At 51.2% G+C, this 123,836-nt stretch overlaps 1 protein-coding gene across 6 annotated transcripts; it reads right to left on the bottom strand.

Moving 5' to 3' along the window:
• Positions 1–14,201: 14,201 nt before the first annotated feature.
• On the bottom strand, positions 14,202–69,452 carry HNF1B (HNF1 homeobox B). Of its 6 annotated transcripts, XM_041000571.1 has the most exons (10): positions 69,287–69,427; positions 68,914–69,161; positions 64,423–64,622; positions 58,432–58,696; positions 56,583–56,818; positions 36,154–36,314; positions 30,051–30,183; positions 24,887–25,081; positions 22,705–22,823; positions 14,745–14,839 (listed from the first exon to the last, which is right to left on the bottom strand). In XM_041000571.1, the coding sequence occupies exons 2-10, from the start codon at positions 68,919–68,921 to the stop codon at positions 14,819–14,821; spliced, it is 1,338 nt and encodes a 445-aa protein (XP_040856505.1). In that variant the 5' UTR covers positions 68,922–69,161; positions 69,287–69,427; the 3' UTR covers positions 14,745–14,818. The 6 variants fall into 6 exon arrangements, with proteins under 6 accessions (XP_040856500.1, XP_040856503.1, XP_040856504.1 ...); XM_041000566.1 differs by having other exon boundaries at positions 14,202–14,839; positions 68,914–69,452; XM_041000569.1 differs by having other exon boundaries at positions 14,202–14,839; positions 58,432–58,618; positions 68,914–69,433.
• Positions 69,453–123,836: the final 54,384 nt, after the last annotated feature.

The following is a 123,836-nucleotide window of genomic DNA, read 5'->3' as shown; positions in this document are numbered from 1 at the left end:
TCAAGACAGGACCAGGACACACTCAGCAGCCAGTCAGCTGTTGCTACTGTGATTACTGTCACTCAGGCTTCAATCACAAGACCAGCTTACTCTGTGTCAGGAATGTTTAAGGGAGACTTTCCTGGGCTGGCTGGAGGTAGACAAGGTGGGTTCTGTGCATTTCTTGTCAACTGCTTTGTAGTCTCATGGGAACAGTTGATCTGTCTTTCCTTTGGGTCCTAAGGAGACCATTACTCTGTTGCCACTACACTTGAATTCTGGAGCTGAGAAAGAGAGCAAAATACAGAAGAGACACAGTCCGAGCATCTCTGAACATGAACTCTACTGTCCTAGGAGGGGGTTTGGATTTGATGGATGCTACAGAGTCACAAAGTGGAGATTATTTGAAGCTCCCTTTGTCTTTCCTCCCCGCCTACTTTATTTGTTCATTCATTCATTCATTCATGACTATAGTACATGGACATGGGAACCAATGGCAGGCCAGGGTTCAGTCATTGGTCCTGGTGGCAGGCCTAGGTGCGTTCCCTGCCTCTGGCTCCCAAGTCCAGCTTCATGCCAGTGCAGACCCGTGGAGGCAGCAGGGTATTTCGAGTGCTCGGTACCCTGCCACATGTGGAAGCTCTGTGTTCCCGACTCCTGGCCTTGACCTGGTCCCTCCCTAGTTGTTGAGTGTATTGGGTACCAGCAGGTGGGAATGCTCGCTCTCCGTCTCTCTGCCTCTCAAGCCAATAAATTCAATGACAGGCTTTACTGTTTAGAGTAGTGAGTTTCGACTCGTGATGTCTCATATAACCAGTGTAACTAGTGTGACTCAGAACGAGACGGAGAATATTTTCTATCACCCTAGAAAGGTCCTTCTTGTTCTTTTTCAACAATCTCCCCTGACTTCAGTCACTGTTGTCCATTGTCCACCAGGATCACATATGGGCACTGGCTCATGTCCCAGCAGCTCTACTTTCCATCCGGCTCCCTGCTTGTGGCCCGGGAAAGCAGTAGAATATGGCCCATGTCCTTAGCTCCTGCATTCAATGAGAGACCCAAAAGAAACTTTTGGCTTTGGATTGGCTCAGCTCTGGCTATTGTGGCCACTTGGGGAGTGAATCAGCAGACAGAAGACCTTCCTCTCTGTCTCTCCTCCTATTTGTATATCTGACTTTCCAATAAAAATAAATTAATTTTCAAAAAAATTTTAAAAGATTGGATTTATAATTAGTTTTGTAGGTATGTGGGATGTATTTGATATATTTTTTGGTATGTTGACCCCAAATTCAGTATCTTTGCACAATTCTTTCAGTAGTTCTGATAATTTGTCTATAAATTCTATTCTTCATGCAAGCAATCAACATTGTCTATAAACAGCAATTTTACTTTTCCCTTTGCCATCTTTAAGTTTTCTATTTTTTCCTTTTCGTATTGCACTGGCTATGGTAGCCAGTAAAATGCTAAATGCCAGCAATAAAAGCTGATAGCTGGACCTGATACAATGGTGCAATTGGCTGATCCTCCCCTTGCAAGCACTGGGATCCTGTATGATCCCAGCTTTGTGTCCTGGCTGCTCCACTTCAAGTCCAGCTCCTTGCTTATGCCCTGGGAAGGAAGTGTTCAATGGCCCAAGTGCTTTGGTCCCTGCACCCAATGGGAGACCCAAAAGAAGTTCCTGGCTCCTGACTTTGGATCAGTTCAGCTTTGGCTGTTGCGGTCATTTGGGGAGTGAACCAGCAGATGGAGGATCTTTTCTGTCTCTCTTTCTCTTTGTAAATCTGCCTTTATAATAAAAATATAAATCTTAAAAAAAAAGGTCTGTCTGGGTGCCAGGTGCTGCAATCTGGGCAGGTCCTGGGAGGGGTGAGTATCTCATGGAAGGCCCTTAGCCTAGGACACATTTCTTGGGCTCTTGAGCTGCTGGACTGAATGAAGTGACTGCTCACAGATGGAGCAGAATCACCTAATTTCAGGATGTGGGTCGATGAGATCACTGGCTTATGCACATTCCTGGAGCATGCACATGTACACACACACACACACACGAGTGGTATGCATACACCTGGCACAATCAGGCACATCCATGGCAGTGTCCCTAACGGGAAGCACTCTGCAGGCAAGGGGAGTCCTCTGGGAGCAGCCAGTATGAGTCAGGTGTGCTGATGTGGCCAGATAAGCTGCTGGGCAGAAGCCGAGCCTGCACTTCCCCTTCCCCTCCGGAGTCCTGCTGGGCCACGCTTTTTTTTCCCCCCCAAAGGTGTGATGACACAGTTCTGACCAGGCCTGCCCCCTGTGACTCCCAGGTCTTGGGCCGCCAGGGTGGGCTGGCAGGAATGCCCACCTCTGTGCTCCTGAGCGAGGTTTCATGTGTCAGATCTCCTGCTACCTCTTGTCTAGCAGCGATGCCAGGGATGCTTAGGTCAAAAGGGAAAGCATTGTTGCTGCCCCGTGGCCAGGCAAACAAGCTGCTGGCTTTGAAGTCCTGAAGGGGATTTGCTCACGCTGGCGCTGGGATCTGAAGGCAAGGTCCTGAGCCTGCCTGTCGCGAGCCTGGCTGTGTTTGTTAACTCCGCCCACCTGCCTGGGCTGCTATTTGATGTCTCAGCGAAGCAGGAGGAGGGAGGCTCCTTTTCTGGGTCCTCCAAGGGACATTTTTCAGCTCCTGCTGAGCCTGTAGATCAGGCCCAAGTCCAGAGGGCAGGTGACAGACCTACGCCCTGGCCGCCTCCTGCCAACAAGGCTTGCAGGGACGTGGCTGAGGTGAATGACAGAGTGGGCTTAGTCTAGTGGGCCTCAGGTGACAATGACACGGAAGACATGAAGGAAGAGAGAGGTATCCAGGGGGCAGCCTGGGGATCAAAGTCCAGAGGTTCCCACTCACAGCCTCCTTCCCTCCTCTCTCCCATAGTTACCTCCCTGACTTTGGTGCCATATCCCACCCCTCCTCCCTTCTATCACTAGAGCAGCACGGCTGGGCAGGTGCCCCAGGATAGCATCACTGTGATCCTGACTCAAGCTTTTGGTAAGAACCAGAGACACTGTCCACCTGCCCGCTGTTCACAATCTGGGATAAGCTGGAGTCCAGAGAGAAACTTCTAGAGAACAGAAGTCTGGGAAAGCCAGTCTCCCACCAGGCTAGCTCTTTGGGCTTGGCTCAGGATTTGACTGTGTTCCTAAGTGTGCTTGCTTGCCTTGCAAGCTTGGTCTGTGGCAATGGGACAAGAAGAAAAGCATTCTTATGAACAGTTGAATGGGGGTGAATGTCCTATGAAAATGTCCTATCAATCCATCAATCTCTCTCTCTCTCACACACACACTCACACACACATACACACACACAGACCGTAACATGCACATTGCTATGAGATTCTAACTCCCACCCTAACACTGCTCTATGGTCTGGCCCTGTCTGTCTACTCCCCTAACCCAACATTCCACAACTGAGAAAGAGTTTGCTTGCGATAAAGTCCTGAAACCTGGAGTTATAAATCTTGCCCAGGACGGCCACCCTATCTCTGAGCTAATGCTTGTGGTGCCGAGAGGAGGCTCACCTGGTTGTGACCCATCCCCTCTCACTCCCGGGGCTCCCTGCTCCTCCTCTGCAAACACAGGACAATGGGCAGCTGGGAGTTCACCTGTTGCAGCAGGCATTAGCCAGGCCTCACTTTCCTACAGGGTGATGGGGAGGTCAGCCTCTGGCATTCCTAGGATTGTGAAGCTCGCATTTAGATGTGATTGTCCTTCATTGAATCTCCTGTCTGCCCTCTGGACTTAGTCCATGTCAATAATTTTCAAAGTCCTCACTTTAGCTACTGCATCCAGCAACTAGCAAGCAGGAGGAAGCCCCTGGCACTGTTTCTTGATTTGGGGCAGACCTCTATTCTGGTCTTCACACTACCTGGCACTTAGTATTTTATTTTCTTTAAGAATTTATTAATTTATTTGAAAGGCAGAGTTACAGAGGAAGACACACAGAGAGATCTTCCATTTGCTGGATCACTCCCCAAATGGCTGCGACAGCCAGGGCTGTGCCAGGCTGTTGCCAGGAGCTAGGAACTTCACCTGGGTCTCCCTCACGGATACAGGGTTCCCAAGGACTTCGGCCATCCTCTGCTGCTTTTCCAGGCACATTAGTAGGCAGATGGAGAGGAAATGGAGCAAACAGGACTTGAACTGGTACCTATGTAGGATGCTAGTGTCACAGGCAGCAGCTTAATCCACTGGGTCACAGCACATTTTCTGTATAACCTTCTCAACACTTTCCTGTGGGGAAGCAAATACTTTTTACTCACCACTGAATCCCTGGGCCCTGCTGACTACACAGCACATACATATAAACAACAAGGCAGATGCTGACATCTCATTGTCAGCAAACACGTCCTGAGGACATCTCGTGTGTACCCACCCTGCTATGCAGCAGGAGTGCCAGGATAAATGAGGCACCAGCTCAGGAAAATGCAGCGAAGCTGCCCTCATCTGAAAAAGAGGCAGCCAGAGCTGTGGACTCCATGTCCAGACAACCCAAGGCCTGGGATCTTGAGACAGTTGGCCCCCAGGGAACTTGGTGATCGCCCGATGTCCCCAGCTCAGCTCACCACGTTGTACAGCAGAATAACACACTCACTGGCTGCATGTCTAGCTTTCCTCCACAGGCTTTTTGTGTCCTTTCCAATAAATAAATTAAAAATCTTAAAAAAATAAGTAAACAAAAAGTAAATAAAATCTTAAAGATAGTTAAAATGGCTTATCCTTGTGTGAAACTCACACAGGAAGATGAACTGTTTTTCCCATAGTTTCTTGCAGCCCCAGCTCACTGCTCTATACCTTGTAGGACAGCAGGCCCAGACACAGGTACCAGGTTCAGACACTACGCTCTTGACTCTGACACATTCTCCTGGATTTGTCTTACGCTGCTCGGGCCCCATGCCTTTCTGACATAATCCCACAGGGTCATTCTCCCCATGGGCTTTGTCCTGGTCCTTCTGGCAGGGTTTGGAGACCTGGCGGCTGAAACCTGACTCTTCAAATGTCCCTGGGCAGTGGCTCTAACCCTTTTTCAAAAAGAGCAAGCAGGCCAGGGGCAGCAGGAAGCACCGCTCCTGACATGGAACAACTCAAGCAGACACTGAGAGAGTCAATTATCTCAAGTCTCCTGGGCTGGGTGTTGCCTTGGTAGGGGCCCTGCCAAGCTTTTGCACCAGTCATGCCCATCTTGTGTTCGCTGAGGTGACTGCTTCAACAGATGGCCTGCCTGTCTGTTGCTGTAGAAGTCAGGTGATTCAGTGCCATGGTAGCTTGTGATGGGTTCACTGTAATTTCCCAGTTTCCAAAGAAATGCAGCTCATCCATTTATTCATTCATGCACTCATTCATGTATCTGCTTTATTCACTTGACAAGTCTTTCTAGGAAACCCACTATGCAACAGGCACTGTTAGAGGTACCAAAAATAGAGTGGTAAACAAGAATGGTCTGGTTTGGGCCCCCTTAGAACTTGCAAGAGAGAGACAGAATTAAACAAATGATCTCTGGGAAAGTCAATAAGACCCTCAGATGAGGCCAAACCCACGGTTTGGGTTATTGACTATTCCTGTCTCAAATGATCTGCCCAGTAGCCTAGGGATGCAAACAAGAAGTCCCAGACTAGTTCAGGGATATCAGTGAATTGCCAACGAGTCCCCAGAGGAAAGTAAAAAGGATAAAATAAAACTCCCTTAAGTCTTCCCACCTGCCCAGCTGTCCAAGAGTTAATGCACCACACCCTATGTGCACAGATTTGAGAAGGAAAAAAGTCACATTTTGTTCCATTCTAACACTGCAGCAGTGAAGTCCAACGCCCCGGTTCTCTCCATTTCACAGATGGGGGTGGGAACCAGAGGCCATAGGTAAAGTGACCTGCTGGAGTGTACCTTCCCAAGATGGGACTGAGGTGGGACTTACAAAGGTGGGACTTACAAAGGGGAGTATGGAGGAGCAGGGCCCAGGGCATGGCTCTTGATTCTCCTGAACAGTGCTGGACTGGAGAAGGCACACCTTGTCTTCCCCATGGTGTGTGCATGATGGATGGCTAAAATCTTGACTCTGAAACCTACTGAGGCATTGCCGAGCTAATGAGACCACGGGAACACAGCAATAGAACATGTCCAAAGAGCCCACAAATCTGTTCCTTCACCCCCAGCGAATGACAAACTGTCCCTAACTCAGTAACTGGGTTGCTCCTAAGAAGCCAGGTGTGGCTTAAGTGCATGCCAGAGAATCGTCCCTTTTCCATCCTTCCCCAGGGACTCTCCTCAGCCGAGCCTTTCTTGCCATAAGAGAGAATCATTCAGATAGGGAGCAAGTCAGTCTAATACCGCAAATCTCACACAGACTCACCTTCCTCTGACATGAGGCCTCCAGGAGAGTCACTCAAAAGTTTCTGAGGTCTGCTAACTCTATTGTGAGTGTGGAATGTGTTTACTCTCCCAAGGGCCAAAGATACTCTACTCAAAGTGACGCTGCCACATTGTGTAACCTGGAACACAGGCTGCTGCTGATGTAAACAGACAGCCAGGGGCAGAACCTACCAGGAGCCTGATTCGCCCTTTGTCAGAGGTGTTTCTTATGAATGACTGTGCCCAGTGAAGCCAATTTCCTGCCTTGAAAACTTCTGCCCACCAAACCACATCTCCTATCGATCACTGCCTAGCTCTGGGTCATAAAACAATTCCTCCTAAACCAATCAGAGCCTGACCAGCAGGACTTGAGTAACAGGAAAATTACCCTCCACCTGCAGACATAATGACACTTTGCAAGCTAGTGGCTTTGCAATTTCTGGACATAAACATCACATGCCTTACCCCAGGCCCAGATCCTTGGCTCATCGAGATGTGGAACCCACAGATGTGCTTCCTGAACCCTGGATCACCCTACAGAAGCACCAGCTTGCTCGTAACCAGTTACCTTGACCTCAGGCCCTGCAGTCTGGAGAACATATTTCACTGGAACAGGTTATGATCAACAGAGCCAGGAGAATAAAAGTTCATGCTTGGGATCCACACATGCAGAATGGAAAGAGGCATCAAGGAGGACAAAAGACTTGCGCTGAGACAACACCAGGAGCTCACTAATTTGGACAATTGGTTTGCCTTTTGGGGTTCTTTAGGATGGAATGTCTCTTTCATCCACCCCTTCATCCCTGTCCACCTGGTGAACTGTCACTCCTTCTCCATGATACAGTTCATGTATTTACCAAGGAATCTTTGATTTCCACACAGGAAGAATTTCCTCCTTGGTCTTGTCACACCTTCTATCACCTATACACCAAGCTGAAGCCACCTGTTCCCCCTTCAGGGCATCTCGGGATCTCAGCTCCCATTACAGTGCCTGGCACAAAGTCAGTGTGTGAAAAAGGACTGTAGACTGACTGACTGAACATGTGCTACCTCCTCAACACTCTTTGCTTCTGTGCATGTTGACAACATGCAAATACTAAGCTATGGTCAATGGAACGAAGACCTAGGTTAGACTGGGAAGATGAGATACTGACCTTTAGGAGTCTGCTGTTTGATCGTCTTTCTGTGAACAGCAGAATCATCTGCAGGTGGGGCACAGAGACGGGACATCCTAGGGAGGGAAAGTGTCTCTTCTTTTTCCTTCTTGGAGTGCCAGCTTAGAAGCTAAGGGATTTGGTAGGTGATCTGTTTTTCCTTCTGTTGTCTCAATTCTATCAATTGTAGGAAAGTACTAAACCAGCCACAGTTCTAATTCAGTATGGCACTACAATAGCCATAAAGCACCACTCGGAAATGACATTTTTCTTTCCTTTCTCCAAAAGTAACACCAATGACATCAATGACTTACTCCTTTTTTGGAACCTTGGGAAGCCCCAGAATGATGATAATGGTGGTAGTGGCAGGTTAAATGTGAGGGCTTGAATAACTTTGCAAAACAAAAAAAGGAGGTAGGGGAGGGAGTATTAAAAGATGCATTTGGTACAAAATTTATTTTGAAAACTACAAAGGTTTCTTTGTAGTATACATTTTCTATAAGCTTTTTGCAGACCTCTAGTATCTGGGTCTAGTTTTTGAGTAAAGCTCTGTGACATATACCACATACCTTCATTCATTCAGAAAGTTTTACTGAGCACCCAATATATGCCAGGCACCAAATCCTGGGACAAACCAGCATCATACATTCTTGTCCTTATAGAACGTAGAGAAGATATTCACTAATGTGAGTTCGGGGCCCAACGTCATATAGATTTCTAGCAGGGTTGAATGCTATAACCAGCATTCATTAAGCACTTTCTTCTGTACCAAGCAACAATCTACACGAACCCTGTACCTCATTTAATCACCAGACAGCCCCATTTTCAGAGGGGGTAAGTAGCCTCTGCAAGTTCACGGATAGGTGTCACAGCAAGGATATGAACCCAGATTTGAGTAGCTCCCTAAGAGGAACTCTGGCTCATGAAACTTTACATGGTAGAAGTAAATATTTATTGGATGAATAAATGGGGAGATGAATGTTTAACCTTAACAACAGTGGCAGCCTGTTGTTTTGTCTCCATATATAAACATGAGCAACATGTTTAAGTTTTCCATTTACTTGGTGATTCAAGCTGCCTCAAGCATTGCTTTTGAAAGTAGATTTTACCAAGATTAAGAAGCAAGCACCTTTCTGGTTAGCATCGTATTTCCTGGGCAAGACCAACTGTTTTATTAAAATCATGGTGCTGACAGTGGAAGTGAGTTACACAAAAGAAACGAACACCTTCACTTTGCTTTTCTGGGTTTGCAGGGAATCAGGTTAAAGACTCCCAGGACACCTGATGGTAAACTTGAATCCTGTTACCATTACCCTAAAAGGAAAATAGGATCAAGGAAGATGAATATGGTGGGTTCAAGATGCTACCCCATGTGTCCATGGAAGAGAGGAGAGAGCAGCCACATAGGCAGAGGCTGAAGGGATGTGGCCACACCCAAGGAACACCGGCAGCCACTGGCAGGTGGAAGCAGCCAGCAAGGAGTCTCCTTCGGACCTTCTGGAGAAACCCTGCCACCACTCTGACTTTGAACTTGGGCCTTCAGAACTGGGGGAGAACACATTTGAGCTGGGTTCAGCCACTACATTTTTGATCATTTGTTGTAGCAGTGGAAGAGCAGAACAGAATTTCCTAGAAGAGGAAGTGGCAGGGGAAATACATCTTCAGGCACCGTTCAAGACGATTCAGAAATACACAGCCAGATGTCTGTAGTTGGAATGCCCAGACGATGTTCTATCTGAGCAAGCAAGGGCAAAGACACCTCCATGCAAAAGTGCATCTACCTCCTTCTGCCTGCCCTCTTCTTTACTCTTCTTTGTTTTTCTTTCCAGTCCTTTTGGGCATATTAAGTACAGGCTTAGTGGTTCTTAAATTTCCTCCAAGTTGATTTTTAGCTGCAAAGGGGAAAGGACTTTACTTTTTTTTTTTTTTTCAAATGTGCCTATACGAAAGGCAGAGAGAAGCGCACGTGTACACACACACACACACACACACACACACACACACACACACACACACACACACACACACACACACACAGATGTTTCATGTACTGGTTCACTCCTCAAATGGCTTCAATGGCTGAAGCTGGGCCAGATGGAAGCTAGCAGTTTCATCTGGGTCTCTCACATGCTGGCAGGGGCCCAAGGACTTGGCCCATCCTCTGCTGCTTTCCCAGGCCTTTACTAGAGAACTGGATCAGATGTACAGCAGCTGGGAGTGGGAGGAGGTGGTACGAAGGCCCTGTTGCCTAATCCTCAACTTGCAATGCCAGCATCCCATATGGGTACCAGTTCATGTCCTGGCTGCTCTACTTTCCATCTAGCTCCCTGCTTATGGCCTAGGAAAGCAGTGAAAGATGGCCCAAGTCCTTGGAACCCTGCACGTTTATGTGAGACCCAGAAGAAACTCCTGGTTCCCAGCTTTAGATCAGCTCAGCTCTAGCTGTTACAGCCATTTGGGCAGTGTACCAGCAGAAAGAAGACCTGTCTCTCCTCTCTCCATAAAATCTGCCTCTCAAACAAAAATAAATAAATCTTAAAAAAAAAAAAAAACTAAAAAAAGGAAGTACAGCAGCAGCCAGAACAGGGTGACATGTGTTGGCTTTGCCAACTACTGGAAGCGACCCGTTTCAAAAGCACACTCTTCTCCCCATGTCTAGATAAGGTAGCTCCTAGGAAGCTTTGGTGAATGAAAGAACAGCAGGTGATGGAGAGACGGACTTCCCAGAAGGGGTACAGTCACAGCCCACATCACGGTGTGATGGATGACACAAAGCCAGGTGGAAGTCACTTCCTCTGGACCACTTTAAATCATCATCAAGACAGGGTCTGTGCTCAGTAACCCTGTCTTTCTTCCTAGGACACCAATTTCTACTCCGCATTTCATGTGAGTCTGGAACTCTGAAATTACACGTGATGCGCTGCTCCCTGACACGTCCTGTCCCAGGAAACCTCGGCATTCCCTGTGACTCTCACTGCAAAATCCACACTGCTGGCCTCTCCTGGTGGCCCTCCACGCCCTGCTGCATGATGGTAACAGCTTCTTTTTGCTCTCAGCTGTCACTCCTGGAGAAGCCCTTCTGTACTTCTGCTCAGCAACCTGAAGGAGCCTTTGAAAGCACGTGATCTGCTCCCTGCCCTGCTCAGAATTCTCAGGAGGTGTGCGGCTCATGTGGAGTCAAAGCCAACATTCTTCGGACAGCTTCCACCAGTCCCTCGACTGCGACTGGATATTGTGTGTCACTCTGTTGTCTCCACATGCCCCTCTGACAATCCCCCTCCCCCCCACTTACTGCAATCAGCGGCTCTGCATTGGCCCCTCCCTCTTCCACAAATATTCTCCTCCCACGTGTCCTCACGGTCACTCAGCAACCTTAGGGCTCTGGGGTGTACTTTTCCCGCTGGCCGCTCTCTTCTTGATGTCCTCTCTCAAATGGCTGCTTCTACCTCTGGTGTGCCCTTGGCCTGCTGTACTTGCCACTAAATGCATGCGCGCACACCCACACCCACCCCTTTACTTAAATGTTTCCCTGATCACAATATCAGCTCCACAATGGGAAGGCTTTTTATCTCTCTGGTTCCCTGTTGTATCCCTAGGGTTTAGCACAATGGATCTGGGTCTGGTGTTGTGGAGCATCTGCAGTGCTGGCATCCCAATGCAGCCTTTGAGTCCTACCTGTTCCACTTCCAATGCCCCTCTCCCCTAATGTCCCTGGGAAGGCAGGGGAAGAGGACAAATGTACTTGGGTCCCTGACATCCTTATAGGAGTCCTAGGTGGAGGTCCAGGCTCCTGACTTTGACCTGGACCAGTGGGGACTACTGAAGCCATTTGGGGAGTGAACCTGTGGATGGAAGATCTCTCTCTGTGTCATTCCAATTTTCAAATAAAGAAAGCTTAAAAGAAGGAAAAGAACAATGATCCTGGCATGCAGCTAGTTGTCAGCAACTATTTCTTGAAGCAAAGAAGGGAGATTAGTTTTGATTAGATAAATGGCTCAGGGAACCGAGCATGCTGGTTCTTTTTTTTGGGGGGGTGGTAGCTTTATCCACTTCTTTACATTCAGTTTGGAGTAATTCATATATTAATAATGTGCTAATATTATTGATAATAAAATTAAGGAATAAGAATATTAATTATTAGATATTTAGTATGTTAATATAGTAAGGCTGTCAGAACAACAGGGTATGGGAAAATAAATCTTCCTTTTGGGAATAGAAAAGTCTCTCTCTGGGGAGAAAGTGGAATACGTGGCAAAGGGACATTTTGCGCTTGTGTTGTGTGATCTGTTGGCATGAACACATACACGCAGCCTGCGTGGAAGCTGCTTAGATGGTGTGCCCTCCATGTTTGCTTTGCTCATTCTCCCTCAGAAAGTGTTTCCTCCACATGCATACAGCCAAGGCAGAGACATGTGCATCCAGGCATATGCAGAGTCTCGCACACCCCCAAGATTCATCTATGAAATAATCACGTTATAAATCTCAGCAGACAATCCAGTGTTTGTCTAGCCAGAATGACCTTTGCACCCATGAGGAGGGGAGGGACTGGGTGAGAAAGAGAGGGAGGGGGAAGAGAGCAGAGGGAGGGGGAGCACCCCAGAGGTTTTGAGTTCACCTGATTGCAACTCTTCACAAATATGCAGCCTGTATGATGTGGTTGAGCCACACTTGGAACTTGGAAACATGCTTAGCTCATACTCCAAAGCAACAATTGCTTATTTCCCAGAGCAGTGTCCTCCAACAGCATTTGTTTACGTCAGCATGTCCTGATTAATACATACATCCTGACTCAAAGGGCACTCTGGGATCTGGTTCTCCTGAGTAGAAATAAGCCACCAATTTACACCTGTCCTGGCTCCCTGACCCTTCCTCTAGGATCCCCTCCCCTGATTTCAGACCAAGAAGCCACATGTACCCCAGTCTCCCTCCTGCAACCCTCGCACCCATGGAGATCATCCCATTTGATCTTTCCCTAAGAAAGACAAAGATCCTACCCAGTCTCAGCCTCAGTGTACCTAAACAGGAACAGTACACTTGACCACTGCTAGGCAGATTTCATTTCCAAGCATGCAGTCAGTGGTGAGGTTGTCTGGAAATGTCAATCAAGGCCAAAAGACTCTAGGAGAGAACATGCTCTGGAATGATCCACTAGCGTGCAGGTCTCCCTGTGTGCCAGACAGGCACAGTTTTAGATGCTTCACGGGGCACCAGCTGGTCTATTCCCCAGAGCTCACCTGGTGAAATAGGCACAATGGCCATCAGCCCAGCTCACAGACCTGGGATCAGAGAGCCTCCGTGCTGGGAGCTGTTGATCCTAATCAAGGCATTCCGCTCCAACAAAAATATCAAAGATGTGCCCCCAGCTGTGGGGAGGAGCTCTGCTTCCCTGCCTGGTCACATTGTACTCTTATCCACTCGAATTCCGCAGCTAACACTGCAGTATCTTCACCTTTGGAGGGAAAACCTCCCAACTGCTGTACGGGGATGGGATGAGAGGAGGGAGATGGACATGCAGTGAGGGTTAAAGACAGGTCCATAGCACTGCTCTCCTTTCCTAACCATGGATGCTACAAGGAGTTCTGCCTTCCCCTCTACTCCCCTGAACATCACCATGACGGCAAACACAGAATCGCCCGTCTGTGAGCGTGGGCTCTGGTGCAAAGCGAGAAAACAGAGGGTCCTGAGCTGTAGGGAGGAAGGTGGGGGGCTTTCCAGCTGTAGCGAGCCATTGATTGCTACCTGGACACATTTGTAAAGGGTCATTTGGCCCCTCTTGGAGCTGAGGTTGGAAGTCCCTGATTGAGAGAAGGGGTTGAACTTCCTCAACATCACCTTTCTGTATGTTTTAGTTCAGATAGGATTTGGCTAGAAAAAGTCCCTAGAGACCATCCCTGAGCCACACATCCTCCCTTCCAGCCCTCCTCCTGTGGCTCACAGGGCCTCCTGGCTACACCAGACCTTCTAAGTTCTCAGAATTCCCGAGACAGCCTGAGTCCTGATCCATGGCTCCGAGGAAGGCCAGGCCTTGAGGTTTGCATTCCCTTCTGGGGCCCTGCAGGAGTCATCCCACACGCAGCTCAGCTGGGAACATGCTCTGGAGAGTCTGGCCTCTCCCCATGCACAGTGCTGGCCCCTGCCCTGTCCCAGATGTTCTTGCTATGTGACGTTAACTCTCCCTTCTTTTGAACAGCAGCAAAACTGGCACCAAGATGCCAAAGACACAGCAGTGAGTGAAGGCCACCGCCTTCTTCACACCCAAAATAACATCCTGTGACCCCAGGGGCATAAGTGGAGAACCCCATGAGGACCAGGGCTGTCGGGTTCCTGGTGCCATTGTGGCCAAGTGTCAGACATAGAAATAGAAGACATAAGGTAGTGATAAAATAAATTGCTTTAATGGGGCTGCTCTCTGAGTCGGTAAATTTTTCTTCTGCTCTCAGCCAGCCTGTTTGCCCACACTGGGGTTCCTTGGGTGTGTGTTGGGGGGTTGTACTGGCTAAGCCTCCAGCCCTACAGGAAGCAAGGAGAGTACTATTACACCATGCTCAGCCCCACCCTAACACAAGGAGACTGGCATTAGCTGGCAGTCTGCCCCATGTGGGTCCAGGGCTGAGGCAGGGCACGAGGGGGCTTCACTTTCTGCTTGGGGTCTTTCTCTGGGGATTTAGGGGAGAAGGTGGAAAAGAGGGAGGTGGGAGGGGTGTCAATCACTTTAGAAATTTCAACTCTGACCTTTACAAAGAAAACTAGTAGACACTTTAGTATTATATACAGAGCAGAGGGGAGCAACGAGGAGGGAAATTGCACTTCATTCCAGTAGTTTACAGTTTACACCCATTGGACAAATTTACTTCTTTAAAAGAAATCTCAGGATCACTTGGGATGGGGGGCAGGACAGGGTGTCTGTGGCTATTTACAGTGTGTCTGGCTCAGTTCAACAGTGGGCGTCCTCCTCCCCTCGTTTCAGTAACAGATTCAAGTTTTCGCATTAGTTTGTTCGCTGAAGGATCACAAGGTTGGCATGACCACTTTGTCATCCTCTTCCGTGGCTCCTGGCTCCTGCATCGGGGCAGACCGGAGCACTCGGCACCCGGGAGAGGCATCAGGACAATACTGCATAGTAGGGAAGCTGGGCTTCGGGCGGCGCCTCCTGAGGGCAGTTGTCCAAGGCGCTGGCTGGACGTCAGGTAAGCGGGGACCTCTCGCGCGTGCTCGTCAGGTCACGGGGCTTGTCCATGACAGCTGCCCAGGGGGTGACTGTGGAAACCAGGGTCCTTGTTGCTGGGCACAAAGTAAGCGGTGTGTGGGCATCACCAGGCTTGCAGGGGACACTGCAGAGAGAGAGGGGAGAGAGCTCAGCTGTGCATGGGTGGCAGAGTTGCAGGGTATCCGCCTGGCTTCTCCCAGGCTGCTGGATGGGGAGGGGTCTGGTGCTGGCCCCGGTTTTGCAATGTTGACTCTGGAGCATCTACTTCCTTTAGGGACACCAGGGAACTGGCTTCCCCGGCCACTTTGGAAGAGAGGAGAGGAGATAGCTGAAGCCAGGAGAGGGTTGTGACCGCTGAGCTTAATCCTGGAGCTGGATCCCACAGCCTTTGACACTGATAAAGATGGGGTGCTCAGTGTAGCTGTCAAGGCTGCTGCCTAAGAACTCCTGTTTCCTGTGGAAGTGGGGGTGCCACAGTTCCCCAGAATGCTGCTTCCCAGACTGAAATGAGTCTCAGAGAGCCTGTCAGAGCATGACCTTCTGCTTAGGATTCAGTTGTTGGTCAGCGGTCGGAACCATGAAGGAGGGCTGTGAGCCTCTGAGGCCGTGCCGTCCTGAGGGCCGGGGGCAATTCTTAGACCTCCCTGGGACTGCCTCCTCTTCCAGAGCCTCTCCTCAGCTCCTCTGAACAGCACCACGCTCCTCCTCATCCTCACTTTCTTAGGGTTTTTTTTTTTTCCTGCTCTGTTTCTTCCTTTGAGACTTTAAGCTCAGTAGCTTCTCTCAGGCTCTTCCCTTCATACACACACTCTCGTACTACTACGAAAGACCCACGACTCCACTGTTGTTCCATTAATTAGTGCTGCCAGCTTTGAAAGTATCAATGTGTTCATTCTACAGATGAGGTAAATCGGGATCAGAGAAACCTGGGGAATTGTCCCAGAGTCCAGAATGAGGAGCTTATGGGGCCAGAGAGCCCACCAGTCCATGGCAGCCTCCCGGTCCATGTCCCTGTGGTGCTCTGAAGACAAGCACCTGCTATTCAGCCTGTTGCTTTTGCTCAAGTTGCTCCCCCCAGCCTCAGTTTCCCCACCTATAAAGTGGAGGCTGCTATGGGCTAGAGGAGGTGGTGGGCACATGACATGCCTGGGAGGACGGTGGGCACAGTCCTGGCCAGGGGCTGCACAGGGGCCTCAGGCCACACTGCTCTCCAGGGCACGCCTGAGCTGCATGTCCGCAGAAGGGGCCAGTTTCCTGACCCTTCTGCATTCTTAAGGCCCTGGTCAGGGTCCTCTGATAGCCTTTGCCTCCTCTTCCTCCCTCCGCCTACCCCCGTTCTCCAGTTCTTCTGCTTCCCACTATCAGCCCTTTCCCAATTTTCAGATTTCAGGTGGAGGAGAGAGAAAATGGCTTGTGACCTTGTGGGTTTCAATAGAAGAGCAAACAAGGAGGGCAGATAAGGAGACGCCAGCTAGATTCTATGACCTGTCATTAGGGATGGGCTTCCCGGCTATCACATGTTTGCTCACATAATAAAATGGTGGCAGAGCCCTCAATGTTGTCAAAGGGACTAGAGCTATTTGCCTCCTTCAGAGTCTAAACACAAACATCTGATAAGGGGTATAGCGAGGTCCCCTGCAGCTAGAGGCCCAGCACTAGCACCCCCGCCCCAGGGGTCCAGCCTGGCCCTGAGGATCCCTAAGGGACTATGCAGCCATCCTTTGGAGGAGTTTTAGTAACCCTGACCACAACATGTGATATGCAGTCCTACTGTGTGCCAGGAGCCACACTGAGGGTTGCCCACATGTCATTTATTGTTCTTTAATTCTTCCACTGACTAGGGGAGAGTTATAGCATTACTGTGGGGCCGGGGTTCAGATATCAGAAAGACCCTGCCTAACCACCTGGAAGAAGCTGCTTTCTAGCAAGGGTTTTGAACAATGCACAAATGAGGAAGAGTGCAGGCGTGCACAAAGAACGCGTTTCACAGTAAAACCGGCAGTCAGTGAACTTGACCAAGTGGTGTAACATAGGGAGTGTGATCCAGGCAGGCCTTCTGGAGGTGGGGGTGCTGAAGCAAGCAGGTGGAGATGTGCAGGAGAGAGCATTCTGGGTAGAGGTTGCAGTGGCACAGGCTGGCAGGCAGGAGGTGGCGAGTGGGGACACCGCAGTGTTCCGATTACACAAGCTCTGGCCGGGCTCTACTTCAGGTTGGATGACATGGAGAGCTATTGGGAGAGACTCATCCTTGCTTTCTCTTTTCAAGAAATGGTTCTGGCTGCTGGGATGAGAAGCGGCAAGGGCAGAAGCAGGAGGCCAAGTACAGGACCATTAAAGAACACGTGAGTCAAGGAGGGCTCTGCGCCTGGCCCAGGACAGTCTGCCAGGAGTGGGCAGTGCAGGCCTGCGGATCCAAGCTGCCCTTCTCCCACCACCGGCCCACCGTCAGCAGGATCTACCAGCACCGGAGTGTGTAAAACATCCAGAATGTTCTCGAGAGGCTTGTGAACAGCAGGCACAAGTGCTTCCTGAAGAGGAACTGGAGCAAAAGGAAGAACTCCAGTCCTAGCTGTGTCTGCTTTGAAAGGCTCATGAGATCCTCCAGGGATTTTCACACTGTGGAAAATGGGATTGAGAGAAAACACTCACTTCCCATAAACATGTTGAAGTTGTCCTGTCCTGGGCACACAAGTGTCCCTGTCACAGACGCACTGGACTTGTGTGTGGGCACTAGGTGGAGAGGACCATCCTGGGGTCAGAATGACTGAAGTCATCAGTGTGTGTACTTAATCCAGAGCCAGAGGATTGGAGGTGGTTCCTTTCCACACGTTCTTCAAGTAGTGAGCGCAAGTAGGAGGAGACCCAAGCAGGAGACCCAGAGCCATGCAACTGCTTGGGGCTGGGAAGCTGAGGCGCGAGCTCAGGGGATGTGCAGAGGCCCATGGCACCACGGGCGAACCGGCAATGGCAGTGTCCTACAATCCAAAGGTCCAGAGCAGGGACTGAGCGGCTGTGTTGAGGACAGACAGGAGGCGGCTGCAGGTGACGTGGAGGGGTCAGGGAATGGGCCCAGGGCAGTGTGAGGACTATGACCCATCAGCAGGGGTCTCAAGAGAGAAGGCGGAGGGTGTGGACAGCCAGTACAGAGAACTGACTTGCGTGACTGTGAGCTTAGGGAAGACAATAGTAGCTCTTGTCCTGAAAAGTACCAAGGGCATCTCCAATTTTAGAGGTAAGGAAGTGTAGTTGACTTAGGAAAGCCCATGCTGCTATGCCCTAGGAAACAACCTCTGTCTGTCTTCTGGGTGGGGTAACACCAGGAAACACATCTTCTTTGTTGTTCCTTAAAAAACCTCCAGGGCCCACAGCCATAGCTCAATGGCTAAATCCTCACCTTGTAAGGACTGGGAACAGGTATGGATGCCAGTTCATGTCTTAGTTGCTCCACTTCCCACCCAGCTCCCTGCTTATAGTCTAGAAAAGCAGTAGAAGACAGCACAAAGCATTGGGACCCTGAACCTGCATGGGAGACCCAAAAGAAGCTCCTGGCTCCTGGCTTTGGATCAGCTCAGCTCCAGCCATTGTGGTCATTTTGGGAGTAAACCAACATATGGAAGATCTTTCTCTTTGTCTCTCCTTCTCTCTGTAAATCTGATCTGTCTTTCCAATACAAATAAATAAAATCTTAAAACAAAACAGAAACCTCCTTCCAGGGCTACCAGCAAGTGGGTGCCAGCTTCCCAGCCTGGGTGTTCCCTCTGGCCTAGAACCTGAGCAAAGCCCTGCTGCAGCTAGTCCCTCCAATGAGGAGAGAGAAGAGGCATTCTTGTTTTGTTGTGGTTTTTTTTTTTTGCAGGTGATGAGACTGATCTTGGATATCTTCCTGACACTACACAGGTGGACAACGGTAGTCAAGGTCTGCAAGGAAGCATAGCAGGTAAAGCTGCCTAGGGTGGACAGCATCCTATGTGGGCACTGGTTCAAGTCCTGGCTATTCCACTTCCAAGTCAGCTCCCTGCTAATGTACCTGGGGAAGTGTTGGACGATGACCCAAGCATATGGATCCCTGCTCCCATGTGGGAGACCTGGATAAAGCTCCTGACTCTCAACTAGCCCAGCCCTGGCCCTTGAAGCCAGTTGGGAAGTAAACCAGCTGATGGAAAATCTTTCTCCCTCTCTCTGCAACTCTTTCAAATAAATAAATCTTATTCAAAATAAGATTGACTTCCAACAGGAATTTAAATAAATATATAAATTGATAGTCTCTTTCTTGAACCCACACCTGCCTGATGCTCAGGACCCTCAAATCCTGCCTCATGGCCCAGCGAAAGTTGGGGAGCAGGTGTAGGAGAGGTTGCCGGGGATTTGTTAGGAGGCTGCGTACTCTGACCTAGTGGAATACCTTGGGATGTGGGGTCGGTGTGTGTGTTGGAGTGTCCTCTCTTGGCCTCTGCATGAACTAGGAAGTGAAGAGAAAGTTGTGGAAACAGGCGTCGGCTTGCAGCCTGCCCACACTTGTTCTAACCAAAGTCGGTGCTCTTGTGGTCTCTTCCCCAGACAGGAGGGTGTTGCTAGCAAGAACTCAGGCACAACCTGACTCTGACAATAACCACTCACACCCCAGAGCTGCGGAGCAGAGGCCGGCCCCACTCCTGAGAGAGACAGGTCACAGAGGCGGAAGGAGGATTTCTGACAGCAACCATTACCCAGCCTGATTCCCAATGCCCCTGAGGCACGTCTGTGTGGGTAACAGGAAGTGCTGGTGTCACACAAATTCCAGTCCTGGCTTCAGCCTTGTGCCTGTAAAACCTTGGCTCATTGTGTCTAAAAACAGACACTGGAAGGTGAGTGCTGCTTAATGGATTTGGACTCAAAAGATTAAAATCTGCATGCACAAGCCTAAAAGTTTTCATCTCTGTGAACCTGGCCAGATCCACACCTCCCCGCCATCCCCAACAGTCTCTGAGTCTCTGTTTACTGCTCTCTCTCTCAGTCAGCATAAGCATGTCTACCTTGCAGGATGAACTGGGAGAGTTAGCCAGGAAAGGTAACACAGAAAAGCACGTGCAGCGCTGTCTGGAAAAAGGGAGTTAGTCTAAAAACACAGTCCTGAATCCATCCCTTGGGGCCATCCATCCGTTTATTTGCTAGATCCTGAACATCTACTGCAGCGCAGGCATTGGGCTAAAAGACAAAAAGAGGTTCAAATGCTTCGGGAGGCCCCTGAACTGTTTGTTTTAATCTTGGGCAGTAGGCAAGAGGGCACCTGTTTGTCAGCAGGAGAATGGGAGCAGGAACCTGTCACACTGGCCCAGGAGGCGGCGTGTGCTGTGTGCTTGTGAAGGGTCCTGACCACCTGTAGACCCAGCCAAGAGTTAACTATCGAAGGAGCAGGTGGGAGGTGAGGGGGCTATTTCCTAAGGGATCTCCAGCAGAAGGAAGATGGAGGCAGCAGATACTCCATTGGGCACTTGAAATATTTTGTGAGATGGGATTTTCCCCACTTATAGATGAAGAAATGGAGTCTCACCCAACTGCCCAAGGTCACCCAGCGGGGAGAGACTGAGCTGGGCTGGGCTCAGGTCTGTCAGCTTTTTCTATCTGCGCAACAAGGCCTCTGGGACAGTTTTGTCCTGGCGCTTTGACTCCAGCATGGCGCACGCTGACGGCCTGCCTCAATGCACTATTTGCATGTTCATATTCTAAGCAGCCTTGCACAACACTGTTCCACTTTGTTTAAAGCAGCAGTTCCCCCAACCCACTTGAGCAAAGAATCCTTCTCTCCTCTCCCCCACTATGCCCGCTGATGCCTAGCACTGATCTTGTGATCCTTTGGGGGAAAACAGCACTCAACAACACAGAAAAAGCACAACTGCCAAAACCCACCACTGGGGCCTCCCTTCAGTAACCCCAGGAGGGCAGTCTCTGCTGCCAGGAGCCCTGGTAACCTTTTCATTTCCGGTCGTCTCAGAAGCAGCCTGCTCAGAGTACGGGGCGTGGGCCTAACGTTCACTCTTGTCCCTCACTGTGGCAATGAGAGCAGCTGTGGACACCAGGGGAATTTCAGAGATGGGTTCTAGCCGCCGGCAGGTGTTATTTAAGTGAGACAATCTGGAGCCAAAGGCCAAAGTCAGGAGGTCTAGGTCTCCGATTTATCACCTGTGTGACCTTGGACAGGTCAAACTCTATCGCTGGGTTTTCCGTTTATTTTTTTGTACTTTGAAGGTAGCAATAAAAATGATGTGATAACGCTCACAAGAAGCATGAGCGGCGAAGTGTTATATGAGTTGTTTTCTTTAATCCCTCCTAAGCAATCATAATCCTCCACATCATAGAGAGGTGTCTATTGCCAGATCCCTGCAACATCGGAGCCCTGCTAGTGGTTCTAGGGCCCGGTTCCTCAGCTCCCAGATGGGCTGCGCACTGGAGGGGAGGAGCCAGCTGGGGGCGGTGTGGCGGTTTGGGGAGCATCTTCAAGTATGCTGATTAAGAAACCATTTCCTGAATCCAGAGGACTTGTTTCAACAAGCAAGCATCAAAGTCCACTTGGGAAAGACAGGAATAATTTATCACGGAGCTGTCTGGGGCTGACTGAGCGGCAGATGAATTGATAAACCTTTCAGAGACGGCAGTATTCCCAAGCAAGGGCCGCTGCGCCTGGCTGCCCCCTGGATGGAGATTGGTGAGCACAGATAAATGTTTTCCCTGCTCACTACAAAGAGTGGGAACTCACATGGGAGGCGGAGGCCAGGGCCGTTGTGGGGGTCGCCCTTTCATCTTCCACTGGGTGAGAGAAGAGGAGCCAAACAGGTCCCACACACCTCTCACTCTGCCCCCGACTCCAGAGCCCAGTGTGCCAGGCCATGCGTATGTTCCCGTGCCGGGCCTCTCATCCATGCGGCCTGGATAACCCTCACAAGACTTACATGGCACAACACTCATTTTGCAGATGAAGAAATGAAGTGTCTAGGAGGCCAAGGCCACTGAGAAAACGTCACGATCAAGCCTTAGACCCGGGAGGAAGTGCAGAACAAGCCCGTGAAAGATCCTACTCAAAACCCTGGGTGGTGGAGGGGAAGGGGCTGGCAGGGTCCACATGGAAAACAGACCATCCACAAGACCAAATCCCGCCGAGAGCCTCTGATAGCAAGTTCAAGGCTGCTGCCTACTTATCTAGCAATCGATAAAGGCCAAACAGTTCCCACGTTGTGCAGACCCCAGCTGTTAAAAGATCTTATTGTGTTGCTGGGGACTCGTGCTCAGACACCTTGTCTTGTTTTGTAACTCACGGTGTCCCACTGCAGCCAGCAAGGAGCCTCATGACTGGTCGTCTACCTTTATGGCTTTATATCCTCTATGAGGAGGTGGGTATTACTCATCAACTGCAATGATGACTAAGCCTCTAGATTCCCCACTTTCGGTGCACCAGGAAGTTGGTTCTGAATCTCTTGATAAAAGACCCAGTGAATGCAGAGCCTGGGAAGGCCAGGTTGCTCCCTGTGAGTCCCCAGGGCGCAGAAGGACTGGGTCACTGCCTGGAGCTGACAGAGCCCTGGGTCCAACACGGGTCCTGGGCACCGAGGACCAGCTCTGGGACGGACTCACTACTCGCTTCCTCTGCTCACCACCTGGTGGATCCTAAGGGATCATTCTTACAATAAAACTCAGCCCCCTGAGCCCTTCTTGCAAAACCCTTTGCTGGGATCCACAGTCATCCACTGGCAAGTGCTCAGTCCCAGGGTCTAACAGCTCCTGGTCATGTAGGCTCCAGCAACCTGTCACACATCAGTGCTCACTCAATATACCTCCTGGGGAAGCTGGGGGAGCAATAATGTGATCCATCCTCTTGGTTCCGTGGCCTCAAAGAGCCTTTCAGCAAGTAACTAAAAGTACTCTGGAGGACATTACCCAAAACAACATGTTTGCTACATCTCTGCCACATTAATAGCTTGGAGTCATCACGCCCCGGCCCCGGCCTGCTGGCATTACCTGTTTGCTGGAAGACATATTGGTGAGCGTACTGATGCTGCTGGTATCTGTGACCACCATTGCAGATGGAAACCTGGAGGTGTGGGAATACTGGGGGGGTTCCTGCTTGTGCGCGTACACTACAGAGACAGAGAGAGGACAAAATCAACATATATACATAGGTGTACATGCAGCTAAAGACCCCCCAATCTGGTCCCCACCTCTCAACATAGCTCCTCTTTCCCCCTGGTAGATGAGAGTAGGGTGAAAGTCATCTTTGGAAGGACTACACAACATGGTTAAATCTCTGTTTTCTCATCCATAAAATGGGATGATATTTGTTGCAGGATTTGAGTTACTCTGCAGCAAGCAAATAAAAGCCTTGCCTAGCACAAGCACACAGTAGTCTAGGGAAGCACCTAAGCTCCTCCGACTCTCAATAAAATGTGACCGGTAGACATCCATGGCTTATTTGAGATTTGAGGTCTAAAGAAGTTCCAGGCAGACATGAACCTCACAGAAACATCAGGTCTCATGCTAGGAGTTGTGGATGGAGAGACAAGCTCGGTCAGCTATGGGTGCAATTAGTTGCATAATTCTGAGCAGATGCAGTTTGCAGTAAGATGACATTGGAGGAGATGAGCTTCAGATAGAAAGTCGAGGAGCACACGACTTGGTTTTCAGCTGTTGTTAGTGCCTCTCCACAAATCTAAAACTTCTTGACTCATGAAAATTCCATTCTTGTGACCAGATGACAAGTGTATGTGGGCACTTGGCCGTCAGGCAGGGCCTAGGTGATCACAGAATGCAGAGACCACCAGCAAGGAACAAATGGAGTAAAGGTCTTGAGCCTGCCTCCCCTCACCCTTCCCATGTGAGGTAGGATGAGCACCCCCTGGTCCAGGGCCCCCTGGGCTCTGCCTTCACGGCCTTCATACCCCACAGGCCACAGGTGACTGGCAGCTCTTCTGACCATTCCACACAGGCCTGGGCATGGTAGAAGGGCGGGGGACAATTGGGAAGCACATTGCCAGGCTGTAGCAGGAAAAAGCAGGTCGTGGCAGATTGCAGAAGTTGCACAAATGTAACCAGAATGTAGGATGGAGCTCGGAAACCAACTCCGTGGCATGCACAGGGACTGAGCTCCAGGAATGCAGACGAAGAGTAAAGTCAGTCACGAGGCCTCAGAGCTGCAGTGCCAGCCGAGGCAGCCGAGGCAGCCAGGGCAAGATGGCCGTCCTTGCCCAGGGGATCCCTAACAATCATCACTCCTTCTGTTTGTGGGGTGCAGTGCATGCCCGTTCTTATTTCACCTTCAAAGGGACCCCATACGCACCTGAAGAATCTTAGTCTCAGAGTGGGTTACTGGCCAGTGGCTACACACTACTAATGGCTGGGGTCAGCATTCAGGTCGGGCTGGCCCAGTGCTAACACCACCCTACACACTTCCCTAGGGTTCCTAAGACTGAGGAGCCCTCCCCAGGCTCATAGGCTGGGGGAGAGGGCTGTGGCTGGAAGATCAAAGGCCTGGGGCTCTGGATGGAAGCAAGAAATAGGCAGAGCTAGCGTAGGTCTATGCTCTATGACTAGGGAGCAGCCTACGTCAGGGGCAGTCACCCCGTTAGCCCTGGCCCCAGTGACACATCGGTGGCAGTTTCCATCCGTGCCCAGGGCTCTTGACTAGAGATGTGCTAGGTGTATAAATTGAAGGGCAGAGTTTCTTTCCAAAGTCTTTTGATTTAGACAGGCAACCAGGATGCAAATGAAAGGTCCACCTTGGTTATTTGGTACTAGCTTATTTTGAGGTTGAGTTTTGGACTCAAAAGAATTCAAGAGGCCAGTTGGGAAAGGGTGTGATGGGTGATGGAGTTGTCTTTTCCCTGGGTGCGGGAATGGGAAACTGGCAGGTGCTCCACCTGTGTGGACTACCTCCCGCCATTTTTCAGGTGGGCAGATGCTTCCTGGCCACGTCAAACCTTTCCTTGGGTTTCAGGAAGTAGGGAAGAGGACCAGGAAAGGCACAGCGACACGGAAGCGTCATGCCTGAGAAACCAGCTGGTTTGGTTCTGGGCAGGCACTGAGCCGGCCCTTTTCTGAGGAAATTTGGAACTAGAGAGACAAGCAGCTGGGGTTGCCCTGTCCCCTGCCCCTCCCACTGCCTTGCCCTGCCCTACCCCCACCCTGCCCTGCCTGGTGTCCTTACTGTGTGAGTTTTGTAGCTGAGTCACAGCGGCCATGAAGGGCTGCTGGGCCATGTGGCTGCTAGGGCTCTGCTGCATGAGGGGCTGCTGGTGAGGGCTGTGCAGCTGCTGGGAGAACTGCACGGGCTGCAGGGCCGCCAGGCTGCCGGCCACGCTATTGATGACAGGCACGCTCTGGGCTTGCGAGGAGTTGAGGCCTGTGGGAGAGAGGGAGAAGTCAGCAAAGCTTCGTGCAGGGAGCGTGTGGGACGCTGACCCACTGAGTCCCCTGTTCTGCGGGCCACACACTGGGCTGGACCCCTGAGGACATGACCCCAAGGGAAGTGACTTTATAGACAGACACACTGAGGAGAGGCTAATTCGCTTACTGGATGTTACAGGGAACTTGAATTTGGCCAAAGCCTGTGAGTCCCCCAAAGTCATCCTGTAACTGCCCGAACCCAACCCTGGAAAATTAACTAATGTCCCACTGCACCCATGCCCCCTATTGGGCCAAGCTGAAGCACTCCAGGCCCACATCCATCTGTCCAGTAGAGGGCAGGAGTGTGCAGAGACCTGCAAAGTGATTGACAGCAAAACCACCCCACAGCCTTGGGAGGCTGTACAAACACTCTGGGAGAGGTTGGGGTCAGAGAGGGGACAAACACAGGATTCAGTGGTGGGTGAAATGGGTACATCTTTTTGAAAAAGTGAAACTTTTGTTTTCTCTTCTCTTTGTTTATTGGAGAGAAAGATAAAGAGAGGCAGGCAGGCATACACGCAGAATGAGAATTCAGATCCCTGAACACCTATAGCAGCCAGGGTGGAGCAGGTTGAAGCCAGGAGCTGGGAGCTCAATCATGGAAGGCTGGGACCTAACTACTTGAGCCATCCTTCACCTGCCACCTCTCCAGGGTACTAGCCGGAAGCAGAATCAGGAGCACAGCAGAGACTGGAATCCAAGCACTCCCACATGGAATACAGGTATCCTGAGTAGCATCCTAGCACTGGACCAAGCATCCGCCCTTGAACTGGGTGCATCTTATCTAGCAGCATCCAGGGGACCAGGTCTCAGATGGCAGAAGTAGTATACTCAAGGTTGGCCCTTGGAGGTTGCAGTCTTGCTATCTGACCCGAGGGAAGGAGGCTAACCACCAGTAGTGTTGTGTCTCCACCTTGAGGCCTTTATAGATGCCTGCCCAGTTCTGTAAGTCCTTGAAGAAGATGGCTGAGCTTGGGTCGAAGTGAGGACAAGAACAATGTATGTTCTTTTTGTTCCTGTTTCAGGGCGAGGGGTGGAAAAGAGGAGGTGGAAAAGCACCCGAGGGAAGGTCTCTGACCTATGCAGATGCAGAGGGACACCTGAAAAGGCTTTTCTGAAATGGAGCCAGGAGTCATTCCCAGATTCCGGGCAAGTCCTTGGCAAAGAAGGCAGAGAACTCAACAACCTACTCCGAGCTTTAGACACCTGCAAGGTGTGAGTAGACACCTACAAGACAGGAGCACCGGACAGACAAATGGAGGAATTCTGCTGCCAGCCCTGCTGGCTGGGGGTGACTGCCCTCAGGACAGCGCCCTCTGCAACAACCCAAGTGGCCCACAGTCACCTGGGAGAAGCTGTAGCTTCTCCGTCAGCTGGCATCTTCTAACCCCTTGACATCCTGTTTCCCTTCCCTGCTTCCTACTGATCATTTCACTGTCCTAGGGGGGTCACATCAATTTGCTTTTACTGGGAACCATGCACGGCTGCTGCTCTGTTTGGGAAATTTCTGTCTGGGAGAACAAATTATCCTGTATAGAACGGATGACATTTGAAGATATAGTTGTTTTGTCGTTTGCTTTTTAAGGTTTATTTTATTTCTTGAAAAAAGCAGAGCATAAGAGGAGATGGAATTTTCAATCTGTTGTTCAATTCCCAAATGGCCACTACAGGATGGAATAGGGTCCGGTCAAAGCCAAGAGCCAGCAATACCATCTGAGTTTCCCACGTGGGTGACAGGAGCCCAAGTGCTTAAGCCGTCCTCTGCTGCTTTCCCAGGTGCATTAGCAGGTAGCTGGATTGGATGCAGAGCAGCCCAAACTCAAACTAGTGCCCTGGTATGGGATCCACGATCACAGGCTGCAGCGTACACCTGCTACCCCACAGCACTGGCCTGGAGTTTGTGCCTCCGAATCATCCGGAGGGATCAGCAACAAGCAGACATTCCTGGGCCCCGCCCAAGAACTAATGAGTCAGAACTTTCAGAGGTGGGGCCCAGGAATCTCATTTTCAACACAGTGTGTGATCCTGATGTGCCTCAGTTCCAGGATCGAGGGTTCCTGATGTCATTCTAGCTCCCCTAGTGTGTGACTGCTGGCCTCGACATTTTTGGAGTATGGGTGCCTGCTTCGGGAACATGCCATCCAGTCTGACAGGCAAACAGGTAGAATGGACACAGCCCTGCCAGATAATTTGCTATCACTTATTCTGCAGCCCTTGAACTCAACAAATTTTGAGTTACTGAAATAAGGCTGCCTATAGCTGCCTCTTTATCCCTACCTTTCCTAGGTAGGACCCTTGGGTTTCAGCCAAGCCTCATTATTCATTCATTCTCTGCCGACTTCACTGTACGGGCAACACCACCCAGCCACTACCCCGACCCCTCTAAGGTCAGTAGACATTCTGGTCTTGCCTGGCTAAAGCAGATTAAGGGTATTATGAGAAGGCAGGGAAATCGGGATGGGGGAAATGAGGAGCAACAAAACTGAAAACTAGAGACCAGTCCCAGGGAAAATTTGTAATCAGATAATGCCTGAAAAAGAAAGAATGGGGAACTATGCATGTCTGCCAAAGGTTGGTATGGGAAACAAAAAGCCAAGTTAGGCAATTTGTGGATGGTGTTGGTTGTAGAAATAAGGAAGTGGGGTATTATATCCACGAGTTTTTTACTCGACTTTTCTAGAAGTCAAGCAAGTTCTTTTCAGGTAGGTATCCTATCTCAATGCAAATCCTGGCCCTAGAGTAAGGCTACGATATTCTGTATACCAGAGGGCTCAGGGAAAAGGCAATACGTTTCAAGTCATTTTTTATTCTATGAGTCTGCTGCAGGCTTCTCCATTTGTATTCTCCTTCTGCAAAGCCACAGGCAGAGTGTGTCAGTTTCCAAGTATCTAGAGACATGGTGAGCGCCAAGCACACTCCTTTGGCAAACCCTGGTGAGTCTGGCAGGCTCACCCTCTCTTGTCCTCGGAAGGTACCTAAGTCCTTCTTTCCAGAAGCAATCAGAGTGGACACCTCCACTGGAGCTGCTTTAGGGATGGCAGAAGGAAGAAAACACACATCGTTGGCATGGGCACAAGATGCAAGGGAGGCTCAGAGGACCATGAGGCTGAACGTAAGAAGACTCCCATGCCTTCCAGAGAGCTCTCCCCTGCGGACTCAGGACAGTTTTCCAGGGTCACCACAATGCCTTCCAGGAGCAATGACCTGGCCTAAGCTGTCGCAGTGTGGTTGAAAATATACTGAACCCTTATCAACGTCAAAACTCAGTGAGGGGACAGGCGTCCTGGCATGCCAGACTGAGCCGCAGCTTGGGAGGGACACCCACATCCCACCATCAGAGTACAGGTTCGAGTCCCAGCTGCTCAGCTTCTGATCCAGCTCCCTGTCAATGTACCTGGGAAGCAGTGGATGACACCAAGTTCCCACCACCCATGGAGGATGCCTGGATGGAGTGCCTGGGTCCTGGCTTCTAAGGACTGCATTTGCAGAGGGAAGCTCTTTTGCTCCCTGTTTCTGTGTCTTTCAAATATATAAACAGATATTTAAAAAAAATAAATTCATGGCCTGGCGCAATAGCCTACTGACTAATTTGTTGCCTTATATACACCAAGATGCTATATGGGCACCACTGTGTGTCCAAGCGGCTCCAGTTCCCATCCAGCTCCCTGCTTGTGGCCTGGGATAGTAGTAGAGCATGATCCAAAGCATTGGGACCCTGCACCTGTGTGGGAGACCCACAAGAACTGGAAGAAGTTCCTGGCTTTGGATTGGCTCAGCGCTGGCTGTTGTGGCCACTTGAGGAATGAACCAGCAGACAGAATATCTTTCTCTAATATATCTCCTTCTCTGTAAAATGTGCCTTTCCAATAAAAAAAATCTTTTCAAAAAATCAATTCACAAAAGAAACTCCCAGAGAGACAGTAACAGCTGCAGCCTGCTTCAGCCTCCCCACAGCTTGAAACAGCCCATCTGTGATGGAGTGTGGGCTTGCTGGAGCACAGGGGCAGAGGAGCTTCATGGAGCCAGGCGGTCCTAGCCTGCCTCCCCAGCTGCAACCATGCATGCAAGCAGCCTACTTCTCCTTCAGGTTTTCAAAGCTCAGATCACTGCGACAGCCCTCCCAGGTACACGCCCCCGCAGTGAGAGGTCAGCCCTGCTTATGCAGTCTCCAGCACAACACTACACCACCATCTCGCCCATTTAGGAGGAAGCCAGCACATCTTGCTCTGTCTTTATCAACACAAAGAACCTTCTGGAAAATAGAACTGCATATTTAGGGACAAGAATGAACACAAAAGCAGACAACGCTTTATACATGAATGCGTTCACAGTCATTTGATTGCCTCAACATTTTTTTTAAATAGCTATTTGCAAGGCACAGAGATGTGGAGAGTGACAGATTTCTTATCAGCTTTTTCACTCCCCACAGTGGCTGCAGCCAGCCAGGGCTGGGCCAGGCTGACAAAGAAGCCAGGAACTCCATCCTGGTTTCCCAGAGAAACAGCAAGCCCTAGCTACCTGGAGCCATCATCCGCTGTCTCCCAGGGTGTCCATCAGCAGGAAGTTGCAATGTGGGGGAGTGGAACTGGGACTTGAACCCAAGCACTCTGATCCGAACTCGGGGATCCCAAGCAGCATCAAAACCAACAACAATTCATTTTATCAATGAGTAAACTGGGCTGCCTAAAGGCTTATTGAGTGACACAGGACACACATACAAGCGAACAGCAACTGAAACTCTAAGTCTATTCCATAATTTTCTTGTTGAGGAGAAAGAGAGGGAAAAAAAAAAACAAGGAAGTTAAATGAAGCCTCCACAAGGGGTTGAGTTTGAGGGGGACCCTCCCATAGAGCCTCTTGTTAGGCCCACTGGCTTGAAGTTCTCCGCCCCGCCCCCACATCCGGCGACTGCTCCGGGAACTTACTTTGTGCAATGGCCATGACTCCGGACAGGGGGGTCATGATGAGGTTCTGAGACTGCTGGGGGTTATGGTGGGAGAGGCTGTGGATGTTTGTCAAGGTGCTGACAGGGGGCAGGCCTCCTCCTGAGACCGAGATCTGCTGCGGAGAGAAAACAATTGCAGTTCAGTGAGTGAGAGCCACCCAGAATGCTCCCTACAAGCACGAGACTTAGCAACTGCTCAGCACGGCACAGCTAGTCCACAGCTTCATTCCTGAGAAAGACTCAGGAACACTGAGCGAGCACCCATTGTGACAGACACCACGTTAGGGAAGCTGGCAGAACTCAAGGTGGCCGGCCAACAGGCACTGGCAGCGGAGGTGTTGGAGTTATCTGCCCACTTCGGAAATCAGGCGTTCACTTGCTCGCCTCGCTCTCTGCCTCCGTTCGCTTCCTACCTTCCAGATGGTTGGTGCTAGAGATGTGTGATTGGTAAAAATCCCTGCAGATAAACCTGGTGGGAGACGATGCGTCCACTGTCCTGAGGGCAGAGACGCATACGTGTGTCCTTGCTCAATTAGATCTATATGCTGCCTAAAGTTCCGTAACAAATGGTACACTTCTGTCCAAACCTGTGCCTGTCCTGTCTGACCGAGAATCCAAGTTTCTATCTGTTACACAGAACTCATCTCTCCCACTGCCCCACAGGCACTTTTAAAGAATGTGGACACTGGCCATTACTGGGTTTCTCTACCTTTTCCAGATCTCCAAACTCCGTGACAAATGCCTTACCCCAGCCCTTTCTGTTTAGTTGGTCAAAAAACTGATATGGAATGACAAAGCTATTAAATGAGGCTTGAACCCTACACACCCCACTTTGTTTCACCATTACATATAAGATAGTTAGGAAGCAAAGCTATTGATTTCTGTGTATTTACTTTGTATGTGGCCACTCCAATAGATCCTTTAATTTATTCCTCCCACTGCCTTTTCCTCTTTCACTTCATTCTTGTTTCCCCAAAGTAAATGACTTGCATTGGAGAACATGATGTCCTCCTTGCTAGTAATCGGTCCACATGTCTGAGTGCACTGGCAACAACTTTTAAAGTAGTAGTAAACAGGGCCCAGTGAGATGGCCTAGTGGCTAAATACTAGCATTGCACACCCAGGATCCCATATGGGCACTGGTTCGTATCCTGGCTGCTTCGCTCCCCATCCAGCTCCCTGCTTGTGGCCTGGGAAATCAGTCGAGGACGGCCCAAAGCCTTAGGACCCTGCACCCGTGTGGGAGACCCGGAAGAGGGTCCTGGCTTCTGGCTTTGGATCAGCTCAGCTCCTGCTATTGCAGCCACTTGGGGAGTGAAGCAATGCACAGATCTTTCTCTTTCTCCTCCTCTCTGTATGTTTGCTTTTCCAACAAAAATTAATAAAATTTAAAAATAGTAATAAACAATTACAATGGCAATAGATGTACCTATTATGAGTTCAACATCACCAGAAATGTTTCTAATGCTTTCTGGCTAATCATAATTTCTAAAGGAGCTGTCTTTTATATACACATTATTTTTCACAGATGTGCCATATGCACAATTCTATTTTTATTTTTAAAAACTATTTACTTTTTTAGAGATTCTTATTTATTTATTTTTTTTATTGGGAAGCCAGATTTACAGACAGAAAGATCTTTCATCTGCTGGTTCACCCACAAATGGCCTCAACAGCTAGAGCTGAGCCAATCTGAAGTCAGGAGCCAGGAGCTACTCCCATGTCTCCCACATGGGTGCATGGGCCCAAGGACTTGAGCTATCCTCCACTACCTTCTCAGTCCATAAGCAAGGATCTGGACTGGAAGCAGAGAAGCTGGGATATGACCCAGCTCCTATATGGGATGCCAGCACAGCAGGTGGAGGATTAGCCTGATACACCATTGCACCAGCTCCCTCTCCCCCAAATATGTATTTACTCTCATCTGTTGACTCACTCCCCAAATACCCACAACAATCAGAAGCTAAGAACTCCAGCCTGGTTTCCCACATGGGTGGAAGGAGTCCAAGTACTCAGGCCACCAGGGATGCCTCTCAGGATGCGCCTTAGCAGGAAGTTGGATGGGAAGCAGAGGAGTCAGGACTCAAACCAGGCCCGCCCACATGGACTGTGGGCATCTCAAGAGGTGACTTCATCACCACATCACATGCTTGCCCCATGTAACTTGGAAAATATTAAGAAAGAAACAGCTTGCCTTGTAAGCAAGCCCTGACCTTTGGGAGAGCAGCAGGGTCCCTCAGGGGTGCTTCTAGGCTAAGACCCGTCAGCTGCCTGAGTGCCTCTCTTCCCTGCACGCATCTGGCACTGCCCAGAGCTCTGATGTTTTAAGCCTGTCCCCAGGTAGGACGCTGCCTCCTGCCCTCTCCTCAGCCCCACAGCCTCCAAGGTTAATTTGAAAGAAAGAAAGAAAGAAAAAAACCAAGCAGGTTTGTTTGTGTTTTTTAAAATGAGCATCAAGAAATGAGTGAGCGATCACATGATCTAGAAAGAATTCCAACCACATCAAACAAGAGAGAACCAGCCTGTTTGCCCGACTTGTTTTTCAAAAATGTCAGAGCCATAAAAAAAAAAAAAAAAAAAAAAAGGCAGGAACCAGCCTTCCACCCGAATCTCTTGGGTAATGGTGTCCTTTGGTAATCTCTGCCATTTCATCGGAAGAAAAACAGAGCCAATGATAAAAACAACGTAGGTGTGTGGCTTTGGAGCTTGTCATGTGTGCTCACTGACTGTCTTTAACAGAGAATGCCACCAACAGGGCAGGCATGGCTACCGGCGCTCCTCCTCTGAAGAGCAGACACTGTCCTTCCCGTCCCTTGAGGTTGAGTAAGCGAGGAAGGCAGGTTTCCCAGTGTCCGTGGGCACTAGGAAGTTGCTGGAATAGTTTGAAACACCCAAATTCTGTCTACGAGCTACGTGCAGTGCCTTCGCTGTGCTCAGTAAGTGCTGTATGTGCTTTTGAGGTTTCGAATCATTGCCCCTACTTTGCAGACAAGGAAATGGAAGTTGAGAAAAGTTAAGAAATGTGATCAGCGGTAGATGAGGGGTTCTCTGTCCACAAAGTCTCTGTCCGGAGACTTTAGGTGACACTGTGTGATACTGGGAAAGTATCCAATATGTGTTTTTTTTTTTTTCTCAAAGAAATAAGAAAGAGAGAGGGAGAGAGGGAGAGAGAAAGACAGAATACCCCCCCACCAACCTCAGCCTAACTAGTTTTTGTTTTGTTTTGTTTAAGATTTATTTTTTAATTGGAAAGTCAGATATACAGAGAGGAGAAGAGACAGAGAGGAAGATCTTCCATCCGATGACTCACTCCCCCAAGTGACCGTAATAGCCGGAGCTGAACCAATCTGAAGCCAGGAGTCAGGAGCTTCTGGGTCTCCCACATGGGTGCAGGGTCCCAAGGCTTTTCCTCAACTACTTTCCCAAGCCACAAGCAGGAAGCTGGATAGGAAGTAGGGCTGCCAGGATTAGAACCGGCACCTATATGGGATCTTGGCACGTTCAAGGCAAGGACTTTAGCTGCTAGGCCATCTTACCGGGCCACAGATTTTGTTTTCATTTTTTTACATCAATGCTTACTGTTTGGGTATGGAAACCATGGCAGGGAGAGTGCATCAGAGAGCTCAAATGGACTGGCTTCATTTCCAAAACTTCCTGTGGGAAGATTTCCAAGGATGTGTGCTACTGAGAGTTGGCAGTGAGATGGGCACTCCAGGAATGCCTGAGCCAGAAGTAGTTCTCAGAAGTGACCACAACACAGGCATCAGCATCCCTACCTCACAGCCAAACAAAGCAATTTCCCCTCCCTACCAGTGCTAAGTGCCCGGCACAGGGCATTTGCTGCCTCGTCCTTTTTCGACCACACGCCGCTCTCCCTGGTTGGACCAGGCTCTGCAGGGGGCTGTGTTACATATTAACTGAGAACAGACTCTTGCATCTGGGCATCCAGCGACAGTGTCACAACATCTGAGCCAGGGTGTTGGAGGCAGGTGAAAAGCTGCACCCAGCAAACAAGCTTCCAGATGTTTGCTAACGTTGAGGTGTGCTGGCCTGGTCAATCATCAATCCAGTAATATACTGCTCAAGCTGGGCAGTGCTGAGCAGAACAGGAAGCAAAAAGCATGGCTTCAGGCTAGGTCTGGAGCACCCACGGCCTGGGAGAGGCAGCTGGCCTCTCAGAAGAGCGGCAGAGCTCCATGGGGAACCCCCAGGACCTGCAGACAGCAAAGCTGAGGATTCCAAAACTGTTTCACAGGGCTCCCTTCCCCAGGGAAAGCCTGACTGCTTTTGGGTCTCAACGTGAACCATGGAGAAACCACAAAACTGACCTAGAGTGGACCTGGGCTGTTTTTCCAGAGGAAGAATCTTGGTTAGGGTTTGGAGGGAGGACTAGGGGAAGCAAAATGCCTCCCTGGGAAGTGTGTCTCTATAATCCCTCTGTTATTTAATCATTTGTTTATTTGAGAGACAGGCAGAGAAAGCTGCCATTTACTGGATCATTATCCAAGTGCCCACCCCAGCTGAGGGTGAGGTCAGGGGATTAGGGACGAAGGAGAGAATGAAGGGGCTGAAGGACAAACCTGGGGACCAGGAACTCAATTCAGGTCCTCCAGTGGATGACAGAAACCCAAACACCTGAGCCATCACTGCCACCTCCCACGGTGGTCTGCCTTGGCCTAAGTCAGGAGTCAGAGGTGGGAATCGAGCCCACACTCTAGCAGAGGAAGCAGGTGTCTTAATCCTGGACCACAGGCGGCCCTTCCCTTTTATTCCTGCTTGCAGAGACCACTCCAGAGGCAGCAGCTCAGGGCCCCTGAAACCAGAGTTGGCCGGGTCAGCTCTCTCCTCTGAAACCACACGTTTGTTTTCCTCCAGGGAGCCAGGCACTTGGTCACCTGTGACTCACTGTTCCTGTGTTGCCTACACAGCATGCACGTCAAGGTCTAAAATGGCAACTGCTCCCGGCTGCCCTCTCCTCCGCCCCTCCCCCCACCCTGTGCCCTCCAGCCTCTGGGTCAGACACCTCAAGGGGAACGTGTGCAGCTCCACCTTGAGCCTGGAAGCCGGGAACCTGCGGCTCCTCCCTCCCCTGAAACCCAGAGCATGACCCAAAGAATGAAGTTTTCCATCTCCAGCCCGAGCTAGTGTCACAATGCTCCTGTGCTCTCACATGTACGCATGTCCCTGCGCTTGTGTGGCCACTGGAACTGGCCCTCCCTCCCCGGGTGGGTTATGTGCACATGTGGAGGCTGGGTTGTGACTAGGAACAAGATAATGTCATTTAGTGACACCAGCACTGATATTAACACAACAATGCAGCCATTTATGGCACATACCCAGTGCTCAGCACCTCACGTGTGCTAGTACGCTTATTCCCCCAACAGCCCTACTGTTATTACCCCCATTTTATAGAGGAGGAAAAGAGACCTAAGGCACTTTAGTACCCTGGCCAAGGCCATGCAGCTATTAAGTGCCGGGCTGGGATCCGACCGCAGGGCACTGTCACTTCAAAGTCGGTTTGTCCCATTCTGAAAGCGCCTTCCCACTCCACCTGCCGTTCTGGGCTGTGATGGTCACTGGCCAGAATTCCAGCCAGAGAAGTTTCTCCCCGTCTCCCACCATCCACTAGCTCCTGGTTCCTCCTGACTGTGTTCACTGGTACCAAGGGGCTGGCTAGGGAGGAACTGGGGGGCTTGTCTCAAACTGAGGTGCCCTCTGGGTTGAAAAACTCACTTTGGAGGCCTTGGAGAGGGGACTGAATGAACATTTTATCAACACAAATGTCATTGGCAGCCCCAAAACAAATACTGTCCCACCCAGCTCGCTCCTTTATGAGGCATTCAATCAATAAAATGAGAGCAGGGCTCTGTCAGATTTATTGGCTAGGTTCAAACCGAACACCTCTTCCACCCGCCAGAGGCTGGCTCACCAGCTCGGCCTTTCCGCTCCAACTCCGGCAGGCCCCTATTTTCCCCAAAGGGGCTACAATGGTTCATTGTTTGAGGCAGGCCTTGTGAGAAGTCGTGTTTGTTTTGCCTCTTATCTTATCAGCGCCAGAGCTGCAATGGCCCAGGTGTACTCACCATTTTACCATCAGGTGAGAGGAGATTGTGGCTGGGGTCCAGGCTGGCTGGGGAGACTTGCTGTAAAACCGACTGGCTGGTCACCATGGCGCTGTTGCCATGGTGACTGATTGTTGAAGAGGAAGTGACCTCATTGTTTCCTTGCTGGCTGTAGCGCACTCCTGCAACAACACAGACCCAACAGGGAACATTAGTGTCACCAGGACCCAGGAACACTGGCTGACTCAGCTCCCCCAGTGTTTTCCAGGGTGGATGAATCGACCTACAAGAACAGCTGTCCCCCAGGTTGAAGACACCACAACTACAACCTGATATCAGGTCTAGCTAGAATGGAAGCTCCACGTGGGCAGACCGTGTCAGCCCGTTCCACTTGGTTTGCTGCTGCATGCCTGGGTGCCCTGCTTGGCACTTGGTAGGATAGTCAATAATCATGTGTAGAATGCACTAACTGTTGCTTTGATGCAATTTAAGGATTTAGAGGCTGACCTTGACCTCTTCTTCCTGGTTACAAGATTTATTCTTCCAGCTGACTTCCAGGAGTATGCTCCCGACGACAACTGACGGGTATGTGGGACTGCAAAGTATAAAGTGACTGATTTCACAAAGACAAGGTGTGCTTGTCTGGGGACTGCTGTAACAGCCATGGTGCATTTCTCAGTGGCAGTGTTCAATGTTTTTGGCGAATCCTAAGAGGCTAGGCGAAATACAGGCAGAGCAAGACAGGGGACAGACAAGCGGGCTTTAGCCAGGAATCTCTGGCCCTGGAACTCGCATTCCTTTGGTGGGATCTCATTTGGTTGACTTCCTGGACACAGGAAAAGGCCTGTCAGCCACAGGGTGAGGCGGGCAGTGCACACGGGTGGGCTATGAATACTCAGTGAGCCACTGCAATTTTGTGTGTGAGGGAGCAGTAGGGGAGAACCCAGCATGTTTATGACCTCTCCTTTCCAAGTCTCCCTACTGGCTCAGCAACCAAAGCTGAGGTCTGTTCTCAGTAGAAGGAAAGTGCTGGGCAGAGATGAGGCAAGGGCAAGAAAGTCAAGGTGGAAGACCCTGGCTCCCATTTGCAGAAGCAAACCCTGCTTGATGTGCCCATGACACACCCAAGGAAAAGTTCAGGGGTACTTGGTGGTGGTGTCATTCTCAAGCTTAGAAAGGTATTGACAAAAAGTTAAGAGGATGCAATCCTGCAAAGACTTTTATCACAGAATCACTTGGAAATTGGGATAACTCTTTGGCCGCACCTCTCCTTCAGCCCAGTTTTTCAAGGACTAACCTTGAGTTCTGCTCCTCACCCCACCTTGCCTCTTTCCAGGGCAGCCCGCTCCTCAGAGCCTGCCATCTGCCTGAACCAACAGCTTCTAAGTTGCTAAGCTAGAGTCTACCAGTAAGCCAAGCCACCTTCTCCTGGATCTTCCCAGGGACATGACTCAAGGCCCATAGATCCCAGGGCTTAAGAGGACCAGGGTGAAAACAAACAAACACAAACATAGGGTTCAAACTGCAAGAGCACCTTGTTTGACCACAAAGTGGTTCACTGCTTGTCCACAGGCTTTTTCTATGGGTGGTTGTCTCCATTCTTTTTGATTCAAGGGGTTCTGGGTAGGGTTGGTACTACTAGCAGTGGGTTAGTGCCAGAACCTGTCAGTTACTGATCTAGGGTACTATAATTTGAGACAAGAGCAACAGCCATGAAGTTACAGAAGGAATGGATTCCACGTTACCCAATCCATAGCCCTGCCCTGGCCTTCCTCCTCGGCAGCTGCCTGTGATTCCTTTGTCTCTTGGTTACCACCCTCTCCTCATCCATTGGAATCAATCAAGTCTTGTTTCTTCCAGCAGGACTCTTCTGATTGTTCAAAGAGCTGTGATGTAAAAGAAGAGATTTGAGCCTGTGAGCTCCAAACGCAGAGTAAGAACCACTGCCAAAGAGGAAGGAAGATCAGAAAAATTTCCTAACAATCTAAGCACAAGGGGAAGACTGTGGGCTCTGATAGTAGACAGACTTGAGTTCAAATCCCAACTTTGTTCTTCATAGGTGCATAATCACAGGACAATCACCTCCCCTCACCTTGGTTCATCATCATAAAATGGGGGAGAATACTTCTTCTGTGGGGCTCTTTGGAGGATAGATATAATAGCTATACAGACCCTTTGCATCAAGACAAAGAAATGACAACTTCAGGCAGGGATGCATGGAGGTGGGAGAGTTGTCACAGGATGGACCACAGAGTGTGTGTCCTGAGATACTCAGATTCTAGAAAACTGAGGGCCAGCCCTCGGCAATGGTTAGAATTTCCTTTCTGTAGTGAACAGTTTGCACAGAGCCCTGCTCTGGCAGAATCCCTGATGTTTCACCCTGCACGCAACCTTGGGGAGAGGCCTGGCTACCACCTGCCCTCCTCCGCACATTTGTCTCCTGCTTGTTCGGATCCTCTGACCAGCTGTTTGCCTCCCCAAGATGCTCTGCTCCTGGGAGAGTGGTGATAACACCGGGAGTCAGGTGTGTTGTCACCTCCCAGCTAGTCCCCACCATCGATTCCGTCTCAAGTCAAATAGTCTCTGGATTTAGCCTATTTAATTTGGCTGGAAGAAAAGGGCCAGCCCTCTGATGATCAAATATAGGTCACAGGGAGGCTTCTCCCCTACCACGGGCTGCGTAATTATTTATTTAAAAATAATTAACCAAGGATATCCACAGGAAACAAAAGCCTTCTTTATTGGCAGGATAGCATCAAGAGGTGTTTGTTAGGATCCAGGCAGCAGAGCCCAAGGTTGCCGTGGTTTTTCACACTGGATTTTTGGTCCTAACAGAACTTCATCATTATTAAAAAAAAAAAACAAAAACCACAGCAGACCTGTCCTGTTTAAAGACAGATGGACCTAGACCTTGAACATTCCTTTTAAAACCTCTGGCTGGGGGTCAGTACTGTGGTACAGTAGGTGAAGCCTGGAGTCTGTAGTACCAGCATCCCATATGGGTGCAGGTTCATGTCTCAGCTGCTCTGCTTCCGATCCAGCTTCCTGCCAATGGGCCAAGAAAGCAGGGGAGGGTGGCCTAAGAGATTGGGCTCCTGCCACCCATGTGGGAAACTTGGATGGAGGCTCTTGGCTCCTGGTGTTAGCCTGGACCAGCCTTGGTCATTGTGATCATCTAGGGAGTGGACCAGAAGATGGAATGTCTCTCCCATGCTCTCTCTGTAGCTCTGTCTTTCAAATAAATAAATAATCTTAAAAACAAAACAAACAAAAAAACCCTCTGGCTGCAAGCATCATTGGGCACAGAGGACAAGATGCAGTTTGGGATGCCTGTATTCCCTATCAGAGTGCCTGGGTTCAAGTCCCTATGCCATCCTCAATGCCACTTCCTGCTAATGCAAACCATGGAAAGAAACAGGTCATGGCTCGACTGCTTGAGTCCCTGCCACCCACATGGAAAATCTGGATTGAGTTCCTGTCTTTTTCTTTCTTAAGGATGAAAATAAGTACATAAAATGTTAAAAATTAAGTTGAAATCTCCGGCTGCAGACTAGAGACCTAGCTGGAAATGAGAGGATGACTGCATTGATCATAACTTTGCCATCCCTTTAATGGGTAAGCTCCAGCTTCCTCCTCTCTAAGCCACAGAACTGACCACTACAGACAAGGACCTTGCCACTGAGTCTTCCTCCCCAGGGACTGGGCCATTACTGGCCCTGAGGAATGCTGTGATCAGCCACTCATTGGTGTTACAGGAAGGTGTGGGGTGGAGGGTATGTCTCAAGGTGTCTGTAGGTGGCACTGTAATAGGTGCTCTCATTAGAGAAAGCAGAGACTGAGTCCTTGTATATTTCTCAAACTCAGAAGAGCCCTTGAAAGGAGAATGCAAGTGGAGTTCAGAGTGTGTGACGGCTCTGGGGAGCGGAATTTAAATCGTGCCTCCCCACCGAAGAGCTGTGTGACTGTGAGGAAGTTGTTTAGCCTCTCTGAGCTTCCCTTCCTTATCATTAACAATCTCCACCCCTAAGTCACCAGGGAGAAAATGGAATGAGTTAATGGGTATGAACGTCCCAGGCCATGCTTAGCACATCTAAGTTGCTTAAAAACAAAAACATCCTCCTACTTCAGAACTGTCTTTGTCTCAAAGACGCATCCAGGAAAGAAGGCTGAGAGCACAGAACTCACTGAGTGCCTAGCAGGTGCCAGGCACAGGGCTGGCGAGCCTGTGTTAAACCTAGACTGAGAGCTCCCCTTTGCCTGCATCCTGACAACCTCTGAATACAGATATATGACAGAGTTTCATGCCGACTGGCCAAAGCCACCAGGCTAACAGTCACAGAGGACCCCTGGGAGAAATGACCATGGTAGATGGTAGCCATGTCTCCCTTCACTTCTGGGACCAAACCACTCAAGGGCCAAGTCACCAGCCCTGAGAAACACAACAGACATAAAAGGCGTCTCAGGAGGTCATCTCCTGTCCCCATTCCTAGCCTCATCTTCTTGGGCCCTGAGGTTATGTCAAATTCCGGACACCCTACGGGACATATGCAGATCATGTGGTGTCTATTTTATCTGATCATCAGAAGCGTCAGAAGTTGTACAGGAAATACACAGTTCCTAGAAACCAGCGCCCCCTCCCTGTTCCCTGCGCCAGCAGTGCTCTTCCCATGACAGTCCTTCTAAAAATCGTACCAGGTCACCACCCAGCTGGGAAACCTGTGACAGCGCCTTACTGCTTTCCCGAAGAGCTGCAACCTCTGAGGCTGGCAGAATCGGGCCAGCTGGTCTTCCCCACCTCCATGCACAGTGCCTGCCCTTTCTCAGATGGGCCTGCCAACTCTTGCCTCTGCGCCTTTGTACATGCTGGTCCCTCAGCCTGAAATGCTCTTCCCGTCTTGATGTCAAGTCCTTTAACAGGATGCATGGTTCCTTCCTCTGTAATGGGCCCTTTCTCTGGGACACTCTCCTTGAACCGACCTGGTAGTTAAGTCAGGCCATCCTTTGTAGTTTCCATGCACTGGAGACTCTGGTGGGAGGAGCCAGCCCCCCTGGACTGGGACAGTAAGTTCAACTCTCCCTTTCTCTTTAAGGAAGAGCTGGCTTTCACACGCACTGCCTAGCAGAGGGCAGGCACTGGGCACAGCTACTGAAGGGAGGAACAAGACTTTATCTGCTTGACTACACTTCTCCCTGGGACAAGCAACAACATCACTTCTAGGAGAAGGAGACAAGACAGTTCTGTAGTAATGACGGCATGGAGATTGTGATTCCAGGGGCTGGCATCATGGTACAGCAAGCTAAGCTACCAGGTGTAGTGCCCGCATCCCATACGGGCATCAGTTCAAGTTCACTACTCTGCTTTCTGATCCAGCTCTCTGTTAACACACCAGGGAAAATGAACAGGCAGAATATCTCATGTCCTCTCTCCCTCAGATACATATATCTTGAAAAAATTATGATTCTGTTGTACTTACAGTGACAGATCAAGGTGTCACTTGAGTGTACCCCAAGTTTGTCACTGGAAAATAGCAGGTAAATTCAGACACCTGCCTTCCACTGGAGTCACACAGGAATGTGCACAAGCTCCCTGCACACACACCACCTCAGTTCACTGCAGTTGTCCTGTCCACCTACGTGTGGAGTCACACCCTCTGCCCACCACTCACATGATCTCACAACCCGTAACACTTCCCACACCCACTGCCTCATGCAAACTTCAGCACTTTCTCAACCACCGAATGCATTGTTAGAACATTTATGTGCTTTCCAACCATTCAACAGGAATACAACTCTGCCCATCTTTTACTGGACTCTTCTTCATCTTTTTAAAATGTGCCACTGGTACAGTTTCAGTCTTGTGCCCTCCACCCCGTATCTCCCATAAGCCTGGTGTTTCTCATAGCATAACTTAGCAAAGCGTGATTACTTTTAGAACACCTATGCTGTGCTACACAGAACCGACTGTGTATGTAGTTGGTGCTGTGTAGTTGTGGGGCTGGGGCAGATAAGACACTGAATAGGTTGTCATTAACCGCAGAGACTTTTTTAGAAAGGTGCATGTTGAGGCCCTGGGTCTGCCCCTGCTGAGAGTTTTGGAAACCAGTTGAGATCTCAGTTCCACAATAAGAAATCAACAGAGGACCAAGCCTCAGAAAGGGCCACAAACTCCTTCTCTTTCTTCCTTTTTCTTAACTCTTGTGAGTCTGGGACTAGTCCTGTTTGGTCTATAAAATGGGTAGAAGCTAGAGTGATGCCCAAATCAGTCCAAAGAATCCCTGGACTTGATCACACCTAGAGCCTGGTGGGATGTCTGGTTCCCTGGGACGTTTCAAAGCTAACCTCCCATCCTTGATAATGCAGGAATGTGCCTCTGGCCGGTGGACTCGTGCCAACCCCGGAGAGCGTGCGTCCCGGCCACCAACAGAGTAAACATTACTCAACCACCTGGGCCCTGTCACACACATTCTTCCCCTGTGTTCCTAACCTCACGCAGAGTGCAGCCCAACCCTGCGGTGTCTGGAAACCGGGAATTTAAACTCAGGCCGGAGGGACTGTGCAAGGGAAAAGTTCTTCCCAATGGAAGCAGCCGTGTCTGTCAATTACTAGCAAGCAGACAGAGCTGTGTCCACCTCCTGCGGGGAGCACAGTGGGGCTGAAGCCGACTGCAATCGCCCAGTACTGCGTCCCAAACCCAGCACCATCCCATCACCCAGAAGAAAAGTGAACAATTTCCCACACTTGAAACTGGGAACTGTAGAAATGAAGGCATTCGGATGAGTAAGCACTGCCGCCTCAGTTTCCTCATTTGTAACCCAGGTCTTAGCTGTCCTCCTCCTTAAGGATAAAGATGAATGCTTATCAAAGATGAAAATTCTGAAAGCCTCTTGGGAAAAGGCCAAAACAGGGTGAAAGGCATGGAAACATCAGGCAGGCTTCCGTGTCAATTCCCTTCCTACCTATCGTGGCTGTGTCAGGAGACCAGCTCCTAAGAGGGGGAACACAGACAGGCCTGTGGGGACGGCAAACATTCTTGACTCAAGGGGTAAAAGCTGAGTGATACTTAAGGGAAGCCCACAGACTGGTTTTCTTATAAAAATCAAAGCAAGTATAATCAAAAAGAAGAAGAAGAAGAAAAAAAAAAAGCAACCCAGTTCCAGTCCCATCCAAAGCACCTTGGCTCATATGCATGGTGCACCTGGCAAGACTGCCCACCTGGAAACCCTGAGCATGCTCCCCACAGCTCTGCCTTGGCCACCATGCCTCGGCCCCGCCAGGGAGCCGGCTGCTGCAAGCAAACATCACATGGATGGCAGTGAGCACTTCAGTCCGGAGACGGCTGCTGCAGGTCAAAGGAATAGGCCCGGCACTTGAGGGCTTGAGTACCGTCTGCTACTCAAAGTGTCAGATGCCCCTTGGATGGATTGGAAAGCTGACAAGGGCCATGGTCTTGCCAGCTGTCAATCCTCCTTCAAAGCTAACCATCTCAGGCTCCCCCATCAGCTCCATTGTGATTTGGGGCTCCCTGTCATGGTCCTTCTGATACTGTGGTGTTGGGGGTTGGTTTGCATGTCAGCTGCACTCCTCATAGGAGGGCAAGTGTGTCAGAGCAGGCCTTCATCTTCCTCACTGTCCCGCGGTGCCTTGTGGGAGCACAGGCTGTGCTAGGTGCTTCATAAACATTTGTTGACAAAGGGAATGATGGGTAAGTGACCCACACCTCCGCTCGGACGGCTTCACACTCTATCACCTTTCATCCCTGTGTTAGGTGAGAGGAAAACCACTGGAAAAAAGCGGAGTCCTCTTAAGTCTCCTGGGTTCTTAAGGGAAGAAAAAGAGGGAGTAAGAGGGAAGGAGAAAGAGAACCAATGGCAAGCAAGACTGAAGAAATGGAACTGACAGGCTTGGGTGACCTCACGTCAAAGGCACGAGGTAGGTGAGCTGGGCTGTAGGAATGAAGCAACAGGACTTCCTCCTCCTTTGAGCTCCTGGACATGGCTTTGCCTTGTGCAAAAATGGCCCACGCTGTCTCCCAGTTCTCTTGTCCTTCAAATCTAGACATAACACCTGTTATCCAGGGTTCTGCGGGGAGTGAGAATAGGCCCTCCACCAGCACAAGCGGATCGTTTCTTTTTATTTAGTTTATTGGGTTTACTGGAAAAGAAGAGTGAGAGTAACAGAGTAGGGTGTGTGTGTGGGGGGGGAGAATATGGCATGTATATTATATGCTCACTCACTCCCCAAGGGTCTGCAACAGCTGGGGCTGGGCCAGGCCGAAGCTGGGAGCCAGGAACTCCATCCAGGTCTCCCATAAGGGTGACAGGAATCCAACTACTTGAGCCATCAGCAGATGCCTGCCAGAGTGTGCATTAGTGGGACACCAGAACTGGGAGAAGAGGCGAGACTGGACCCCAGGCACTGCTGTGGCTGTGGGTGTCTCTACTGACTTCTTATTTGAAAGGCAGAGTTTTACAGAGACATCTTTCATCCACTAGTTCACTGCCCAAATGGGCTACAATGCCAGAGCTGAGCTCCTGGGAAACAGGAGCTTCTTCTAGGCCTCCCATGTGGCTGCAGGGGCCCAGGGACTTGACCTATCCTTTGCTGATTTCTCAGGCCATAAGCAGAGAGCTGGATTGAAAGTGGAGCATCTTGGACAAAAATGGGCATCCATAAGGGATGCTGGACCTTGCAGGTGGAGGATTGGGCTACTGTGCCAGCATAACAGCTTACCTGACGTGCCTAATACTACTTCCCAATGCTTTCAGGTGGTAGGTGAGGATTCCACACTGAAACTTACCATGCTAGACCCTGGTTTGGGGCCTGCCAGGTTAATCTGGGAGTGAAAAGGAGGGTCAGTTCATGGGGCTGAGTAACCCAAGTGCCACACTCTTTCAAAGCATGTGGTGGGCCCGGCACGGTGGCCTGGCAGCTAAAGTCCTCGCCTTGAACATACCGGGATCCCATATGGGAGCTGGTTCTAATCCCGACAGCTCCACTTCCCATCCAGCTCCCTGCTGGTGGCCTGGGAAAGCAGTCGAGGACGGCCCAAAGCCTTGGGACCCTGCACCCATGTGGGAGACCTGGAAGTTCCTGGCTCCTGGCTCCAGATTGGCACAGCACCAGCCGTTGCGCTCACTTGGGGAGTGAATCATCGGATGGAAGATCTTTCTCTGTCTCTCCTCCTCTCTGTATATCTGACTTTGGAATAAAAATAAATAAATCTTAAAAAAAAAAAAAGCATATGGTAAAACCTGAGAAAGGGTAGTGGCAGGTACTGTGATGTCTAAACGCTGGGAGACTGACAGCCTTGCTGCAGCCTGGCCCCTGGGGGCTGGTCTTTTCTGAGTCTGCCCTTGCGGGCAGGGGTGTTCCGTCTGCAACAAAAGCCCTGGGCTTGGCTGATGAGGAGAATGGTGACACTCCTGGCAGGCCTGGGCTCAGGGAGAGTTGTAAAGCCATCAGCAGACGGAGCTACTGGATTTCCACACAAAAGCAGGGTCTTATAAATAGACATCTTTCATTGTGTCTGAAGGGCTAATAAAGTAGCCTCAGAAAAGGAAGGTTTTCTACTGTGGCCTATTCAGGAGCAGGACCCTACTGGGAGGTGAGACCATGGGGAAATCCCTTTGAGGCTTGCTATGTATCAGAGCTACCTCACTGGGGAGGGGGAAGGGCTCTCTGCCTGGCCAGACCCCAGCCTCTTCATCACCGTTGCTGAGGGCAGCTCCATCAGCATCATCACCACCACCACCACCATCATCATCATCATCATCATCATGACAGACAGCCACTGATCACCCAGCAGGCCCGGGCTCCGGGACTTCGGAAGGTGGAGGGTTTGCACTCCGCTGGCAAGGACAGGGCGCCAGGGACACGGCTGCCCGGAATGTAGCACATTTGCTCCTGTCTCTCCAGATGACTCCAGTTTATGTCATCCTTTTCTAGACTTCAGTTCCCTTAGTAGAAGCCCAGGAAGGGCAGTTTTCACTGCTTTCTGCTCAAGAAATTCTGATAATAAGAGGAATGAAACTAGCAGAACATCTCACAAACTTGAAGAACTAAGCTAAATAAATAGACTGAAGAGGTGGAACATTAGGGAGAGCGAATTATAATGGATTCTTTGAAAAGTTATTGCTACATTTAATGTCGACCTTATTTTGCAGACGATAGACTCTCATTAAGTGGTGTAGAGTAAGAGCAGAGCTGAATGCAGGGTCTACAAGAAGAGAATATGTTTAAAGTATATTTTAAATAATAATATGTGCATCAAATATATAAAATGAAATGAAATGAATGCCACGTTCACTGAACAACAATGTGGAGAACAGGGGTTTAAAGCACTGTGCCTTTGGGCTGGCAGCTCTCTGCAGTAAGGATCTTCATTCCATAAACAGATGGGGTGTCTACACATTGGGCAAACATCCGCCTGGGCTTAAATGCAGAAAATAGCCCACAGTTCCACCACTCAAAATACATGCTTGGTGAGTGAGGTGATTAGAGATTGCTAAGAGATCTTTATTCCTAGGAAGAATAAGTTTTACTCAGCTTATTTCTTCCTTTTTAAGTTTACTTGAAAGGGAAGGGGAAGGAGAGAGTGTAGACAGAGATCTCCCACCTGCAGGTTCACTCCCCAGTGCCTGGCACAGTCAGGGCTGCGTTAGGCTGAAGTCAGCAACTTAGTGCAGGCAGGAGCCCCAACTACAGCAGCCGTGATCTGCCGCCTCTGAGGGTGTGCTTCAATTGGAAGCTGGAATGGAGAGCAGAGGTATGGGATGCAGGTATCCCAAGTGACTGCTTAACTGCTGGGCTAAACGCTCACCTTGTTTCTGTTTGACAAGACAGGGATGCAAACACTATGCTGCACCTGTCAGTAGGACCTTGAGCAAGTAGGAGGGCAGGCTGCTCACTTGATGTCTCCATCCATGAAACACCTTGAAACAAACCAAGCGCTTCCTTTGCCCCTACCATGCGGATAGAAAATAGGAAATAGGAATAGGAAATAGGAAATAGGAAATGTGGTTTAGAGGTTTGCCATCCTTGCTGAGCAAGAACCCACTTGGGCTTCATTGCCAAACTAATCCAATGGAGTCCAACCAGGAAGAGGTACCGGCAATGGACAGGACCATGCGGGGTGGGTCTGCAGGCTGCCACTCAAAGGCCCCGAAAGTGTTAACCTCTAGCAGTGATAGGTGTCTCATTTATACCCATTATAAATCTGTTTATTGTGACTGGCCCCACCCCATCTGCTGGTGCTGTAAAGCTCTAATAGTCCCTAATAAATGTGGAAAGCTGCTCACAGCATGTAATTTCTAAGATGGGAAAAGAGCGAGAGCCTGAGTGAGAGAAGGTGGCAGAGAGACAGATGATGAGCTCCACAATGAAATACTACCATGGCAAATCTCCCTCTGCAGCTCAAACAGCAGAACCTCTATCCCCAAAGCACATGTAAATCCCAGTCCTCAGACAGCAACCTTCCTCACCCAACCCCGTCCCTGGGAGCGGATGAGCTGTTGGCCACAATCCCCGAGAAGCTGAATGATTCATCCAGGGACACCCGGCTTGCCCCTGAACCCTAGTCCAGGACTCCTTACCACTCCCGGTTCAGCAAGGTGCGTCAGGATTAGCATCAAGCCCTGTGGTGCTCGATGTAGCAGAGGGATATCCAGCCTGGACATGTGTCTCAATCTCTAATGATTGAATCATCTCCCAGGCCTGAACTATCTCCAATTTGACCCTACAAGCATGTGGGTATGGGTTGGAGCCCACAGGTGTCCCATCTTTTTATGACCACTTGTAGGTGATCTGAGAACCATAGATGTTGCCAATAAGTTGGTTTTCTTGTTTCTGATGCCTCAAATCACAAATGAGAAATCCTCCCAGGGTGAAACTGCAAAGCCACACCCTTCTCAGTAACCGTGGGAGATGCAGAGACTGTCTTCCCATGTGACACACCGCAGATTCCTCAGTCAACCCAGTCACACAGCAGTGGCAGCCAACCCTTGTGCCTCACCAGGCACCGTGCTTGGCACTGGAGGTGTGCAGCACAGTGAAGCCTCCCAATAATTCTAAAGAGACAAGCACTACAAGCCCCATGTGCAGACAAAGAAACAGTCTCTAGGAGCTGGTTCGAGGCTGCACTGCTAACTGGTGTCAGAACCACAGATGAAGTAAAGCCTGACTGTGGTGCTATACCTTGCTCCCCAGACACACCCATCTGAGTCTGGTGCTCGGCAGGGACCATCTGTAACAGCACACCTGGGGTCCTGGAGGGAGAGTCACTAAGTGCAAAAGACAGTCTCCAACGTAGCCCTCAGACCTGAGAAACTTAGCCCTCACCCCCTACAAAGCGTTGGAGACATCAAGTTCTCCCCTGATGGCTGGTGCTTCAGCAGACGCACTCACACACAGGTATGCTTAGGTGGAGAGCGCTGAGGTCAAATCAGAGGGGAGATATCTTAAGCAGACACTTACATGTGAGTGAGAAAAGTCGCTTTGAGAAAAAACAGCCTTTGACAGCCTCTGGGATTTCCCTGGTGTTGAAGCTCGCTCCCTGCCTTACCACACCTTTGCCTGGAGCCTGGGGAGCTCCTTGGTTGAGAAGCAAGGCTAGCAAGTTTCTCAGAAGTGACCTCTGCCATGGACCTGCTATGGACAGATCCCCAGTGTTAAGGACCAGCAAGTGGGGCTCTCTCCTCTAAAGGAAAAAATGCCCCATTAGATGTAGGACATATAACCATTACCTTACGAACCTGACCTCCGGCCCATCAACCTCTTGTTCCGTGGACCCCCAACCTGGTCCTGTCAATCCTATGGTGCCTCCGAGCTCTTGATTTGTATTAAGTGCTTGTGACTCTGGATACACCTGTGGATGTCACAGAGCAGTCCTTCAAGGAAGAGTGGGCAACCCCCATGCACCCTAGGGACTACTACAAGTCAACCCGAGTCTGCTGAAAATTTCAGAATGAATAGTTGGAAATACACAGATTCTCTAAAGGTCAGCATTGGCCAAAACCTTCAAGAAAGTTAGGAAAATGGAGCTGGGCAGGCGGGGGCAGGCAGAACAAACTTCTACGAGGAATGATAACAGCTCCTATCTGTGAGAGCCTGCTATCTCAGTGTGCCTCACTTACATGCACACGTCCCCATTTCACACACTGACAGACTAGATTCGGAGCCTTGCCCAGGATCGCACAGCCACAAGTGGTTTAGCTGAGGCTGGAATTCAGGTCTGTCAGCACAGCTCCTGATTTTGTTGCCATGTCTACGAGACGTATGAAAGCATTTCCCCTAAGGACCTTTCAGATGTATTTACTGCTGAGGTTGACAATGGTCAGATGAGGGGAAATGAATGAGTAACGGGGTAGCTCCAAGACCCCAAGGATATAAAGTGTGATCTCCGGGTTACCTTGTCCAGTGCCACCTGGGAATTGTTACCTGGCCTCCTCCCAGAACTACAGACTAAGAGAATCTGCATCGCGTCTCCCAGGTGATGAGCAGGTGCCTAACATTTGAGCAGCTGGATCTAAGAGGGCATTCTCAAACATGGCTGCACACTGATGCTACCCAAAGTTTTAGCAACAACCCTCTCCCCAGGGATATCAACTCAACAGGCTGGGGTGCAGCCTGGGTGCTGGGCCTTGTGGTGGCTCCCTGGCAGGTACGTTAAAAGTGTGGCAGAACTGAAGAACTGTCATCCTATAGTACAGGTCAGCACACTATAGTCTGCTTGTCATAACAACCTGTTGCTGGGGTGACTCGTGAGCAAAGATCGGGTGATGTATTTTGAAGTGGCTGGGGGAAAAAAAAATCAAAAGAACATAGTGTGGTGTGGAAAACTATATGAAATTCAAAGTTCATCAAAGCCAAGTTGGACGGAAGAGGCAGCTACATTCATTAATCATCACACGGTTTGGGGCTGCTGTGGTGCTACAAGGCCAGAGTTCTGTAGCTGTTACTAGGACAACACCAAGCCTGACATGTTTGCAGACTGACTTTTTACAGAAAGAGCTTCCAGAACTCCCATTCCAGACCACGGGAGAACAGCTAGGATGAGAACCAGGATCTAACATTTCATTTGTCTTTATATGGGCCTGTTTATGAAGGGGAACTTGATAAAGTTCATGGGAATATGCAATGGAAAGATAAATTTGGGAGAAAAAAAATTGAAATGCACACTGCTTTTTCATAATATACACTTCCTATTCACTTTGCTCCAAAGATTTATTTATTTATATAAAAAGAGTTACAGAGAAGGAGAGAGAGAGAGAAAGAGATCTTTTATCTATCTGTTGGTTCACTCGCCAAATGGCCACAATGGCTGGGTCTGGGTCAGGTCAAAGCCAGGAGCTTCATATGGTGTCCCACATGGGTGCAAGGACCCAAGTACTATAGCTATCTTCTGCTGCTTTCCCAGGCAGATGAGCAGGGAGCTGAATCAGAAGGGGAGCAGCCAGGACTCGAACTGGTACTCCTATGGATTGTAGGTGCTGCAGGCTGTGGCTTAATCACAGTGCCAGCCCCTCCAGCCACTTTCTTAAAAGGATTTGTTTATTTGAAACCGACAGAGAGAGTAAGACAGAGAAAGATCCTCCATTTACTGAATCAAATACCAGCCAGGACTGGACCAAACTGAAGCTAGGAGCAAGGAACTCCACCCTGGTCTCATATTGGTGTGGTAGGGGTCCAAGTACTTGAGCCATCCTCTGCTGCCTTGCCTGGTATGTTAGCAGGAAGCTGTATTAGAAGCCATGTAGCTGGGACTCAAACCAGTGCTCCAATATGGGATGCCAGCATTGCAAGCGGTGGCCTAATCTTCCGCACGACAAATCTGTTCCCTGTTTTTACCTTTGGAAGATCCCCTGTATGCATGGATTTCAAGATGGGGGAGGGGGCACAAAAAAGCTACTCTTGTTAACATTTTTACTTGAAAGGCAGAGTTACAGAGAGGAGGAGAGACAGAAAGACAGAGATCTTCCATTTGCTGGTTCACTCTCCACAGGGCTGCAAGAGCCAGAGCTGAGCTGATCCGAAACAAGGACTTGTTCTGGATCTCCCCATGTGGGTGCAGGGACCGAAGCACTTGAACCAGCAGCCACTGCTTTCCCAGGCTGTAAGCAGGGAGCTGGCCCAGAAGTGCAGCAGTCAGGACTCAAACTGTTGCTCATTTGGGATGTAGGTGCCATAGGGAGAAGCTTAGTTTCCTATGCCATAGCACTTGTCCCAAAGGCTAATCTTTGAATTCCATTTTTCACAAATTAGCTAAGCACCCTTAAGTGTGTGTGTGTGCATGCATGCACATTAATGCATGTCTGTTTGGCCCCTATTCCTTATCTGTATTCTGACTTCCTCTTCAAAGCATGTAGATTTGCACCTGGACCTTGCACCCGCTGCTTAAGCAGGGAGCATCAAAGGCCTTTGTCAAGATCCCTTCCTCCCTCACTCAGTAGCCCTGGTGCTGATTTCTCAAGTTCCTGATGCTCCCCATCCAACCTTTGCAAACAGATCCCAAGAGCCCTCTGTCCCAAGCTGCAGGCTGCTTCCTTCCCCCACGGAGCTGACCAGGCGGCAAGGACCTCTTGAATTCTCTAAGCATCCTTCAGGGATTAGGCGCAGCCAGTAGGGATCCCTTGGGTGATAGGACTCAGCTATTGTATGTAGACCAAGGTGGGTCTCCTATCAGCGGGAGGCCCTGCGGAATGCTTTGAAGGCGTGGCCTCTTAATGTAATTTATATCCTGATTGTCTGTCCCATCTAGTGGGAGCCAATGGGGTGGTACCCACAAGATAAAAATAACCTTTACATTCAAGAGATAAGACAGGCAGATAAAGGGTCTAGAAAGATGGTCCAGCCTGTACCCCTCAAGCCCAGCCAGTAAGGGGGTGTTTCTTACATGAACCCTAACGCACAAGAGTATTTTTACAACTGCTGTCATAAACCTCCTCCCCTAAGTTGGCTGCCCATGGAGGGGGTGGAGCTCCCCTAGGTGAGTCAAAGGCCAGCCCGGTCTCAGAAGCCCCATTAAGTTGTTAAGGCATTTAGTGTCCCAGACAGGGCCCAATGCAAGGGCAGTTCAAATCCCCACACAAATGGGGAAGGGGGATAGGGAGACAAGGCATCCACCTTGGCCAGGGACAACAGCTGGGGAGGAAGCAGTCAGGCAGCCAGTCAGGAGACCCTGCGCCTAGCCCATGCCATCCCTGACAGCTCTCAGCATCTGTATGGGTCAAAGCAAGATGGACAAGGTGCAGCTGCTCAAAGTCCTATTCTGAACTCGGGCAAGCAACTTAAGTATACAGTCCATTTCCAGCCCGGGAGCTGGCTGTGCAGGGGCAGGCAGTGATGCATAGGGCTTGGCAAGTGCTCAGTCAGCATTCCCTATTCTGACTCTTCTAATGCACAACCCGGCCTCCGGGTACTGCTGTGCCTCTGCAGCGATGACAACAGTAGCATACACCCTGGCACAGCGGCTTAGTGTTTGATCCAAGATCTACGGTTAGATCCCTATGTGATCGGCCACATAGCAGGGACGGGGGCAGAAGACAGGATTCTCCATGTCCCCAGCTCTCACGGAATGCCACGGAAGTTGAGTCCACTGGACTTGCAGAGGGAGGAGGCACAGCCACGAGGGGTGGGGGTGGGGAATAGACATAAAAAGACTTGGTACAAGAGACCTGAATGTTGCCCTGACAGGCAGCTTCACATCTCTGTGCTGTTTCCCAGCAGAGCGTCCCCATTTCCTTCTCACAAGAGGATGCAAGGGGCAGGATGACTGCATGGCACAACTGAGGCTGGTGAAGACCTGCCCCTCCCGAGCCAGTAGCCAGGTGAGTCGGCTGCAGCCTGGGCACAGAGTACAGCAAGCAAGGCCAGCACTGACCATGCAGCCAACACCAGGGCTCAGGGTAAGGCAAACCCAGCTTCTATCCCACACCAGCCTACTCCTTGGGCCAATCAATACCAATACACACACCAGTCTCCAGCCAGTCCCCTTTCCTATGATAGCCCTGCCCTCTGACCTTTCAGGGGCCTTTCTTGGGATTCAGCTGCAGAATGGAGGTAGAGGCCATCACTCGGGACCCACTCAATGGCCTCAGAATGGGCTGTCATGGTGCCTATAACCAGGGACAGCTCCTGCTGGCGCAAGCTGGGAGTGCAAAGAGGGCATATAAAGGCCTTCCAGGCCGAAGACAAACGGCTGCCTGCAGCCTGCTCTAGTAATGGCCAGGCCCCCAAGAAGAGCCAACAAAGGGTGCCCCTGTGACACACACTGGAGAGATGAAGGCTCCTCAGCCGGCAGCCAGGCTGGTTCAAAGACCCAACTTAATTGTCAATTAAGCATGCATAAGGGGGACAAAGCCATGACAACCCAGGGCTGCATGCTGGTGTGTGATTGTAAAGCCAGGAGGGGCCACCCGGCCAACAGCTGATTCTGCTGACAATGTGTTTGTGGAGCACCTTGTAACCAATCGGCTGCTGACAGAGACGCAGTGCTCCTCCTGCTACCCCTACTGGGCCGGACATTCCGGACCAGGGTCATGCCTTGGTCATTGTGGGCAAGCGGGCTACTAGGCACTGAGTGTGGCAGGAGGGAAGGGGCTCCAGGAGAGAACTGAGGCTCTGCCTCCCCAGCAGAGGCTTCTAGCAAAGACTTGTTTCTCGACTGTGGCCAGCCCCTCTGGTTCAGGGACTGGCGTCTGTGGGAGTGGACAGGGGGTGGAGACTAGAGGATGGGGGCTGTGTCCACTCCTGCATTCCAGCCCAGCCTGACACTGCTGGTACCAGATGCTGCTTCCTCCTTGGTGATGCAGCCCCCTTTGCAGTTCTGCTTCTCAGCTGCACCTGGGATTTCAGATGCTGTCCCTTGGCCATGGGCACTGTGAGTCTCTGCAGACTGAAGCCCATCCCTTGCGCCAGGCTCCATCTGCTGTCTGTCTGGTCTTGTACACTATCCAGAAAGCCCACCCCAGAGCCAGGCAGCCTGGCACAGGCACACAAGGCTACAACCCCAGGCTATGACTGCCTCTGGCCACTCCCTACGATCCCTCTTAGGAACCACGCCCCAGTATGTGACTTTAAGAACACAGCTTCCTGGGGGCTAGCGCATAGGCTCAACTGGCTAATCCTCTACCTCAAAGTGCTGGCATCTCACAGGGGCACCAGTTTGTGTCCCAACTGCTCCGCTTATGATCTAGCTCCTTGCTTAGGGCCTAGGAAAGCAGTGGAGAATAACCCAGGTTCCTTGGATCCCTGCACCTGCCTGGAGACCTAGAAGACTGAGTCTTTGGATCAGCTCAGCTCTGGCCATTAGAGCCATTTGGAGAACTGACAACAGCAGTAACCATGATAATAATAATATGGCTTATTGGGAAAGGCACTATCTAACCACTCATACATTCAACCCACACACAGAGGTAGGTAGGAAGGCCTGCATTTACAGGAAGGAAACTCAGACTTTTGAAAACTTGGTACACTGGTTAGAGCTAACTTTCAAAATAAGACTACACCTCAAGAATCCAGCCCCTGGGTGGAAGAAAGAACAACCTCTGAAAGCAGACTTCATCCCATAATTGCTGTTGCAGATATACCACAGGGCTTTGCCCTCCACGGAAAGATCCACATGGCCTCCCAGGATAACCTTGAGTCCCAGCTGATCCAGAGGGCTGCACAGCAGTCAGCCACCATCCCTCCAGGGACACATCTCAGCCTACCCACCACTATGCCTTGCCAGTGCCTGGTAAGCACTCACTTCACGGTTATGCTGCAGGAAGGTGTGCAATGAGCATCAGCAAACACAAGCTCCAGACCTTTGTTTTGCTAATATTGCTCTGGGTAACTCTGGCAAGTCACCACCTCTTTCTGGGCCTGGGTTTCTCCAAAAGTTCCTGCCAGTGAGCCCTCCTATTCTGTGATTTGCAATAAATAAATAAACAAAATGTTCACCTCCTGGTGGGTGGGGGCGGGGATTAGTCACCAGGCTGCATTTGCCCATTCTGCCTGGTCTCTCATACCTGCTCTCTGGCCCTCCAGCCAGAGTGTCCCCTCGCCAGGAAACCGAGCCCCTAAGCTGATGACCCTAAGATGACCTCTGCGCAACCCCAGCTTGTCAGAAAGCTGCTGGGCCTTTGTTTGGCTTGCAGGCTCCCTGACTTTGGTGTGGAGATCACAGGTCTCAGCACAATAGCCATTGTCTTTTCAATAATGCCCCTTGCCCCAGCCACGCCCCCTGCAGCTCCCAGATTCAGTCCCATAGATGCCTGGGCTGGTCAGGTCTCCAGAGCTTGGTGGTGCAGCCACATGCTGTTGGTACCACTGAGCTCCAAGCTTCCATCCAGGGACTATTCAACTTTGCAATCAGGCCAGTATTTGCCCCAGGGGATTTTCTACCACGGTCCCCCTGGGTGTCTGAGCTCTTCTTTCCATGGGAGTGGGACCCAGAGCAACCTCCAGCCCAAAGCCCAGGCTCCATGCTAGACACCACCAAGCTCTCCGACACCCTTTAAGTGACCACACACATATGAATGCATTAATACAGCTTGTTGGATGGGGGCTCTAAGCTCATCCAGGGGGCACTGGGCACCCCATCATGTGTGTTAGCTTCCAGCTGTCACTTCTGTGCATCAAAAGGGCAAGTGGCAGGTGAGGGGAGAGCAGGCTGCAGAATTCTCAATTAGGAACCATGTTTAGCTGTCATCCTACAAAGCTCTTCTGAGCATCTGGGCACCAAGGAACCCCCAGTGAGCACACTGGCTCCAGGCAACCGCTAGGGGACATGCTCAACCCCAGCCTGTGCCCAACAGGATGCTCAAGCAAAGGGCTGCTGTCGCCACAGTGAGCATGGATGGCCCCACCCCAATCCATCCCTACCCCTTGGGCAGAGATGTGCTGACCCAGCCAGTGCCTGACACGCAGCAGGGCCTGGGTCATTTCAGCCAACACATCATGGCAAAGGCAGCAGGTAACACGCCCTACTGAGATCCCAGCCATACAGGCTGCCTGCCAGTTGGCTGGCCCTTCTTCAAAGGTCCCTGGAAGTGGACAGCGTGCAGGGCTGGGAAATGGCCAGCAGTAGAATCCTCCTCCCAGACGGATCCTCCTCCCAGCAGCCCCATGACAGGCAACTCCACTGTAACTGCTCTGTCTCCTGTTTGGCCCCAGACAACCAGCAAGGCAGCCTACTCAGAGGATAACCCTATGGCCGGCCTGAGCTGCTGAGTCAGCCGCCACCCAGTGGGAAGGAGAACGGCCCGGAGGGCTCCTGGAGGCTGTGTCACTTGCACTGTGATGGTTGAGCAAGGAGTCAGAGGGAATCAGGTCACAGCGGCAAGCTGTTCCCACAAGAATATTCTAGCTCTGAGAGGAGACCAGTCCTAGGGCCAGCCCAAAGCATTGGAGCCACTGGAGAAGTCTCGCCCCAGAGGAGCTCCAGGGAAGAAGCAGTGGCTGCTGCTTACCTGACAGCTTGTTCGGAGGAGAGGCACTGGGCTGGTGATGGGGAGAGCCATGGGCCAGCAGGGGGTTCAGGCTGTGCGACTGGTTGGAGCTGTAAGCGTCCATGGCCAGCTTTTGCCGGAAGGCCTCCTCCTTCCTGCGGTTTGCAAACCAGTTGTAGACGCGGACCTCCGTGACCAAGTTGGAGCCCAGGCCGTGGGCCTTGGAGGGGGACACACCTCGTTGCAAGCACTCCGCCCTGGAACGCAGAGCCAGGGAGAGACTGAGTGAACACCATTGTCCTGGCTCCTAGCGGGGTCCTAACTACCATTGGGGAGCAGAGAGAAAGCTTAACCCTAGGAAGCTGCAGCCTGTACAATCACCAGGTGAGGAGGGCCGGCTAGGGACCTGGACCCCATACCTCGTAAGTTCTGTGGTCCTGGAAGTTGGCGGCTCAGGCTGCGGAGCTAGGCAGCCGAAAAGGAGCAGGCAAGACCCAGCTGGCTTCTCTTGCTCCTCTCCCCTCCCCCCATCTCTTATTCTGCCTTTTCTCTCATTCCTGTACCCTAAAGGTAGGGTCCTTCACCGGCTTGGCAGCATGTCTTGGAAGGAATTCCTGGTCTCAAGGACCTGGACACCAGAAAAGGCACCAAGAAAAGCCACAGTCGCTATTCATACCCAGAATCCTCTGCGAGCAGCTGATTGGTTGGACAGAAAGACCAGCCATGCACAGCTGTCTTTCATTTGATCAGGATGGACGCAACCTGGCCCAGGTGTGTGATATGTAGGCCGATTCCACCACGGGGTCCCACTGGGGCAGGGGCCAGGACACAGCATAAAGGCGCTGACAGATCCCTCTGACTCTCCACTTCTTGGCTTGACCTCCCTGGCCACATGTGTCTACTGCCAAAGCCAACCTAGCCCCGAGCTGGAGAAAGGGCCCAAGCCGTGGCCAGAATACAGGGAAGATTTTTGTCAAAAGCCAATTCTGGAGGTGGGGAAGACAGGCTAGAAATCAAGCCAACATATTTCCAACAGTTTTGTTGGTTTTTGAATTACATCTAGTTGCTAATACACAAAGAATCCTTGTAGGGGCTGGTGCTGTGACATCCCATATCAGAGCACTTGCTCTGCTGCAGCTGTTTTGTTTTTGACCCAGCTCCCTGCTGATGAACCTGAGGGAGCAGGAGAAGATGGTCTGAATGCTTGGGTCTTTGCAGTCATGTAGGAGACCAAGTTAGAACAGTGGGCTCCTAGCCCTTGTCTGGCTCAGCCCTGGCTGGTGCTGGCATTTAGGAGACTGGATCAACAGATGAGAGAGAAGATCTCTCTTAGCTCTCTCCTTCTTTCTCTGTCCCTCTACCTTTATGAGCTCCTGTGGGCGAGGGGACTGAACTCATCTGACCAATCCTTGCTCTCTTGCTGTTTCCTTCTGGGGGTACACTTAGGAGAAGGAGCAGAGGCCAGAGCAGAGCCTACAGCTCCAGGAGATTTATCCTGGCCTGAGTGGAGGTTGGACACCTGCATCTCACGTCACTGCATCATCATTGACCTGCACTGCATCATCTTCCTGGCCCAGGGAATGGGGCTGAGCCCTTGGCTAACAGTCCCTGGTCCATCCAGCTAAACAGGGCTCTACCCTGCATGGCTTCCCAGAGTCTGACCCAGCCATTTCTGCTGGGACCCGTTAGACGATGTGGTCATTGGATGCCTCTTGGATATGCCCACTCAGACACCAGAGTGGGGCTCTGGGGAACACATTTGGGCCACACTTAGCTGGAAAGTCAGTGCCTCAATGGCCCAGGCCTGAGAAGTGGCTGATGCGTCCGTGTGCTCAGCTGTCTGACGGTGGGCACCCCTCCCAGGTGTTACCTGTTGCACTCCTCCACTAAGGCCTCCCTCTCCTCCTTGCTCGGATTCTTTTGCCGGTCGTAGGCCTGGTACAAGATTTGCTGGGATGCGGGCCCCCACTTGAAGCGGTTACGGCGCATCTTCTTATTGCTGGGCTCGGAGCAGGCGTCCTCGGACTGCCCGGGCCCCTGGCTCTGCTGACTGAACTCTGGAAAGAGAAACAGCAGCTGATCCTGACTGCTTTTGTCTGGCATATTTCCAGAACTCTGGACTGTCTGGTTGAATTCTGAAAAGAGAAAGGAGTAGAGTTGATAGGGTCTGTAGCCTTCGCTCAGCAGACAGACAGACAGACAAAGACACCTGGACTCCTGGCCCCTGAGCTTGGTCACCTGCTGTCATCCCTCGGGATGGTGGGGGAGGGGCTACTGAAGACTGCTCCCCACCCCCTCAGTGGCTCCAGCAAAGCACCTCCCCACTCCCCTCTCTTGTAAAGGGAGCTCCACCCTTTGGTGTTCAGAAAATTCTCATCTTTTCCTCCGGCTCGGTGGCTCTCTGACATGAAGCAAGTTTCTGGATGCTGAGCTCTTGTCTTTTGTTAGAGCGATGGGCTTCCCCAAGTCAGTGGAGGGCAGAGGCCCAATTTCTGCTAGACACAACGTTGCCCTTCCTCTCTCCCCATGCAGCTTCTGATTCAATGTTTTAATGGCAGGAAAACATGAAACCTGAAAGTCTTTGAATAAGATGCTGAAATAAATATAAATGGAGCCCTGTGGTGGGAAGAGAACGCACTCTTTAGATTCACAATCATTTAAAAGTTAGGGTGTGTGTGTGTAAGTGTGTGTGTGTGTGTGTGTGTGTGTGTGTGTGTGTGTATCCAAGGGTTCATTTATGAGATGAGACAGGGTAAAGTCTGACAGAGCTTCACACCAACCTGAAAATGAGTAAGTGCAGGAGACGACAAACACAGCACCTTCCCAGGAAAAGCACTGTCTACGTCCCAGAGCCCAGGCCTCTTGGAACCTTCAAAATGTTTTTGTGGGGCTCATGTTGTGGTGCAGTGCTTTAAACTACCTCCTTTAGGGCCCAGTGCAGAAGCTTAGCAGCAAAGGTTCTTCCCTTGAACGTGCAAGGATCCCATATGGGCACCGGTTCTAATCCCGGCAGCCCTGCTTCCCCTCCAGCTCCCTGCTTGCAGCCTAGGAAAGCAGTTAAGGACAGCCCAAAGCCTTGGGATCCTGCACCTGCGTGGGAGTCTGGAGGAGGCTCTGGGTCCTGGTTTTGAATTGGCACAGCTTTGGCTATTGTGGCTGGTTGGGGAGAGAATCACCGGACAGAAGATCTTCCTCTCTGTCTTTCCTCCTCTCTGTATAACTGACTTTGCAATTAAAAAAATAATAATAGGGCCCGGCGCGGTGGCGCAAGTGGTTAAAGGTCCTCGCCTTGCACGCCCGGGATCCCATATGGGCGCCGGTTCTAATCCTGGCAGCCCCACTTCCCTTCCAGCTCCCTGCCTGTGGCCTGAGAAGGCAGTCAGGACGGCCCAAAGCTTTGGGACCCTGCACCCGCGTGGGAGACCCGGGAGAGGCTCCTGGCTTCAGATCGGCATAGTATCGGCCCGTTGCGCTCACTTGGGGAGTGAATCATTGGACGGAAGATCTTCCTCTCTGTCTCTCCTCTCTGTATATCCGCCTTTCCAATGAAAAAATAATAAAAATAAATCTTTTTTTAAAAAAAATAAATATTTAAAAGCAAAGCAAAACAAAACAAACAAACAAATTAAAAAAAAAAACTACCACCTTCAACACTGGCATCCCATATTGGCCAATTTGAATCTTGGCTGTTCTGCTTCTAATTCAGTTCCCTGCTAACGCGCCTGGGAAGGCCACAGAAGTGGCCCAAGTGCTTGGGCCCCTGCCACCCTAGTGGGGGACCTGAATGGAGTTCCTGGCTCTTGGCTTTGCCCTGATCCATATTTCACTATTGTGGCCTTTTGGGGAGTGATGGGAGATCCCCCCATCCCCTCTGTCTTCATTGTTCTGCCCAGCAAATACACATTTAAATATATGTATATATATTCAGTTTTTGTTGAGGGAATAGGAAAAAAAAAAAAAGACTGCACTGCCAAGGTGCTGTGTCACCTAAGGGTGAGACCGGTTTTGCCAAAGAAGAGAAAGTCTGTCCTCTTGCTCACATCTACGTGGAACAGGACTCAGGAGGATGATTCGTTCCATTTTACAGATGAATAAACAGAGGTCAGGCACTCTGCAGAGCATGGACACGTAACAAATCCATTTCCCAGCTCCTGACCTCCAGGTCCTGGACTTTGGTTCCTGGAATCATTCCCACAGGTCTCAGAGTGGCCCAAGGATTCCTGGAGCATGAGTCCCGGCACGTCAGAATTTCCCAAAGTCATCCTGCTTGGTCCTCTGGCCAACTGGATCTCCAACCCTCAAGGTTCAAAAGTCAGGCCAGTACTGAATGTTAAAATGCTCTCCACAACACCCACCCCAGGGGTCACCCAGTCTGTATTTTTCCTCCAGCTGGGAACTTCCTACTAAGGGTCCATTTGGTCCATTGTAAGGGAACAGTGATCTGCTAACCAGCCTAGATGCAGGGCCCAGCTGCAGGTGGTGCTGGCCTGCACGGAAGCAGCTGTTAAGCAGACAGATGTGTGAGCTGTGGGGTCACTGGGGCCTTTGGTTTGGACCCTCACTCACTTTGGATGGCTCTCAGATCCCCTTTAGAGACCAGGGCTAGTGTCTGTCAAATGTATCAGCAGGAAGTCACAGGCCCTGTGGGATAATGTGGGGCTGCAGCCATGTGGTTTAATCCGCCCACCTGCCCCCTACCCTGCCGGGTCACTCAGCTTCCCCATTGGTGGAATGGGACTGGCTAAAAGCTTGCTAGAACATCTCCACTCAACCAGCCCAGACTATGAGGATGACTCAAATGCTCATGTCATACTTTCCAGAGTTCTCACACCTCTTAGATTAGCTGGTCATCCCAGCTGCTCTCCATGCACAGTTACTTGAAGGACATCAAAGATGGTGCATGCTTACGGCACGGTTTGGTACAGAAAATAAGGCATGGGTGGAGAGGCCTATGGTCTGTTCGTGGGGTCAAGTCCTGACTCTGGTTCCCAATTCTAACTTCTTGTACCCAGAACGGCAACATGTCCTGGCTAATGTGCTTAGGTCCCTGCCAGCCATGTGGGAGTCCTGGACAGTTCCTGCCTGCTGGCTTCAGCCCGGTCCAGCCACAGCTGCTGTGGGCATTTGGAGAAGTGCTCCAGTAGACAAGAGCTCTCATGGTCTGTCTCTCTCTCTCTACCTCTCCCTCTCTGTCTCTCTCTCTTTCTTTCTCTCCTTCTTTTTCTCCCTCCCTCCTTTCCCTCTCAAATAAGTGAAGCTAAAGGAGAAGCAATGCCCTGCCCCATAGGAGTTTGTTCTTTCTGTCTTCTCCTGGTGGGCTCTATGTGACATCCGTGGGGTCACCAAGTGTTGACAGCCAGGGAGGGACCTGTGAGTCTCCCTTTAGAGGGAGCAAATGTTCCCATCGTTGCCGTGTATACGGCCATTCTGTGGTGAAGCACCAGGCCACGTTCCCCTTGAGTCCCCCTCCCCGTGTGATTTCACACCCTCTCCTTGTAAAATGCATTGTTATCTCCATTTTACAGGTGAGGAGGCTGAGGGTCAGACATGCCCCATGTCTCAGGGACTTGGGGCAGGGAGCCAGGTTGTGAATCCAGCCTGCAGGCAGGCAGGCAGGCATTGGGTTCCCAGCCACCAGCCTGATCATCCCTCTTTGCTCAAAACAAGACCTGAACCGCAAAACCCACCGAGCTTACTGGGGTGGAGGTAAGGAAACTGACCCCTACGGCTCTACAGGTGGTGGGCAGTGAGACATACTGCCACCTGGAGGAGGTGCTTGCTTTGGAGGAGGGCATGTAGAACCCAGCACTGGCTTCCATTGGCACAGTGGATCTGTGTGCAGTTGCTCGGAAACACCCAAGTCCTAGAAACCCCATGGGCTGGTCTCCAGCCTCTTGGAATGATTGGAGAATACAGATTCCCCATCCCTTGAGTCACCTCTGCCCTGATGAACTGAACAACAGGTGCACTGCTGTGACATTTAATGCTGAGGGATGGCTTCAGCAGATACACTATAGACTTGGAAATCAACTTGGATGAGGAGATCCTGTATATGTATTTGGGTAGATGAATATCACCGCTTTTTATTTTTCAGAGTTTTAAGTTCATTATGTGTCACCTTTTTAAGGTTCTCCTCTACTCACTGTATTTCATGTGTGTCCCTCATTTATTTATCTCACTTCCTCATTTCTGTCCCATACTTATGTGTCTTACACTTATCCTTCAAGGCTTGGTTCAAATATCACCTCCTCTGGGAAGCCTTCCTTGTGATCTCCAGGCAGTTTAATGTCCTCTGCTGCCCCTGGAGTATGCATTTACAATAGCTATTAGAAAGTGGCTGCTGTAATTGCTCAAATCTCAACTCTCTCATCTGACTGGGAGTCCCTGGAGAAAAGGTCGGTTTAAGCACAGCCTACTATGCTATTTGGCACAAACAGGTGCTTGTACATACACAGTACAGGAAGAAATATTGCTTAGATTTCACACCTCATATGACTTTGAAACAATAACAACAAACACAACAACACATGACTTGAAGAGATTGCCCTAAGTTTTTGTAAAATGTTCTTTCTCAAGCTTCTTGAGATACTTCCTGGGATATTTTGATCATTTCTAGAAGGTTCCAGCCCCTTTTCTTTCCAATGAACACAGAGAGGCTGGGGTTTGGCCAATCCCAGGGTTTCTCTGGCCTTCCCCAACAGAGGCTCCTGAGACCTTTCTTGAGCCTACCAGGAACTACAGAAAGTTGCTTCATGTCAGGAACACACATTCTTGCAGAGCCAGTCACTACGGTGGAGGGTCAGCCCCTTGTGGTCCTCACTCTGCTTCTTCCACTCTACCCCCCGGAGTGCCTCCCCCACAAGGAGCCACTGTCCATTGCAACCGCCCACCATGGACACCTGCCCACAACAACGACTGCAGAGCAGCGTGTGACAGTATACATCCTGTGCGAGTGACCCAAACCCAGCTCCAGCAGGAGCGGTCACTAAGAGCCAGGCTACAGATAAACAGCTTTCCAAGGGAGAGGGCTGCACCCAGAGGGACCAAGGGTCATGTCGAAGGATTCCTTCCTAGAAGGAGGCTACTCATACCTCCATGAGTCAAATACAATCCAAACCTCCCCAGGCTTCAAAACAAAAAGCTCAGTAATGTTGGGTGGGAAAAATCTGGGAATTAAATGAAATCTTTGGGAGGGGGATGGGAAGAACAGGAACTGATGGGACTGAGTTTGAAATGTAGATACTTTTACTGTGCCCTGTCTCAGCCAGAAAGAGTTCCTTCATTTGGATCACCGGCGGGGCAGGGTGGGGTGGGGCGGGGCTGGGGGGGTGTCCCCAAACTCTACTGAGTTTGGCAAAATTGAATTAGCACCTTAAAGTGCTCCAAAACTCAGTCCCCGTTCCCAGATTGCTAAATCAGGTCTGGTTCTGAGCCGGTCCATCTACACCAGCACTCTCCATTAGCAGCCTGGAGGAGGGTGACAGCGGTTGCAAAATCAATGTCTCCTTTGACACTGGAGACTCTGACTTGGGGCCTTGGCTCAAGGCTCAAGAGAGGGTGTTTGGTTTCCATAAGGGAAAAGGTTCTCCTCTGTCACCTGAGTGGTTCCCAAGGGGAGGACGCTGGAGAGGGACCACAAAGTTCAAGGTAGAATGCAATCAAGGCTCTTCAAAGCAACCGGTCAGTGAAAATAAGCTAATTTGTAGCAACAGCGGCTGGCTGCAAAGGCCAAATCCACCTGCCAGCTTCCTTCCAGGTGCCTGGTGCTCACAGAGTCCTTGGAAACTGAGGCAGCCCACAGGGGTTGGTGCCAGGGCCAAGGTCACGCAGGTTGAGGCAGAGGCAGGATGGAAACACTTACGTCGGAGGATCTCCCGCTGCTTTCTGACGTACCAGGTGTACAGGGCGGCACGCTTCTGCGTCTTCATGGGGGTACCCTTGTTGAGATGCTGGGAGAGATGGGACTGGTTCAGGCCCGTGACGTCTACCACCTCCCTCTGCGGGATGTTGTGCTGCTGCATGTAGCCCTTGATCATCTTGGCCGCTCTCCAAGGGTCCTCGCTGGACAGAGAAGCACAGGGTTAGGGTGCGAGTGTACGCGCCTTGGGGCACAATGCTCGTGCCGGCTTAATACTCCACTGGGCCAAGCTGCAACCTTGGGGTAGGTGCGTGACCAAAACAGCCCACACAGTGCTGAAGACCCAGTGCTAGCCACCCCAGCCTTTTCTTCTGGGATCACCAGAGGCGGAGGATAGCTTCCCCCTCTTGAATGAGAAGGTATGAACAACTCTTGCTTATTTTGTTTCTGTCTCTCTCCTCTCTCGACAGAACAGCTCTTGATTTATTTTGCTTTCCTCCACATTCCTGGAACGTATGAGACTTAAAAGGCCAGAGACTCACGCACGGGCCAGTGCCGTGCCGGTGACATTAGCTTGAGGCTGGGCTGCCTGATTCTGCACCCACAGGGGCTGCTGCTATCAGTTTCCAAACCCACACCGGTTTCAGCCTCAACCTCCCCCACACGATTTTCCTTTTGAGTGGGTGTCTGGGTCTCTTTATCAGCCCGGGATGAAGCATACATGTTCCCCTCCTGAGACCCAACGAGGGTTTCTCGGACAGCAGCGCTCAGAAGTTCAGAAAAGTTTTCAGAAATAACCAGGCTGCTCCTCCCTGGGGCTGCAGAATCACGCCACTCAGCCAGGGCAGGTGAAAACACTGCCTACAGCCCCGCCTCCTGAATGAAACTTCATAGGGAGCAGGAATTCTAGAGTCAGAGGCTAGCCACCTGAAATGCCTCATTTTACCGTATTCTTACAGCTCTCCCCCGGCAAGGTAAGAGAACCCGGGAGGATGTTTCTCACACATTTCTGAACCTGGAGTTAAGAACAGGTTCTGGCTTTCATCCCTCGTAAACACAGGTACGCCAAAAAAGTCCTGTCTTGCTGCCACTGAATTTTGCCTATTTAAAATGTTTCCATCATGGCCAATCTCTTTCCTTGCAATCTGAAAAGGTAGCTTCAATGTGAACCAAGAAATTAAGAAATGAATGCAGAATACAAAAATACTAGACAAGCAAAATAGTCATTCACATGTGCTATTTTTTGCTAGCTTATTTATTCATATTACAAAAACACAATATCACTTTAGCAAGTGTGTCAGAATATGGAAATTAGTGTCCAATGAAACAATAAAAAAAAAACCCACAGTTGTCAGAGCAAAGCCTGGATTATAGTGCTGCAAATGTTATAGTCAATTTATTTCTAAATGGTGCCTTTAATATGTCAAATAAAACTATTTTTGTTTCATGAATAAAGTTTAGGAACCAAACCAATATTAGGTAAGCATGTGAATACTTCTAATTATTTTAGCAAGTCCTTGATACACAGACTTTGAAAGAACAATGTCTGAGACAAATGCAATCTTCGTTCAATTACACAGAATCCAATCAGAAAATTTCTCAAGAACTTAACGAAGAAATATAAATTAACGAAGCAACAAGAAAAAGAGAAAATATATCGCCATTTCTAACCTGAATTCACCTGAAGTCCAAGAAAAACGACGCCACCAATGTTTTAGACAAATTTGTGTAAATCTTTCAAAAGTTTATTTGTGGCGAATATTGTTATGTCACATAGAGACTTTTTTTTTTTTTGGTCTTAGCGTGGAAAAACACTTTCAACAAAATGAACGACAGCTTCAGAAGTTAGAAAACAGCGTTCGGCGTTTAAAGCTCTCACGGCAACGCGTGAGCAGATCTTTTGTTCTGCTGCGTTTACCTGTGTGTGCCCTGTGTGTCTAAGAAACCTAGCGAAATAGCGCAACGTTTTAAGTGTGAAGGGGTCGATGAAAAGGGTGAATGAACTCCACAATTAAGACTTGAAAGAAAAAAAAAAAAAGCCCAGGGAAACCTTTCACTGGAAGACCAGACCTTACAGCCCGAATAGAAAGGACAGCAGTCGGGGTAAGATGGCGCAGGTGCACTTTCAGGCTTTCTGGCCCCTGTATTCATCTGCGCCCCCAGGGCAGGGCTGGGAGAGCCGGCAAGAGGTTTTACCTGAAAATCTCATTCACGGTCAGGGGTCCCCAACCCCCGTAAATAACGCGGGCCTGGGACGCGCGCGGGACCTTTGTGTCCGTGCGCAGGTGTTGGGTGCCGGGGCCTGTGCGCCCGCGGGGGAACAATGCCCTCGCCGCCCACCGGCCCCGACCCCCGGCTGCAGCCCCACCCGGTCTAGGAGGTCGCGCTGGTGGCGGTTCCGAACGCCCCCCTCCCAGCGGGCACGCGCCAGCTCCGGCCCGGGCCGGCAGTCCCCAGCCCGCCTTCCTTGCCCTTCGCCCTTCCAGTACAGAGTGTCCAGACGCTCCGCAAAGTGACTTTGTTATCCGCCTTGGGAGTGGAGCGGGAGGGAAGGGTGGAGAGAAAAAGAAAAAGAAAGGCTCGGGCCCCGCTGTGCAGCGACCCCGGAACTACTGGCAATTTTTTTTTTTTTTTGAAAAATCACTTTAATAAAGCCCGACGTCCCCAGGGGTAGAGGAGGGAGCGAGGAGGAAAACCCTCCGGGTTTGTCTCTCGTCTCCACCCTCGTCTCCACCCTCCCCGAGGGTCTCCAGCCCCCGGGGAAAGAGAGGGGGGCTCCCCGATCCGTTTGGGGGAGTGAAGAGGGCTACGGCCTCGGGAAACCCCGGCCGGGCCCGCCGGCGTCAGCAGCCCCAGGAGCTCCGCGACGGGCCGCAGCTCTCCGGCAGCCCGGGTCGGGCGCCAGGGCGGCGCGGGGACCCGGCCCGGTGCGCCCCGCAGCGCGGAGCGTGTGCGCTGAGAGCAACCCGGCGCCCGCGTCTAGAGTTCCTTCCCCCGCTAAGCCGCGTTTACAACTTCACCAATGAATAACCCGCCTCTCTTTTCAACCTAATCACGGTGCTTTGTGTATCTTTCTGTTGATGATTTATAGAAATAAATTAATAACACCCGACTCCACGTGCTGCGGTTTTGTTACATCTCAGCTGCGGCCAGCCCGGCGCCAGGAGGATTGTGCTGAGGGGCTTCCCAGACCCTCCCAGAACCGCGTTCAGAGCCGGCGGCTGCAGCCGAACGCTGGGGCCTCTTCCCTGTGGGTCTCCCGGCCAGTCGGCCGGGCCAGGTGCACCTCCCGGCCGCCCAGGCACCCCTGGCTTCCTGGCCGGGGAAAAACTCTCCCTCTGCTCGGGGAAGCGGTGGGAGAAGAACCCCATCTGTGAATTACAGAAAAACGCTTTATATGTATATATATTTTTAAAAGCTCCAGAGGCGCTCCCAATGGCTAAAGTGCGAGGCGCCAGGTCCCCGAAGCGCAAATTCAAATGCAAGGTCACCTCCCGCCCCAACAGCCGCCTGACAGCGGGCGAGGCCGCTCATTCTCCGGCACCGGCGGCTGAAGTTGCCTTGCTTCCGAATCGGAGGGCCAAGTAAGGGGCTCGGGCCCGAAGCAGGGTGGCCCTGAAAGCGACTAGCGATGTCGGGGAACCGCTTCGCTCCCTGGATAATCAGTAACCAGCTGTCAAAGCGGGGCGGCCGCGAGGACCTGCTGCAGGCGATCCGGGCCCGGCGTCGAGGGCCGGTCCACCTGGATCCCCCACCCTGGGAGAGCCGGGTGCGGCCCGGAGCGCTCTCCTTCGCTTGTTCCGTGACCGGATCCCTCTAAAGAGCCAGAGTCTTAACCACACCTGCCCCAAGCAACCCCAGCTTGTTCAAGCGTTCTCGGCGCCGGAGCCACCACCCCCCACACCGCATCCCCGTGACCCGACATGCAAACATTCCCTCTTTGCAAATAGAAACCCTACTCGGGGGGGAATTCGGGGGGCTTCCAAGGGTGCTGCAAACGGGAGCGCCCACCCGAGAGTTCGCCTCGCAGATCCCCGCCCCCGGTGTGGTCTGCTCCTCGGCGGAGAACTGCAGGTCGCTGCGCCCCAGGCCAGCCAGCGGTTTCCCCAACCTTGGGCAGCACCGGGGAAGTTGCGTGGGCCAGCGGGCCCGCTTCCCGAGAAACCTCAGCTGGTCTCATCGCACCCGCTCGCGCCTTCGGCCGTGTGGGCAAAGCTCCCAGCAAAGAGCCCCGCAACCCCAGTGTCCCCGGGGCCGAGTGCCAGCCCCACAGGGAAGGCCCCTGGGAGCCGGACGCTGGCCTGAACCGAGAAAGAGGGAAGGTGCAGGGCTCCCTGGCGGCCGGGCTGCGGGAGGGACTCGGACGGATCCAGACGTTAGGACGGAGGCAGCGCGCCACGCGGGGGACTTCTTCCGTGGGGAGCCTGGCGTGGTGGGCGCAGGGCCCCGGTGCCCGGGATCGGGCGCGTCCTCCCCACCTTGCCTCGCGCTTACCTGAGCATCCGATCCACCTCGGCCCTCTGCTCGGCTGCCTCCTCGGTATTGAGTGCCTGCAGTTCCTTGAGGATCGGAGGGGTGTCATAGTCGTCGCCGTCCTCGGAGCCCTCGTCCCCGGACAAGCGGCCCTTGGAGTGGCCGTTGGTGAGAGTGTGGAAGACCGGCTTAGTATCGGGTTCAGCCCCGCTCCCGGGGGACAGCGGCAGCGTCTCCAGCTTCACCCCGAAGTTCGGGGAAGGCAGCAACTCCTCCAAGGCCTGGACCAGCACCTCCTTGGTGACCCCGGAGCTCAGCAGGGCGCTCAGGAGTTCTTGCTGCAACGACGTCAGCTTGGACACCATTTTCCAAGGACGTGGAAAGAAGGGGGTACGGGGGTGGGCGGGTGCGCCAGAGGAGGGTGGAGGGGAGTCCCACGAGCGAACCCCGAATCCCACAACCCCTCCACCCTTCGGACCTCCAGACACTTGTTACTCCCCGGGGTCCCGGAGTCTCCTCCAAGAGGAGTCAGGAAACTTCTAACTTGCCATGATCGCCACCATTAGGCCATATAAGATATGCAAATGAGCGGGCGGGGCCTAGTTCTGGGTGCGATGCAAATGGTGGTGGGGTAGGGGGAAAACCGAGAGAGAGGGAGAGCCCAAGGGGCAGACGTGCCGAGCGGGAGAGCCGGCCGGGCAGCCGGGCCGCCGGGCGCGCTGTTCCCACGCTGGGGCCCAGGATCTGCTTTCCCCAGGCGAGATGTGGCCGAGCTCAGGACTCGGCTGGCCGAGTGTCTCGCAGCCCCGGCGCGGGGGCTTTTCCGATCCCTGCTGCGCTGTGGATTCTCTGCTTTTAGCCCCGAGAGAAGAAATCCGGGTCCAGGTGAGAGCTGGAAAGAGTTGGGGTGCGCTTGTAAGAAGGGAAGGTGGCGAAGAGGAAACACCCATCAGGGGTTGTGGAGATCTGGCAGTACCGGGTGCACAAGGCCAGGGAAAACTGAAGGTTAAGGGTGGGAGGGGGCGGCGATGGGCAGAGGGAGAGGGACTGGGAGGGGATCCCAGGGGCTGTCTGCAGGGTCACCGCTCCGCAAACCTCTCGGTCCTCCCGGCAGGCCGAGGGCGCAGGTGAGAGGTGAGGAGGCCTGGAAAGGAGCCCCCCACTCGTTCAGGACCAGAGGGAGCAGCCCGGTGAGGCTAAGCTCCCCCAGCAGCAGAGTGGCACCTGGGAGAGCCACAGGGGAGCCTGGGACCTGGGCCTCGGATTCTGGGAACAAGAAAGTTCTGGGAGGGCCTCCAGGCCTGAAGCAGTGAGCACAGAGCTGGGCCTGCCGTCCCAGTGGCAGTTGGAGCCACGGCTCCCTCCCGGCCCACTCATTCCTGATTTGTTCCTAGTTCCCGGACATCCACGGTGTCAGCGACTTGGATGAGCTCTGCTGAAGTGAAGTCTCCTTCCCCTCAGCCTTGGGGCCTGGGTGCACAAGGTATGTTTTGGCCTTTCCAAAGCGTCTCTCCGAGAGAGAAATAAAGAGGCACCCCCAAACTTAGCAAGCCTGGAACCTGACCTGCATGGAACACAAGGGAAGTGACTTCTTAGGACCTAGCCTGGTCTGAGCCTGGCTTGTATGGGGATGTAACAGCAGGGGGTAGTTGGAGACTCTGGGCAAGACCACCTTTGGCAACTCCTACTAGCTGGTCACAGGGTTCACCGGCCTGGCTAGGGAGTCAGGCGGCCAGCTTTCCCTGGCAAATCTAGCCCAACTGGAACCTTAGAATCAAAGAGATCAAGTGCTGGGTTGAGGGTGGGGAGGAGAGTGTTGGAAGGAAAATTCACAATCAGCAGGAATCTTGCCAAGGCGCCTCTAGGCCTGAGGTCCCCCCTCCCTATCAAGGTTATGGGGTGGGGGGGCAGAAGCAGGGGTCAGGTGAGGGGGAGAGATTCCAGCGTGAAGGGGGAAGAGTTGAGCAACTCTGTCCCAACAGGTTCCTAGGTAGGTGCGGACAGCTTGGTTCAGGCTGCTGCTGAGCCAAGGGTCGGTGAGGTGCTCCGCTCGTCAAGGACCCCGGAAAACGGGCTTTTTATATCCCTACCCACTCTTGCCATGCCCCTCTTCCTGCCCCCACCTCCTGTTAAAAGCATCAAGTGCAATGAAACTAGTTTCTGGTTTAAGCTGGGAAAACCCATTACAAAACAAAACAAAACACCAGCAATCACTTCCCCTTTAAGTAGGAAACTTTGATTTGAGTCCCAAGCTTCTTTCTTCCTCCCGCCAAGCAGACCATGGGAAGGTCCAAGAGGCATCCCACGCAGCACAGTGCAACGTCAGTTCAGGTGTATCTTGCAGGTGCTCTGGTTATTCCTACACAGTAACTTCCTGTAGTCCTTCTCCACTTGTGTGTGCCACTCAGCGCTGTGTAACCACATGTGCATGTGGGAATAGGTTTAATTCCTCTATACGGAAATGTACCCAACAGATGGCCTCTCTGGATTGGAATGGGTTTGCTCATGAAACCCTTCATGTAGGCGTCTCCTAAATACAAGACTAAAAATCATCCGTGTGCTTCCCACGGGACTCGCGGCAAGGGACTCACACAGGACTCCCAGTTGGAAGTTGAGAAGGTAAGGTAACATGGGGCAGGTTCTAAAGGTTGTTTGCAGCTGCTGGGGGAGTAGGTGAGAAGGGCTGTGATCTGGGCTCAGGACCTTTGAGCAAGATCAGGTTAAAAGAGGAATCTGCTTTTGTGCAGATTCCTGCAGTAGGGCAGACTCCCGCATGTTTGGGAAAAGGTGCAGCATGCAAACTTGCTGAGAAGCAAGATAGCTAATTGTCTTGCGCCTTGTGCGCCTTGTGCCTTTGTGCTCCCCGCTTGTTTTGAAGAGCCAGTGGATTTGAAGAGAACTGTATTAGACTGTTGCACTGAGTGATGAGTGTGCAGTTCCAATCCCAAGGCTTTGAGCCATGCAGTCCTTGGTGCCAAAGAAGTTACAGTCCACTGGCTCTTCCATCCATGAAGGGTTTCTGAGTGCCATGCTGGCCGTGCCACAGAGTGGATCAGCCATGTTCTATGTCTCTTCTGTCCCGTGCACACAGTCTACCCCTCCTTGCCCATCCCCTTCCATGGTTCCATCTGTTCCCAGAAGGGAGGTCTTGGCCATCCTGTTCCGGTTGCTCCACTTCCCAAGGCTTTCCTGCTGGTTCAACACAGTGTCAGAACGCTCCACTTGAAATCATCTCTTGAGTGGAATGTAAGTACTCTTTTGTCCTGCTCTGCAACATGGGAGATGTCTCCCTGTCAGCCAGCAGCACTAGACAACAGCCAGCCTAGACAACAGTCCAGACAAGAGCCCAAGCTCTTAGTTCTGGCTATACTGCCCCTTGCTAGACACCTGTTCCCTTGCCCAAAGCCTTTGGCTGGCAACTGTCTAGGTCTTTGATCCTGCTTTGGATAAATGGCTGCTTGGTTTGGGTGACCATTTCAATTGCCCACCTTTCCTATAAGTTGAAATTCCTAAGCGCTGCATGGTGGCCTAGTGGCTAAAGTTTTCACCTTGCATGTGCCGGGATCCCAAATGGGCGTCGGACTATGGATGCTGGTTCCCAGCAGCCCCACTTCCCATCCAGCTCCAGCTTGTGGCCTGGGAAGGCAATTGAGGATGGCCCAAAGCTTTTGGACCTTGCATCTGCGTGGGAGACCTGGAAGAAGCTCCTGGCTCCTTGGGGAGTAAATCATCCGATGGAAAATCTTCCTCTCTGTCTCACCTCCTCTCTGTATATCTTTCTAATGTAAATAAATAAATTCCTACCATACTGAATTCACTGGGATGTCCATTCCCAGGCCTTTGGGCACATGGGGTAAGAACTTTTAGGTCACACCTCTGCATAGTTGTGTCCGTGACATTTTTTACTGACCCATGAAAACACACAGCACAGACTGGAGACTCCACAAGGGGCAGGAAGCTTGTCACGAGCTGGCTACTTACTCTTCAAGGCCTGGAGAGGTCCCCATGCAGACTAGATACTCAATAAAGTACTTGCTGAACAAATGAACTAGCGATCATCTCTGGGTGATGAGATAAGCATGATTTTTGTTTCCTTATTTGTACCTCTCAGATTTTCCAATTTGTCCACAATGGAATTTTAGTTTAAAAGTTACTTTTCCAGATAGGGAAGGATACATACAATGTGATTCCACCTACGTTTAAGTTTAGAAGCGGGAAGCTTCGTCCTTGGCGATGGAGATGTCTGAGATCCTAGACAGGTTCTGTGTTGTGACGAGGAGGGCAGAGCCATCATCAGGCTATCTACGCAAGGGGTGTGTGTGTGTGTGTGTGTGTGTTCAGGTTGCACCTCAGTGCCACCTGTACTAAAGAATCCATCCCAAAGTGTGGACTGGAAGCAGCAGACAACATCTCTTCACCCACCTCGGCTGGTCGCAGTTGCTGTGTGGCACTCGTATTCTTTTCCACTCGCCATGAATAAAAGTTACGGACCGGTGTCTTCCAGCAGTCTGCAAATGTTTCCTGTGGAGGGCTGGAGAGCAAATGTTTTCCACTCTGTGGGCCATGCCACCTCTGGGCCAGCTACTCGAATTGCCCTTTGTAGACAATGCACACATAAATATGGGTGACCGTGACTTGTTTGTAAAAGCAGCGGGCAACTGGGCTGGGCCCATGGGTCATAGTTAGTCAGCTCCTAGATAAGCACTTACGCAGGTAGCATTGCCCGGATCTGAAAGGGGCCTTGGAAGTCACCCCACTTCCCCTTCATCCTCTTGGGGCAAAGGAAGCAGAATTGGGGGGGCGGGGTGGAGCCGGGTGGATCAGCTGCTTTGTGGAGTGTGAACATAATTTGGGGCCAGTCCTTAAATTATTTTTAGCCTTTATATTATCATTATATGTAAATCTTAAGAATAGAATTATGCCTCAGGGTTGTTGGAAGAATTAAATGAGGTGACACAGAAAACAGCTTGTGTCAGGGTTGGCACAAATCAAGCATCTGCTCGGTCACAGCTCGTGGCTTAGGGCTCCTGTCTGCACAGCTTCTAGGTCACATTTACTCACAGATCCCATTGAGCACGGACTCTGAAGTCCTCCGTGGAGCACGGTGAGGAAATAACAAACCCCATCTCTCTCAAGAGACCCCAGCCAGCTCAGCTTTCATCACCCCAAACCAGCTCATAATGGATTACCTTTGCTAGGGATACTCCTAGGGGTCGCCATTTCTCTCATTTTGATTCGGTACCCTGCCTCCTTGCACTGGGTCATTTTTAGAAATAGGATGTTCCCAGTCATTTGTAAAAGATTAAATGAAACACCAATGGCCTAGTATGGTATTAAATGAACAAATACTACACCCAGAAGGAGTCGCCTTCTTCTGCTCCAGTGGCGCCCCCTGACCCCAAATGCAGGACCACAGTGGGCCCAGCACAGAGCCCAGAGCTCCACAGTGAGCCCAGCACAGAGCAGGCGTTCCAGACATGCTGATGGAACCAGAGGGGCTAGGCAGTGCTAGTTAAGGGAAGAAAGTAATTCTCCTGACTGAAATTTTCGGGAGACTGCTTTTCAGATTAGCATCTCAGTAAATATTGCCAGGTGCCTGGCGACTCCTTACAAACCAAGAATAGAGCCAATATTACCCCTCTATAATGATGGGGAAATGGAAGCTCCGATAGGTTCAGGATTGGCCCAAGGATTACGAATGTTTGGGATAAGGAAAGGGTGTAACTTGCAACTTGGACTCAAGTCCTCCCCATCTCACCACCTGCCTCACTTCCGTGGTTTTGATGCCTTGCAAACTTTACCCACTGAGGCTGGACCCTGTGGTCTAAAGAAGACCCCTTCCTGGTCATGCGACAGACATACACACCTTGGTCTTAGTTGCTGGGCAGGATGGAATAGGTTTCAGAACAAACACCATGCTGATAGCTTCACATTAAGATCTTTGCTCCTCCACTTGTGTTTGGGTCAGTATTCTTCTCATCTGTACTTCTCTCGGTCCATGTTCAGAGGGCTGGGATGGCTGCCAGCTTGTGGTTGCTCAGACACAGCTGAGATTCATACATAGCCTTGTCTGGCTGCAGATGATTGCTGTGCCAGCTGCCTGCCGGGGAGTAGTGTGAAGCTCAGGGAGCTGGAGTCTGACATCTGTCTCTACTGCTGTCCAGGACGTGCGCGGGGAAGTGGACACAGCGACCCTCAGTTTCTGCATCTGAACACAGCACAGCATCGAAACCAGAGGCACAGAGACTATGTGTCAGCCACCTGGACTGTCTGATGGAGAGAGGTCACATTAAAGCTAACCCCAGGGCCCGGCAGTGGTTAAGGGCCTTGCACGCCCCAGGATCCCATATGAGCACCAGTGCTTCGGATTGGCATAGCATCGGCCGTTGTGCTCACTTGGGGAGTGACTCATCGGACGGAAGATCTTCCTCTCTGTCTCTCCTCTCTGTATATCCGCCTTTCCAATAAAAATAAAATAAATCTTTAAAAAAAAAAAGCTAATCCCAGGCCCACTGCCCATGCTATATGAGGGCTCAGGCCCTTAAGAGCTGGGCAGGATTTGGACATGACTTCAGAGAGCACTGCAGAAAGAAATGATTAGCTGAGGGGGGCTGGTGCTATGGCACAGCACATTAAGCCACCGCTTGTAACATCAGCATCCCTAGCAGAACCAATTCTGATCCAGCTCCCTGCTAATGCACCTGGGAAAGCAATAGAAGATGGATCGAGTGCCTGGGCCCTTAACCCCTTCCCCGCACCCCCTACACCACTGATATTGGAGACTCAATGGAGTCCCGGGCTCCTGGCTCCCACCTAGGCTGCTGCAGCCATCTTGGGAATGAACCAGCACAGGGGAGCTCGCCCTGCACTCCATCCACCCATCTTTGTTACTACTTTTTTTTTTTTTAAAGTGGAACGAAGTAGTGATAAGGGTGCATAGGATGAACAGGGCTGGCCCACGGTGGAGGCATCCTGCTGAAGGTGCCATCAGAAGGCACGGCCAGGGCCGACGGTGGACAAAACCCACGTCAGGCCTGGTGACATGAGCTGTTCTTTCTGGGCTAGCAGGAATCTCTGGAAGATTTTTGGGGTGGGGTGTGCATTAATTTTTAAAAAATCTTGCAACAGTAATAGCAGTGGCAGCAATTTTCTGACGTGCTAATGCCACAGAGCTAAGATCGATCCTATTGCCTCATTTGAGCTTAAAACATCTGGGTTTATTCTTGCTATCTGCATCTTAGAAAATGGAGTGAAATGGTTCTATGTGGAGTCAGCACTGGCAGGGTAGAGATCATTGCTCACTGGGCATTTCACTAAGACCTCCCTCTGCCTCAGGGTCCCCACCTTTCCAATGGGGATAGAGATAGGTCCTAAGTAAGAGGGAGGGTGGGCTCTGTGATGGGGACACTCCAGGGAGGTGGGTGGAGCAAAGGGACAGTCCCCAGCAGGACAGTGCAGAACAAGTGCCACCAGAACCAGATAGGGGTCTCCGTGGTGGGGTCCCGTCAGCAACCCCCAGTCTAGGACCTCAGGAGGGGAAGGCACAGCCCAATGCAAGAGGAGGCCCAGGGGTTCTGCAACAGCTTGGAAGTCAAAAGAGAGAAATGGAAAAGTCCAGAAATCATCTGAGTAAGATTTCAAGACCCTTATACCTTTCCCCTCACCAGCCACTCATCCACCCTCGCCCGTGGCCCCTGTGGCCCCTGGCTCACTTCCATGGGTGCACCTGTTTACCTGCCATTTCTTCCACCTAGGAGGGCCCCTTCCTGTTCAATTAGATTCTGCCACTTCCCTGAAAACTTGTTTTAAAATGCATGACCTTTGCCAATGAGCTCTGCTCCCTCTACATATTTTTTCCATCTGTAACCTTCTGGAAGCTACTAAGAACAAGTCCTTTATGAACAGCCCGGCCAGTCCCATGTTGAGCTACTAACCAGCGGTTTCCACCTGGCCATGGTTTTGGCTCTGAGTGGGCACCAGCCTCTGGTGGGGTCAGCATCATTGGGTAGGCCTGGGATTTAAGGATCTGTCAGCACCATGCTGGAATTATGAATTTATTTCTTTGAAGTCCTGTTTTCTACATGAAGAGAGGTGGGAGAGTAGAGCCAAGGGTTTGGATACTCAGGTCAGGCCATGCCACCCCTTTTGTTTCCCTGCCTTTGGGGAATGGCTCCTGGGCTTCAACTCTCCTACCTGCTGCTGTCTTTGGCCCAGATAGGTCCCCCCATCCTGACTCCACTCTGCCTTTGGGGAGCTGTGCACAGGCCTAGGGAAGCTGGAAATGCTGCTTGTGCCATGCCAGCTTGGTTGGGCATGATGACGACCAACCTCGCCCGAAGCTGGCAGTGCCATGGAGCATTAGGCAGCGACCTTGTAGAAGGCAAGCCTGGGGTCCTTCTGTAATCGAAAGCATCCTGATGCCCTGGCGGGTCGCCCATCTGCCGGGGGCTACAAAGCATGGAGGGAAGGGGAGCTGCTCAGCTTGGTTCTGAGCTGGCACAATGCAGGATGCGGTGGCTGCTCAGAGAGGGCCAGCTGGCGGAGCACGAGTGTGCTGACTCGTGGAGTGGGTCTCCACATATCTATGAGGGCTACACACATGTTGCTATTTCATACCGAGAGGGAGTGGCACTTTTTGTTGCTTGCTGAAAAAAAAAAAGGTCCCATTTTTTTCTTCTTTTTAAAAACAGATTTATTTATTATTTTTGCAGTTATATATACAGAGAGGAGGAAAGACAGAGAGGAAGATCTTCTGTCTACTGATTCACTTCTCAAGTGGCCGCAATGGCCAGAGCTGCACGAATCAGAAGCCTGAAGCCAGGAGCCCAGAGCTTCTTCCAGGTTTCCCATGAAAGTGCAGGGTCCCAAGCCTTTGGGCTGTCCTTGACTGCTTTCCCAAGCCACAAGCAGGGAGCTGGAAGGGAAGTGGAGCAGCTGGGATACCAGCCAGCGTCCACATGGGATCATGGCACATGGAAGGTGAGGACTTTAGCTGTTAGGCTACTGTGTGGGGCCCCCTTATTTTCTTTTTGCATTGGGCCTCATGGATTGTGTGGTTGTCCTTCATGTCTGAGATATTTTTAGCTGTTAGGATGGAGGCTTGCTAGTGGTGTGTGGTATGTAGAGGCCTCGCTGCTGCCACACCTCCTGCCATGCACAAAACGGCTGCAGCATAAGGACTGAGCCAGGCCAAATGCCCTCGGGACTGACCTCATCACCTATCCTGACCTCAGACTCCTCAAGAGTGAGGCTGAGTTGATTCACCTTGGCAGTGATAGGATCTGAGGCAGCGGCAGAACATGGTAGGTTTGCACTGGCTAGACTCACCCTGTCATCCTTTAACCTACATATGGTATCACCACCTGCAGCTATCCTTAAGGCATTATATGACTGCGTGCTTTATTAACCCTACACACACTGGAGATCCATAAAGCACAGGGAACAAACTTCACCCATCTCCTCTGTGACTGGCTGCATGCAGCAGGTATTCCATAAATACTCGCCTGCCTTATTTGATCCCGCCATTCTGCACGTCCAGATAACGTTCATTCGTCCAACAAGCATCTATCAGGCAATGACTTGATGTGAAATGCTGGGGATCTAGAGATGTTCAAGACAAACATTTCTGCTCTCAAGGAATTGAGACCTGCTGGGGAGTTAAAAGTTTTCACTCAGTGGGCTTAAGCAAGCCCACTGCTGTGAGATTAGCCTTCCGATGATGAATGGTCAGGAAGAAAGAAGACAGAGTGGCCCCATTGCATCATAAATTCTGAAGCCTTGTCTGGGCTCCGGGTCCGGTCTGCGCAGCACGTGGCTTGCTCATTCTGCAAGCCTAAGCCCACATCCACACCTGCTGCTCGCAGGTGCTGCTGGCACCTGGGCCCTACCCTCACCAGGCTTGCTCTCCAGAGAAGCACAGAGGACATGTAGTCCCATGAGGAACGTGGCAGGGAGAGCAGGTGGCACTGCCCTGAGACAGGGGACTTCTCAGAGAGACAGGTGGCCAGAGTTTAGCCTCATTGTGGCGTGTCCAGATGCCGCGGCCCTCTGCGCTTTCCAGAACTGGCTCCCCGCCCCCACCTGACCCCAGAAATCCCCCTTTGAGTTGTGCCTGTGGACAGGAACAGTTTGAAGCAAGGGTAACTAAGTTTTCAAGGGCTTTCCTTAACTCAGAAGGCTGCAACAATTTTTTCCCTCTCATTTGAGCACTGCATTCCCAGGACACATGCCTGCTGTGTTAATATGCTGTGCTAGTTCTACACACTTAAGTAAAGTGCCAGCATTACAAGGCTGAAGCCAGCAGAAGTGGGAAAAGAGGACCTGAGAGCTGTCATCCTGGACTGGCCGCCCCCACCCAGGAGCCTCTGCTTTCACGTGGGGAGGGCCAGATTCTGCTTTTGAGTAAACAGAGACTGTGCTGGAGGTCACCGGTGGCTTCTCTCCAGAAATTTTTATGCTTTGAGGAAAAAATAATAGGAAATTTACTGGAAGTACAGGATGAGAGAAAGAAAAAAAAAAGGAATAAATAAGAAAAAGATAAGGGGAAGAAGCTTTGAAAAGAAAAAAAAAAGAAGCAAGTGAAAAGGGGATGGGAAGAGAAAGGAGTGGGGGCAGGTGTCTGGCGCAGTTGCTATGCCCCTGCGTGGCAGGCTTGCAGTGCCCATTGGAGAGCTGGGGTCCGAGCTCTGGCCAGCTCCCTGCCCCTGTGTGCCCCCGAGGCAGGCGCCATGGCTCAGCTGCCTCAGTTCCTGCTCTCGGCGTGGGAGACCCGGATGGAGCTCCTGGCTCCTGACCTCAGCCTGATCCAGACCTAGCTGCTGTAGGCATTTGGAGAGTGAACCAGGGGATCAAAGAGCTCTCTCTTGCTCTCTCTCTGTCTCTGTCTTTCAAATAAATATGTACAAATGTTTAAAAGGAAGGAACAATAACAGGTGAATCATCAGTTCCACTGCTGGGTGTATAGCCAAAAGATGTGAATTCACTGTATCAGTGAGATACCTGCACCTCATGGTGAGAGCAGCCAATGCACGGAGTCAGCCGGAAGCCCCTCATCAGATGGACGGATAAAGAAAACACGATGCACGCACACACACACACACGGATATATATATGTGCATGTACATATATATTTATACATGCAGTAGAATATTATTCAGTTATAAAAATGGAATCCTATCATTTGTAGCATTTTTTAAATGTTTGCAACTGGAAGACATCATGTTAAGTGAAATAAGTCACACGCCAAAAGGTAAATATCACATATGTTCTCCCTTGTATGTGGGAGTTAAATATTAAAAAAGACATGTCATGTATATCAGATTTGCATCAAATATGATATTTTGTCAAATTTCGCTTTAATAAATTTGGCAAAGTTATAGAAATTCTATATAACTATAGTCTTAATGATTTTATAACTGCTTTAAAATTTACCTTAGGGGCCTGGTACAGTAGCCTAGTGGCTAAAGTCTTTGCCTTGCGCCAGCCGGGATTCCATATGGGTGTCAATTTGTATCTCAGTGGCTCAGCTTCTCATCCAGCTCCCTGCTTGTGGCCTGGAAAAGCAGTCGCGGACGGCCCAAAGCCTTGGGACCCTGCACCGTGTGGGAGACCTGGAAGAGGTTCCTGGCTCCTGGCTTCGGATCAGCTCAACTCTGGCCGTTGCTGCCACTTGGGAAGTGAATCAGCAGATGGAAGATCTTCCTTTCTATCGCTCTTCCTCTCTGTATATCTGACTTTCCAATAAAAAAAGATAAATGCATCTTTAAAGAAAAGATAATAAAATGCACTTTAGATGATCGAAGCTGAGCTTCTTTCCATTTGTTGATTGCTTGTAGCCCCTTGCTTATTTTCCTGCTGGCGTGGGGGTCTTTTTACTTTTTGTTTGTTGAGCCCTTTTATTTAGAAGAGTCAGGGAGCCTTTGGTGAGCATGCAAAACTATGTTATCCTGAACAGATAAAACATGAAGTTAAAAAGAAAACTGCAAGACAAAGGAAAGACCACAGGTAGAAGACAGCAAGAAAATGATATGGTATTTTTGTCATTTATCATCTGCAAGGATTAAAGTAGAATGATGGAAAATAGCAAACAGGGTTTTTTTCTAATAGGAATTTCGGAGTGGGGAGAGAAACAGCAGATTCATTCCAGCCCTGTAGGCGTATAGACAGACAAGGACTAATTCAATACGCTTGAGAAAATGATTTCAGATTGCATCCTACAAATGATAAGGATGCTTTATCAAAGTTATAATAAAGTCAAAGGACAGGAGGAGAGAGTGAAGAAGCGGCCCCACCCCTCCCTCCACCGGATGCAGCGGCCTTTGCTCGGCCACCTGCTCCCTTCGGGGCCGTAGGAATGTTCTGTGACGGTCTATAGGCTGGACCTTGGCCTCTTTGCACACATCTAGGGCCCCAGCTAATGACGGGGGCCTCACTTTCTGGTCCCTGTCTCTGACCCTATAGTCAGTTCCCCTCCAGGGCCTGCATGGCGGTGGTATCGGGAATGGGGGAGAGCCTGACCTTTCCCACCCAGGTCCAACACACCTCATTAGCCCCTCCTCTCCGTTGGAGGACCCTGACAGACTAGAAAACCTGGTGAGTGTTTCAGGAAACAGAACCACGCAGGCAGTCTCCCCGAGCTCCACCAAGGGAGACCCCAAGAAGTAACCGGATTTCTGGAGCCAAATCCCAAGACCTTGGAGAACCCCCGGGCACACTTTTCTTCCTAGATCCTTGCTTTGGTTTACAAAGAAAGGACAGGGACAAAGTGAAAATCAAACAAAATCAGAAAAAGAACACATAAGCCATTGTTCATGAAAAGAAAAGAATCTTATTTCAACCAAGGAGATGGGGAACGTTGGTTGAAAGGGTGAATCATCTTAAGAATCCTCCGCTAGGTTGGTCAAATCTCGTGGGATGAAGGAGGCTGAAGTCCAGGGCCCCTGCTTGCTGTGGTGAGTGTGCTGGCAGTCAGGTTCTTAGCTGTCACCAGGCCCCTGCTCCCTTGCAGTCCTTCCCCCACCCCCTTTGAGAAAATGTGTCACCAGCGCAGATGTTGGGTGACACACACTGGGCAGGTACGCAGAGATAGGCATGGTGCTGGGTGCCTGGGGTGGCAGGGTCCACCGCTCCAGGGCTAGCCCGTGCCCTCAGGGGCTCCCAGCCCAGCAGGCATTCCCAGAGACCCTAACACCCGCAGGGACCTGTCTCTTTAGTGAATGCTTTTCTACCTTACTGAGCACTTCCTTAAAAAAAAAAAAAAAGACATTTCTTTTTAAAATGACAGAACAAATATCAAGAGCTATATGTATGCCCAGTCACAGCATCATTTGCAGTAGAAAAAAATGTGTAAGTGAGCCCAGCGCCTACTGATGAACAAACAGATACAGGAAACGTGTCATAGGTACAACATGGGACATCATGCGGCCTTAAAGAGGAAGGAGACAGCAGGTGCTCAGCCTCCAGTGTGAAAACCCCCTGACTCCCCCTGCTGGACTCCCTGCCCTGGCTTCCCATTAGTGAGACCCTGGTGAGCAGTGGGTGATGACTCTATGGGCTAATCCTCCACTTTCAAGTGCAGGGATCCCATATGGGTGCCGGTTTGTATCCCAGCTGCTCCACTTCCCATCCAGCTCCCTGTTTATGGTCTGGGAAAAGCAGTCAAGGACGGCCCAAAGCCTTGGGACCCTGTACCCACGTGTGAGACCCAGAAGAAGTTCCTGGTTCCTGGCTTTGGATCAGCTTGGCTCTGGTTGTTGTGGCCACTTGGCGAGTGAGCCAGCAGAGTATCTCTCCATAGTTCTGATCCGTTTTTCCAATAAATCTAAAAATAATGGATATAATTCTAATCCATGTTATAAAGGAACATTAAAAGCACATTAAATAAAACAAGGCAGAGGCCCAGGCATGGCCACCCCAGGGTGTCATGTCCAGGGGGCCGCAGGGCCATCGCCAGGCCAGAACTCTGGAACTCCTGACCCACGGTGACCGTCTACTGCTTCGGTCTAAGCTTTAACTAAGGCTGCTGAATCTCACGTCCCCTCCTGCCTCTTTTCGCTTCTCCAAGTCTCCCACATTCCTGCCAGGTGAGCTCACAGGGGTCCTCTCTCCTCTGCCAATCACAGCACCCAGAGGGGGTGAACCACCTCACAACTCCGCAGCAAAATGTTCCTTTCCGTTCCATCGAATGCTGATGCTTTCCCATCCCCCTTCCTAAAATTCAAATATCATTTTTGTGACACTTGGGATAGACCGAAAAACACTTTTTAAAAAAAAAAATTTGAAAAGTTGCATTTTTAAAACTGTCACTGAATCCTAGAAAGACACACACACACACACACACACACACACACACACACCATCCCCTCCGAACAGTATAAATAACAGCCGTGGCTTCAACCACAAGGGAAAGGTGTCGCCCGGCAGGGTGCATCTGTGCTCTCCTTTCTCAAGCCACTTTGCAGGAAGCATGCTTCGGTGTCGTGCTGTCCTCCAGGCCCCAGAATCCCGCTGCTGTCAGCCCAAGGACTCCACAGGCTGTTTACCCGTGAGAGCTTTAGATATGGTTATTTGTATGGCATTGTATCCGAGTCTTCAAATATTTGCCGGGAGGTTTGATGGAAAATGTCTAGACCAGCGCAAACACCCTTAGGCCCCAGGGAAATCCAAGCAGCTCAAGGGAGCCTTGGAGAATCCTGATGGATCCTGTTGTCATCCCAAGGAAACCCTGGGGATCTTGGTCAGGGACTGAGCCCATCAGATGGGGGTCACAGTCCATCCAGGAAGGAACCTGGCTTCATTCTTGGCCCTCTCCGTGAGGGTGGGCAGGAAGCCATTGGCCTGGGACTCCAGAGAGCCTAACTCAGCACGAGGTCCGCCACCCACTGCCCGGTCACCCTGACAGGTCCCTGGCCCTCTCAGACTCTAGCTTGCTCTGTTTGGTTGAGCAGAACCACCCTGTAAGGCCCGTTTCTTTGATCCTCTTCCATTCGTCTGTGGTAAGTCATCGAACCTGGCTCACAATGGAAGGTTCCGAGAACATGTGACTGGACCATTTAAACCCTTTTGTTATTTCTGAGCCCCTAGCAGTTTCCGGGCAGCCCATTATCTGCCCGTGTATATACAGGGTGGCTGGGCAAACATGTCATAAATCCTTCATTGATATCACACTACAATGCATACTGAAATGATATCGTCAGCGCCCCCGGGTTTTGTGGCTGCCCCGGGTTGTTGCACAGGAGACCAACCATGCACTTGAAAGGCCAACGCACGCGTAAACGTACGTGCAACAATAGCTCCTTCTTGTATGGGATAACGGGCATGACATGGGGAGCTCCTACTATGCATCAAGGCCACTGCTGCACGCCTTCAAAACCTTAACTCTGCTTGACACATGACCAAAGCAGGTGCCTGAGGGCCTGATTTGCTCACCCACCCCAGCAGTTAGCGAGCAGCTCCAAGCCCTGCTGCGAAGCCCAACTTTGTGCCACGGCTTCTTTGCCTTTGGGTGCGGTACCTTACAGAGACACAGCTAGACTTGCAAGATGAGTGGATGGGGGTGGGGAGAAGTCTCCCTGTTGCCCAAATGTCCTTCAGTGAGAGAGGCGGGTGCAGGATGTGCGGGAGCTCTAGGTCACAAACCCAGGGCTTACCCACCCGTGGCCTGTGGCTCGGGCAGCATGCGTGTTTTTGTTCTGTTTCAAGATTTGTATTTGAACAACAGAGTTGCGGATGGAAGAAGACACAGAGATTTTTCACCTGCTGGTTCTCTCCCCAGATGGCCGCAAAGGCTGCAGCTGGCTTAATCTGAAGTCAGGAGCTTCTTCTGGGTGTCCCACATGGGTGCCAGGACACAAGGCTAGTTTCCTGGGCCATAGACAGGGAGCTGGATGGGAAGTGCAGCAGCTGGGACTCGAACTGGTACCACTATGGAATGTTAACGCTGCAAGTAGAGACAGCCTCCCATACCAGAGTCTTGACTCCTTTGCAGCATTGTCTAGACATAGCTTCCTCCTTCTGCCACCTGGCCTCTGTAATATCTCCTGGCTCCACATGGGGCTCATGTGTTTCCTCATTGGGCAGGGTCTAAACCCTCTTTGGGATCCCCAGGACCTGATGCCTCTTGGCCCTTCACCAACGCTCTCCCTATCAGCAGTCCTGTTGTCTGGCCCCTCTGCTTTCCCTGGACCCTGTGCTGTATGCCCTCCATACAGCAGCCAGAGAAATCCACCGAAATCAGAGGTCAGGTCAGCCTCTCTCTGCTGATAAATGCTTCGATGGCCTTGCACAGGAGCCTGGGACTCTGTGGCCTTCATGCAGCTCCCGGAACACACCGCGCACCCCCACCAGGGCTCCTGCACCTGCTGCCCCTCTGCTCCGGCACCGTGCTCCAAAGCCCTGCACAGACAGCTCGCTCTGTTAACATTCTCTGTGAGGTTTTCCCTGCCCCCGCTTCACCCTCCAAACCCTTAGTGAGTTACAGCTCTTCTTCCACATGCTGGTCTCCTGCCTCAGACCCTGACTTATTTTTTCCTTCCTCTCTCAAGCATTTGTCACCACCTGACAATGACCATCCTGTGTTTTCTAGAATGTAAGCCCCATGAGGGCAGGGCCTCTCTGGAGGGCAAGCAGGCTGGGCTGTTGGAACTGCTGCATGGAACTCCTAGCATGGGACCTGGCCTGGCTCTTGGTGGCTCTCAGGACTTTGACACACATGCATGAGCGATGGAGATGGCCTGGTCCCCTTGCTGGGCCTCCCGTCTTGCTGACCTGCAAAGTGGACTGTTATCTCTCAGTCGTGTAGCCTCTCTCGTCACTGCCACTTCTCTGAAGCCCAGCCCCGCACTGAGCAGCTCCCCAAAGTGGCCAGGAGGTACCCTGTGGTTGCAGTTGCTTCTGACCTAACCTTCTGTACTATGAACTCATGAGGAAGCTTGCATGGACACCAGCCTCAACCTGCCCCTCCCATGGGCCCCTTGCCTTCACAGAAGACACCCCCAGGTGGAGCCACCAGGTGCTGAGGGTCAACAGCCAGCTCATTGCCCGTTACTCATTCCACCAGCAAGGGCGTGTGGGTGAGCCAAGATGAGAATGGAAGCCCTGTTCATTCCACGTGCCCCTGCGGGCAAGGCAGGAGCACTGGAAACAGAGTCCCAGACTGGTATTTCTGCTTGAGATCTCCAACAACAGAATGCTGTAAAGGTGATGTCACTGATTGCAAGGCAAGCGCATGCGCCCAGGTTGCCAGGGCAGAATCAGAGGTATGGAGGGGGCTGCTAACTTTGCTAGGCGGACAGCATCCCAGGGATGGACAGCTGGATCCAGGGAGTGGCACACAGACCTGTGCCCCTTGAAGTGTCCCAGATGTCTGTGGACAGAAACCCACTGCTCCAGCCCCAAACCGCACTTGGCCAGGGATGGGGAACTGAGCAGCCAGCTGAGGTGGTCCTTGGAGGTCACCCAGAATGACCCTGGCAGCTCTTGTAGAAGAAGAGGGCTATGGCCCCAACGAGAGTGGGTGATGGGAAGGGGCTGGTTCTCCCACCTTGATTGCCCCAAGGAGCATGCTCAAGGCAACTCGCTGGTCTCTCAGCCTCCTTTCCAATGAGGATACAGACGCAAACTACAGACCTCACAGTGAGGCCAGGGACACAGCCGTGGCCAGAGCCTTCACCCTCGGGCTTCCCTTTGGATTCCTGTGAGAAGGACATGCAGTTCACATCGTCTTCCTCTCCTTTGGTGTCAAGGTGAGTTACATGTCAGTGTCGTCTGGTCACTCTGGCCATGTGGACACAGACACACAGATGCTTAGATTTACTGAACAGGTTGCATTCTGGTATTGTCCTGCCCCATGCAGGTTGCTCATATCCCAAAGTGGGGGCAAGTAGGGGAGTTACAAGGGACTCTGCGTGCCCCCAAGAGCTAGGGTTTAGCAATTAGAGTCCCCTAGGAACCCTTCCCACAGGGCACTATTCCAGCATCCCTGGCAGACAGCAGGGGCTCAGCAAGGTGATGCCTGAGTTGCCCTATCCAGTGGCATCTGGGCAACCTGTGAAACATCAACTTCGCAACAGACCAATGGACAACGCACTGATCCCCCAGGTACTCTGTGTGCAGAGTTCTACTTGGAATTGGGGAAAATCAGGAGATCCTTGGGCTGTTTTGAGTCTTCTTGGAGGCTTTGACAGTCCACTGGGAAGCCAGTTCCACTACACATGACACGTACTGAACAAAATGCAAGGGGGTTCCCACAGATGACTCCATAGCACAATGGAAATGCCAAGAGCAGATGGAAAAGCAATCTCTTGGCGTGAGCATTTGGCCCCGGGGTGCAGACGCCGCTTAGGACAGCCGCATCCCATACTGGAGCTCCAGGGGTTCTAGTCCCAGCTCTGCTTCTAATTCTACCTTTCTGCTAACATGAACCCTGGGCAGTGGTAAGTGATGTTGCAAGGACTTGAGTTGTGGACACCTGCATGGCAGCCCCAGATGGAACTCCCGGCTCCTGGCTTTGGTCTGGCCCAGCCGTGGTTGTTGAATGAACCATTTCATAGAACTCCTGGCTGTCTAGCTCTGTCTCTTTACCTTTTGCATTCATGAAAATAAATGGAAGAAAGCAGTCTCTCTCCATGGCTATGCCCGTGTAGTGATGCTGAAGGCACTAGTAACAGCGGCTTTTCTGAGAGCAGTTATACAGGACATGCGCTGAACTCCTCACAGCTATTGCCCCATGCATTTGATGCATTCACCCTGCCGGCTTGGCCCTGAAGTTCAAATGTAGGATAATGCAGGCGATGAAAAAATATGTATGGGTTGCAAACTTGCATTGCACCAAAATGGGCTCAACTTCTCATTGCATTTCCCCAGGAACTTGTTTAGCCTCCTATACTACTGTGTTGGAACACCCCCTCTCCCCCCACCCCACCCCTTTTCCTGGTTGCTTTAAATCTAACTCCTCCAGGCAGTAGCATAACTAGTAAAGCTCCTGCCTGTGACCCCGGCATCCCACGTGGGCCTCAGATTGTGTTCCAACTACTCTGTGTCTAGCTTCCTACTGATGGCTTGGGAAAAGCAATAGAGAATGACCCAAGTGCTTGGCCCCTGCTACCCATGTAAGAGACCAAGATGAAGCTCCTGGCTCCCATTGGGCCCCTTCTGGCCATCTGGGAAGTGCAAAATCTCTTCCTCTCTTTCTGTAACTCTGGCTTTCAAAGAAACAAATAAATCTCCAAAAATAAGCCAACCAATCCAACTCCAGCTTTTCAATTGTCTGCACCCTCTGGCCGTCACATTCTGGTCCACATTCCAGGTCCCCAAACAGCCACTTTTTAAAAAGGGGGTGCAGAGAAAAAAGAGAAAGAGAATTGTTGCTCAGGGTCAGTGGACAATTTGCTCACACCCTGGCCAGGAGTGTGGGGACAAGGGTACTCTGTTCCTGCACTGCCAATCAAGGGGACACAGCAGAGGAACCCTGAGTGGGGTCTCTCCCTACTGCTCCCTCCCCACTTTGCATCCCCCTTTCTGCTTGTTCTGACATCCATGTAAATGTTAGGGGCAAAATCGCGAGTAACACAGGGAGCCAACTCGCTCTTACGTGCTGGGGTCTCCTGGTTCCTCCCCTGCAGGTCAGACTGCTAGTATCGAAGCATTGCTCCACCTTGTGGCAGCAGCTGGGATTGCGGCTCCGCTGCATAGAAGGACCAAAGTTGCCCCATCTCTCCTCCGACTCCCGCCCTTGTTCAGACTCCCCCAGCAGGTGGACATTATGTTGAGATTCCCGCTTGGCCCCCACAAATGACCACCAGCGGCTTCTGGATACTCTGTAATTAAAATCATTCTGGGACTCCTGAGCGCTGTTAATCACCAGCACCCCCGGGATGCTGGTTACCACCAGCCTTACCACTGTCAAACTCACTGCTACCTTCGCTACCTGGATTCTTGCTGCTGCCATCCCCAAAGACTCAGGAAATGCTGCCTCCTGGAATTTGACTCTCATGGCCTTATTTAGTTGTCACAACCACTTGCAGAAGGGCACACTGCTGACCCCATTTTACAGGTCAGATCACAGAGACCCATAGGGATCCCTGAGCTCTCAGAGCTCCCCCTGCCAGGAAGGGCAGTGATGAGTCGGGATGTGACTCCCAGTCACCTGCAAGCAGAGCCCAGGCACTTACTCCACGGCCTGCCTGTCAAGGGCCTGCCCTTCACCATGCTGTTGGGTAGAACACCCACCTAGCCAGAAGAGCCAGTGAGTCAGTCTGATCTGTGACCTGGGGTTTCCCTCCTGCAGGCATAGGATTCTTTGAAGGATGAAGTGAAATCATGTCTGGAAAGCAGGTGACAGAAAGGCTGCGGAGTCCCCGGGACCGCCCTGGCGCCCAGAGTCCTGCTGTCCTGTGCATCTCACCCCCCGCCACACACACACACAGAGCACTCCCTGCTGGATGCTCAGGAGCACTCACTGCGTAAGCCACTCATTCACTCGTCTACCCATCACTCAGCCGCCCACTGTGGAGACCTGCTATGTGCTAGGTGTCGTGCTTGTGCCTGGAGAGAAGAAGGCAATGAGAGCAGACACTGTAGCTGCCTTTGCACCCTTCTGGAGCCTTCTGTGTGTTGGCAGCAGGAGCTGCAAGGCTAACCTCTGCCTGTGGTGTTGGCATCGCTTATGGGTACCAGTTTGAGTCCCAGATTCTCCATTTCTGATCTAGCTCCCTGCTAATGTGCCTGGGAAAGCAGTAGAGAATGGCTGAAGTGCTTGGGACCCTGCATCCACGTGGGAGACCCTGAGGGAGCTCCTGGCTCCTGGCTTCAGAGCAGTCCAGCTCTGGTCGTTATGGCCATGTGGGGAGTAAACCAGCAGATGGAGGTTTCTCTGTGTTTATCTAGTTTTCAATTAAAAAATTAATTTCAAAAAGAAAGAGAAAGAACCACATGGAACAGTCATCAACAGGTCATGCAGCGCCTGATGGGCAGCAGGTTGAACAAATGCACCAGTGAGCATGACAGTGATGGTTTGTGAGGCTGGGGGATGGGCATGGGAGAACGCCCCACAAAGGCAGGGGAGAGCCCGCTGGTGGCCAGGCCAGGCCATGCTTGGGTGGCACCAGTGGGGAATAGGAAGTGACCAAAGGTTGGCCGCAGGCTGAGTATGACCTGGGATGACCAGGGCCTGGTCACCGAGGGGCAGCCAGCAACTCCTAGCAGCCTCCTTTAGGGTCTGCGAACAAACAAATGAGTCAATGGCCAAGTGAAAATGCTCCCTCCTGTGGCTGGCCCTCGGCTGCAGCCCCCCCATACCCACGCAGGAACATGAGGGCACAGGGGCATCCAGTGACTTGCCTGTTACTGACTGTGGGCATGGAGAGCTGGTCGCATCAAGTTCCAAAGGCTGCATTCTTTGCAGCAGAGGCCAAGCTACCGCCTCTTTCCACCGACAGGGCAGGAAGCCCAGTGAACTTTCACTCAGGACCAGCCATGCGGGTGAAGGGGCCATGGACTCTGTCCACACCACATGGAGAAACAGGTGGCCAATCTCCTGGGTCAGGAGACCCAGCTTCCACACCTTCCAACTCCAGCTTCCTGGTCATGGGCACCCTGGGAGGCAGCAATGACCACTCAAGTGACTGGGCTTCTGCTACCCACGTGGGAGCCCTGGGTTCAGTTGCCAGCTCGTGGCTTTGGCCTTGGTCTGTTTCCAGGGAGTAAAAGAGTAGATGGGAACTCTTGCTCTCCCTCTCTTTAAAAAAAAAAAAAAAAGAGTTTTTGGGAAAAGTGAAAGTCAAAGGGTAAATTTATATTGGGTGCAAAAAGATTTTGAATGTATTTTTTTTTTTTTTTGTAATATGTGTTTCCTATGAAATAAGAGCCCTTAGATGCAAGGACTTCAAAATCTTTCAGTATGGAGATTGACTTAGCTTGTGATTCTGCCTTGTACAAAGCCCTTGTCAAGGAGGCTGCAGTGGCACCACGCAGGGTGTGGGCTGGAAGGGACCCACGCTTTGGGTTTTGAGACCTCATGGGATGCTGTATCCCCGCTTCCCTACCCTCACAGATCTGCTGGACGATTTTTTTTTTGAGATTTATAAACCAATTTTCTGCTCTGTAAACCCACAGTATCAATCATAGGACTGCACATGAGGACTGCGTCAGCGCATACAGGAGGCGCTCTGCAGAGGGCAGGTACACCATAGGTGCTTCATGTGTGGGTGTTCCACACAGTCTGTCACCAGGACGGTGGGGCGGGGGGAGGCGAGCTGCTGAGGACGGGCTAGACGGTCAGGATGTGGCTGCAGCGCTTGCATTTTGACAGAACCTGGCAAAACCCCAGCCACTGGTCCCTGCACCCCCACGGGCTGGTGGGTGTTTTGCGAGCCTATGAATTGTTAATAAGGTTCTATTTTTGTGATTCATGTCATGCTCCGGTGCCACCAGACACGTCAATGCCTGCTTTTTCAAGTGGCGATGTTTCCCATAAACAGGCCGGTAAAAGACCACTGGTTTTCTCCTTGGCATGTGAGTTTGTTTGGTGCCCCCCCCACTTCCCCTGCCCATTTGAATAATGATGTCACTGCACCAACACCCTCCACCCCGCTGAGAAAGGCCCCCTGCTGACTCCCTCCTGGCACTGAGTGGTCCCCAGGGGAAGCTGTGGTATCACTGAGGGGCAAGCATCATGAAACCGAGAGAGAAGAACCAGTGAGGTGGAGAATCTTTGCAAGGCAGGAGAGAAAGGGAGAAAGGCGAATGCTTTCAAGCAGCTCCAGCCCCTTGGGAAGGTTTGTACTGAGATGTTGAGGAGTTACATTCTCAAGCCCCGAAATGCCAACCCAAGTGACTCCTTCAGGATCGCATGCAGTGTTCATCGACCAGTCTCATTCAACTACGGGATCAAGCTAAGGGCTCTTGGAGGCTGGTGCTGTGGTGCAGCGTATGAAGCTACCACCGGCAATGCTGGCATCTCACACAGGTCCTGGTTCAAGTCCTGACTGCTCTGTTTCTGATCTAACTTCCTGCTAGTGTGCCGGGCAAGGCAGTGGAGGATGGCTTAAGTGCCTGAGCCCCTTCGTGTGCCCGTGTGGGATACCCAGATGGAGTATTAGACTCTCAGCTTTGCTGGGAGGCTCTGCGGTCCAGCACACACATTCGGGGCAGAGGAGTTCTCCTGCAGTGGCAGCTACCCTGGCCACTGCAGGTAGACGCTTGCAGCATCACAGGGAACATCTTTGCCAACTTTTCCTTCTGACTTCCCTTTTCGGGGAGCGTTTCCAAGGGGAGATTATTTTGTGTAAGGAGATAGACATTCCTGTGGATTGAACCCTTTTCTGACAGCAAAAAAGAGAAGCATTTTGCATCTGGTGTTTCTCTCTGCATGCATGCCCACAACAGCCAGAGAGCCTGGCCAGGCCAAAGCCGGGAGCCTGGGACTCCACTCGGGTCTCTCTGGTGAGTGGTAGGGGTCCATGCACTGGAGCCTGTTGCCACCTGGGGTCTATTAGCAGGAAGCTGGTGAGTACGCAGAATTGTCAGGACCTGACCCAGTGCTCCCAGAGTATGCGGGCACCTCAAGTAGTAGCTTAACGTGCTGCCCCGCAACACCCTCCTGTGGTTTTCAATGTGCGTTGCCAATCTGCCTTCTAGAAACCTGATAGAAATTCATGAGTCATTGGCTCTGTCACTAGCAATGGATCTAAAGTTAGCAGCAAAAAAAGGGGTGGGTCTAGGATTATGTGAGCAACAGCTCAGTAGGGAGGTGTTTCTGAGTCAAGATCAGATGTACGGAATCTCAGGACAGTGTGGAGGGAGTGACACGAGGCTGGCCACCGTGACAGCCCAGCTAGAGGCAGCTGTTGACCTACTAGTGTCTGCACAGTGTGTGTTCCAGCTGAGCTCAAGTATTTATTATGAAAACATGACTCTCCCAAATGTATTTCTGGTCTAAAACCTAAAATGGATTTTCTGCTCCAGTCCCGTGTTTATGATTAACTCTCTCATTCTAACCACTGCCTCCCTAGGCCCCTTCCCCACCTCCTTGGGGAATAGACTGAGCTGTTGAAAATAAGTTCCTTCCAACGGGCATCTAGCCTAGCTAAACACGGATTGACCCCGGCTCTGGATCCTGCCGACTCCGGCCCTGAGACACGGCAGTGATGGCTCACGGACTAGGAGCCCTGCACACTTGTGCTGGAGGCCTGGATTGAGTTCCTGGCTCCCGGCTTCCACCAAGGCCCAGCCCCGGCCACTGAGGCCAATAGGGAAGTGACCCAGCAGCTAGGAGATGGGAGTTTTCCCCTTCTCTCATCTCTCAAGTAAAAAACAAAAATGCAGAAAGCAACTCACCTGATCTTGATTTTTCATAATACATTGAAACCATTAGTTTGCATAAAGGTTTTAAAAATTTCCTTTCCTTTGACAGAATTCTCACATCTGTTGATTCACTCCCCAAATGCCCACAACAGCTACACTGGAACTCTACCCAGGCCTTCCACCCGGTGGTCAGCAACCCAAGGACTGGAGCCTCCCCTGCTGCCTCCTGGGGTGTGCAAGCACTGGAAGCTAGAGTCAGAAGCAGAGCCGGGACTTGAACCCAGGTACTCTCTGGGCCGTGAGCCTCCCGAGCTGTGGCTCCATCACTACAGTGCATGCCCTTGAGCTGTACTTGTTGCTCAGCGTCCCTTGGCCCGCCGGCAAACCTCAGCACACCAGGGCCGCTCTCGTGCTGGGCACGCGGGTTCTGGGCAAGACCGTCTCCATCTTCACTTTGCCCTTCACCGTGGGCAGGGAAGTGCTTGGTCTGGCTTCAGGAGCTGGCTCACTCATTGCTTCTCAGGGACATTAGGGGGCAAATGGTGACACCCCACTGTGCTGGCTGCATTTTCCAGTGACAGGCACCTTGCAATGTGTGAGCTGCCATACCCTTCCTTCTGATCTTCTTGTAACAGCACTTCAAGATTTTAATAAGATAAGCCATCCCACTAAGAAAAGTATTTTTATTAGATTTAGAGAGACGAGAGAAAGGTCTTTCATCTGCTGGTTTACTCCCCAGTGGCCACAACTGCCAGACCTGAACTGATCTGAAGCCAGGAGCCAGGGCTCCCACATGGTTGCAGGGTCCCAAGGTCTTGGACTATCCTCTGCTGTTTCTCCAGGGCATAAGCAGGGAGCTGGATGGGAAGCAGAACAGTTGAGACGCAAACCAGTGCTCCTATGGGATGCCAGCATTTGTAGGTGGAGGATTAGCCTGTTGAGCCATGGTACAGGCTCATCCCTATATTTTACTACATGCATTTGAAATGTCTGATCATGTTTGCAGAAAAGGCACTCCTTCCCCCCTATACTGACCGCCACTGGGCCTGCAACCCTGTACTGAGGCTGGGGCCTGTGGCTTTGGTGGCACCCCGCCTGCAGTCCTTAGGACAGAATGGAGCCAGTGCTCAGTGTGGGTGGGCCAGGCCCTTCACCCCAACCACATTTCTGTGACCCCCTAGCAGATGTTCCTTTTTCTTCTACTTTTCTTTCCTCCTCTGTTTCAAAGAGCCAAGGTGTCCACCAGCCAAGGTGGACCACCAGCCAAGGTGATTTGGGGTGTCCACACTTGCAGGGGATGGTGTGGGCCCTAGGCGCCCCATGCAGCTCTGGGTTCCCAAGGAACCCTGATTCGATTTCTGTTGCAGGAAGTGACTCTGGCTGTAGGCCCCAGACACTGTTTATAGGCCACATTCGCTGCTAGCCAAAGAAAAACGCCCAGGGCGATACAATGAAATGCAGCCGAGATCACTGCTAGCACACACACACACACGTCTGGGTTGTCTGAACAATGTGGTGAAGGAGCTCTCAGTTTATAACACCCGCGGGCTCCTGGGCATGGGTAGCCATTGCCATGGCAACGTCTCACTGCTCCACCACCACTCTCATGTCCAAAGCATGTAGGCTGAAGTCTTGGTCAAGGTCATCTACTAAAAGACCCAGTCTAGGGACAGCCAGAAACCCTGGTGGGCATAGGAGGGGTGTGGGATCTTGGGACCACAAGCGGGCATGACCGAAACAGGCTGTCTTGGGACATATCTGCCATAGGACATAGAAAGAGAAAAACCCTGGGGAAGGAGATGACTGTCCCCATGGGGGTGGACATCACAGCTCTCCTCGTCAGCCATGTGGCGAGAGGAAGAATTTGCTCTTCCTTTTTCCACGCACCTTGCAGCCGGCTTGCACAGTCACAGGTCTTTACCACAACCACACCATGCTTCCTGTGTGTGCTTTCCCGGGCCTCTGAACGCTGGCCTGGCTTGCTACCTTCAGCCCTCCTGCCCGCGGGCGCCGCCCAGCGTCAGGTTCACATTGTACTTGTGCTGGCCCAGGGGTTTCGGGGGGGGGGGTGTGCATGGACCATCACACTGCCTCGTCTGGGAGCTTGTGGCCGTTGCAGCACCATGGGCCCCGCATCTACTGCAAAGGCTCCCTGGGTGGGCGGAGGTCTGCTCATGTCTGACTGGCCCCCAGAGGCAGAGAACTGGAGTTGGTAGGGTCACAGCGGGAGCAAAAGGCCCTCTGTATTATGCCGTGGTCTATATGCAGCCTTCAGAGCTCACTCAGCACTGCTTAATGAGGCCTTTGGACTGGGTCAATTCAAATGAAGCAAATTTTGCCATCAGAGTTGATAGAGCATGTGGGTGAGAAGCCAGGTGTGAGTTCCAACCTGGAAGGATGGTGGGGAGCAGGGGCAGCTGGATTACCTTAACGGCAAGGAGACAAGCCCACCAGTGGTGGCAGCCCTGGGTCACGGGTGCAGTGGCCCCTAGAGACGGACTAAGACTCTGTCCAGGCCTTCAGCAAATGGGTGGCTCCTTCCAGCTGAGTCCAACATCTACCCTTCTCTGGCCGCAGAGGAAAAATGAATTTCCAGCCCGGCACCCCAGGAGCGGCTGTGTGGGGAGGTTCTCCTGGGGTGGTCCAGAGGAGGCATGCTGAGAAGGAATGGCAGTGGTTTGGAGCGGGTGAGCCCAACAGAAGCAGAACAGGCCATTTTCTGTTCACGCCCATGTTCAATGTCAGCCAGACTGAGGGTCCTGGGGGCAAGAGTCTCCTCTTTTGGTCCTTTAGGTGCCCTCAGGGAGTGGCCCAGGGCTGGGCTCCTGGCTTGGGTCTCCAGTCTGAACCAGGCCAAGATGGTCCTCCCTGGCAGGACCTGCATACCCTGGGGACATAGGAGGGTGGCCTGCTGGGGAATGTTTAAGGTAACATGGACAAGACTGCCACACAATACCCACTTACCCTGTCTGCCTTTTGGTGCCCATGCAGAAGAGCTGAGTGGGGAGCTCCCCAACATGTGTGTCAGATCATTAGCAGCACTAGGAATCCATTACCAAGCACACAATTTTATCTGTGAAGTTTTTGTCATTTTTCCAATACTGCATAAGCTGGGTCTGTCTATAGAATGGCAGTGGTGGTCATTAGGTATAATGGTTTGGTGACTCTTGTGGGTACCCACGGGATGATAGCCACACTCCATGTCAGGGTTCCTGGTTGAAGCCCTGGCTGCTTGGCTTCCGATCCAGCATCCTTCTCACACATGCCCAGGGAGATGGGTGACTCCACCTGCACGGGAGACCCCAGTGGAGTCAGGTTCCTGGCTTTTGCCTGACCAAACCCAGACTGTCGTGGGCACTTGGGGGAATGAACCAGTGGAATGAAGACCTGTATTTCTCTCTGTCTGCCTTTCAGATAAAATGAAAACAATTAAAAAAAAACTTGGCATAGTTTGCATCCATTGTCTAATGTAATGGGGAGAGAACCTTCATTTTTGTTCCTTTTGCTATTCCTAGTTAACGTGTATCTGTCGCAATCGTTGGACCTTCCACCTAATTCCCTAGAAAGAGAGGCCTGGAAAGGAGAGACGGGGTTCTTGGGTTTCTAGTTCTGATGTTAAGCTTCTCCTTTGGGTGCATGTAAAAGCACAAACTTTAGAACTTAGAGCAAACTTCCATTCATTCACCAAAAAGAAACTTCTGGAAACTTTTGGTCAACGAGATGGCTCACACGGGCTTGTTTCTGACATACACATGAACACAACGTGGAGTTCTCAGGCAAAATAAATTCCTCAGATACATTGCTGAGCTCGTAAGAAAAAAGAGCAGAGTTCAAAGACAGAGTAGCAGGTGCGTGGGGGCCAAGACAGCTGCAGCCGACCGGGCTCATATGCTAGAGGGGCTGCAGGCTCTGTTTTACACTCAGTAAAGACCCAGGGAAGGAACTTGAAGCTTAGGGAGCAGCAGGGATACGGCTGGGTTCTCAGAGTTATCCTGCATGAGAATGGGGGTCAGCCCAGGCAGTCTGCACAGAGATCTGATGCTTCCTCAACCACGCGAGACATGTCAAAACCCAGGTCTTTGACTTGCAGACATGGAGTCTGGGTTTATTATAACACCCAGGTGGAGCAGCAGAAACAAGTTCTAAACCAGGAAAACCAACAGGGCCCTTGAAGAGGCATGTGAGAGGGCCAAAGCTGAGCCCACACTCAGTGTTACCAACGGTCCTAAGGAAGGAAGCACCATGAAAGGGGGTGCTCAGAGAAAGGCAGACCATAGAACATTCTGGAAGTGATCATGACGTATGTGTGTTTGCAGTTCCCGAGGAGCTAAGCAAGGTCAGGAATGGGGTGGTAAGAAAGGATGAGCACATCTCAAAAGGTGGGAATTGTAAGGTGAAGGATGCATCGTTGAGACCGCATGGATGACCCGGGGGATGGAGTGGTGACAAAGGCCAGGGGAGTTAGGAATTTGAAATCAGCATCTGGGCAGGTCACCCAAGACGAAGGCAGCACAGAGAAGTAAAGAGGCCAACAGCACGAATGAGAGGCCGGAAGGCATGAGAGACCCAGCGGAAAAGTCTGATATATCTCAGATGGGTGTTCTTAGAGCAGCCTCGAGGAAACAGAGACACGGCTGAAGAAGTCTGAGCCCCCCCAAAACAAGACAGAAAACAAAGCCCCAAAATGGCAGGAGTCCCCTGGCTACAGGAGTCCCACTTTCCACGCAGTAAATACGGAAGACCAATTGATCAGTTCCTGAGCATCAGTCTGCAGAAAATGGAGACAGGACAGAAACAGGACCCACGGAAACCCATCCTGAAGCGTCTCCGACCACAAGCCACTCCGTCCAACTCTAACCCAAAGACTAAGCCACAAAGACCCCTGTTCTGACATGTTAGGGACCAGTCCCCCTGCTCAGTGCGCAGAATTCAGATTGAGGGTCTCCCTAGAGAATCTTGCTGCAGGGGGCCGTGGTGGGCAACACGGTCATTTGAAGCACCATTGAGTGCAAAAGTCAGAGCACAGAGCTGGGTGCACACCACCGAAGGGGCTGAGCCTGAGCAGATCTCTCACCAGCAGCCTGAGCTGCCGGAACACGACAGAATCTGTGCCCCATAAAGGTCACCCTCTGGCATGAAGGCAAATGACGACACGGTCAGGCCGAAACAGAGTTTACCCCGTCTCAAGCCCTCAGCGATGTGGGACACAGTTCCAGAGGCAGGGACTGGGGGTGGGGCAGCCTGGGGTGTGGTGACACTGCCACTTGCCTCACGCTGAGTTGGGGGCTGCTCCGCGTCCCATGCAGCTCCCCGGGAAAGCAACAATGCTGGCGCCAGTGCTCGGGCCCCTGTTCCCGAGCAGGGAGGCTTGCATGCAGTTGCTGGCCCAGCTTTGACCGGGTCCAGCTGTGGCTGCTGTGAATCAACTGGACTTGGATGATCTCTCTGTTTCTTCCTGCTTTTCTCTCACTCTATCTTTTGAATAAGTAAATGAAGTTTTTAAAAAAACGAGGGGGGGGGCGGATGGAGAATTGCTCTTAGAAAAAAAAATGAGTACAACTAAAGTAAAATGCAAAACATACTGTTACATCTAAGTGTTCTCTGACAATTAAAAAAAAACCAGTAATTTTGGTGAGCATAAAAAAAGCAGAAATGCAAGTACAAGGATACACAGGGATGGAAAAAGGAAAAAAGTTCAAGTGTCTTTTAAGGTTTTTGTGCTTTTGTGGGGAAAACGTTAACGATATTAAATTTATTCTCATTGATCCAAATCTTTAAACATGTCAACGCTGTAAAACTGTAAAACTTCCACACCAAAAGGGAATTCATCAGAATGCCAGACAAATAAGGAAAAATTAAAAGTGCACAGGAAAATGGTAGAAAGCTCACAGATGTCACCCACCACGGTGGTTCTGATTGGCCACAGCTGGAAATCCTAGGCACACACCTGCTGCCTTGCACCATGCTCTGCCTGGGGGTGGGGAAGAGGTATGGAAATAGGGCAAAACAACTTCTGCCTTCCGGAAGCTGCCCCAAGGTCACCCTGCTAACCAGTGGCAGAACTGGGACCCACCACCAGAGCCCCCAGCTCCTGTGTCATGTCCCCCTTTTGACAGTGCCGTAGGCGTATAGGAAGTCACTCCTTGGCCCGCTGCTGTTGAGGCCTTAGCCACCTTGGGGAAAGGAGCTGCCTGCCAGTGGTGTAGGTGCTGGCCCTACCTCTGGCCTAACCCAGGCTGGTGCAGGACCAGGAGCCTGGCAGTTTCCAGAGCTGAGCTGGCCAGCTCACCCCAAGGAAGCCTCAGCCTCCAGCCGTAGCCCGACACCCGAGTTAAACATTAACTCCAAGTTCACAGGGCTAGAGCTGGAATGTGCAGGACCTGGGGAGAAGGCTGGGTCTCCAGGGAGCAGAGAGAAAGATGGCTCTGTGTGGGCACCCCAGGCCCGCAGGGACCTACACCTTGGGCTGGGGAGCCAGGGCTCTTGCGGGCACTCTGAACTTGGCCAAGTTCACCTGGCAGCCTGTTAGCTCCATCTCTGGATTTCCTCTTGGTGTTCACAGCCCAATGTGTGGGTCCTGGCTCAGCCCTCCATCCCTGCTTCACTTCACTGTGCCCTTCAGTGCCACAACCTCAGGGCCTGGCACAGCCTGGCACGGGGTGGGAGCTTGTCAGCTATATGTTGCTTGCTGAGTAAGAGACCCTAAATCTGCCAAAGCACACATCTTCCATTTATTTTTAAAAAGAGTTTGGGGCTACTGTGGTGGCTCAATAGGCTAAACCTACACTTACAAGTGCTAGCACCCTATATGGGTGCTAGCTCATGTTTCGGCTCCTCCACTTCCCATCCAGCTCTCTGCTTGTGGCCTGGGAAAGCAGAAGAGGATGGCCCAAAGCCTTGGGACTCTGTGCCTGGGTGGGAGATGTGGAGGAGGCTCCTGACTCCCAGCTTCAGATCAGTTCAGCTCCAGCCATTGCAGCCACTAGGGGAGTGAACCAATAGATGAAAGATCTTTGTCTCTCCTTCTCTCTGTAAATCTGCCTTCCCAACGGAAAAAAAAAAAAAAACTTATTTACTTGGATAATAGAAGTTTCTCCCTCTCCCTCTCCCTCTCTCTTTCTCTTTCTCTCTTTCTTTCTCTCTCTCTCTCTCTCTCTCTCTCACACACACACACACACACACACACACACACCCCTTCTAGCCACCGGGTCACTGCCCAAATGGCTGCCAACAGCTGAGGCTGGGCCAGGCAGAGGCTGGGAGCCAGAATTCCATCTGGATTTCCCACATAAGCGGGTAAGGGTCCCAAGAGCTTAGGCCATCATCCACTAAATTTCCAGGTACGTTAGCTGGAAGGTGCAAGTGGTGTCTCCAGGACTCAAAGTGGCATTCCTATTCAGGATGCTGACATGGCCAGCAGTGGTTTAACTTGCTGTGTCATAACATGGGTCTAGCCTTGCATTCTGTAGTTACAAGAAATGGAAATGGATTTTGCTTTCAGGGTTCAGCAGAGGTTCCCAGGCATCTCTTGAGATGCCTGCAGTGTCAGATGACGTCACAGGGCTTTGACAAGGCCTCCTGTCTAAAGAGCTGGAAAGTTCTTCAGGAATCTTGCCTCCTGCCTTTATCCCTCAGCATTCAGATGACTGTGGGTGTGGCTAAGGTTGTTTGGGTTTTCTTGGCAGGGGGTGCCTGCTTGACCTGACCGTTTATTGAGGCGGTACAAGCAATGGTGGGCAGGTGGCAGCAGCAGCCCGGAAGGAGAGCTGCCATCAGTGTTTGAGAACTGCGTCGGCTGTGGGGAAGTGTGCCCACAGCGCAGTCACTAAGTCCCGCATGTGAATGTCTTTCCGGCTAGTTCTGGCTCCCATGGCAGAAAGCAGGGTACAAGTGGTGGCGAGAGTTCTGTTGCTTTCTGGGGAACCCCACCGCGGACGGTCATTCATGCATCACCAGGGGCCGCAGGGTGGGACGTAGTGCTGCTACGCCAAGTCCTCCTCTCGCAGGAGGTGCCCCACATACTGCAGATGTCTTGTCTGTGCCATTAAGTGAGAACCCAGAGGTGACAAAGAGCCAGAGATGGGGACATAAACTCTGGCCCTTGAATCCACATGCCTGGTGCCCCATAATTCCAAGCTCAGTCAGGAGAGCAAAGAGTCACTTTTCTGAGTGCCCGCTGCAGGAGTCAACATGTGCCCGTGGCGGCTGCTAATGTTGGCACTAATGCTGCAGCTAATGCTGAGGGAAGAAACTGCTTAAGCACCTGGTGGCTTATCGGCTAATCCTCTGATGTGGCAGTACCCCATACCGGTGCTGGTTGGGGTCCCAGCTATTCCACTTCTGATCTAGCTCCCTGCTGGTGGCCCGGGATAGCAGTGGAGGATGATCCAAGATCTTGGGTCCTCCATCCATGTGGGAGACTCAGAAGAAGCACCTGCCTTCTGGCTTTGGATTGGCACAGCTCTGGCTGTTATGGCCATCTAGGGGATGAATCAGCAGATAGAATCTCTGTCTCTCTCTCTGTAAATCTACCGTTCCAATAAAAATAAGTTTTAAAGATAACCAACTGATGAACTTGGACTTCAGCCCAAAGGGCTGTCCCCTGGCACATTCTGTGTCACCTCGAGGTCCTGGACACTTGTGGACACTGCAGCCTTGGGCCCCTGTGTGGGAGCCCCTGCCCTAATAGGCTCTAGCTCCTTTCCTGCTTGTACATGAATGGTAGAGAACACAGAGTCAGTCTCCTCCTTCCAGACCCCTGGCATCCTGCAGTTGTCAGGAGAAAAACACAGGGGGCCCTGGCCTTTGCATGAAATCAGGACTCTGAAGTGCCAGGGCTGCTCTGTGTCGTCCTCCTGTCTGCTTTCCTTGTTCTCCCTGTCCTCAAAGCGAGATGAGATGGAAAATAAACTGCCGAGGGAGATCCTCTCCTGCGGCAAATTTCCTGTCTTGCTTATGGGCACGGAGACCCTGGGAGGGGAGGGGAGTTCGGAGCACTCTCCCAGAACCAGCGCGACAGGTGCGGCAGGATCCACTGGGTCAGGGCCAGGGGGACGGGATGTGCTTGAAGAAGGAAGCAGGAAGAAAGATGGTGTAGGAGACCCCCACAGGTCTCCCTCATCGCCACCCCACCACCCCACCCCGAAACTGTCAGTTTCCACCAAGGCTGAGAGAGACAGAGTGCACACAGAGAAAAGTGGGAGTGGGGAGAAAGAGCCCAAGAGGGGGAAATCAAAGAAAATTGCAAAAGTCAATGGGCTGGAACTGGAGGCGGCCTCAGCAACTGCAGTGTGACTTTGATTCCCTATCATAACCCTGAATTAAAAATTCAGGCAATTACCTGCATGGCTTCCTTCTGATTAGAACGAGCCGGAGCCTCATTAATGCAGCGGCACAGAGGAAAGCCATTAGGGTCTGTGAAATGGAATGTTTCTCTGAGAACAGGTTCCGCTTGATGTAGAAAACCCAGCAAAAAGAAATTTCACACATTTTTGAGCTCAGAGTCACAGGACGGCAGCCTGTGTGGGGTTGCAGACTGCGCCGACGTTGCCTCTTCGCTGGCTCTGAGTGAAAGCCCCCTTTGTTTCCCAGCCCCTCTTATGCAGCAGGTCAAGGGGGTTGTGGGCTGTAGCCCCCTTCCCTCCCCACACACACTGGCTTGGACAGCCTGGAGCCCCAGCCTCTCTGTCCTTGAGCCCTGAGGAGCGTCTGGAATCTCTTGGGAATTCCCTGACCTGCTGTGCTAGAAGGAGCGAGTTAGTTGAGGACAGGGAAGGTTCTAGATGCCAGGGCACCTTACATCTCCCCAGCCAACTCGGTATGTTCTTGATCACAAGCACCTGAGCATCCCAAGGTGGTCCAAGCAGGACCTGGCGGAGCTGAACCAGTTCGGGGAGTTGGTGGGGGGCAGGTGCATAATGGAGGGTGAGGAGCTGAAGGCACAAAGCATCTGTGGTTCATCTCAATGCAGCTCCACTAAGCAGGTAAGCACCACGGTACCAGCCGCATTCAGTAACTCCCAGGCATGTGGGGCTTCTAAAGGCCTCTCCACGCCCATCCCCACGATGGGGAAACCCAAGTGCACTTTTCCAAACAATCCCCTCTGGCCACTTCTTGGGAGGGTTGGTTTTGTTCCCACTTCACTATTTTCCTTCTAGCCAGTGGGTGGGACTGGAGCTGCCTGGTTTCACACAGCTCAATCTTCCACTAACACAGGGATTCTGAGGACACTAAACATTAATCGTGAGGCTGACACACATAAATTACCTCTCTAGGGGAAAAGTGAGCATTGGAAATGCAGGAAACATTAAAAAAAAAAAAAAAGCATTAGCGGGCCCAGCATGATAGCATAATGGTTAAGGTCCTCGCCTTGAACGCGTCGGGATCTCATATGGGCTCCGGTTCTAATCCTGGCAGCTCTACTTTGCATCCAGTACCCTGCTTGTGGCCTGGGAAAGCAGTCGAGGACGGCCCAAAGCCTTGGGACCCTGCACCCGCATGGGAGACCTGGAAAGAAGCCCCTGGCTCCTGGCTTCGGATTGGCGCAGCACCAGCCGTTGCACTCACTTGGAGTGAATTATCGGATGCAAGATCTTCCTCTCTGTCTTGCCTCCTCTCTGTACATCTGCCTTTCCAATAAAATAAATAAATCTTTTTTTTTTAATGAAAAGCATTAGCTCAGTCAGTAAGAATTTTATAGGAAAAATGCTAGTGATACTCAGTTGAATGCTAACCAGGAAAATGTTATCCATCAAACGGAGTGAGGCTCTTTCTGCTCCACACACCTTTGGCCGGTCAGTGTTAGGAACCAAGGCGAAGTGCACAGGCTGTAAACACAGCTAGACTGCACTTAATCCAATGGCATCAATGTTACTGAGATAGTTTGTACCAACAGTGCCCCCTCCTGCACACAAACAGAAACGAGCAGCACAAGGTCAGGAGTTTTCCAGTGACTCCCTCTATATGCAGCCTGTTATGGGAGAAGGGTACATTCCTGACCCCTAGGGAGGTTATGGAAATATGTTTGTGATCCTGCTGACAGCTGGAGGTTCCTAGAGTCTCACCCTCCAATACAAACCAGAGGTGTGCTTGCTGACTGATCCAAACTCCATGCACTGAGTGGTCTGTCTGTAGCACGAGGCTGGATCAGCGTTAGAGAAAGTCAGAGGTGCTTAAGAATTACTGGCAAGGGACCCGACGCGATAACCTAATGGCTAAATCCTTACCTTGCATGCACCAGGTTCCCATGTAAGTGCTGGTTCATGTCACAGCTGCTCCACTTCCCATCCAGCTCCCTACTTGTGGCCTGGGAAAGCAGTAGAGGACAGCCCAAAGTCTTAGGACCCTGCACCTGCATGGGAGACCCAGAAGAAACTCATGGCTCCTGGCTTCAGATTGACTCAGCTCCAGCCAATGTGGCACTTGGGGATTTAACCAGCATACACAAGATCTTTCTGTCTTTCCTTCTCTCTATCAGTCTGACTTCCAACTAAAAAGAAAACCTTAAAAAGAAAAAAAGAATTGTGACTTCAAATGATCCTGTGTGGAGGGCTGACCTCAGATCACCTGGAGTCGGCCGGGGATGGAGTCGTCTCCTGGATCTGCTGGAGGTGAGAGAGGATGGGCAGTGGGGCTGAAGGGCAAGAATGTGGGTCTTCTAGGAGGGCAGCTTCTCCGTGGGGAGGCCTCTTTTCTGCCTCTAGGAAGGGTCAAGTCTCAGTCTGGGGTACCTTAGTGCCCCTTACCGTATTTCTCAGTGTTTCAAATACAAGGAAGGGGCAGGCATTTGGTCCAGCCACTTAGATTCCACTTGGGGCTCCTCACATTCCATTTCAGAGTATGTTCAAGTCCTGCCTCCTGACCTACCCCAGAGAGTGCCGAGTGTGATGCAGATGGGACCAAAGGGGAGGTGGGAATGGGGAGCTCTTGGGGGGAAGCAGTTCTTGTAGGTATGGGTGCTCTGGTGCAGTGGGTAAAACTGCCGCCTAGAACATCAGCATCTCCTACGGGTGCTACTGTATGTCCCACCCAGCTCCCAGATGATGACCCAAGTACTTGTGTTCCTGCTCCTATGTGAGAGACCCAGATGTGGTTCCAGCTGCCTGGATTTGATCTGGTCTGGCCCTGGTTATTGCAGCCTTTGGGAGAATAAACCTCCAGGTGGAAGATATTCTCTAATGCAGACTTTCAAATAAATAAGTAAATTTTTTAAAAAACAAGGTTCTTGGCGGGATGAGAGCTTGGGAGCATGGTTAAGATGTCCTCAGCTTTTCTGGGAGTGCCTGATCCAAGTCCTAGTTCTGCTCCCAGTTCCACCCCAAGACAGCAGGCGATGGCTCAACTATAGGAATCGCTGTCTCTGACGCATTCACGTAGGAAGTCCTGGATGGGGTGTCTGGCTCCTGGAGCCAGCCTGGACCAGCCATGACTATTGTAAGTAGCTTGTGAGTGAAACAGCAGGTGGAAGATTTCTGTCCCCATCTTCTTACCTTTCAAGCAAATAAGTTATCTTTAAGTGCATGGAAAAATAGAATTAAATGATAGATTTATTTTGTTGCCAGAGATTCTGAAATCCATGTACAATTTTTCTGTATTACACATGCCCAAGAATTTGGTGAGGCTGTCACAGTTTTTTTGTACCAAAAATAAATTTATGCTTTGTCTTTCTCTGTGCACATTTGAAGCAGCCTCATAGAAGCGCTTGCAGAGTTCTCCTCTCCCACCCCTAACCCAGCAGCACAGTGCAGGCCAGGCAGTGAATGACTGTTGGCGTGGGAGAGGAGGAGCTGTGAAAATGAGGGTGCCCTGGGAATGGAAAGTGAAAAACTACAGCTGGAGGGAAATGAGGTCCCAGGACCAAAAAGCTGGGGAAGGCAGCCCTGGATCTGCTTAGCTCAGTGCCTGCCCCTTCAGTACCTGGTGGCAAACAGGCCACTGACTAGTGCTTGGGTAATCAAGGAAACCAGTGGGGCTGCCACTAGCATCAGGTCTTTGGTTTCAAACCTCAGTCGTATTCACTTAAAAAAAAAATTTTTTTTAATTTAGTTTTTTTTAGTTATTTGAAAGGCAGAATGAAAGAGAGAGAGACATAGAGATCTTCTACCTACTGCCCCCTGTGGCCACAGTAGCTGGGGTTGGGTTAGGTGGTGAGCAGGGGACTCCATCTGAGTCTCCCACACGGATGGTAAGGTGCCAAGCACTTGGACCGTCTTCTGCTATGTTCTCAGGCACATTAGCAGGGAGCTGGATCAGAAGCAGAGCAGTGGGGATTCAAAGTGGCAGGCACTCAGGTTGGTGGGATCACAGATGGCAGCTTTACTGGCTGTACTTCCTCACCGGCCCCAGCTCCACTCCTACAGCCACAGCATCCTTCCTCATCTGTAAAGTGGGGCTGCAACCAGTACAGATGCAGGCAGCTGCTAGCACAGCGACTGAGGTACCAGTTGGGACCCCAGCAGCCTGTCCGAGACAGCCAGGATTTGAACCCTGCCTCCGCTTCTGCTGCAGCTTCCTGCTGAGGCTCCCCTTGGAAAGCAGCAGGTGGTGATGGCTCAGGACTTGGGTCCTCCACCCATGTGGGAATTCTGATGAAGTTCTGGGGCTCCTGGTTTTGGCCTGGTCCAGCCATGATTGTTGCCAGCAATTGTAGAACAAATCAACAAATAGCAGCTTTGTCTGTCTCTCTACCTTTTAGATGAATAAAAATAAAGTGACATGTAGATAAATCTTAAAAAAAAAATAGCAGAGACAAGTGCCAATCTGAGTTGTTACAATGGGAGAAACTCGCGCCTCTGGTAACACAGTGTTGGCTCTTGGTATTATTAGCTAACATTGCCCTCACCCAGATCCTGCACCTTGACACGATATGATGCACCCCCAACATTCCTTCCAAACTCAGACAATACCCTCGAAGAAAATCTGAGGACTCACAGTGGCGAAGATCAAGCTTCCACCACTGTGACCCCATGGAGACTCCCCAGAGAAATTAAGCTTGGAACTTTGCAAACAACATTTACTTTCCTTGCACAGCTGATCTTGTGGGTTGATACTCCTATGCAAAACTACACAAGCCTGTGCAAACTGGGTGTCCCCAGGTAACCCCGGGAGCATGTTAATGAGCCAGCCTTCTCTTGCAATGTTTACATGCTGAGCAACCTACCTCTCGCCTTGCTTGTCTTGCTAGAAAAAGCCCTACCCTCCAGGGTTCATCGCCCATCAGCAGGACCAAAGAGGGTGATGCTGGAAGGCAGACAGGACTCCTGTGTGGCCAATAACTCCTTCCTCCCCCCGGCCCCTGGAAGACCTCTAGGCCTTCTTCAGGAAACAAGAATCAAGGAGCTTTATCTCTTGTTAAGATATGCTCTCCTGAAGATGAGCGATCAATCTTGTCATTATATGTCCTACTTCATGAAAAAGGTGGAGCAGTGGACACAGGCCCTGTTGTAAAAGGAGAATATGGAAGCTCATTCGGTGCTGTAGCAGAAGAACAGAACTAACTGGACAACTACCCCAAACAATGACAGCAAAAAGTCTCAGCGAATGGAGCCAATGGACATTGGGAGGGTGACATCATCCTCGGGTCGGTGAAATCGACAGCATTTCAGAACTGTCCAAACCACCTGGACAGAACCCTGGGAACATGTAACACTGAGACTCTGGGTTGATATGAGGTGGCAGTTCCTCATCCCTGGGAACTGGGATGTGGGGAAAGTCATGAGTGGTTTCCCCTTTTATCTCTCCCCTTCCTCCAGGAACAACAAGAAGAAATAGTAAATTTGGAAGCAATGAGTACACCTATTTTCCCCTAAACCTTCATCCTTCCCACCCTGATCAACCATGCAATCATTATTTAAAAAGAAAATTTATAAAATAAAAAACCTTTCTATTTGAAGATAAAAACCGCACAAGGGTAGGGTCAGTGTCGCTGTGACTCCAGTGTCCCAAATAGGAGTCCTGGATTAAGTCCCAACTGTTCTGCTTACAATCCAGCTCCCTGTTAATGTGTCTGGGAAGGTGGGGAAGATGGCCCAGGTATTTGGGTCCTGGCCATCTGTTTGGGAGACCTGGGCAGAGTTCCTGGTTTCAGCCTGGCCCAGCCCCAGCTACCGAGGAGTGAACCAGTGAGTGGAAGATCTCTAAATTACCCTTCTCTGTATCACTCTGCCTTTCAAATAAACAAATACCTGGTTTTCCACATATCTAAATGCCAGTAGGATGACCAGCCATCCTGTTTCCCTAGGACTGGTTTTATCCTAGGAAAACTTTAAGTCCTAAACAAACAAAAATATCCTAAATATCCCAGACAAACCCTAAATGCCAATTCCAAATCAAGTATAGGTTTCTCCAAAGAACATGTAGCAAGTAGAATTAGAAGTTAAAAAGATTCAGGGCCATCAATGTAATGTTGCAGGTAAAACTGCTGCCTGCAGTGTTGGTTTAAGTCCTGGCTGTTCCACTTCTTATCCAGCTCTTTGCTAACACACCTGGGAAAACAGGAGAGAATGGTCCAGTGTGTGGGCTCCTACACCCACATGAGAGACCTGGAAGAAGCTCCTGACTCCTGGCTCCTGGCTTCAGCCTGGCCCAGCCCTAGCCATTGTGGTCATTTGTGGAATGCATCAGCAGGTGGAAGATCTCTCTCTTTCTGTAACTCCGCCTTTCAAATAAACAAAGTAACCCTTTCTTTAAAAAGAAGTTTTAAAAAATCCTTGAACCCCATTGTTTTTCATAATATACATTTTCATGAATATTTTGAAGGTACTTTATAATAGATTTCAAAGCATTTTTTCACTCAAATAAGCTTATTTAAAAATTCACTTTTTATCTGAGAGAAACAAGGAGATTGTCCATTCCTTGGTTCATTCCCCAAATGCCTAGAACAGGCTGAAGTGGGCAAGGATGAATGAAGCCAGGGACCCTAAACTCCATCTGGAGCCTCTAGGCAGATGGTAAAGACACAGGGACTTGACCCCTTGTCTGTTGCCTCCCAGGGCACATTAGCAGGAAGTTGGGCTTGAACCCAGGTGGTCTGAGACAGGATGCAGGCATTCCAAGCACAGCTTAACAGCCACAACAGAGAGATACCCCAAAGCTGGACCAGGCAGCCGCGCCTGCTGGGACATGCATGAATGAGGTGAGGTGGAGGTAGCAACCACAGAAGCCCACTGACATACTGAGATAGACAGCCAATAGGCATCAGAAGGAACCTCTCACCTGACAACATGACCGACGTCTGAGCACAGTGGAGACCATTACGTAACACCCTCAGGACAGTCTTCCCCACATCGAGATCCCTGGGGCAGCACTGGGAGACCATCTCTGTCCCCTGGTCTGGCAGCAAAGAGCGCCATGCCATTTCCCTCCAAACCCTGCCACAGGAGGCAGGGCGGAGGCTTTTCTCCACTCACCTTGCGCCTCCCCTCCCCAACCCATCTGTCTCACTCCAGCCCCATCAGTGGCCCACATGGGTTTTCAGTGCCCTCACCTCTGAAACAAACATTAAAAATAAACTCCATAACATTTTTTTAAAGCTTATTTCCAAACTGGATCTTTTAGTTTCATTTTCCACAATTTTTTTTTAAATGCTCCCTTATAGTCAGTGCAAGGGAGCATTGGGAGGTTTTGGTTTAAGTGGAAAAGAACTTCTACTCCTTTGTGGACAGAGGAGCTGCCGTGTAGCTGGTGAATGGGCTGAGCTCTGGCTGCACTTCATCGCGGTGGTGCTCGGGGCTGCCAAGCCTGACTCTGTGCCACAGGCTTCTAACAGGGCCCTGTACAAGTCTGCAAGCCTGCCTGCTGCACCTGCCTCGTAAAACCCTTCACTTTGATCAAGCTCCAGACCTTTTGGCGAACCTCCGCTGGCTGCACACCGTGGGCCCCGTGCCCTTGCTTCCCTGAGCCTGAATGTCCACAGAGGGCCCTGTGATCTGGCTCTACGCAAAAGGGGTACCCCCTCTAACCAGGCTCAGCCCAAGCCTGGGAGTGTGTCACCTTGCCTTGGACCAAGCATCTTTGACCGCTTTTGGGCTCTGTTGCCTAGAGAGCAAGTTTCTGGTCACAGAGAATGTGGCACAGCTTGTTCTGCACCTTGTGGGCGAGGGCGAGGGTAAGTGGCCAGAGCTGTGGACATTTGGCCTCAAAGCTTGGATTCCTTGGCTGACCCCATGGGCTGATCTGCTAGACTGAGTGAAGTCTCCCAGCCATGCCTCCCAAGCTTCCATGCCACAACCGGGCTACCCAGAAACACTTATTTAATCCTTAGACGTTGTTTTTCTCCTTCCAGAGACGCAGTTGCCTGGGATGGACAAGTCATCTGTGGGGCTCACTATCGCAGGTACGTGAAGAGCCCTGGCCAGGTGCTGGGGAGTCCACATCCCCTCCCCATGTACTTGCCGCCCTAGCACATGGTAGGCAAACAGCCCCTGTAGGGGTGAGCTCCTTGCTGGGATGTGCTTGAGACCTGGCTCAGGGTCTGAGCTCCCAGACAAGCTGCAGCCAACCCTTCAGAATGTATCATTGCTAGCATTCTATGTGTGCTTACTGGTGATGTCAAACCTTGGGAAACCTACACTGGGTCTCTTTAAAAAAATAATTTTTACTTGAAAGATAGAGAAAAATCTTTCATATGCTGGTTCATTCCTTAAATGTCCCCAAGAGCTAGGGTTGGGTCAGGCCAAAATAGGGGCCAAGAACTCCGGGTCTCCCATGTGGATAACAGGAACCTAAACACGTGGCTCAGTGCCTGCTGTCTCCTAGGTGCGTTAGCAGGAAGCTGGATGGGAAGTGGAGGCGGGACTCGATCCCATTCATTCTCAAGGGGATGCAGACATTGTAAAGAACAGTTTAATCTGTATCATGGCTGCCCCTGGTCTCTTCTATATATGGACTCAGGACAATTCAGGGTTTCAGTGCAGGTAATTGGTGATACCCCTCATCAGGAGATCAGAGGGTCCCACATAGGGGAGGGCCTCAAGGCCTCAATTTCCCTGTAAACATCCCCCCCTGGAAAGTGGTAAGGATAGCATAGGACCTGGAAAGTAAGTGCTCATGAAATGGGCAACTCTCCTCTTCCTCACCTTCATCTTTTCCTTCTCCAGCAGCCCCTGGGACCCCCAAGAAGACAGATAAAAACATTTCCCTTGCGATGATGGGTTGCAAATACCCCTGGACTCCGAACCCAAACATCAGGGCTGGAGTCCCTTCTTTGTGACCTGTCAGTTGTGTGACAAATCACCCAACTTCTCTTGGGGCCCAGCTCCCTTGTTTCTAAGATGGCCAGGGCTGTGCAAGCCTGCCAGTGGCAGAGCTGAATGGCAGACTAAGCAAGAGGGCTTTGTGAAGTGTCAGACAGCTGCACCAATGCCAGGGTTTTTGTCTCGGTGTTTGAAGGGTTCCTGAGCAGCTGGGCTGGACTCTTGCCTGTGTCCATGAATTTTGTAGACACTCTGTTCTCTGGGAGCTTGTGCTTGTAAGCAGATGAAAATTCCAACTGGACTGCAATCCGATGGGGGCAGAGAGAACCCCAAGTGGGCATCTGAGGGCGAGTCTGGCCTCTGAGCCTGGCGAGTTTGTAAGCTGGGCCCCCGTGTTGCCTCCTTGGGCAGAGGGGCACGGCCCACTGCGTAGGAGGAGCATGGAGACCAAAGAGCTGCAGACTGTGGCAACAGGTGTGCAGCCAAGCTGTGGGAGCGAAGCAGGGAGACCCACCAGGCCAGGCTCTTTCCCAGGGAGGGATTTTAAGGAAGCTTTGAAGCGCCGCCAGGACAGGGCAGGCTGGAGGAGTTTTCTCTCATAATTTGCTCCTCCACGTGGGTCTCAAACATGTGGTCCCCTCACCCGGCCCGGCCCTGCCCAAGGGCAGCACCTACAGGGGAGGAGTTGTTGCTTTAAGAAGGTCCCTGCGAGTGAGCTGCCTGCAGAGGCCACAATGACACCCACCCAAGGCTCTCTCCTGAGAGCATAAATATTCCTGAGTGAGATCACAGACTCCCCCATCATAAACCCAAGCAAACCACAAGGGAGAACGGCCTCCCGCATGACTGCCTCTGAGACATCCTAGACAGGGTCCTCTTGCCTCCCTCCAAAACAACCTGTCAGGCTCAGGATGGGCAGCATGGGCCCCATTGTGGAGAGTCTGAGCAAAGATGACATTGGATGGGTGGGCGGCCTGCCTGGCATGGTTTATCTGCTGAACCTAGAACAGGAGTTGTGTTCTATGCCAGGCCTGGCCAGCCCTTCCTGCAAGATGTGAGAAGAGTGAGTTGTCAGCAGATCTGGGGTACAGCTGCACCCCTCCTATGCTGGGCAAGGCAGGGTGTTCCCAAGCCTGGGGTTGTCCTCTTACTCACAGGGGCACAATGAGGCTGCCTCTGCCTGTCCTGTAGAGGGACAAAAGAGGTCCAACAAGATCTGTGAGTGCAAGGGTTCTGAGCTCTTGATAGCCTGAGGTCAGAAAGCTCTTGATAGAGAACAGATTCTAATCCAGAAAAGGCAGCATCACCAATTGTACCAATGCACCTGCTAGAAGTCCTTGAGCTACACATGGCAGACAACCTAACACAGATCAGCTTAAACCACCAGTGGAGGAGCCTTAAACTTTGGGAACCGAGCAGGGCTGGGGTATGCCCGGCTCAGGTGAGCAGAGTGGCTGGGACCTCCCACCACGCCCCTCCTGCCCCATCTGCCGTAGTGTCTATCTGCTTGGTTTCACTCCCTGGCCTCACCAGATCTCTGTGGACACAGACACCTGCAGTGACCACACGACTCATGCTTCTACCCAGGACAAGAGAGGTTCCCTTTCCATGAGTTTCCACTGGATGAGTGATGGAGGGAGAGGCAGGAATCCCTCTTCCTCTAGACTTGATGTGCAGTGGAATCAAGGGAATTGAGTTCAGCACAGTGACTGGGGCGCCTGCATCCCCTGCCAGAGAGCCTGGGCTGGATGCTCACCACCTGATCTCAGCTTCCGGCAAAGGAAGGCTCAAGTCCCTGGGGCCCTGCACCCAGAAGCAGCTCTGGACTGACCCAAGTTCTGGCCATCTGGGGAGTAAGCCAGCAGATGAAAGATCTGTCTCTTCTCTCTCTGTAACTCCACCTTTCAAATTAAAATAAATAATTCTTTTTTTAAAAAAAATCACTTCTCAGCCTTTTGGCTAACATCAAGTGTAAAAAAAAAAAAACCCACTTGAATTAACATTCATGACTCCCACGACAGGAGCTGTCAGCACCCACAGCCTGGGAGAAACCACTCACGGAGCAAGAGACATCTGCGCTGAAGAGGCAGGACGTGGAGTGGCTGTGGTGCTCTGGCCGTGGCTGCTTCCTGCCACAGCTTCCCATGGGGTGTGGACATCCACGCTCAAGGCTCAAGGAAGCCGTGCATGCTCAAGGCTGCAGGAGGGGCTCCTGCTGGGTGTCACCTCTGTTTCTGGCTTGGTTCCCTTGTTCGCATGTTTCTTCTACTAACTTTAATTTGGGGGCACATATCTGAGCTTTTTCTGAAACGGTTAACGAACTTGAATTTCTTTCTGCCCCTTGTTTTTGGACACGCCCGTTTCTGCCTCACCTCGTGTCTACTGAGGCTGTCGGCGCATTCCATGGTACCAGGCTTCCTCTGTGACATTCCTTAGTGTGAATGCCACACAGTCTACGTATCGAGTCTTGCCAGGCAATGGTTTAACAGCTGCTTACTACAACACGGTGAAGAGCAACTCAATGCTCAGCTGTGAGTCCTTTCCCTTTACTCAGTTGCCTCTGTTTACCCTCAGCATGCTGCGTCATGCTGTCAGGAATCCTGCAGTTACAACTCAAGCATCCTTCAGCCACAGAGAGCTTTACTAGGAAGTTAGCAAGGCCTCAGGTAGCTGGCAGGAGAGCATGGCTGGGAGCCCTCGCAGAGGCTCCCTGGGAGGAGCTGTGTGGTCAGCACTGACCAGGGCAGGATGGTGCTGACGCCCATCCCCACAGATTTGCTCTCTGCTCAAGATCCCAGTCGCAGGACAGGAACATCCAATTGGTCAAGCACCTGCCGACCTCGAAGCTAAGAGCAGAGAGACCGCACTCCGGTCCCAAAGAGGAAGTGCCAATGAGACAAACTCAGATGCTTCCAGAGCGGAGAGGTGGAGGCTTGCCTCCCCCCAGACTCAGTGCTGCAGCTCAGTGATGGACGTCAGACCAGCGTGAGCTGGAGAGAACCCAGATGGAGGGTACAGGGAGTGTGGGATGAGTCTTGGAAACTCTTGCAGGGTAAGCTTGGGTGGTTATCCGGGAGCAACTTCCTGTCTTCTCAATGATCGCTCCCTCTCACAAGCGCTCGCACCAGATGACACAGCCAATCTGTCCCTTACACCCAAGCTGAACAGCTGTCAGTGGCACTGAAACCAGGAGCTAAGTAAACTTCCTTTCTTTATGACATACCAAGCCCTGGGAATCCTGTTGGAGCCAAGGAATGTGGACTAAGGAGAGGTTTTCTCCTGTTTTGCACAGTGACTGCACCATTTTACTTTCCCATCAGCAATACATGGCTTCCCGGTTTCTCAGCAGCCTTGCCAACACTTGGCATTTTCTGGATTTTAAACCATCGTCGCTATCATGGTGGAGGCAGAGCTGAGTAAAACCTTCTGCCGATCACCTCCCCGTGGAGACACTGATTTGAACCGCCGGTCACGTCCCAGTCTGCCCTCCCAAGTGGGAACCAGGTGAGAGCCCACAGAGCCTGGTTTCAGTGTAATAATGACCCAGACGCATGGAAGAGTCAGGAAGGAGTGAGCTGCCTGTGCTGCCCCCTCCCAGCTCCAAGCAGCATGGGGGGAGACTTCCTGCTTGGGAGATGGAAGGGCCAGTGAAGTCCAGGCCTTAGGACCATAGCCCCTGTAGTGAGACCCGCTGCTGGACAATGCCCATGGCTGTTGCTTCAGGGCGGTGCTCCCACAGACACAGGCTCTGGAGCTGCATGAGCAAGCTGTCCAAAGGGGCTACTTCTAGGCCCCTCCAACATGGACAGCACAGTAAGAAGAAAGATGCCCTGTGGGGCGGACAGGATGGGAGTAGCAAGACCTGAACATAGGACTGCAAGGTGAAGAGATACATGCTGGCTCCATAAACAAGGCAAGGAACTGTTTTAGGAATCTTACATGGAATCGCAAATATCTGATCTCATGGAAGTGGAGAGAAGAGCAGGGTGGGAAGGGGTGAGGCACGGGGTCATGGGCAGAGGTTAGTCATGTATCCAAGGTCCCATTCCGATCGAAGGGTCAGGTTCTGGCATTATCTAGAACACAGTAGGGTGGCTGCATTTATCACTATTTTCTATTTCAAAACAGCTAGACGGGATCACAGAGAAATGATGGATGTTTCAAATGGTGGCTATCCACTGTACTTTTATCTCATCACATCTATATATTGAACCACCACTTTGTGTCCCAGGTCTATGTAAAAATCACGTATCTATCAACAATAAGATGAAAAACAAGTAAAAGTTTTCCAAATGGGTGTGAATCTGTTTTTATAGTTTGTGCTAAACCAGTGCATCGTTTCAATGGTCACCATACCAAGAAATTTAACAATTAACAATTAGTAGGTGCATGCCATCCACTAGGTACTGAACTGCGTTCTTTAATATTTGTCATATTTAAGAGTCCGTTTTTAAGGACAAACTTATGATTTTCAGATAACAAGTACATGTCAAAAAGTTTATGTAAAATGGAATTAAAGGACAAATTTGGTTCATGCAATAGAATTTTAAAATCCATACAAATGAGAAGCCTTTTAAAAATGTGTCGAGAATGGATATCATGATGAAACTATACGTGGACTTCAAAAACTTTGTACCAAAATAGTTCTAATTCACTTTTCTACAAGCTTTCTGAAGCAGTCTCATTTTAAAAAGCACAGTGAATATAGCTATGTAGCCAGCACCCCTGTGAAAAGCTAAGTCCTGGGGCTGGCATCATAGCCTGCAACACAGACATCCCATATGACCAGCCATTCCGAGCTTCGCTGCTGCATTTCTGATCCAGTTCCCTGCTGGTGTATTTGGGAAAGCAGCAGCAGATGACCCAGTAGCTTGGGCCCCTGTGACTCCTAGGGGAAATATGCATGGAGTTCCAAGGTTCTCAGCCATTTGGGTAATGAACAAGTGGGTGGAAGATATTTCTCTAACTCTGCTTATGAATGTGAGATCAAAGAACAGCAAATCATTCTGATACCACCAGATGACAGTGGCTTGCAAAGATCTGAGGGAAGATAATTTTCAGCCTAGAATCTTATACCCAACTCAACTATCAAGAGTGAGGGCAAGGGTAGGTGTTTTACGGTACAACAGGTAAATCCACTACGATGTCAGCATCACATATCCCAGTGCAAATTCGAGTCCCAGCCACACCATTCTTCCAACCTAGCATCTTACTAATGCACCTGAGGATAGCAGACAATGGCCCAAGCACTTGACCCCCTGCTCCCTATATGGGAGACCTGCTTAGAGTTTCTGGTGCCTAGTGTTTGCCTGGCCAGCCATGTGGGGAGTGAACCAGCAGATGGATGATCTTTAAGTAGATGAAACAAATAAGCTAACCACTAAAATAACCCCAACGCCTTACAATTAAAAAAAAAAAAAGTGAGGGCAAAAGCAATGAAGACTTACAGAAACTCAAATTCTATCTGTAACTCAACATTTTCTCCAAGTTTTTTGTCTGGGAATCTACTGCAAGGAGGCCAGGACAGGATGAGGAAGTCAGCAGATGCTGCAGGAAGGCAGGGCGGGGCAGAACATGCGGAAGGCAGAAGACGAGGCAGGAAAGGCTAAGGGGAAGGCAGAGCAGCCACTCTGGGGAATGACTTGTTTGATCTTTAGAGTTATTGGAATAGTTTCAGCTTCCTCTTCCCACCGCCACCACCTGTTGTCTCATCCATTTCCACATTGCTACTGCTACTCAAATGAAATTGGAGCCTTTTACATCACCCAGCCTTCTTGGTTGGAAATCCTTGCATGGCTCCCTATGGGTTTCAGAACAGAATCTTAACTTTCTGCGTGATGTAAAAGGCCTATGGTTCAGGCCCGGCACAATAGCCTAGTGGCTAAATCCTCGCCTTGCATGCACCTAGATCCCAAATGGATGCCGGTTCTAGTTCCAGCTGCTCCACTTCCCATCCAGCTCCCTGCTTGTGGCCTGGGAAAGCAGAAGAGGATGGCCCAAGGCCTTAGGACCCTGCACCCATATGGGAGACCTAAAGGAGGTGCCTGGCCTCCTGTCCTTAGATTAGCACACTATTGTGGTCACTTGGGGGTGGGGTGAATCAGCAGATGAAAGATCTTTCTCTCTGTACATGTGCCTATATATATGTGTGTGTATAAAAACCTGCGGCTCCCACCCGTGCTGTCCTCCCTCCTTAGCCGTGCCTCCTCCCAGCGTCTTATAACAGAGTTCTGAAAGCCTCTCAGACTTCCCCTTAGGTGAGGCTGTGTACTTCCTCCCCTGCAATCCCAGGAGATTTTTCTGCTCTGTCAAAACTTGGCTTCTCAGGAGTCCTTTTCCCACCTGATTGCCCCTGCATGACTCAGCACCTTCGCATCCCTCATCTCGGTGGCCAGTCAGACTCCTCCGTGTAATCACAACTGCCGCACCTGCCCTTCTCAATTGACTGACGTCTCCTGGAGCACAGAGACTCGGTACTCATCACTGCTGAAGGTTCTAGAATGGCTAGTCTCTGGCCTCTTACGCTATCAGAGTTATGTACGTGAACATCTCGGCTGCACCACCTGTCCTGGTCTCTTGGCAACTCCCGGAGCCCCTGTTTTCTGGCTTGCCAAGGGATGTGCTTCCCATTGGCAGCACCTGACATACACCTTGCCCAATCATCAGCATGGACTGAATCCATGAAGGCAGAGGGGGAGGAAGTTCAACTGACTCCCAGCAATGCCTCCCCTCCCTTCTCAGATAGGAATGCAAGGTCTCCCCTAGGACAGTCATGCTTCAGGAGTTGTGAGAAAAATCTGGAAAATGTAGGCTCTTCGCTTTTCACATGTTGACCTTAGGAATCCAGAGTGTCTCCCAGATGTGAATAGGAGACCAGAGGCCAAGATCCCTGAGTGCCTGCCCTTGCCCTGTCTCAGCAGACAGCGGGCAGACATCAACCTGGGCTGTCCGTGCATGTGTCAAGGGGAATTTGTCCAAGCCATGCTTCTCCAGTTCTCTTCCTCTTTCTGTCTTCTCCCCCAGGCCATCCTTAGGCAGCAGCTTGTTACACAGACTCACAGAACACATCTTGTTGCGGAATGGGGAAACAGTTTTTGGTTGGGAAGTGCGTGGGGGGACACACTGGCTGTGCTCTAGCTTTTCTCCATTTGAGATGTGTTACAGACAGTGGCTTCTTGCAGCGGGCTGCAGCCAAGCAGGGAGGCCGGCAGTGAACAGCACAGAGCTGCAGCGAGAGCTTCAGCTTTGCTGCTGCTTCTCTGTGGAACATTATGCCTGAGACCGAACGTGGACAAAGCTTTGGGCAAGAGATATGATGCCCAGCTTTTACATGCACATGCTGGTCACTCTGCAGGACTCATTTTTTTTTTAAAGTTTTACTTATTTTTATTAAAAAAGGCCGATTTACAGAAAGAAGGAGTGGCAGAAAGATCTTCCATCTGCTGGTTCACTCTCCAAGTGGCCACAATGGCTGGAACTGAGCCAGTCCAAAACCAGCCTCCAGGAGCTTCTTCCAGGTCTCCCACGCGGGTGCAGAGTCCCCAGGCTTCGGGCCGTCCTCAACTGCTTTCCCAGGCCACGAGCCGGGAGCTGGATGGGACACAAACTTGCACCCATAGGGATCCTGGCGCTTTCAAGGGGAGGGTTTAGCCAATTAAACTATAGCACCTGGCCCGGGACTTCTTTCTTAGAAATGATAGTACTGCTGTATTACTGCTTGGCGGCTGCAGTGGAGGCTGTGTGCTTCCAGGCACTGGAGGCCCCGCTTACCGTAAGAGCTAGGAAGCAGAGGCTAAGGTTCCATGAAGCCCTTGCCAAAGAAAGCAAGGGAGTTTGCTGGAGCATTGGAGAACTTTGCCTTGCTTATGTAAGAAATGGGATCACAGGGCCAGTCAGGGAGCTGAGGGTGCCCCACTGGGAGGCTCCGGGAAGTTCCCCGGGGGACAGGGACACGCAACAGTTGTGATGGTGTCGGGGTGGCTGCTGGCTTGTTTCATGTTGCTTTTAATTCCTTCCAGCAGTGTTCCCCAAATTCTAGTACTTGAAACAGCTGAGCTCATTGAGTCATCCGCTTCTCCAGAGCACCCTCAGATCAAACTTGCTAGATAAAGCACGGGACACCCAAAGTACTAAGATTTCAAATCGACAATGAGTGGTTTTGATTTATATAACTATGCCTCATGTAAATTTTGCTCACCTGGCATTCAATTTTAACCGGATCTTGACATTTTAGCTTACTCAATCCGACAACTCCAGTCTTTCAGTTCTCGCTGTGTGCAGCCACAGGTCAGTTAATGTTTTGCCATGTGCGCCCTCTAGTGGCCACTTGGTCCAAGAGGTGTCCGGAAGAAGCAACTGGAAACAGCCGTGGATGAGGCTGACAAAAAAAGAAAGAAAAACATGCTTGAATTTGACAAATTCCTCTTGTAGCCAGATCAACGGCATAGATTGTCCAGAAACTACCTGGAGAGTTAGAAAGTTTGTGGGGAAAATGGAGCTAAAATGTAAGTGTATTTTGGCACACAAAAAAACCCTTTATACACACACACAAACCCACACAGGGCCTTTAAAAGTTCGTGGAAGATGCATATAATTAAAAACAGCATGGATTTTTTTTTAAGATTTATTTTGTTTTTATTGGAAAGGCGGATATACAGAGAGGAGGAGACACAGAGAGGAAGATCTTTCATCTGATGATTCACTCCCCAAGTGAGCGCAACAGCCGGTGCTATGCCGATCCGAAGCCAGGAGCCTCTTCCGGGTCTCCCACGCGGGTGCAGGGTTCCAAAGCTTTGGGCCGTCCTCGACTGCTTTCCCGGGCCACAGGCAGGGAGCTGGATGGGAAGCGGGGCTGCCGGGATTAGAACCGGCGCCCATATGGGATCCCGGGCGTGCAAGGCGAGGACCTTTAACCACTTGCGCCACCGCGCCGGGCCCATAGATTTTTTTTAAAAATAATTCTTCTCATGTCTGAAGTCCCCTAGGAGCTGCCCACCTGCCCACCCGCTCCTCTCCTAAGCCCTAACTGCTCAGATGCAGCCTTCGTGAGCAACTTGGTGATATTTTACAGTGAGCACGTGGGATCCAGCCACGTCAATCAAGCGCAAAAAATGTCAGGTTAGGGCCATGGGCTGAAGCCTGACTGGAGGGAGAGCAGGCACTTCCTGTCCCTCGCCTTAGGGAGGACTGGAGCAAGGCGCCCCTGCCGTGGTCCCTGGAGGCCCTTGGGTGTTGACCAATAGCCAGACCTTACCTTTACGCTTCGACTTCGTTGCTCTGCAGCTTGCGCTGCATCTACCCTCCCCCCTCCTCCCTCCCTTCATGTTTTTAATAAACAATTGCCACAAGACTCTTTCATGAGACCAGGGTTGACAACCCCTATTGGTTGAAATGCAGAGATTGCAGGGCTAATCCTGCACCTCAAAGTGCTGGCATCGCACACGGGTGCCAGTTCTAGTTCTGAGTGCTCCCACTTCCCATCCCTGCTTGTGGCCTGGGAAAGCAGTTGAGCATGGCCCAAAGCCTTGGGACCCTGCACCCACATGGGAGACCTGGAAGAGGCTCCTGGGTCCTGGGCCCTGGGTCCTGGCTTCAGTTCAGTGCAGCTCTGGCCGTTGTGGCCATTTGGGGAGTGAACCAACGGACGGAAGATTTTTCTCTCTGTCTTTCCTCTTCTCGGTAAATCTGCCCTTCCAACAGCAATTAATAAATCTTAAGAAAAAAAAAAAGGAAAAGCACATCATGCAGAGGTGTGATTTTTGAACAAGTGACTGCATTCCTCTAGGTCTCCATTCTCTCGGTTGCAGAAGGCGGATCATCTAACACCCCAAGATGAAGTGGCCGAACACGGAGAGTCTAGCGTGTGGTGGGCATGAGGTAGGCACCCAGACTCGCTGGCTGCTGCCCTGGAGAGAGGAGGCTGCAGGGGCAGATTCCTAACCTCGGGAGTGGAGAACCCAGATATGATGTGAGTTCCTTAATGTGGGCTCAGGGCCATGTGGGGCCCTGTGGGTCCTGCCAGCTGTCCAGGCTCAGATGTGACCAGGCGGAACAGCCTGGAAGAAGGAGGCAGGGCCTTGCGGAATGACAACCCTCCTCTGTACAAGGAGCATTCCGTCCATCCGTGAAAGGGGGACATACAGATAATAGGGGAGCAACAGAAACAGACCAGGACTGACTTCATCCCTTAGAGAGCCACTCTGACCCCTTTCTGGCAATCATTCTTAAAACCTTTCAGGGTTGCTGCTGTCCGCACTGACATTGCTTTGCCCTGATTCTGCCCCTGATGTAGATGGTTTTATCAAGACCCTGTTCCAATGTCGTGAAGATTCTTTGGCCACGAGGCTCTAAGTGGCTGCATCCCAGGGCTTGGTAACGGCGCTGTCAGATGTCAGCGTGCACCCAACTCACCCAGTGGGCTGGTGAAATCCTGGTTACTGGGCCCACCTCCAGTTTCTGACTCAGTAAGCCTGGTCCTGAGACCTTGCATCAAGTTCACAGTTGATGCTGCAGTTGGTGATTCAGAGGCTGTACTCTTCTGAATGATGTTTACTCATGCACCTGCTATGCCCCCCAGATGCAGTGAGAACCATGAGTGAGACCCCCTTGCATGGCCTGTGGCTAAGACAGAGCCCACACGGTGCCCTCTGAGCACAGCTCGCAGCCCAGGGAGGCAAGCTCTGCTGAGGAAAATGAGCTGGCGTGCCCTCTATTGCTGGGGTCACCAGAGCTGCTGCCTCTTCTCCCCCTCCTCCTTTCCACTCCATGTGACTCTCTGCTTTCAGAGAAAGCAGTGCATGAGGCAAAGCAGAAGACCTGATAGGAAATGAGAACTGAAATTAGCTTTCGCTTGGAAGCTTGAAGTCTTCAGGGGTCAAACCTCTCCCACTCAGTGTCTCCTGGGGGTCAAGAGGAACTTTGCTTTATTTTATTTTCACTTTGCAGACAAAGCTGAAAGGCAGAGGAGCCGCGGTACCCGGCTCTCTGATTCGATCGCAACTCGCTTGTTGCAAGATTGCATAGAAGCCTTCTCTGCAATTCTAGCACTCAGGCCATTCTTTGCGTAGTTTTTAAAATGTACAAAGGATGCAAGGTTTTGTTTTGCTTTGTTTGCAAGGGTTTTTTTTTTTAAAAAATAAAGATTTATTTTCAAACACCCTCAGGATGGACAAGGAGTCTTTAGTAATAATCACAACGACAAATGACACCTGTGTTTTACCGAGTGTCTCTCCTGAGCCAGACACCGAATGGGATGATGCTTGGCATGCCTGGTCTGCTGCTTCCCCAAGTGGCCCAGTGGGACCAGGGCTAAAAGAGACTGAGGCCCAGACACAAGGCAGCTGGCATGGCAGGGCTGTTTAACACCCAGGCGTGCGTGACCTCCAGGCTTGGCTCTCCCACCAGCCAGGACTGCCACGGCTGCCTCGGCAGATCTCTGCCCTCTGAGCTCGTGTCCGTAGGTGGAAACTGTTCTGCAGACTCCCTGGCGTGTTAATGACACTCACTTTCCAGCCATGGCTACCTGCAGTCTTCAAGCTAGATTTTTTTAAAAAGCCACTTTGGCTGACTCAAGAGACAAAACAAACAAAAAGTGGTTTTGATTAAAAACAGAGGCAGGCAGGCAAAGATCTCCATCCACTGGTTTGTTCCCCAATGCCTTACAACAACTAGGCCAGGCCAGAGCCAGGACACTGGACCTCAGTGTGGGACTCCCATGTGGGTGTCAGGGGATCAAGTACTCGGCCATTGCCTTCTGCCTCCCAGTGTGTGGGGGGCAAGAAGCTAGACACAGATCCAGGACTTGACCCCAGGTACTCCAATATGGAATATGGGTGTCCCAACCAGCATCTTAGCCATTATACCAAATGCCTACCCAGATTGGATTTTCTCTTTTTTTTTTTTTTTTTTGTGGTAGGGGGTGGGTCTTACCTTTGAGTGACCTGCAGGTCCCTTGGGAGCCTTGGTGCTGATATGATCAACCACCTCTAAGGACCTTCCCCTGAAAGGAGGAACGAGAAGAAATATGGAAGCTACAGCAATCCAGAGCCTGCACTCCACGTCAGCCACCCCCCTTCTGCAAAGCTCCTCTGCCGGAAATGATGTCCACTCTTTCGGGAAGCCTTCTGTGACGTTCCTGGGGTCCGGGCCCATGACCTGCCTGCTCTAGGCCCCCACAACCTTCAGGACACTCCTGTCCACTCTCAGGGCTGTGCATCAGCCAGGCCTGGGGGTGAGCTGCAGACACAGACTCTGCCCAGGACAAAGCAGAGCTGGTCTAGACCCAATTGATGTTTCTGTGGGTAGCTAAGTGGTAGCAGAGTCTATGGAGAGGGCAGTCGGGGAAGGAGCCTCCTGGCAAGGCTTGGCTTAGGCACCAAGGATGGCAAGAATTAGCCTTTTGGTGGAGCTGGGAAAGCCCCTGGGCATCAGGCACTGGCTGGGTGCTGGGATGCG

Source organism: Ochotona curzoniae, unplaced genomic scaffold (genome assembly GCF_017591425.1).
Source record: "Ochotona curzoniae isolate NIBS_2020 unplaced genomic scaffold, NIBS_Ocur_1.0 scaffold_2453, whole genome shotgun sequence".
NCBI classification, from domain to species: Eukaryota; Metazoa; Chordata; class Mammalia; order Lagomorpha; family Ochotonidae; genus Ochotona; species Ochotona curzoniae.
The sequence above is the reverse complement of the archived record's forward strand: the minus strand, read 5'-3'. Positions and strand labels throughout refer to the sequence as shown.

Excerpts from the sequence above, each read along its gene's own strand:
- HNF1B (XM_041000565.1), bottom strand. The coding sequence starts at position 69,257 with ATGGTGTCCAAGCTGACGTCGTTGCAGCAAGAACTCCTGAGCGCCCTG. Across the intron at positions 58,697-64,422 it reads GCAGCGGGAGATCCTCCGAC|AATTCAACCAGACAGTCCAG; the intron begins GTAAGTGTTTCC and ends TTCTCTTTTCAG. Across the intron at positions 56,819-58,431 it reads TTAGTGGAGGAGTGCAACAG|GGCGGAGTGCTTGCAACGAG; the intron begins GTAACACCTGGG and ends TCTGCGTTCCAG.